Genomic DNA, 144179 nt, shown 5'->3' on the forward strand with positions numbered 1-144179 from the left:
ATTTTCTTGATTTTGACATGCCAATGTTTTGTTAAACACTTAAATAATGATAATTAGTTATGCACTATGTTAGTTTTATGGACTTTTAATGCATCAAAATGATGTTTTTTAAGTGTTATCACCGTTCTTATTTTAAGACTGTTCTCACCGGAGTGTTACCCGGTAGATATATATGTTTATATATATACACTTGCAGTTTTTGCTTCTACCGCCCAAAAACAACTTTTAAATTCGGTGTCCTTTAAAGTACAATGCATGTTTTAAGACCTCTACAAGATGTTGGCTATCCTACTTGTTTTAGGATATGGATCCTCTACAACATTATATATTAAATGAAATTAATCGAAACATTTGTATTTAACTAATGGGTTGATGCCTGGAAAGTTGTAAGGCTTTTATGTATAAAAGTAGCCCAAACAAAACTCCTAACAAGCCCATTATGTTAACGGTTAAAATTTTAAAGACATGTTATGCATACTAGTTAAATACATACGAGTAGTAGTTTTATTCCAACCGTTTCGTACTCTATCAGTCACTTTCTTTGGATGTCTCATTTCCCAAAATGAGTTGATTACTCTGATGGTCTCATTTAATCAAAGTGAAAAAAAAAAAAAAAAAAAAAAAAAAAAAGGAAACAAGGCATAAAATTAAACTAGTGAGCATAACATGTCTTTCAAATTTTAACCGTTGACATGTCTTTGGATGTCTCATTACACAAAATAAAAACTGCAAACATTCCCAACGTTGATTAAATACTTGAGATTATTCACTGATGATTGGTTCCAAATCCACCGTGTTTTGGCAATGAAACATGAGATCACAAATCATGCACCATAGAGATGCACCGCCAAAAAGCAAGAATACAGGAAAAGAATACACACAAAAAGCAAATAATCCACAAAAAGATAATTGGACACCAACCTCACCGGAAGCGGCGCCAATTGATGCGGGCCCGAATGACATCGTCAAAAATCAACTGGCCGCGGTCAATAATAATGGAGGTGGAAAATGAAATGATGGAACGAAAGTCAAAGCAGATATGACTCGAGAGTTGACAACTAGATGGTGAATTGAAAACTTAAATGAACTATTTGGATTTTGAGAGTGAATTTTGTTAATTAAACAAAAGCTTTGAAAGGTGATTTTAACTAACGAAAACATAAAAAGCAAACAAACAAACATAAAAAGCAAATAAATAAAAGAACAATATCAATCACAAACAAATGTGCTTGTTTGGGCGATTATCTTTCTTTTTTGCAACGATATTGGTTGAACAAGATATAACAATACAAAACAGATTGACATATTAAGATTTATGACCCTTGACTTCTCACGAACGCGGCGTAAGCCATAATATCAATTTACAATTTAGAGGTTGCTCTTTTAATAACAAACTTCAATTTTAATCTCACTAGCATTAACAAATCCGAATATTGCGGTCACAAGTATTCCCCGACTTTGTTAACTAATCATTAAAAACGACTCATGTTGACTCATTCAATTTTTATAACCAAATAAACCCAATAAAATATGTACACACTTAATGGTTGCATTTTTAGTAGCATCATATTTTATTAGTTGAAAAAGTTAAGTTCAACAAAGCATAATTAAAATCAACATTCGGTTTCACGTTTACTATTCCCGCAACAAACAATTGCAAAAACAATTATTTATCAAAAAATGGGTTTCAAATGACTCAGTCAATTACAGATGACACTCACCCACAATATTAATCCTAAACAATAAATAGTCAAACTTTTACTTTAAAAGTAATAAAATGAAGTGGTGATGGAATCTTCTTCTTTCCCAAAGCTCAAAGCCTCCAAATCTCCAACCCCAAAGTGTAAATAAAGATGAGGAAATGGGTGAAAGGATTCTTATGGAAAAATATAGATGGTGATGATGATAGCGGATGGATGATGATATTATTGTAAGAAAAATGGATTTTTGTTTGAATAAAAATATAAAATATACTAGAAAATGAAAATGAAAATAAAAAAATATGTACAATGGAGTGTTGTGCTCCTGATGCGTGTGATCTCCCTTTTAAAGAATGTGCAACCTCTCTCTTTTACTGCTGTTGCCTTCGAGATCCCTCCAAGATAAATAAATATAGGGGCCATGGCCTTAGGCCTCTGTCAATCCAAGACACCATCTTTCCTCTTATTTACTGTCACATCAGTTTTTTCTCATTCGTAAATCACTCTTTCTCACTTATTATCAACTCTACCTCTTCCTCAACTTTTATATATTCTTATTTTATATTTAACAAAATTATATAATTACCAAATCAATCCTAAATTTTCATTATTATATTCGGTTTGTGGGGCCCGTTTTACTAATGATGTCAATAAAAGATGATGACGAGTACTCATATCCTTGTTATGTAATGTCTTCTGTAATTATGTGTTGTCTTTTTTTAATTATAATGTGTTTTGATAATAAAATGTGTTTAATTGTTACAAAAAATACTAATAATCTTTTTCACATACATAAATATATACTATACATATGTATACACGATACACACAAAAAAGAAAAAAAAACTAAAGGAAATGATTTTTTAGACCCCACACACAAGCCACCACTCCGTCCTTCTCCTTCGATGCGAAGGCTTCCATCGACGACCTCTACGAAGCAACCCCTGCCAACGAAGTCCTCATCGACGAGCCTCACGAAGGAGGTGTCAACGGCCCGTTGGCATAGGCCTTAGTTCCAGTCGCAGGAACTCATAACTTAGCAAATGCTAATTTTTAGATGTATCTCTGCGTGACATTATTGGCCAATCAACAAAAAAATATGAATAAATTAAGTGTGTTGCTTCCATTCTACCACATACCAATCAATTATCTATATATATCTATACTATATTAATAAACAAACTATCATTCCTTTTTTCAATTCTCTACTTTTAAAATATCTAAAATACTTTTAATTTTCAAGATATTTCTAGCTCACACATATATCTACTCAATATATATCCCTAAAATATTTTACACTCATATTTATCCAAACTATCTATCCCCTTTAATAATTAATTTAGAATTTTATCCCTAATACCTCTATAACATTCTTAATAAAGTTATTTACAAAATATCGATACATTCCTTAACCATAAAATAACTATACTATCATTTACGTCAATTATTTTAATTTTAAATAACTACTTCGTAACCACCACCACCACTAGCACCACCGGTTGCTGCCACCGAACCCGCCGCATTACGTGGATACCCATCTCGTTATATATGAATTCAAATCATCTGAGATATAGTAAATTTCCTAACCAGCTACAGTAACTTTTTTTTTACAATAGCTATTTAATTACAACAAATGTACAACAAGTGATAGATAAAGTACAAATTGCAGTTAAGGGCATCCAATGAAAGCTTTCCACGTAATAAACTAAAATCAAACATCTCTTTCTTCGATAGAAAAAGTGAATTTAAGGTTGTCCGACATTTAAGCTTAGGTATGAAACCTTTCACATACAATTTTTTTAATATTTCTTGATATTAATGAATAAATGCTTGGGCCCCATGAGTTTTATAAATTAAAAAAAATATATATGTGAGTGTTCCACACCTAAGCTTAAATATCTAACAGCCTTATATTTCCACCCCTTTTTTTCAATACCTCTTCTTTATTTCCTACTCTCAATCAGACCTACAAACATATACGTATCACACCCCATCAGTCATCACCGCCACCTCCTTTACATGGTTTCTCACCACAACCACCACTACATGACTGTGAAATTGGGATAGAACTTTTAGAAAATATATTTTCAAACCCAAATTATATATCATGAATAATATGTTGGTAGAGTATGAATATAAGATTATATGTAGGTGTACCGATTTTAATTTGTTTTTCGAGCTTTTGCTTTCATGTTTTTACTTAATAATGAAATTAAAGAAAAGCAAATCAAAAGTATTGTTAACTTTTTTATTATTTTTTTATTTTTATAATTAAATTAGTAAGTTGGTTAATCATATATCCGGTGAAATGTATTAGAAACAAATATTACAGAGTACAATTGTTGTAAATAAAAATTAAACATGACAAAACTGCGACAAGTGTGGGAATGACTATCCCGTCGCAAAGCACGGGTTAGAAAATACTTGTTAAAACTAAAATGTTGCTGCTTGGTTTCGAATTGAGAAATGGAAATGGGAGTGCCTGCGACTCGGCGTGGCTTCAATTCATGAGTGGCTAGTCAATTCAACAAAAATAATCTCCACAATTTGTAAATTGCTGGGAAGGTCCCTTCGGTCAAAAAGTGGTCAACTAAATCACCCCATTAATTTGCATTTATTTATTTCCATCTCATCTCGCTTAGCTTCATATTTTGACTCATGTTGACCTTGAAATGTAACCGCTTCATTTTCATTCTAAATTACCATGATCACTAAAAATACCTACACAAAAACTTATGTAAATACTAATTGTTTGTACAACAAATCGTATTAGGGTTAAAAAAGGGTTTTATGGGGTTTGAACTATTTGTTGACGATTCCCTTGTGGTAGAGAGTAAGTCTCTTTACGCCAATTAGTTATGATTGTTAGCCGATTAGGGTTGTGTTGTTTACTTCAGTATATGTGTGAATGAAAAAAGTAGATGATCCTTTGTGAACTCTTTGGAGTCGTCTTTATAGGGGGATTGGGAGAGAAACTTGTCAACCCCCTTTTTTTGTGATTTTTTAGGGATAGATTTAACTTCCCAAATTAATTGGAACCGATCGTCCTTATTTTAGGGAGGAAAAGATTTAGGCAATCTCTTCTTTATTTAAGTATTATTTCTAGTCGGACGCTTTTCACACGCAGGTTCTTTCGTAGCGCTGCGGGTTAGCACTTGTTTGTTTATCAGGCCCTTCGTAGCGTAGTATGGATACGCCATCAAGCCCCCCAGTCCAAGGGGATGGTTTTTGCCAAATAGACATTCCCTTGGACTATATTTGAAATGTACAGCATTATGAAAGGACATGTTGCAGTTAATGGGGACCAAAAAGTCGCTGCACGTATCCCTAGGTGTGTGATCGACGGTTGGGACGTTTACTCTTCTGTGCCAAAACAGTTTGCTGCACAGGAGTATTTATTGTTTCAAATGAACTTCTGCCCTTTAGTCTTTTCACTGCTCCTTCCCCAGAGGTCACTATTTCCACTTTGTCTTTCACATACTCCCATCTCATTTCATTTTCTTCAAAAATCTCCATTTTTCGTTTTTCTCGCTAAGTTCTAGAGCCATGTCAAAGAGAAAGGTTACCGACATCGATGATGACGCTGTTTCGAACAAAGGGAAGGGTCTTGCTGCGTTTCCTCCCATCTCCTTTTCTGGTGATTCTTCTCGAAAATTCATGGAGGAAGAACTCTTGTCTGATAACATGAGTGAACGAAAAAATCTCCTGGTCCATGGGATGTGTCGAGAATATGAGTATTCTCAGGATATGTTGAAGGAATCGCAGCTTGTTATAACTAGTTTATTTGACCGGGTCGGCTACTTGGAGAAGCGCTTGTCTGAGCAGGATGTGGAGATGAAGGTGTTGCGGGCGGGTTTGAAGAGGCGTCATGATGAGCTTTTGGAAAAGAATGTGGACAATGTTGAACTTCGCCGAGAAGTAAAAGTGTTTGTGAAAGAAGTAATTCCCCATATTTGTGAAACTCTTGCTCTAGGGCTAGAGGCTGTTGCCTTAGTTGATGCCGTCGTGAATGCTTCGAAGAAGAAAGGGATGGCTTTTATTCAGCATTCCGATCAATCTCTTGAATATCTCCAGGCTAAACAGGTGTTTGATGAAGCCATCTCAAAGATGGCGAATTACCAGAGTAACTATGTTCATGATCTCACCCACCTGCACAATACTGGGGCGCACAGTTTCCTAGTCGTGAAACCCCGGTTTGGTTAACTGTAATAAATATTTTTAGGACTTATTTTGGTATGTACCTTTTAATCTGTTTTGATGTCAAACTATGGTACCCATATGCATAATTAACAGACGGTTTAGTTGCTTATTTTGCTTATGGTATGTTTTTATATGACCATATTCTGCGTGCTTATAAATATCATGTTATAGCAAATTTAGCCATTATTGGCTTGAGGATTAATTTTTAGAAGTAGTTAAAACTTGCTTCTCTTACGTGATTACGTGTATAAGGTTAGCTTATTCAGGCGTCCCTGTTAGCTTGTTCCCTTTTCACGAGGGTAGCGACCCCCCCAAGGCGAATATCACCTTGACGCTTTTGCCCCAGCCGTATGGGACTTTCTGCGGTTTTTCTGATATATATATATATATATATATGACCATTTTATATATATTTTGTTTGTACTTTCCCGTAGGGTTTTGATGCTTGAATGAGGCACTTGGCCAAATGTATGTATGAGCAGAATTACTTGCAGGCATTTGTATTTAGTACTACATATATTTTAAAAGGGAAAGGGATTCTAACAGTAGAATTTCCGCAAATTTGAGCCATTCCATGTTCTGTCAACCGGAGCTCCTTTGGGTGTTTCCAGTTCGTATGCTCCTTTTCCAAATGCTTTCCTCACCCTGTATGGACCCTCCCAAGTAGGTCCCATTTTTCCAGTGTATTCTTTTTCGCTCGTGCTATTCAACCGCAGCACGTAGTCACCAACTTTGAATGTTGTTGGGTTCACCCGTTTGTTGTAATACCCTTCAATCTTCTTTTTAAACACAACTTCTCTGATGGCGGCGATTTCTCGTCGTTCTTCCAGCAAATCCAGATCTATCCTTAGTTCATCTTCGTTCCCTTCGGTGTTTATCATCCTGTGGGTAGAGACTTGGAATTCCGCTGGGACGACAACCTCCGTTCCGAATGCTAGACTAAAAGGGGTTTCTCCGTTGCTTCGTTTTGGCGTCGTCCTGTTGGCCCATAAAACTAGTGGTAGTTCATCTATCCATCCCTTGTGGTTTCGTCCTAAGCGTTTCTCCATCCCTTTAATTATTTCCCTGTTTGTTACTTCCACCTGTCCGTTCCCTTGGTGTGACACCCGGCAAAATCAAGGTCCGTTTAACTTAGTTAACCACACACAACCAACTCATAATGAAGTGTATATAGTTTAGAAATAAGAACTTTATATATAATTACTATATGTGACCACTTGGTTTATATACGTGATTAATCTTCGAAAACGTGTATCTAGCTCTTATACTATTTCTCGACCACCTTTGCATGAAACTTTAGATATAAAATATTTAATTAAAGTAATGGAAAATTTTGTTTAATGATTATAATAATAATCATAGGTTATAATAATAATAATACTTATAATAAAAATAATACATCTTTTACACTAACTACTAATCAAATAATCTAACCTACACATAAAATAAATAAATTAATAATAAAGAGTTACACTTCTAGTCCCTCAAGACTCCAGGTTTTTGGACTTAAACCCCTCCCCATAACCCTAATCTTCCTCTATAAATACTCACCCATAACACTAGTTACAAGCTTAATCACTTTTAGACAAACCATCCATATTCCTCTCCCTTTCTCTTGGTCACACATGACCAACACCACTGCCACTTAGGGCAGCCGTGTACCAGCCCTAAAACACCATCAAATCATCTCTAATAATCATCTAATATTATGTAATAATAATCCTTAGTAGTTAGGTTAATCAAAGACTTTAAATCTAAGACTAATAATAAGATCTAGCATGAAAAATCTCATCATTTCATTCTCTTTGGTTGGCTGATTTCGAACAGCCCTAAACCCCAAAGGAAATCATCATCTAAATCATAATCTATCAATATTACAAGGTAGTAATCATAGCAAAAACGTCTCATCCCTTCTCATGGATGATGGCCGAACTTTTAGGGTTGAAAACCCATATATTTTTCTTCTTTTTTTTCACTCTTAAATCATCTTCAATGATTTGTCTATATATCATGGATGTTTGACCCTTGGGTTTGAACCTTAATCCATTGTTTACGACAAGAGAAGATTATATATTTAGTTGTTAAATTATTACTAGTATTTAAAATATTTTTCATTGGGATTCATCACCCATAAAATTATTTATTCATTTATTTATTATTCTTCTTGTTAGTTCCATGTTGATTTTATTCCTTTGTTTGTATTATACTTATTCTTTTTGTTTATATATGAATAATTTATTGGATCTAATGATTGGATGACAAAAAGGGAAATCTGAAAATAAAGTTAACTTTTGGACATATTAGTATGATTGATTTTGTGTTTATGATGTGGTTGTGTACTAGATCTATACATGTGAAAGATATTCCAACAGATTGTATGGTTTCACATGGGGGATTTCTTACACAAACATGTGATAAACACATAGATCTATCATACTATGTTAATTTGGCATTAACATATTCTTGTGCACTTGATCTACGAGTGTACCGCACATGAGTTAATCAAGAACACAAGTGTTTGTTGATGCAAGATCTTTATTAATCAATCAATCTATAAAAACTTAACCATCTTCTTTATGTTAATACATACAAGTATGTATTGATGTGAAGAATCTTATGATTACTAGCACATACATCTCTACCCTATCTCTTTTGCCCACTTCCTATCAAGGATATCGGTGCATGTACCATCTTATGACTATATGTATATGCTAATAATCATGGATATCATTCAAATAGTTAAACTATACTTTAAACATTTTATATCCGTCAATATGGTCACAAAATGATTATTCTTGAAAGAAAGAAATACTTATTTGAAACTTATGTCCAATCTCTAGATCCACCCAAATAAACTAGTAACTTGCTAAAACATTAATCAAAAATATATAAGTTACACTTATAATTACTATAATCAAAACGTATATATATATATATGTATATATATATATGTAAATCCATATATATATATATATATATATATCTAAGAATATGTATACACAACTCACTTTTTATACAACAAAGTCATACTTTGGATTTCTAGTAAATCAAATATACAAACAAAGAAAATCAACAAACATTTTGGGTGATGAATATCTAGAAAATAACTTTCTTTTAGTTATATATAATAAAAGAATACAATAACTAAGACAAGTATTATTTCTCTTTGAAATAGGTTCAACATAACACAACTAGCCTACTCACTTCTTTTCTTTCTTCACTTCCACGAGTCACCGCAATCAAGGTGAGTCCCCTAGCCCCAATTTGTTAAACCTTTGGGCTGTGATACATACTCATTTCTTTATGAACACAAGTGTAATAACGACATACATACTTGATCTAAGTCTTTGTTCATACAAGTCCTTCCTTCATGAAACGTTAATTGAATGTAAGCAAACGTGAATATGGTTAGTAGCGCTACTAGGATTGACAACCCCACTTTGTACAAGTGATCATATTTGTAAACTTGGGTACCTTGAACAAGTACCACTCGAGGCAAACTATTACCAGTCAAGTTTCGTTTCATGAGCTTAGATATTTACGTATGCATTTACTTACCCGACATTGTAATATGACAATGGCTGCTAGATATTGCATTTCGGCAATGATCACTTTTGGTACCTTGTGGTTCATGGATAACTTGTTTTATAAAACTATGGGATTCACCAACATTATTGTTGACTTTGTTTAGTATGTGTCACAGGTGATTAGATGGACTCTATGACTTGTCAATGTGTGCATGCAATGGGGGAAAAGTTGAAGGATCACAAGTCTTGACCGTCGAAAGCTCTATGCCTACTATCTTTCATGTCTTCAATAAATATGTCGTTGTATATCAACAACGTTCAAACTCTTTTTATTTTAAAAAAATAATGTACTCATGTTTTCAAACTAATCATCTTGTTATTCAATAAGTCTTTTAATAGACAAGTCCTTTATGTTGTTTATCATGAAATTATGTTGTGATCCCACACACGTCACACCCATTGGACACCATATTTTGGGGGTGTGACACTTGGGGATGGTAAACGGATGTGAAGGATTGTTGAATCTGCAATTGCTTGCAGAATTCTGGAAAAACGTTTTTGGCAAATTGTGGGCCATTATCTGAGACAATTGTGTGAGGTATTCCAAATCTGCATACGATGTGTTCCCATACAAACTTCTTCATCTGGTCTCCGTTTGTCGTGGCCAGCGGCTTTGCCTCTACCCACTTAGTGAAATAATCGATGGCGACAACCAATAATTTTTTCTTTTTTTAGGCTTCGGGAAGAGGTCCTACAATGTCGATGCCCCATTTTAGGAAGGGCCATGCCGACGTGACGGAGGTCATATCATTCTTAGGTTGTCTCGGGACGTTGGCACGTATCTGACATGACTCGCAATTCTTTAATAATGCTGTGGAATCCTGATGCATTGTCGGCCAAAAATACCCTAGCCTCATGGCCTTTGTTGCGACGGATCTCGCTCCTCCATGTGTGTAACAATCGTGCATTTTGACCTTTTGACTATGTGTAAAATTTGACTAACAATTTAGTTAGCTATTAAATATGCAAGTGCAATTTGAGGTTCAATTGAGTGCAATGTGTTCATATGGGTCAATTTATGAGTTTAACTAGAGACTTATGTGCTAATTGAGATCGTTAGTTAGTGCAATCGACGTTCATTTTGATAACATTTAATTTAACTAGTAGAATTGAATATGGATCCTACCCATGGGTTAAACCCAACCCATGACCCACCCAAGACAACCCAACCTTATCCCATCTCCCCACCCATTCATTCATTTCCCTTACACTTTTCTCTCTACCTCACTAAATGCATACACACTCCCAATCTCTCTCTATAATCTTGCTTCATTTATTGTGGGTTCAACAAGATTAATAACAAAATCATCATCCCTATCATCATTCTAGCATCATATCAAAAATCCAAGTTTCAAAGTGTATGAAAAAGCTTCAAATTAGGTCAAATTTGGGTTTGACTTCTTGTGGAGGTTTTGGTAAGTGATTTCTAGTTCAAATTCATTATTTCAAGTTGTTAAGCATGTTTTTCAATCAAATCTAAGCGCTTTTGATCGAATTCGGGTCAATATCGATTTGGGTTCAAAACTAGGATTTCATTAGGGTTTTTGAAGGTCAAGAATGATTTTGAGCAAAATGGGTGTTAATAAGTATATTTGTGACGTGAGTTTTGTCTAATTATGTTCAAAATCGATTTGAAAGTGTCCTCAACCAACTAGAAGTCGAAAAATTGGATTTTTGGTGTTCTTGAGGTGTCATGGCCGAACTTAGGCATAAAAATGATGTTTTGATTCAAGTTTGTGTTATGGAATTGAGTTCATTTGGGTCAAAACCATGTTTATGAGGTTCAAACTGATTAATTTTGCACTAAAGGTCGATTTAGGTGTCAAAAATGGTGATTGGGTGTGCTTGGGTCGTGTTTGATTCAAGTTAGTTGCAGAGTATAGCCCAGTCGTGCCGCTAGTTTTGGTGTCCCTTGATCAGAACATTTCTCGTGTCGTACCTCGTGTCGCGAGTAATTGTGAAGCTCGTGCCACGAGCCAGAAAACTCGTGCCGCTAGTTTTGGGGTCCCTTGATCAGAACATTTCTCGTGTCGTACCTCGCGCCGCGAGTAATTGTGAAGCTCGTGCCGCGAGCCAGAAAACTCGTGCCGCAAGTTTGTGTAGTTTTGTGTCAGATTTTTTCAAACGTGCATAACTTTTGATCCGTAAGTCCAATCGAGTCATATGACCTATCGTTGGAATCGTATGAGAGTCTAGTTTCTTGTGATAACATTCATTTGGGTCGAATCTGACTCCACTTCTAAAAATTCCGGATCAAAGTGTCTTGCTTCTTACTCGAAAAGGGTCATTGAAGCGTTAGTGAGTTGTGACCTGACTTGAAATAATTAGACCAACTTGTTCTAGGGTTTAGAGATGACATTGATGACATTATGTTATACCTTGATAGGTCGTGAACATTTGGCGAACAATTGACGTTGTAGCTCATTTTAAACTTAACATTTGCAAGGCAAAGGTGAGTTTTCGTAGTTTCCCATACTCTTTTAAGAGTCGGCTGAAAAGTGTACCTCGTGCATTGATGACATTTGTGATTTACATGTTGTGTGATGATTCTATAGACGTGCAAGTATGTGTTTCATTGTATGGTTATTGTATGTGTATGTTGAGACGTTTTTAGGATAGTTGTGTATATATGGAAGACGTTAATGCCTTTGAAAGGTTGGAGATGTGGTAGGAAGGCTGCGGGTGACCCTATATATAAACATCAAAGGCCTTTCAAAAGTAGTATCGTACAAAGTATATATACAAGGTGTTTGATTTTGTGTAGACATTGATGATCAAGTTACGTGCAATGAGCATAATGGGGTGCATGATGACATTACAATGGGTACACTTAGTACTTGATGACATTATACGGGTACAATACGTACTTGATGACATTTTACGGGTACTTTTAGTACTTGATGACAATTGTTAACGATATGTGAACGTTGAGGAACATTGGGTACAAGTGTGCAAAATCTTAGATCATGTTGATGTTAATTATGTATTAGATTACATTGGTATGTGTTCTTGTTCATCTTTCCTTACGAACTCACCAACCTAGTGTTGACATTGTTTAGTACACTTTTCAGGTAACCAAGATAACCCAAGAGCTTGATTGCATTGCTAGAAGTTGGACTATGACCATGGATCCGTGATTCATTTCCCATTGATGGGACTCGCTTAGGATCATGAGCCATCTTTTGATATCGTTTTTGTAAAACTTTGATGGTTGAATGCTCCTTATGCCTTTGTGACATTATAACTAAATTGTTGGGTTCACGGAATCCTTTTAATTTCATATAGTTTCGTTCTACAGTAATTCCATCTTGTGTCATGCTTTTTGGTGCATTTCGAGCCTAGCTCGAAGTGTTACAATGTGCTCCACAAATTCCTTCGTGTATCTCTCGGATGATCATTTCTGCTTGGTTTGGACCTACGCATCGGAGCCATGGCGTGACGAAGCCTTTTTTGTACAGTTTTTTGTCTTGGATCTTATATTGCGGGGCTTTCACCCTTATCTTTCGGGCTTCGTCTTTGTCTGCGGGGAGTATTCCGCTTATTAGGTACTCGTAAATGGGGGTCATCCAAATTTTGCCCTCTTCTTCCACAAGGTCAGAGACTTGTTTTTCTTCAATCGATCTTTCCTTGAGGACTTATACCAGTACCTGTTTCCCCAGGTGTCCGAATGTAAGTGAAGCTAGCTTGCTCAAGGCGTCTGCTTTTTTGTTTTGGTTTCTTCGAATGTGCTCTATTTCGAAGTGACTGAAGCATTCCATCAGTTCCTGTACCTTTTGTAGGTATAGTTTCGTAGTGCTCTGCTTGGCTTCGTAGTCCCCTTTTACTTGGTTTGCGACTACTTGGGAGTCGACATATACCTGTAGGTTGCGGATCTTCATGTCTCTGGCGATCCGAAGTCCTGCTAGCAATGCTTCGTACTCAGCTTCGTTATTTGTTACTCCAAACTCAAATCTTAGGGCATAGTTAAATTCTTTGCCTTCGGGACTGACCAGCATCAGACCCGCTCCACAGCCATCAGAGCTTGCGGCCCCATCAGTATACAATTTCCATACATCATTTTCGACGTTCCCTAGTACTTCTAGTGACATGGAGTGTGTCATCGAGTTTTCGCCTTCGTGGACTTCGCTAATGAAGTCAGCCAACACTTGCCCTTTAATTGCATTCCTGGCCCTGAACTCAATGTCGTGCTCTCCCAATTCGATGGCCCACTTGGCCACACGGCCCGACTTCTCTGGTTTAAGTAATATCTGCCTTATTGGCTTATCCGATAATACAACGATGGGATGTGCCTGAAAGTACCTTCGTAACCTACGTGTTGCGTGAACGAAGGCCAAGGTTAGTTTTTCTAACTCGGGGTAGTTGGCTTCTGCACCTTGCAGGACCCTGCTCACGAAGTAAATGGGTATCTGTGTTTATCCCTTTCTACTACAAGCACAGCGCTGACGCATTCAAGGGAGGCGGCCAGATATACGTAGAGTATTTCCTTTGGTTTTGGGGCTGTTAGCGTTGGCAGGTCTGCAATATATTTTCTCATCTGTTCCAGAGCTCTCCCCGCTTCTTCTGTCCATGTGAAGTCCTTATTCTTGAGACATCCCTTTAACACTTTGAAAAAGGGTAATTGTTTGTCGGCTCCGCGCGAGAGGAAGCGGCTAAGGGCGGCAAGTTTGCCATTCAGGCTTTGGGCTTCTTTGATTGTCCTTGGTGTCGAAATTTGCTTTAACTTATTTATCTTGGAGGGATTCGCGTGGATGCCTTTGTTACTTACATAATATTCTAAAAACTTGCCTTCCTCCACTCCAAACGAACACTTATTGGGGTTGAGTTTCATGTTGATTTTCCTGAGGTTCCCGAAGGTTTCCAGGATATCCTCAATGAGTCCCTCTTCATCCCTGCTTTTGATAACCATGTCGTCGACGTATGCTTCTAGATTCCTTCCTATCTGTGTAGCGAAAGCCTTGTCGACTAATCTTTGGTACGTAGCTCCTGCGTTCTTAAGGCCAAAGGGCATCTTTCGATAACAATAGGTTCCCTTACTGGTGTAGAAGGCTGTCTTGTCTTCATCTTCCTCCGCCATCTGTATCTGGTGGTACCCTTTGTATGCATCCAAAAAACACTTTAGCTTATGCTCTGCCAACGATTCCACTTTCCAATCAATCTCCGGGAGGGGATAACAGTCTTTTGGGCATGCTTTATTGATATTTGTAAAGTCAACACACATCCTCCACCCTCCGTCTCCTTTCTTGACCATTACCGGGTTAGCGATCCAAATAGGGTAGACTGACTCTCTTATTATCCCTGCTTTGAGTAGTTCGTCCACCTCCTTCCTGGCAGCCTCATCTCTTTCAGCGGAAAGGCTGCGTTTCTTCTGGTGAACAGGCTCTATATGCTTGTACTCCTTCAGACGATGCTTCGTAACGAAGGGTTTTCCTTCCAATGTCAAGGTTCTTGGAACCCCCGTCATATCTGAATAGTCCCATGCAAAGACATCTACATTGGCCTATAGCAGTTTTCTAAGTTTGTGCTTGCATCCTTCTGAAAGTTGGGTACCTATGGAGATCGTTTGTTCGGGAAAGTTTGGGTCAATCACCAACTTCGTTGCGTCCTATTCTTCCTGCGTTTTCATGGGGGTAGGTGGGACGTCATCATCTACCCTTTTCACATCATTGATTTGTTTATTGGCTCGTAAGAGGAGTGAATCGATCATATCCCTGTTTTAGATTGGAATTTAATGACCCTATGGATGACAGAGGGGATCATTTTCATCCTTTGCATCGCGGGTCTTCCCAAGATTATATTGTAGGGGGACGGAGATCGTACTATCGAGAGATCCAGGGTCTCCGTTCGCTCGTGTATCCCATCGGTGATGGTCACGTATAGGTCGACTTCTCCCAATGGCCATGTATGTTCCCCGGAAAAACCTACCAGTGGTCCCCGGGAATCCGTCCTTTGGGCTCGTATGGATTCTGGCATTTTGAGGAAGCAGTGTTCGAAGATAACATCACATTCACTCCCCCCATCTAGATACACCCTCCGGACGTCAACATTAAATACAGTGGCTTGGATGATGAGCGGATCGCTCGAAGGTTCATTTTCTCCTAGTAACGGGAAATAAAAACCTTCCGACGTCGTTTTGGCCACAGTTAGGTCGCTGATTCTTGCTTGTTGAATGGCCAGAACAGACCTTCTTCCTCTCGTCATCCTATCTTTCTTCTTTACCATTTTCACAGCGTAAGATGCACAGAACGGTATATTAGTGGGCTTTTCTAGTTCAATAGAGTGGTCCCACGGATGGCGCCAATGTTTGTACACCAAATCGCATTAGGGTTAAAAAAGGGTTTTTATGGGGTTTGAACTATTTGTTGGCGATTCCCTTATGGTAGAGAGTAAGCCTCTTTACGCCAATTAGTTATGATTGTTAGCCGATTAGGGTTGTGTTGTTTATTTCAGTATATGTGTGAATGAAAAAAGTAGATGATCCTTTGTGAACTCTTTGGAGTCGTCTTTATAGGGAGATTGGGAGAGAAACTTGTCAACCCACTTTTTTCGTGATTTTTTAGGGATAGATTTAACTTCCCAAATTAATTGGAACCGATCGTCCTTATTTTAGGGAGGAAGAGATTTAGACAATCTCTTCTTTATTTAAGTATTATTTCCAGTCGGGCGCTTTTCACACGCAGGTTCTTTTGTAGCGCTGCGGGTTAGCACTTGTTTTTTGTCAGGCCCTTCGTAGCGTAGTATGGATACGCCATCACTAATTACTAAGCTACCATAATGACATGAAAGTGACTAAAAAGGCATACAAATAAATGGTATTAGCTATTAAAAATTGTAAAGAATATGTGTATAATTTAGCTAATATCATTAATTCACCACACCCCAAATGTGTATCACTTCTCAACAAGCTAGGCATAAAATAAGTTAACACATAAGACCTCTTCTTCGTTATTCTAAAAAGTAAAACCCAACTACTATACGTAGGCTAGAATTAAAAAAATAACCAAAGTCTAATAATATACTCTATACCATAGACTTTTGATATTTAACTTTAACATACGTACGATATATGATCCACACACACTAAATAAAACATACCGTCAATATATCCACATAAGAAAAAAAAAACCAACATGTATACCCAGTACTTCTTCAACTTCATAGTACTTTTAATCGTCTTCATCAATCTATTTTCAATCCCAACCACGGTAACTTCCGACCCACGTGCTACCGCTGCCAGCAATGTCATCTGCGGCTCCGGCAAACCAACCACCACATCATATAAATCAACTTTTGTTCAAGCCATGGAACAGCTTTCAAGCAATCTCAACAACTCAAACAGCAACTTTGCAACGATAAACATAACCAACATCCCATCATCCGACAACACTACAACTTTTAGTTTCTATGCATTATTTCATTGTCATGAAGATCTTTCTCGTACTGACTGTCTTGTTTGTTATGCTGTCAGCCGTACAGCCATACCCGCATGTTTACCTCGTACTTCTGGAAGGATCTTCTTAGATGGTTGTTATGTACGGTACGATAATCGTAGTTTTTTTCAAGAAGCTGTTGATCCAGATACTGATACCAAGAATTGTAGTTCGAATCTGAGAAGTGATGATTGGAGGGATTTTAGAGGGGGGTTTTCAGAATTTAATCAAAGTGTGCGGGGGTTAGTTGAAAATATAACAAATGTAGCTTTGAATAATAGCGGGTTTAGTGCTATGAAGTATGGTGGTGTGTATGGATTGGCTCAATGTTGGAAAAGTTTAAGGAATGATGGATGTAGGAATTGTTTGGAAAAAGCTAAAAACGAAGTCAAAACATGTATGCCAAGTAGAGATGGAAGGGCTATGAATGCTGGTTGTTTTTTGAGATATTCCACTCAAAAGTTTTATCATACTCATGATGAACAAGGAAACGGGAGTAATTCAGGTATTTCACTCTTTACAAGAGTGAACATTTATTTACGAACGTTATTATTTTATCATTATTAATCTTATTTAATATCACTTATTCACTTGTCTTTTGATTTGGTCACTAGCTAGCTAGATGAAATTAATGGAAAATAGAAAAAGTCTTGTTTGATTTCTAATAAATTTATAACAGATCTATATATAATGACGAAAAGTAATCGTTAAAAATTGAATGAAATGTCTTTAGACGGTTAGTTAAGTAGCACTGGTTGACACGAAGACAAAAGTCTTCGAGCGATGGTTGGGACGTGAATTCGAACCGGAGGACCACAGTTTTACCTCTAATTATGTCTTTAGACGGTTAGTTAAGGTGTTTTTCTTTCTACGGGATATTGGAGGGCAATGTTTTAAATACCGGTATATACCGGCCGGTATTACCGGTATTTGAGAGTACTCCGGTATTTTAATCCCGGTATTTTCACTATTTCATACCGGTTGGTATTCCCGGTATTTCCCGGTATTACCGTTCCGGTATTTCCGGTATTTTCATTTTTTTTTTTTGAAATTTTTTTAAATATTTTTTTATGATACTTTAATGTTAGTTTTTGTTATTTGTGTAATTTAAACCTTATATTCTGTTATGAAATACCTATCTGTTATTATTTTTGAGTGAATTATAATTGTTTTTTATCTATTTTCGTTAAATTGTAACAAATTTTGTAGAATAATAATAAACTAAACTAAAATAGTCGTACCGGCCGGTATTTTCGGTAATTCCGATAATACCGGTAATACCAGAATTTTTTTTCACACCAGTATGATTAAAATACCGGTTTTTAAAACATTGTTGGAGGATGAGGAGATATGTAAAATTAGCATAAGCTAGAAGCTTCGTTTCCCACATTTCAAAAAATAATAAAAAATAAATTAAATCTCTAACATCAATATTGATCAAATTTAGCCAACACACAAACTGAGTGACAAAATAGTTAACACCATTGTTTTTGGAGTGAGAGCTCAAGCTATGTCTTCAAGACTGGAGAAACTTTTAAATCTTAAATAGTACCTAGAAGTAGGTTCTCTACGTACACCATCGTGATAGGAATAAGACTGTTTATATTTTAATTTCCTACATACACCGCCAAAGTATTAGAACCAAAACTCGTGAAAAACAATATTGAGCGTTTACTTATTTTCCTTACACAAAATTAGTGAAAAAAAATCTTACATCATTAATCAACATTATTTTTTTTGTGGTAATTTTATCCATTTTCTTATTCTTATATTCAGTTTAAAAAGTCATAAGGCTTGATACATAAATTTGGTTACATGATGTATGGGTTTATTGGTATTGTGTGAAAAGTTGTAGACTTCGTATGTGGGTCAAAATATGGGAAAAGCTTGCGTGTGAACACGTGGTTGGCTAAAAGACTAGCTGGTACTCGTTTTATATATTTTCTTTGCACGAGAATTGACATTTAAACAATCAGACGTGTTGCAATCCATAAAGTTGACCTGTCTTTTTCCTTCTTACAGTAAATGGATCCAAGGATACTGCAAGGAAGCTTATGCTAGGTAAGCATATATGCATGCTAGTAGTGGTTAACTTATTCCAACACCAGGGACATTGTTAAATAATGATTTTTCCGAAACATCTAAAATTAAAATGGAAACGAAAGGGCTTGACCTGAGTCATGTAAGCAAGTAACACCAAATGTCGTCTTTCATTGGTTTTGGTCTTAATACCACAATGTTGTATGAGGGAGTATTAGACCGTTATATATATATAATATTTTGAGACCACTTCTTATTTTAGGATCAACTAGGATAATTGATTTTTGTACACTATCATCATCTACCACGATATACAAGACTTTTTTGTAAAAACACTAAGACTTTCCGGCGACGGGCTCACCAGAAAATCATGTGTAAGTTAACTTACACATGATTTTTCTGTGGGTCCGTCGCTGGAAAGTCTTAGTGTTTTTACAAAAAATTCTTGTATAATGTAGTAGATGATGATGGTGGTGTGTAAGTTACGAAAATCAATGGTCCTTTTTTGGACTTTTTTTAGTTAGTCTCAAATTATCTTTCCCCTATATATATATATATATATATTATATTTAATACTATTTTATAAAGCATTTTGTTTTTTTTTAAGAAAAGATGATTTGAACTACCCAAAATATCTCTATTCTTTATTCACTAATTTAAACACCTCTACCTAATAAACCTATAATAACCTTAAATCTCAAGCACTCATTTTTTCCTCTCTCTTCAAATCTCAACCACTTATTTTTTTCTCTCATTCATAAATCATTTTATTCCTCTAATTCATTCAAAATCTTTTATCTCAAAAACCGTAAATCGATAAATTATAAAAATTGTATGGGTGTACTTTCGACGAATTTTTAAATTTAAAGGCAGAGGTCGTACGACTAAGGCATTTGGCTATCATACTCTATGATTTGACCTATCACCCACCATCTCACCGCCGCAATGCGCAGACAGTATCTCGTATGTATTAGTTTAGAATATTTCATAAGTTCGATGTTGTCGAATGAAATAAATTCAAGGTAGTCAAATGTAATTTGTAATCCTATATATCTATACCTATATATAAAAAGATTCGCCCCCTTTATTTATGAAAATGTTGAAATTAATCTATGCAATATGACTATAATACCCTTACTCTTTTCCTACCCATCTTCTTTATTTTATTCACTAATTTAATTATCTTCACTAATATATCTAAGATACCCTTAATAAAATAAATTACACTACCAGTCCCTCAAGTCTTAAAATAACTACACTAACCTAATAGCCTACACTATTTGTCGTCACTGCCATCCACTCACTGTCACCCGTCACCACCACATTGTCGTCACCGCCGCCGCATTTGCGCGGACACTATGCTAGTTGATATTAATGAAAAAGAAAAACCATCTTACATGGTATCACAAACCAGGCGTACCTCTATTTTCTTCTTTTACATTGTCGACCAACAAAACCCAAAACATAACCCAGCAAAAATTATTCCTTCTATCGTATAACTATTTGGTTTTCTACTACGGTTCTTGCTCAACCACTTGATCATAATTTTAGTTTTGTTTACTTATCAATTGAACGTCTAGTCAAACTTGAGACGGTTGTGAATTTTTTTAATAATCATTGTCATTATACAGAAGCTGCTTCCTAACACTTATTAAACCAAACAATTATCACCAGTATATTCGGCCGAGAACCTCCTCTTTATTTTTATTTTCAATCACAAAAAAAAAAACAAAGACAAATTAAATCCAAAGCAATTTGTCATCAATTTCCAATCAATGCAATTGTAACCGTCGATTTTTTTATAGTTTAATTTAGTTGTTGATTAATTTCAACACCCTAATCATTTTTTCCCCTTCCACATACTTCTATAATTATGGTCGGCTCCAACAAAGACAAACAGACAACCCCTAACACACCCTTCCACCATGGATGTGCTCGTGGACGCGGTAATAATGGGAACTCCAACTTTGGTAACTTTGGCTACTCCCCTCAATGGCAGCAATGATAGTTTCAGTAATAGCTGATTCCACGGTCATACAATTCCGGGATACTTGGACCAGCTCCATCAGCATGGTATGTGTATGCACAGGATTACTCTTACATGCCCACCAACATCGATTATGCCTTCCAGACGATGTCTTTGAATCGTGATTAGACTTGGTATTTGGACTGTCCAACAACTCAGGTATGCTTCCTTCTTATGTCAATAATAATTTTAAACAAATCGTCTTTGGCAATGGTTCCCACATACCCACTACCGGAATTGGCCAAACCACCCTAAAACCACCGTTTACACCTTTTAAACTACCTAACATCCTTTTTTCACCCTCTTTAATCAAAAACTTAATCTCTGTTAGAAAACTTACTAGAGACAACAATGTTTCCATTGAATTCGATCCAAATGGTTTTCTTGTGAACGATTTCAAGACCAAACGTCCTATTTTTAGAAGCAACGGTTCCGGGGATCTCTATCCTCTATCTCTTCCAACCAACTTCAGCTTTTACAGCTTTTACTCAAGACATTTGGCATCGTCGTTTAGGACACCCAGATTCTACTTTACTTCGTTTTTTGCATAATAATTCGTCTATTTCATTATCTAGTTTGAATACTAAGAAACTTTGTCAATCATGTGTGTTTGGTAAACATATTAAGCTTCCATTTTCCAATTCATCATCTGTTACCTACACACCCTTTGATATTATTCATAGTGATCTTTGGACCTCTCCCGTTGTCAGTACATCGGGTCATCGTTATTACATACTATTTTTAGATGATTCTACAAACTATTTATGGACTTATCCCTTACAAAATAAATCTGAGTGTCTATTCGATTTTTCTTCAATTTCATAATCTCATTAAGACTCAGTTTGAAAAATCTATCATAACCATTCAATGTGATAATGGAACCGAGTACAACAATCACCAATTTCTTATTTTTTGTAAACAATTTGGAATGCAATTTCGTTTTTCGTTCCCTCATACCTCCCAAAATGGGAAAGCTGAACGTAAAATACGTTCCATTAATAATATCATTCGTACGTTGCTTACCCATGTTTCTCTACCACCTTCATTTTGACATCATGCCCTAGACATGGCCACTTACATTATTAACATTTTTCCTTCAAAGTTAAAAGCTTTCAACACTCCGACTCATCTTCATTATCACAAATCCCTCTCCTACACACATCTTCGTACCTTCGGATGTTTATGTTATCCCCTTCTTCCCGCCACCACCATCAATAAACTTCAACAAAGGTCTACTCCATGTGTCTTTTTTGGTTACCCTTCCAATCATCGGGGGTACAAGTGTTATGACCTTTCGACCAAGAAAATTCATATTAATAGTCCCTTACCTAAAACCAAAACAACCCGTTAGATTACATACCTCTACTACTGTCACTCCCTTGCCTAAAAACCTAACTGAAGCTCTTAATAGTCCCATTTTCATCACAGTTCTAGTGATCATTCACTGTTTATTTACAGGCGTGGTACCGATACTGCTTACATTCGGTTATATGTTGATGATATTATTATGGTTACTTCGTCAGGTGAGCTAAAGCAACATTTTATGACTCATTTATCCGCTGAGTTTGCCATGAAGGATCTAGGACCTTTCAGTTATTTTTTTGGGTATCTCTGTCACCCGGTCTTCTAATGGGTTATTCTTGTCTCAAAGTCGTCATGCCTCTGACATTTTCCAACGGGCTATGATGCAAGACTGTAACCCTCTATCTACTCTAGTTGACACTGCAGACAAACTTGGTGCTCATGCAGGTGTTCCCTTTGATGATCCTACATTGTATCGTAGTTTGGCCGGTGCTCTTCAGCCTCTAACATTTACTCGCCCGGATATCTCGTATGTCGTTCAGCAGGTGTGCATGCACATGCATGCTCCTCATAATGATCACTTTATTGCATTAAAACGCATCTTGCGTTATGTCAAGGGGACTCTTGATATGGGTATATGGATGCGGTCATCTTCTTTGTCTACACTTATTGCTTACACTGATGCTGACTTGGCTGGTTGCCCTGACACTAGGCGTTCTACATCCGGGTATTGTGTCTTTCTAGGGGACAATATTCTTTCTTGGTCCTCTGAACGCCAATAAGTTGTTTATCGATCTAGTGCTGAGGCAGAATATAGGGGCATTGCAAATGTTGTTTCTGAGTTATGTTGGATTCGCAATTTATTGCTTGAGCTTGGCTATCCTCTTTGTCGAGCCTCCTTGGTGTATACCAATAATGTTAGTGCCATTTATATTTCTGAGAATCCGGTCCAGCATCAACGCACTAAGCATATGGAGATTGATATTCACTTTGTTTGAGAGAAAGTTCAACGTGGTCAAGTTCGTGTTCTCCATGTTCCGTCCCGACATAACTTCTCGGACATTTTTACCAAAGGGCTGCGTGTTTTATTTGTTGATTTTCGGTCCAGTCTTAGTCTTCGGAATCCTCCGCCTTAGACTGCGGGGGTATATTAGACCGTTATATATATTATATATGAATTAGTTTAGGATATGTCATAAGTTCGAGGTAGTCGAATGAAATAAATTCAAGGTAGTCAAATGTACATAGTCAAATGAAATAAATTGATATCAATGAAAAGGGAAAACCCTAAGGGATTTATTATCATCCTACACGAAGATTGAGATGTACATAGTCTTACCCCTACCTAAAGTATATATATAGAACTTTTGACTTCTTTCTCTAGAGGCAAGAGTGTTAACAAGTTAGTTCAACCTTAGTGGTTTGACCTAGTGTCATGTGAGATGACTAATTAACCAAGATGTTGTGGTTTCTAGTCTTAAAGAAAAAGAAGAAAAAAAAAGACAAAGCGTACCTCTAGTTTTCTGTACATGTATCTAAATCTGACCATCGGATGAACACTGTGTGCAGGCTTTTCATGTGGCGCCATCGCGGGAATCTTCCTCCTCTTGCTTGTAAAACTTTGTCAAAAAAAAAGATTATGGGAAACTAGAGAGTACGCAAATCATGAAGTAGAAATCTTCATAAAGAATTATAGAACTCTGGCACTAAAAAGATTCAACTATTCGGAAATTAAGAGAATCACAAACTCATTCGTTGAGATTCTTGGAAAAGGAGCGTTTGGGAGTGTGTACAAAGGACAATTACCAGATGGGCAACTAGTTGCAGTGAAGCTTTTAGCTGAAACTCAGGGAGATGGAGAAGATTTTATTAACGAAGTTGCTAGCATTGGTAGAACTTCTCATGTCAACATAGTCACACTCTTAGGATTCTGCATCGAGGGAAAGAAGAGAGCCCTGATGTACGAGTTCATGCCAAACGGTTCATTGGATAAGTTTCTATGTCGCGACAGCTCTCATTTGGACTGCAACACCTTATTCCAAATTGCAAAAGGGATTGCACGGGGTCTGGAGTACCTGCACAGAGGTTGTAACACAAGAATCGTGCACTTTGACATAAAGCCTCACAACATTCTGTTGGATGAAGAATTCATCCCAAAAATATCTGATTTCGGACTAGCTAAGTTGTGCAAGACAAAAGAGAGTATTGTGTCTGTAATGGGTGCAAGAGGTACTGCAGGATACATGGCCCCTGAAGTATTTTTCAAGTACCTTGGAGGGGCATCTCACAAATCTGATGTGTATAGTTTTGGGATGATGGTTCTTGAAATGACAGGTGCCCGTAAAAACAATAAAGTTAGTGCAACTAGCACAAGTAGTGAAGCATATTTTCCTGATTGGGTATACATGCAGATAGAAAGTGGAAGCAATCTAGGGGATAATGGCAGGGTGACAACTGAATATGAAGAGGAATTAGTGAAGAAATTGATGATAGTGGGTCTGTGGTGCATTCAGTCTGATCCATCAGATCGACCACCCATAAGTAAAGTAGTCGAGATGTTGGAAGGAAGCATTGAATTATTGCAGGTTCCGCCTAGACGTTTTTGGTCATCTCCATCAAGACCTGCCCAACACACTTCCCCATCAGCCACACAAAGTTCAAGTGGTGAAATACTATCAAGAGAATAGTGAATGATTTTTCTACACCCTTGGGTCCAAAAGCCAAGTAGCTCACCTTTTTCAAGTTTCTACGGACGTCAGATTCTGTTGAACAAACTAACTTGGAAGAGATGAGTTTTATTGAATATTGTACTATGTATATATACCTAGTACAAACTCAACGGAAACAAAACCTAAGAACACATATCAAGGACACAAGAATCACACTGAGGGAAACTTTTTACAAATAGTAAGTACATGCCATATATAGACATTGTTCCACAATATCATTATTCTCCCAAATCTGCATACTGGACTTCCAAAGACACCTTGAAATATATTATGTCCCAAAATGATTCAATATAAATCTGCTCTATACTGCAAAATTTTCAGTCAATTAACGAACATATGTAATCTACGTACAATTAATAGCAGCTCATGTGTGGAGTTTCTACAAAAATCTTTAAAAGAATGAGGTAAGGATATCATATATGGTTTAAATAGAGCTGAGGCGAAAGGCCGGGGATCGGATATGAAGATATTACTCATTTGAAAAATATTGGTATAGTCTTCAATAAGAAATTTAGCAATTATATATAATTAACTTGCAAGATAGATCTCCAGATCATCTCAAGTTCGGTAACTTAATATTGTCAATGTTAAGCTCAAATGCTGTATGTCGATTGTAGACCACTGAAAACCTCCAAAGAAGCTCTAGAATTAACCAAAAAACTGTTAAAACATGAAACGATATATATGAGAAACTGTTGGTACTATATATTTACTTCCCTACAATTACACTTTTGATAATATCATGAGAATATAAATTTATAAGTGAATGGAAATAATACAGTAATATATTTTTTGTCCCTAAACTTTTTGTAACTAGTTAATTTGCCTTTAAAAGAACGATTTTATAAAAGTATATACATAACCTGGTGAAATTGTCTACATGCCTTTGTTTAAGATTTGATTAACAAAGTGTAAAAAACTTTTTCTCTTTTATTCAAGTTTGAAAGACCAACTTAACCTCATTTTTCAAACCTTGAATACCAACTACTTACTAAACTTGAAAGAAAAACAAACGTACGTTCCCCATGAACTTTGATTGTATGTCTCTCTTTACATAGTCTGATAGTCCTGACCCCAAGCAAATCCTTCCCATTTTGTATGTTTAACAGACTAACTAAGCAATTGTCCTGGTGGCAAATTTAATCAAGTCCCCTATCCATTCGGCTTCTCCTCAGGCTGTGAAATCCAGCTCAACTGCACCTCCAATGGCGTTGTTTTAATAAACGAATTCCCAGTCGAGCAAATCAATTCAGATGACTTAATTGTCACCCTTCCCACCACATGTGGTCTCCCTGTTAACGCCCTTTGCAACCTCTACAGTAAAAACTGCACTACTGAGACATCAAACTGTTATCTCCCTGTCCAACTTCCACAGTTTCGTAGCGCAATTGTCAATTGTAGCAGTGTTGGTTATGGTAACATGAGTTGTTACGTAGGTGATGTTAGAAGTAATATGTTTCTTGATTATGGTAATGTGACAAGCTTGGGGTGCAAGTTTTTGCTGACTGGTTTCGTGTCTGAAAGGATTGGGGGTGTTGGCCCACCCCCTTCAATGACACGAGCAGTTAAGCTAGGGTGGTGGGTTAAAGGGACTTGTGACGACCCGTGTTCTACTGGTGCTGATTGTACACGAATCGTGTCACCAACAGATGGAAGTGATGGTTATCGATGTAAGTGTAAAAGTGGGTTCAACGGAGACGGGTACAAATCCAGCTCGGGTTGCCTGCCACTAAAAGGTACAGCATATCATCATCTAGCCAAGATTTTAAAATTGAATTTTACTGGGGCTAATTTTAAAAGTAATATTTTCAGCATATGAGATAATAGCATCGTAAGTATACATTGAAAAGCAGAGGAGTTCAAACAAAGAAACCCAAAAATTGACTTTTTGAGAAATATTTTCAATGCTAATTGCAGCCTACCATGATTCCTAATCTTTTCGTGTCTCATATAACTTCTGCTTTTTTTAGGCCGCAGCCATCTCATAGTCTAATACGAGTATAAATTTAGACCAACATAAATTCATATATTCACCTTCTTATTCTTATTCATGAATATGTTCAGATTAAGTCATCATTTGACCAAGTCAATCATGCACATACTATACAAATATTTATAACATGTGAGACTTCATATTTTTCTGATATTTTCTTTTTTCTTATTAAAGAAACATAGAGCTGAGTAAACTAGAAGGCAACAATAATATAAGCAAATCGTCCTTGAATTTATCTTAACTAAAGCAATTAAGTAATTAAACACCTAAGAAACAGACAGGTAAAAAAAACTAGTATTAAATACCCAACTACTAAGACTTATACAGCCTCCTGAGTCTTTTTTTTTTTTTCCTTTGATTATTTAAAACAAGACGGAACTAGTTTACAGCGAGAGCTCTAATATTTAATAAGTATAACATAGTAAAAAAAACATTTTTTTTGTTATGAACCCACTGATATTATTAACTAATACTCTACATATTAATATACTACAGTAATAAAGTGGTATATAAGATTATAAGTCCATAATCATTCAGAGGTCATGTATTTAATAACTAACCCGAAAATATTCAAACAAATCTTAGCAGTATGATCATACGTAGTATTTTCTGATATATAGGCCGGCTTATCCCCCAGTTTACTATGGTTTGGTCCCTCAAAAACCGTAAGCTTTTCATATAAAAGTAACAAGACCGGCCCTGATAGATCAATGTTCATGTACAAGAGTGAGATCGACTAGTCGATATTGGGGTCTTGGGCCCTGATCAACAAAGGTTTCAATCTTGTTGGATTCATACTTAACATGTTATAGGTGACACAAGATGATAAAGTAAGAATTGTTTCTAAGTTTGTCCTTCATTTCGATAAGGTTAGCCCAAGCACCATGAAACCCCATTCACTTTCCCTTAACAATGATTCTAGCCACATTCAAGTATTTCTCAAGATTTGGTCATTTGTAGCCAGTCAGTCTAGGTGTGTGAATACATCCCTTCCATTTTGGGGGTTGAAGGAAGTCTGCATGTTCTCGTTGGGCTGCATACTGTCCAAGCCAAGCTCAATATTTACTCAAGCACCTAATTAAGACTAAGCACCACAAGCATTCATGATGCACGCTCAAGCTTGATCTCGGAGTTCAGAAATGTTCACTATGCTTAATTTATAATTTGAATTGGATAAGCACAAGTTGAGTTCAATACGAATAATTTGTGGCCCTTTACGCAAACACGGAAGTGCACGTTCCATTTTAGATGTCTAGTCAGTTTCCTTTGATATGTGGGAATTAGTAGGTATCTCCATTAATAGATTATAAGAAACACATTTCCATTCGAGTTTGTGTGGTGGTGGACTCAGGCTCCTTGGATTAGTCTGCTAGACACCATGAATCCATGATCACTGCCATACTAATGGTCTATTGAAAACATCCCACCCTACTAATTATCTAAGTGATCAACCTAAGGTCTGCCAATGAACATTAATCTTAACCTCCAGATGCAACACATTTTTGAGGAAGATCAAAGTAATGCAAGTAAAATCCAGGTAAACTCTTGAATTCGTTGACCATATTAAAATTTCAAAACAAAATTTAACTGCAAGTAGAAATGTTATCAGAAGCAATCCAAAACCGCTGCAACCTATCAAAGTTTTATGTTCATAGATATCTCACCTACGTTCTACGTAATCAGTATCCAGGGGGGATCTGCTTAGAAGGAAGTGGAAGCTGTTAACAGGTAAGCAGACAAACGTACTATTATATGAACGGAAGTGTTTATCTTTTACTACGTAGACATTCACAAAAGCTTTAGTATTTAAACAAAAATGTAACTCTACTTTTTAATGAATAATGAGAACAAGCATCACAGTTTCTTTAAATGGATCTAACGATCAGCGAATTAAACATCTTGTGCAGGATTATTATGCGCCATAGTTGGAGTTATACTACTGTTGTTTGTGATGAAAAGAAGATTTCAGGAAAGTAAAAAGCTGCAGATCATCAAATGGAATCATTCATAAGCAAATATGAAAGTTTGGCAGCAAAGAGATTCCGGTATTCAGAGGTTCAGAAAATGACAAAATCGTTCCAAGAAAAACTGGGACAAGGAGGGTATGGAATTGTCTACAAGGGAGAATTGCCTAATGGGGAACTAGTTGCAGTGAAGATCTTGGGTGAAGCTACGGGAGACGGTGAAGATTTCATTAACGAAGTTGCTAGCATCGGTAAGACTTCTCATGTCAACATAGTCACACTCTTAGGTTTCTGCATTGAGGGAAAGAAGAGAGCCCCATTGTATGAGTTGATGCCAAATAGATCCGTGGATAAGTCTCTTCAATGTGACGATGGCTCTCATTTGGACTGGAACACATTATTCCAAATCACAAAAGGGATTGCACGAGGCCTAGAATACCTGCACAAGGGTTGTAACACAAGAATTGTGCACTTTGACATAAAGCCTCACAACATTCTGTTGGACAAAGACTTTGTTCCGAAAATATCTGATTTTGGGTTGGCAAAGTTGTGCAAGACAAAAGAGAGTATTGTGTCTGTAATGGGTGCAAGAGGTACTGCAGGATACATGGCCCCTGAAGTATATTTCAAGAACCGATATCTATAGCTACGGGATGATGGTTCTTGAAATGGCAGGTGCACGTAAAAACAATAATGCCAGCAAGACAAGCACAGGTGAATCATTTTTCCTAGAATGGATATATAAGCAAGTGGAAACAGAAGGAAATTTAGGGGATTATGGGGTGACAAACAAAGAGGATGAGGTCCTTGCGAGGAAGATGATGCTTGTAAGCCTGTGGTGCATTCAGTCAGACCCATCTGAACGGCCCTCCATAAGTAAAGTTGTACGTGGAGATGTTAGAAGAAAGCTTTGAATCATTTCAAATTCCGCCTAGACGTTTTTGGACATCTTCGGCAATGCCTTCTCAAGGCCTTACCCGGTTAACCACACAAAGTTCAACGAGTGAGAGACTATTAACAGTGCAGGTTGTGGGGGAAGATTTCCCTTAAATAGTAGTAGTGAACTAAATTATCTGTAAGGTATGAGTGAAATCTTACAGATAATTTAGTGAAATAAAAGAAGAGGGAAAGAACATTCAGTGTGGCTCAAATAAAAATACTTTGTTAAAATAAAAATAACTTAAAGTTTAACAAATACTTTGTTACTCTTTATATGTACCAGAGAACATTCCCATTTATGTAAATCAAAAGAAGAGGGAAAGAAAAAAAAACTGTCCATGCAAAAGATTCCCGTGACTAGAAGACAGATTAGAGTATGAAAGGAAATATAAGTCATTTTACAAAATGGACGTTTGTGTAAGAAGACTTGGACAATTTTAGTTTCACCAAAAATGCTAAGGAAAAAATGAATAAGCTAAACGACATTAATTTCCATTGTACTTCACCAATGAGATGAAGACATGCAAAGCAATGTCCACATCAAAGTCCTCGAAGATCATTGCAAATTTGTCTATAAAAGGGAATGGTAGAAGAAGTTAGAAGTTTATTCCTTGAGCATTTCTTATACACGATTCCTGGGCAACTCTTGAAGTGTAAACTCTTGTAGCGGGACATATCGATCATTACTCTTTGGTATGATTAACTAGATTATTACCCGCGTATTACGCGAGTTTACATATGCAATTACAACTATTGAGTTTACAAGAAATGATGATACTATAAATAATATTACAATTATCAACACTTTTTATTGGTGTGAACAAATTTTAATTTGTCCACGCTTTGCATCAACTACGCTAACTATTGATATTGCAATTGCGCTAAAAAGGGCACACTAAAAATGTAGTGTGGACAAATGAAGTGCTACAAATTACATATGGAAGTTCACCCTAAAAAGTGTGAACTTGTAGAATACCACATTTTTGTGTGGATAAATTTATACAAATTTTTATTTCAACAAGCGTGAACAAATTAAAATTTTGTTGACACTAACTAATAGTGTGGATAATTGTAATATTATTTGTAGTGAGAATATAGAAATTGAGTTTGCTGTGTTTTAAAAAATACATAAAAAGTAACAGATTAGAGATAAAACTACATTTTTATTGAATGATCAATTTTGGGGATATGAGTATTTATAAATATTTTGGTAGATGAATATAAATTCTATTCACTTATCACTTGAGTAATATTCAATTTTTAGGCTTTGTAAAATTGCATATGTCTTTCAATTTTGTAACGGTGAATCCATAATGGGTCCTAAAAAATCATTTAATTTAGACCATATAGTCAATCAATTAAGATATTCAGTTTTTAGGCTTTGTAAATATGTAAGTTTTGGTCAATGGTATCTTCTAAATCTACTATGTGGGACACGGAGGTGAGTTTTTTTCCAAAGTTTTGGGTTCGAATCTTGGTCGGTGACTGGGTTACCAAATAAATTTATAAGATTTTTACTAGAAACATAAAGTTTATTATGAAATCGATCATAATTTTATAATAAAGTCTTAATTTGTACACTTTCACCAGATTTTTTGTGTGTTGGTGGTTGGGTTTGAGTTGACACGTTGGTCATCATACATATTTTCATCATCAAAGCAATAAAGTAATGAAACATATAGTATCTTTGTCTCTTGGGAAACACATTGCCAATCAAACAGGGCAGAAATAACAAGGATATTAGCAGCAATCAATTTTCTAACATTAATTTTTTTAGAATTTGTTCACAATCACATTAAATTCATACGGTTTTCGATATTAATTGGTGCCTTAATTTTAGAAATTTTTGTAGTTGTAGTTAATTATACAACTGTTAGAAATAAACTTAAATTTTCGATATCATTTGGTGCCTTAATTCAACAAACCCGGTGAATTGAATTGCCTATACAATTGGGAAATGATATTTTAGAATCTATCAATATATGTCACTTCTATTACCTAATTCGAATCTTCAATTCAACCTACAAAATATAAACTAATGAGGTTTTGGCCTTGCTTTACGGGGCTTAAATTGTCTGTGTTAATATGGTTTTGTTATGGTGTCCTGCTTTACTTTAAACCTACTTGAAAATCCAAAATAAAAAAAATTTGAAAAAAACAAAGAAATAACGTGAAGAAAATCAAAAATATTATTTCATTGAATTATGGATATAGTGATTGTTTGAATGCTATATATTTAATTTATTCAAATGAAATTAGCGTGTTGAGGGTAACTTGTATATTGAATTTTTTCTACATTGGAATAAATAGGTAAATTTAATGTTAAATTAAGGTCTAAAAACTTAACTTCCATTAAAGAAAAAAAGGGAAATGATAACATAGCTTTAGAGCTTATGTTTAATCTATTAGGACATGCGTGATATTGTTGGAACCTGATGTTTTCAGGAGATAATTAGATTAAACAAATAACACATTTAAACATGTCCTAACACATTAAACATAGTGGGGGCTAGGTATATCATTTCCAAAAAAAAAAAAAAAAAAAAGGTTTGTTTTATAGTGTAAATAAATAAAGGGATTTGCTAAATACAGCCTTTAAGGTTGTGTTTAAGATGCATAAATTATTTGTACATTTACCATAAAAATCAAAGGGCGGACTTTTAATATGAAAGGTACAAATTTTTTTATGCACGTTAAATACAGCCCTTAGGGCTGTATTTAGCATTTCCCATAAATATAAATCTGAATTTTCAAAATAACTAAGGTAAATGTCTGACTTGATCGTAGTTATTTTAAGAGTTACACACGCTAAAAAATTAGATTTGTTTTCTAGTATAAAGTTGAAATTTAAACAACAATAATTCAAACATACGTACATTATATTTTTCACATTGTGTTATATGGGTCAAAAGAGTATAATAGTCATACAAAAAGCTTGACATTTGGGTCATTTGACCAAGTTGGACAAGTGGTCAACAAAGAAACTGATCGAACAGGCGCTTCTATTTTGTTACATTCCTTATGTTAAATATGTTTTCTATATTTTCTTTGCACGACAATCGACAATTAAACAATATCAAACTTAATTCCATAAAGTTAACCTGTGTTTTTTACCTCTTTTTTTCTATACATGTATCTAAAACTAACCATTTGATGAACACTTTATGTAGGCATTTCATGTGCCTTCGCAGGAATTCTGTTCCTCTTGTTTGTGATACTTTGTCAAAGAAAGAGATTATATTCTTCGGACGGAATAAAGAGATCAGAGGAAACTAAAAAGTACACAAATCATAAAGTAGAAATATTCATACAGAACTACGGAACTCTGGCACCAAAAAGATTCAACTATTCAGAAATCAAGAACATCACAAACTCGTTCGTTGAGATTCTTGGTAAAGGAGGTTGCAGTGAAGCTTTTAGCTGGAAGTCAGGGAGATGGAGAAGATTTTATTAACGAAGTTGCTAGCATTGGTAGAACTTCTCATGTTAACATAGTCACACTTTTAGGATTCTGCATTGAGGGAAAGAAGAGAGCCCTATTGTATGAGTTGATGCCAAATGGGTCACTGGATAAGTTTCTACGTCGTGATGGCTCTCATTTGGACTGCAACACCTTATTCCAAATTGCAAAAGGGATTGCAAGAGGTCTGGAGTACCTTCACAGAGGTTGTAACACAAGGATTGTGCACTTTGACATAAAGCCTCATAACATTCTGTTGGACAAAGAATTTGTCCCAAAAATATCTGATTTTGGGCTGGCTAAGTTGTGCAAAAGAAAAGAGAGTATCGTGTCTGTAATGGGCGCAAGAGGTACTGCTGGATACATGGCCCCTGAAGTATTCTTCAGGAGTCTTGGAGGGGCATCTCACAAATCTGATGTGTATAGTTTTGGGATGATGGTTCTTGAAATGACAGGTGCCCGTAAAAACAATAAAGTTAGTGCAACTAGCACAAGTAGTAAAGCATATTTTCCTGATTGGGTATACAAGCGGATAGAAAGTGGAAGCAATCTAGGGGGGGATCATGGAGTGACAGTTGAAGAAGAAGAATTAGTGAAGAAAATGATGATAGTGGGTCTGTGGTGCATTCAGTCAGACCCGTCTGAACGGCCCTCCATAAGTAAAGTCGTGGAGATGTTGGAAGGAAGCTTTGAATCATTGCAGGTTCCCCCTAAACGTTTCTGGTCATCTCCATCAAGGTCTGCCCAAGTCACTACTTCCCCATCGGCCACGCAAAGTTCAAGTGGTGGTGAAATATTATCAAGAGTATAGCGGAAGAATTTTTTAACCTTCAATCCAAAAGCCAAGGAGCTCACCTTCTTTCAAGTTGTTTTAACTTCCTTTCACATGTTGTTGTTAGTTCGTAAGGACTGCGCGCAAAATGATTGCTTTACACGTACTCTTAATTTATTTAAGAGTTTTGTTACGTGATAAGTATTCACCTCTAAAAGCCTATGTAACTCCAACAAGAAGCCAGGACAACATCAAAGTATCAAATTCTTCTCGCACAATTGGATCACAAATAAAGAAAAATCATTACAAATTTAGTTGGCTTGATTGGATTTCAAATCCTAATATTTGTTTTATTGAATCTATGTAACTATGCAACATTTTTCTAACAACTTGCTAATATTAATATTTTACTTGCTCTTAAATAAATATATATTCACCTCTAAAAATGGATTATAAGTTAAATCTACTTATGATAATATACTCTGTCTAGATTTCTTAATTTAACATTTTAAGTTTTTTTTTTTTTTTAACTTTAACTGCAAATACGTTTCATTTTGTCATATAATATTTCATGTAAAACATATGAATAAATTGAGTTATGAATGTATTTTATTTTATTTTTCATTATATAAATCAAACAAATTCTACGGTTAAAGTAAACAAAAAAAAAAAATTTTAAACTTTGTCCCTAAACTTTGTGTGAAAATGAAAATATATTTTTGTCCCAATATTTTATGTGACTAATTTGCCTTTTATAAGAAAGATCAGTTAAAAGTATACTTTTTTTTCCCCTATACTGGTTAATTTGTCCAAGCATTATGTTTGACTTGGTGGTGGGTTCTCTGGAGGCAAAGGAATAGCGTGGTCTTTAAAGGAAACAACTCATCTAGTATAGATATTTTTCATGTTATAGTTTCTTTCTCTTATTTTTGGATTAATTGTCGTAGTAAAAAAGATAGTTTAGTTTGGCCATTTTGGCAAATTTGTCCTAACTATATGATGTAATTTTGGTGTCTTTTCGGTTTTTCGCCGAAAGTCATTGCTCTTAATGATATAATTACTGTTAAAAAAAATTTTTGGCTACCTTTGTTTAAGATTGATTGACAAAGCGTGAAAATTTTGTTATATTTTATTCAAGTTTGAAAGACCAACTAATACCTCATGTTTCAAACCTTCTAGGCTTGTATGCTAAACTTTAAAAATAATCAAATGTTCCCCGTAAACCTTTCACTCCTCTTAACAATGGTTATGATAATTTGGCTTCTCTGTAAGGTTCGAGGCTTATGTAAGTTAATCAATGGCTATGATAATTCAATTATAAAATTCTGAGTGTGGCTCAAATACTCACTCAGTTCTAACCGATTAGAGATTTGGATGAGATGAAAGACAACAGCAATCGGTTAAATAAAAAAATACCTTAAAGTTTGACAAATACTTTGTTACTCTTTATATGTACCAAAGAACATTCCAATTTTTGTTAATCAAAGAACTGGGAAAGAAAAGAAAACTGTCCATACAAAAGAGTCCTGTGACTAGAAGACAAAATTAGAGTATGACAGGAAATGTAAGTCATTTAAGAAAATGGACCGTTTGTGTAAGAAGACTTGGACACACCAAAAATGCCAAAGGAAAAAATGAATAAGCTAAACGACATTAATTTCCATTGTACTTCACCAATGGGATGAAGACATGTCCACATCCAAGTCCTCGAGGACCGTTGCAAATCCGTCTTTAAGATCATTTGTAACCGTTCACCTTTTTCACCTACACTTTTTCATCAGCTTTACTTTTTTATATTTTTCACCTTTTCTTTTCCTCTTAACCATTCACCTATCATTTGGACTCTACCTTTATTTAATAAAAAACACAATATATTTATATAAATAAAATCAAAACTATTACATTGATTAAATATATAACTAGAATTAATTTCCAATAACAGATGAAAACTTATTAGTATTAGTTTCTAATTGGGTTTAAAATATAATAATAACACTGATATAATATTACTATAAAAAGGCTAAAAATTAAGAATAGATATATCTTTCCGTATCACACATTGATGTATCTATCTGTTTTTATATTATATAGATCCTATATTTATTTCTTCACAAATCACAAAATAATCTCATACATCTCATCTATATCTTCCCACCTCAAAAGCAATAGTGTAAACCCACTGTAGATTGAATTATCTTGCGTTTTGGGTGGAACTGGCCATATAAAACAAAAAAGAACAAACAAACAATGAAAAAGATTTAGAGAAAAAGAAATAAAGAAGAAAAGTAAGCCGGTGAAAGCAATCACCTACTAACATTCACCTATACTCTTCACCTGCATGTGGTAACAGTTCACTGGCCACATCAGCCATTTCACAGAGGTTGTTCACTGACCCTGACCCTTACAAATAGTCTAAAAGGGATGGTTGAAGAAGTTAGAAGTTTATTCCTTGAGCATTTCATATACACGATTCCTGGGCAACTCTTGAAGTGTGATTACATTAGAGGATTATTAAAGGAAATCTTTTAGGATATATCATGATGCAGTTAGAAGTGCATTCAAATGGCTCAAGAACAAATAATTAAATCAAATATCGAAAACATTGACAAAACATCAATATTCTTATAAAACTCAATAATATTCAACTGTCCTTTACAATAACCAAAGATCCATATTTATACTAATTCTAACACCCTTAAAATAAGAAATAAATCAACTCATAATTATCCTAATAAATAGGAAGATATCTTATAAAAATAAAAGATTATTTAATAAACCATAACAATAGAAGATCAGGCTACTACATCATATCATTACTCTTTGGTATGATTAATTAATTTGCTACAGCGGAATATATCATTACTCTTCTAATATCTTTATTAAAAAAGGTTTACATTAAATTTTGCATAACTCTTTGCTAACTTTTTAAGAAGGTGACTAGTGACTACCAGAATATATAGGAAAAATGACATAGTTTCGTCATCAAAGCAATAAAGTAATGAAACATACAGTATCTGTGTCTCCAGGGAAACACATTGCCAATCAAACAGGGCAGAAATAACACGAATATTAGCAGCAATCAATTTCTTTTTTTTATATATAAATTTGTTCACAATCACATTAAATTCATACGGTTTTCGATATTATTTGGTGCCTTAAATTTAGGAATTCTTGTACTTGTAGTTAATTATACAGCTGTTAGAATTTAGAAATAAATTTAAAATTTTGGATTGTATATTTGTTTGACCATATACGTGGCATGCTTTGTATTCTCATGTTTGACAAATAAGTAGTATTATTCTTGGTTGTTAATTTGTGGGAAAATATTATGAGCCACCTAAGAGATGACATGGACTACAGGCTCGATAAATGTCACGTAGGAGTGTAGGACTCACTTATAAGTATAGTCGGAAGTAGGATAGTAAGACAGACAGTGTACGTCTGAAACTTACATTTCTCCCGGCCAGTTGCATTTTCTCCTATATACACATGGTCCATATATAGTCCATACTTTATACTCCCAAAACAAATCTTCTGCAATTTGGTTGCTTAAGTGATGATCAAACTACATACTAAATTTTTCATGTGTTGCATCTTCATTTTACCATTCATAACATCTCAGGAACCTACTCACTGTATCCAGTCATGCCCGGGTGGAAAACTCACACAAGTCCCCTACCCATTCGGCTTCTCCCCAGGTTGCGAAGTCCAGCTCAACTGCACCTCCAACGGCACTGTTATGATAGATGAATTTCCTGTCCAAGAAATCAATCCTGATGACTTGGTTGTCACCCTGCCGACCACATGCGGCCGCCCTATTAGCTCCCTTGGCCGCCTCTATAGCAACAACTATGCTCTCACATCTACCAGCGCCATCCTCATGGAAAACTGCACCGATGAGACGACAAACTGTAATCTCCCTGTCCCACTTCCGCAATTTCGGAGTGCCATTGTCAATTGTAGCAGTGTTGGTTATGGTAACATGAGTTGTTACGTAGGTGATGTTAGAACTAGCATGTTTCTTGATTATGGTAATTTGACAAGCCTGGAATGCAAATTTCTGTTAACCGGTTTTGTGTCACGAAGGATTGGAGGTGTCGGGCCACCCCCTTCAATGACACGAGCAGTTAACTTAGGATGGTGGGTCAAGGGGGCTTGCAACTGTTCTGATGGGGCTGATTGTATGAAAATTTCGTCACCAACAGACGGCAGTGATGGGTATCGATGCATGTGTAGAAGCGGGTTCCATGGAGATGGGTACAAAGCCAGCTCCGGTTGCTTGCGAGGTATGCATTCATATACCCCAGGCTTTAACTTTAAATTTCATGGGTTTATTATGTTTAGAATTTAGTATTTCCAATAGCTGAAATAGAAACTTCACAAATCCATTTTCAAAAATATTTATGATTGTAGATCCTCATCAAAAAAAAGATCGAAGAGACTCTAAGGTGTGTGTCTCGATCTTGGTCATGTTCATATACTCTAAACTTTAAACTTTCAAGGTGACTGAGGGTCCCATCACCCATGGGTGTGGCTCTTTCGAGCGGTCAAGCCAGCTTTATTGAGCTCAAAATCAAGCATGGAATATTAATCGTGTGAGCCTCAAGCTTCTAAAAGCTCGGCACAATTAGTTCTTATCGAGCTTATTGTTCATTATCTTATCTCCATCACTAACTTCACCTACTTCTTACCATCTTTCCAAACAGAATCCAAGAGAGCTACAAAGACGATTATAATCATAGGTAAGAAAACAACAAACTTTACTCTACGCTTAGGACATTGTTTAATCAAGCAGACATAAAAACTTTGTACAAAAACACAAAATGTACCCATCACCGAACCATGAGACAAATCAAGCCTCATTTTCTTGAGATGCATCGAACCATTCTGTAAACATCTTTTGCAGGTGTTTTATGTGGTACTGTAGGAACCGTGCTTTTGCTGTTTGTAATACTCTATGTAAAAAAGGGGGAATTGAAGACTCAAGGGGTTGTCGGGCGACACAAAACGTCTCTTTTTGGGGTAAGAACCTTTACAATAATATTTGTTAGATTTTCCATTGAAAATAGATTTCGCTCCTTAAGCTAATTTCAGCACCGGGTTTGAACAGGGATCAACAAGAAATCATCAAATAGAAAAATTCATAAGTAACTATGGAAATTTGGCACCAAAGAGATTCACTTATAAGGAAATAAAAAAAATGACAAAACCATTCCCAGAAAAACTGGGGCAAGGGGGCTATGGAAGTGTTTACAAAGGACAATTGCCAGATGGGAAGCTAGTTGCAGTAAAACTTCAAGCTGAAACTCGGGGAGATGGAGAAGATTTCATTAACGAAGTTGCTAGCATCAGTAGAACTTCACATGTCAACATAGTCACACTCTTGGGTTTCTGCATCGATGGAGAGAAAAGAGCGTTGATGTATGAGTTCATGCCAAATGGATCCTTGGATAAGTTTCTACATGAAGATGGCTCTCGTCTAGACTGGAACACATTATTCCTAATTGCAAAAGGGATTGCACGGGGTCTAGAGTACCTGCATCAAGGTTGCAACACTAGAATTGTGCACTTTGATATAAAGCCTCACAACATTCTATTGGACGAAGAATTTATTCCCAAAATATCTGATTTTGGGCTGGCTAAGTTGTGCAAAAGAAAAGAGAGTATCATGTCTGTAATGGGTGCAAGGGGTACTGCAGGGTACATGGCCCCTGAAGTATTTTTCAGAAGTCTTGGAGGTGCATCTCACAAATCTGATGTGTATAGCTATGGGATGATGGTTCTTGAAATGACAGGTGTACGAAAACGCAATAATGCTAACATGACAAGCTCAAATGATGGAGTTTTTCCCGAATGGATATACAAGCAAGTGGAAGCTGCAGGCAATCTAGAAGACTATGGGGTGACAACCGAAGAGGAAGAGAAATTAGCTAGAAAGATGATGATACTGAGCCTGTGGTGCATTCAGTCTGACCCGTCAGCTCGGCCATCCACAAGTAAAGTCGTAGAGATGTTGGAAGGAAGCTTTGAATCATTGCAAGTTCCACCAAGACATTTCAGGTCATTTCCTACAAAGCCTCCCGAAGGCGCTTCCCCATTAGCCACACAGAGTTCAACCAGTGAGAGGCTACTCACGATGCAGACTGCAGGGGAAGACTTCTCTTCCTAACATTTCCGACTACATGTGTAGCTAGCTTTAATGTCTTCTTCATGTTTAATAAAAAGCTTAACATTATGTTGTTAGATATCTCTAGTAATCATTGTGTATACGAAGCAAGAACTCAGCAAAACCGAACCCAAAAACTTGTAACAAGAAACAACAAAATAATATTCTTCTATGGCCATTATTATCTCGAATTCACACACTGAACTTTACAAGAAATCCAACACTATAATGTCCGAAAATGACATTAGTAATAGTTAGCCAATTAATCCATCAGACTAAATATCAATACTGATGGCAATACTCACTGTGGCAAGGGGAGCTTGTGCGTGACCGAATTCTTAGAGACACCATTGTCACCTTGGTCATCTTTAGGGAAGCCTGGTTGATAAACCTTGTATGTTATTATAATTGTAATTCTTGTATTATATTGTTGTGTTATTGAAAGGGATTACAAGAGGCTATATTTATAGAGTAGCCAAACCTAATACATGGAAACTAATATTATGGAAACTTCTTGTTTATTCTCTGTTTTATTTTCTTGTTTAATTGTTTCTGCTGTGCTTAAGGCTAAGGCTGTTCCTAACAAGTGGTATCAAAGCTAGTCGGTTGGTTCCTGAGATCCAAAATTGGTTTAATTCGATTGCTGATTCTGTTTGAATTAATTCGATTTTGATGTTGTTCGAATTGGTTACTAGTCGGATCTGGTTTGCTGCTGCTGTTGCAGTCGTTCAGTCAGACCCATCTGAACGGCCCTCCATAAGTAAAGTCGTGGAGATGTTGCAAGGAAGCTTTGAATCATTGCAAGTTCCCCCTAAACGTTTCTGGTCATCTCCATCAAGGTCTGCCCAAGTCACTACTTCCCCATCGGCCACGTAAAGTTCAAGTGGTGGTGAAATATTATCATGAGTATAGCGGAAGAATTTTTTAACCTTCAATCCAAAAGCCAAGGAGCTCACCTTCTTTCAAGTTGTTTTAAGTTCCTTTCACATGTTGTTGTTAGTTCGTAAGGACTGCAAAATGATCGCTTTACACGTACTCTTAATTTTATTTAAATATTTTGTTACGTGATAAGTATTTACCTTTAAAAGCCTATATGTAACTTCAACAAAAAGCCAGGACAACATCAAAGCATTAAATTCTACTCGCACAATTGAATCACAAATAAGAATAATCATTACAATTTAGTTGGCTTGATTGGATTTCAAATCCTAATTCTTGTTTTATTGAATCTATGTAACATTTTTCTAACAACTTGCTAATATTAATATTTTACTTGCTGGTAAAAAAAAATATATTCACCTCTAAAAATGGATTATAAGTTATATCTACTTATGATAATATACGGATTGAAATCCTCTAAAGTTAATCCATAGTTAAAGTTAAACTTTAACCATTGGATTAAATCTAATAGTCAAGATTTAAACATTACATTTTAATCTTGATCATTGGATTTAATCCAATGGCTAAAGTTGATCCAACTTTATTGAATCAACTTTAGGAGATCTTAATTCATAATATATTCTGACTAACTTTAAGTAATCTTAATTTAACATTTTAATTTTTTTTTTTAACTTTAACTACAAATACTTTTCGTTTTGTCTTGATATTTTCTTTATATAAATCAAACATATATCTACTGTTAAAGTAAAGTAACTTAAACTTTGTCCCTAAACTTTGTGTGAAAATGAAAATATTAAACTTTGTCCCTAAACTTTGTGTGAAAATGAAAATATATTTTTGTCCCAAAATTTTGTGTGACTAATTAATTTGCCTTTATAAGAAATATTCGTTAAAAGTATACTTTTTTTTTTCTAACTGGTGAATTTATTAGGCTACCTTTGTTTAAGATTGATGATTGACAAAGCGTGAAAATTTTGTTATATTTTATTCAAGTTTGATAGACCAACTGATACCTCATGTTTCAAACCTTGTATACCAACTACTTACTAAACTTAAAAGAAAATCAAACGTTCCCCGTGAACCTTTAACTCCTCCTAACATTGTCCTCACTCTCACAAGCAAAAATCCTTCCCATTTTGTATGTCGAACAAAGCAATGACTAGACTATATACTTTGATTGCATATATCTGTATCAATATACCATTTGTTATATCTCAACAACCCGTTGGTTGTAACCAGTCTTGTCCTGGTGGCAAATTTAATCAAGTCCCCTATCCATTCGGCTTCTCCTCTGGGTGCGAAATCCAGCTTAACTGCACCTCCAGCGGCGTTGTTTTAATAAACGAATTCCCAGTCGAACAAATCAATTCAGATGACTTAATCGTCACCCTTCCCACCATGTGTGGCCGCCCTGTTAACACCCTTCGCAACCTTTACAGTAAAAACTATGCTCTCACATCTGCCAGTGCCATCTTGATGGAAAACTGCACTACTGAGACATCAAACTGTTATCTCCCTGTCCAACTTCCACAGTTTCGTAGCGCAATTGTCAATTGTAGCAGTGTTGGTTATGGTAACATGAGTTGTTACGTAGGTGATGTTAGAAGTAATATGTTTCTTGATTATGGTAATGTGACAAGCTTGGGATGCAAGTTTTTGTTGACTGGTTTCGTGTCTGAAAGGATTGGGGGTGTGGGTCCACCCCCTTCAATGACACGAGCAGTTAAGTTAGGGTGGTGGGTTAAAGGGACTTGTGACGACTCGTGTTCTGATGATGCTAATTGTACACGAATCGTGTCACCGGTAGATGGAAGTGATGGTTATCGATGTAAGTGTAGAAACGGGTTCAACGGAGATGGGTACAAATCCAGCTCTGGTTGCCTGCCCCTGAAAGGTACAGTATATCATTACCTAGCCTAGATATTAAATTGAATTTTACTGGGGTGAATTTTAAAAGTAATATTTCCAGCATATGAAATAATAGCATCGTAAGTATACATTTAAAAAGCAGAGGAGTTCAAACAAAGAAACCCAAAACTCAATTGACTTTTTGAGAAATACTTTCAATGCTAATTGCAGCCTACCATGACTCCTAATCTTTTCGTGTCTAATATAACTTCTGCTTTTTTTGGGCCGCAGCCATCTCATACATTTAGACCAACATAAATTCATATATTCACCTTATTCTTATTCATGAATATGTTCAGATTAAGTCAGCATTTGACCAAGTCAAACATGCACGTACCATACAAATGTTTAAAGCATGTGAGACTTCATATGTTTCTGATATTTTCTTTTTTCTTATTAAAGAAAACATAGAGTAAACTAGAAGGCAACAATAATATAAGCAAATCGTCCTAGAACTTATCTTAACTAAGGCAATTAAGTAAACACCTAAGATACAGACATGTAAAAAAAAAATTAAATACCCAACTACTCATGCAAGACTTTATACAGCCTCCTGAGTCTTTTTTTTCCTTTGATTTAAAACAAGACGGAACTAGTTTACAACGAGAGCACTAACATTTATTAAGTACGCGTATAAGATAGTAATTAAAACATATTTTTTTGTTATGAACCCACTAATATTATTAACAAACGTTGCTAATTTTAGTTTTGAACTTGTCCAAACAAATTTCCTGGCTAAGTCCCTAGTCTAAATTCTAGAATTAATATACTCTACATATAAATATACTACAGTAATAAACTTGTATATAAGATTATAAGTCCATAATCATTCAGAGGTCATATATACAAATTAGATAATTTAATAACTAACCCGAAAATATTCAAACAAATCTTAGCAGCATGATCATATTTTCTGATATATAGGCCGGCTTATCCCCCAACGTACTATGGTTTGGTTCCTCAAAAACCGTAAGCTTTTCATATAAAAGAACCATGACCGGCGCTGATAGATTGATATTCATATACAAGAGTGAGAATGACTATTCAACATTGGGGTCTTGGGCCGTGATTAACAAAGGTCTCAATCTTGTTGGATTCATACTTAACATGTTATTAGGTGACACAAGATGATAAATTTAGAATTGTTTCTAAGTTTGTCCTTCATTTTGATAAGGGTCAGCTCAAGCACCATGAAACCCCATTCTGCACGCAACCCTCCCATTCACTTTCCCTTAACAATGATTCTAGCCACATTCAAGTATTTCTCAAGATTTGGTCATTTGTAGCCAATCAGTCTAGGTGTGTGAATACATCTCTTCCATTTTGGGGGTTGATGGAAGTCTGCATGTTCTCGTTGGGCTGCATACTGTCCAAGCCAAGCTCAATATTTACTCAAGCACCTAATTAAGACTAAGCACCACAAGCATTCATGATGCACGCTCAAGCTTGATCTCGGAGTTCGGAAATGTTCACTATGCTCGATATATAGTTTGAATTGGATGAGCACAAGTCGAGTTCAACATGAATAATTTGATAAAGCTGCTTTATTCATTTATATGGCCCTTTACACAAACACAGAAGTGCATGTTCCATTTTAAATGTCCAGTACACTAGTCAGTTTCCTTTGATATGTGGGAACTAGTAGGTATCTCCATTCTCCAATGATAGATTAAGAAACACATTTCCATTCAAAGTGTGGTGGTGGACTCTGTTGGTAATCCACCAGCAAACACAATCTATAATAATATACACACACTATATACTTTGATTATGAAACTGCGAGTATGATTACAAGGTTTTTGTTTGTACGGCTGTCCCTATTTATAAGATGTGAACAGACACATCTAAAGGACCGACACATATAATAGACCGACACAATCTATCGACATACCGATTCACTATACAGTTATGTAACTTCCTAACTTTTACACTTATACATAATACATCCCTAGACTTTATAATATACACCTATATTTAGTTTAACTTCAACAGACCCAGGCTCCTTGGATTAGTCTGCTAGACACCATGATTACTGCCAGACAAATGGTATAACGAAAATATCCCACCCTACTAATTATCTAAGTGATCAACCTAAAGTTCGCCAATGAACATTAATGTTGAGGAAGAACAAAGTAATGCAACTAAATCATCAAACATTTAACTGCAAGTAGAAACCATATTGGGTTTTCAAAACAAAATTTAACTGCAAGTAGAAAAGTTATAAGAAGCAATACAAAGAACTGCAAACTATCAAACATTTATGTTCATAGATATCTCACCTACGTTCTTCTGTACTCAGGATCCAGGGGGGCACTAGTAAGAAGGAAGTGGAAGCTGTTAACAGGTTAGCAGACAAACGTACTATTATATGAATGGAAGTGTTTATCATTTACTACGCGGACAGTTACCAAAGTTTTAGTTTTTAAACAGAATTATAACTCTACTTTTTAGTGAATCATGAGAGCAACTATCCCCACTTTCTTTAATTAAATCTAACAAACAGCTAAACGTCTTGTGTAGGATTATTATGCGGCACTGTGGGAATTATACTATTATTGTTTGTGATGAAAAGAAGATTTCAAAAAACTAGAAAGGCTGCAGATCATCAAATGGAGTCATTCATAAGCAAATATGAAAGTTTGGCAGCAAAGAGATTCCGCTATTCAGAAGTTAAGAGAATGACAAAATCATTCCAAGAAAAACTGGGACGAGGAGGGTATGGAATTGTCTACAAGGGAGAATTGCCTAATGGGGAACTAGTTGCAGTGAAGATCTTGGGTGAAGCTACAGGAGACGGTGAAGATTTTATTAACGAAGTTGCTAGCATTGGTAAGACTTCTCATGTCAACATAGTCACACTCTTAGGTTTCTGCATTGAGGGAAAGAAAAGAGCTTTGATCTACGAGTTTATGCCAAATAGTTCCTTGGATAAGTTTCTTCAACGTGACGATGGATCTCATTTGGACTGGAACACATTATTCCAAATCGCAAAAGGGATTGCACGAGGCCTAGAATACTTGCACCAAGGTTGTAACACAAGAATTGTTCACTTTGACATAAAGCCTCACAACATTCTGTTGGACAAAGACTTTGTTCCAAAAATATCTGATTTCGGTTTGGCTAAGTTGTGCAAGACGAAAGAGAGTATCGTGTCTGTAATGGGTGCAAGAGGTACTGCAGGATACATGGCCCCTGAAGTATTTTTCAAGAACCTAGGAGGGGCATCCCACAAATCCGATATTTATAGCTATGGGATGATGGTTCTTGAAATGGCAGGTGTACGTAAAAACCATAATGCCAGCAAGACAAGCACAGGTGAATCATTTTTTCCAGAATGGATATATAAGCAAGTGGAAACAGAAGGAAATTTAGGGGATTATGGGGTGACAAACAAAGAAGATGAGGTCCTTGCGAGGAAGATGATGCTTATAAGCCTGTGGTGCATTCAGTCAGACCCATCTGAACGACCCTCCATAAGTAAAGTTGTGGAGATGTTAGAAGGAAGCTTTGAGTCATTTCAAATTCCGCCTAGACGTTTTTGGACATCTTCGGCAATGCCTTCCCAAGGCCTTACCCCGTTAACCACACAAAGTTCAACGAGTGAGAGACTATTAACAGTGCAGGTTGTGGGGGAAGATTTCACTTAAATAGTAGTAGTGAACTTAATTATCTGTAAGGTATGACTGTTATGTAAAGTAAATCAATTGTTATGATAATTCAATTATAAAATTCTGAGTGTGGCTCAAATAGTCACTCAGTTCAATCTGGCATCTAACTGATTAGAGATTTGGATGATATGAAAGACAAGAGCAATCGGTAAAAGAAAAAATACCTTAAAGTTTGACAGATACTTTGTTACTCATTATATGTACGAAAAAACATTCCCATTTTTGTAAGTCAAAGGAAATGGGAAAGAAAAGATAACTGTCCATACAAAGCAGACTTAGACAATTCTTTCACCAAAAATGCTAAGGAAAAAATGAATATAAGACATTTAAGAAAATGGACCGTTTGTGTAAGAAGACTTAGACTAGACAATTTTACTTTCACCAAAAATGCTAAGGAAAAAATGAATAAGCTAAACGACATTAATTTCCATTGTACTTCACCAATGGGATGAAGACATGCAAAGCAATGTCCACATCCTTAAAGACCGTTGCAAGTTCGTCCATAAAAGGGAATGGTTGAAGAAGTTCGAAGTTTATTCCTTGAGCATTTCATATACACGATTCCTGGGCAACTCTTGAAATGTGATTACATTACGAGGATTATTAGAGGAAATTTTGTAGGGGGACATATCATTACTCTTTAGTATGATTAATCAATTTGCTACAGTGAAATATATCATTACTCTTCTAATATCTTTATAAGAAAGGTTCACATTAAATTTTGCATAACTTCGATAACTTATTGCTCCTTAGAAGTTGTCTTATGAAAACACTATGATGTGACATTGGTCGGAAAAAAAAAAAACTGAATTTGTTTTAAAATGAGAAAATATTTAGGACTTAAAAATACAACCACTTTCTTAAAGGAACATATAATCTCTTTAGCCACATCTCTCAGTTGTATTCGCTACGTGTGGGACATATCAGTATATCACTACAATATTCAACTAAGTGATGAACAAACTACAGAATTTGTTCATATATTTTGTCTCCTGTATACCCTCCATTATATCCCAGAACCTAGCTATATGTGATCAGTCATGCCCCGGAGGCATATTCGATAAAGTCCCCTACCCATTCGGATTCTCCGCCGGATGCCAAATTCAGCTCAACTGCACCTCCAATGGCACTGTTTTAATCGGTGAATTCCCTGTCCGGCAAGTCAACTATGATGGGTTACTAATCAGCCTTCCCATTAAATGTGGCCGCAATGCTGACGCACTCAGCCAACTCTATGGCAAACACTACACCCCAACATCTACCAGCTCTATCCTCATGGAAAACTGCACAGACCAGATGACCAATTGCAGGCTTCCATTGCCCATTTCACAATTCCACACCAAAATTGCCAAACTTGTTAATTGCACCAATGATAGCTATGGTAACACAAGTTGCTACTCTGGTGATAGTACTCATGTGTTTCTTAATTATGAAAACATTACAAAGATGGGATGCCAATTATTGTTCACCGGATTTCTGTCGGAGAGAACTGGCGCTGTCGGGGGGCCGCCTTCGGCCACACAAGCGATTAAGTTGGGATGGTGGATTAAGGGGAGTTGTGACTGTTCTGATGGTGCTGACTGTACAGAAATTGTGTCTCCATTTGATGGAAGCGATGGGTATCGATGTAAGTGTAAAGGCGGCTATAACGGCGATGGATACAAAGCTAGATCCGGTTGCTGGAAACTCAAAGGTATGTCATCATTTCAAAGAGATATTGAAATTTCCTTCCATTTAATTAATACTTTCAAAATGGAATAGTGTATGATAAAACCAACCAAGTATGAGACAACGTATGTATGGTTTTTTTAAAATGGCTTATTCAAAGAATTAATAAAATATAAGCTATCACATCATAAAACATTTACCTGCACCAAATAGCTTTAGACTTTGGGCTAAAATAATATATATTTTCAAATAAGAAAAAAAAAACTTTGAAGATTTAATGATGTAAGCACAAGCGAAAAAATTGAAGGACTTCTGATCCTTCCTATGTCGTTTCCGCTCAGTATTATATAAAAGATAAGTTAAAACCTGTGAAATACATCTACTTATTAATAAGGTTATAGCTGCATGGAGAAAAAACAAAATTATAAATTTGGCTTATGATGCATTTTGAATTAAAATTATGCAGCAATGAAATGAAAAACATGCAAACATAAAAATTAATACAACCCGTATTTTTTATTATTATTATTTAGATGTATATTTTAGGTAGCTTCCTTTCATTGTAATTTCTTGGTGATTAAGGAATAGTATTAGAGTAATCTAGGATATCTTATATTATAGACAGGGCATTAGGGTTGTAATTCTAATTATGATGAATATTATGAATATTGATTTACATAACAATTGGGGAGTTAGTTCATTAAAATGAACCAGTTATTCTTTTTATTTTGCTTATAAAGACGACTTAACGCTTGGGATATGCAACATAAACAAATCCAGGGCTTATCTTGCGACTTACGCGATTTACACCCTGAACAAGACCCGCTATATGTAGAGACCCCACTGGACTGACGAAGTTAACATGGGAGACTTTGTGTTCCTTGGTTTCTAGAAAAACAAAGAATAAACAGAAAGCTACAAAAATACAGCAAACCACTTTGAACCTTCACTACAAAATATACTCCTAAGAAACAGACAAGAACTTAAATATAATAAAAGCCTGACAACCAGGACCAATCTGTTCTCTCACGAGTACTCAAGGGGGACTTTTTATATTATGGTTTCAGAGTCAATATTATCTGATTTTAAATTAATAATGTACATACATAGTAATAGATTGGAATATGAAGATATGATTCTAAGTTTCCAACATTACTTTGCTTACTATCACTCGACATTTAGATATGTTCAAATAATTAAGACTTATTCCTAACAATCCGAAAAAAATGTGTCTAAAATTTCATCCAGTCTAACTAAATTACAAAAGATGTGTGACCAGTGAGCCAGAAAAAAATCCAAGATATCTTGGCAACATGCTAGTTGTAAGACATCAATTCATTTTCCTTTGAGGGGGGTGACCATTCAAGCTACTAGAGTAACATAAGAGCCATATTCTGATCCTATATATTATCATAATATCATTGATCAATGAAATTTTCAATGATGATGACAAGATCGATTTAGTTCGTATAATCTTATTCACAGAATTGTGTTTTAAGTTACTGCTGGGTTCACTCACTCATTTAGTACATTTCTTAATACTTATAGTCTGATCTTGTAATGAGTTAATTTATGTGTTTTCCTACTGCTTCATCAGAATCCAAGGAAGCTCTGCTTAGCAGAAAGTGGAAGCTGGTAATAGGTAAGTGGAAAAACTGCTATCTATATGGAGTTATGGACATTGTTTAACTAAGCACACAATCACCAAAATTGGAAGTATTAAAACAGAAATGTACCTTACTTTTTATTCTTTATTGTTAAATGGATCTAAACATTTGTTGAGCACCTTGTGTAGGCTTTTCATGCAGCGTAGCAGGAATTATGCTTCTGCTGTTTGTGACCAGAAGAAGGCTATGGAAAACTCCCAAAGCTGCAGATCATCAAATGGAAATATTCATAAGCAACCATGGAAATTTGGCACCAAAAAGATTCAAGTATTCAGAAATCAAGAAAATGACAAATTCATTCCTAGAGAAACTGGGACAAGGAAGTTATGGAAGTGTCTACAAAGGGAAATTGCCTGATGGGGAACTAGTTGCAGTGAAGCTCTTGAGTAAAGGGACTGGAGAAGGAGAAGATTTTATTAACGAAGTCGCTAGCATAGGTAGAACATCTCATGTAAACATTGTAACACTCATAGGCTTCTGCATAGAGGGAAAGCAAAGAGCTCTGATGTATGAATTTATGCCAAATGGATCATTGGATAAATTTCTACGTGGCGATGGGCATCATTTAAGCTGGAACACATTGTTCGAAATCACACAAGGGATTGCACGAGGTCTAGAGTACCTGCACCAAGGTAGCAACACAAGAATTGTGCACTTTGACATAAAGCCTCACAACATTCTGTTAGACGAAGAATTTGTACCAAAGATATCTGACTTTGGGCTGGCTAAGCTGTGGAAGAACAAAGAGAGTATTGTGTCTGTAAAGGGTGCTAGAGGTACCGTGGGATACATGGCCCCTGAAGTATTTTTCAACAATCTCGGAGGGGCATCTCATAAATCTGATGTGTATAGTTTTGGGATGATGGTGCTAGAAATGACGGGTGCACATAAAAACAATACTGCCACCAAGGGAAACTCAAGTGATTCATATTTCCCAGATTGGATATACAAGCAAATAGAAACTACAGGCAATCGAGGAGATTATGGGGTGACCAATGATGAGGAAGAGAAATTAGCAAGAAAGATGATGATGATAAGCCTGTGGTGCATTCAGTATGATCCATCGGATCGACCATCCATAAGTAAGGTTGTGGAGATGTTGGAAGGAAGTTTTGAATCACTGGTAGTTCCGCCTAAACGTTTCTGGTCATCTCCCACAACGCAGCCTCCCCAAGGCTCTTCCACATCAGTCATGCAAAGTTCAAGCATTGAGAGAGCATCTACAATACAGGCTGTAGGGGAAGACTTTTCCTAATCATTTGTAAAGCCACATAGCTTTGTGCACTGGCTTCATCAAGATAGTTATAAGAGGCTTATATTTCTATTGGAATAATATTATCACAGATGAGCCCAACTATAATGACACAACAAACTACCTTTCAAAAAGAGAAGGCGGGGAAACACTATACTATGGTCTTGCCAATGGGGTTGGTGGCCCATTGGTAAGGTCTTTGACTTGGGGGATCCACCTGGGTTCGAGTGCCACTTCCCACATTTGTGGGGGTGGATTAATAGGGATTTTCGAGAAACCTGGGTTTCATCCCAGGCATGCGTGTAATTTAGGAGTAGGAGTAGATTAGAATGTCGTTCTAAAAAAAAACTATACTATGGTCTTGAAAAATATAGGGAAACATTCAAACTTATCACAAAAACACACAAATTTCTCCATTTGAAAAAAGAGAATGTGATTCTATGAGAAACTTGTATGCAATAGAGAGTGTAATGAACTCAGAATTAGATTGACAATGGTGATTGCCCAATCAAGATGGAGTGCTTTTTTTAGTTTTAATGCACACATTTTACTATAGTCCAAATTGGGTCTTGAACCAACAACCACACAGTTGATTAGCACCTAAGATACTGCTAGGCACTAGGTTTGGTATAAAGATAGTTATTATGTACGTTACATTGTTCACATATACTGATCAAAAAGGTTGATGGACAATAGTGCATTAAAATCAGACACTAGATATCTACGTAATCCAACGAAAATGTTAACAAGGTCTTATAATTTATAAATATAAATCAGGTCGATGTACAAAAATACTCGAGCCTTATTCATACCATAAAGAAGTCATGAGTTCAGCTTTATTTTTGACAGCAAGTGGTAATCCAAGTTTATCACCCTTTCTGGGGTTGAACCAACCAGACCTACTATGGTCATTTAAGCCGGCCTGATATTTTGTATATGTTTCTATATGTATCTATACTTAGATAAAAAGCTATACAGAATTAAAAAAGTCAAAAGATGTAAATTCGGGCCATTAGACCAAGTCAGCTATACGCACAAATTAATCAACAAAAATCGATTTTGTTTCTTTCATTACTTAAAATAATCAATACTTGTTTCTATTTTCATCATTTATATTATCAGGTGTCTTTTCCATCGATAGCTCATTGACATCTTTCTTGATCTAGTCCAACCACCATGAAACCCCAGCTTCAACCAAGCCTCACACTCTTTGCTGTGATAGTGATCCTAGCCATCAGTATATGTCACCCAGTCATCTGGTGCCAGGAGACTCGACCATTTGATGTTTGTAGCCAGTCAACCAGGTGTGGAAACATTGAACTTGAATACCCATTTTGGGGACTCGGCCGTCCACCTTATTGCGGCCACTCAGGTTTTCAAGTAACCTGTGAATCTAATGTTCCTGAACTCCCTTACGAATCAGTACACTATAGAATCCTAGATATTAATAGCAGCGTACAGGTAATCACCTTTGCCAGAAACGACCTATGGAACAACTTCTCCCCTCAATCAATCTACAACACAACCTACAACTCGACACTCTTCAACGGTGATTACTTTGGCCAGAATGTATCTCTATACTATGGATGCAATTCTAGTTCTTCAGGGTCGTTGGGCGCTAATTACCAATTCAGCTGCAATATGAATAGCACTCAGATTGATGGTTATTTTATCAGTACCAATTCGACCACCGCAGGGATGCTAAACTTTTTGGTACAATGCAACAATCATATCACAGTACCCATAGATAGATCTTTAGTTAGTCAATTGGAAACTTTAGTTTGCATGGATTATAAACCGCATGCTTCTCGTCTATTGGAAACTTTAGTTTCCGGGGACAACATACCTAAATCAAATTGAAACTGTTAAGAGTTTAAGACAATGCACTCAGATTTAGAACGTAGGTTCCTTAGAACAACAACCTAAATCAACTTAAGACTTGGTTTGATTATGCTAACCATGCCTGCTATCAACTCATTAGGGGATAGGTTTGAATGTTTGATAACCAAAAATAGCATCAAAATGTGATTTATATTTTGTTTTCTACATATGGACAAGGCATTTGGCATAGACCATGTGAAGTAGTTGGGCTAAAGGGTCGAGTACTACAAGATTGAAAATGTAGAGAAAATATCAAAGTGATCTATATCAACATGTTTCCCTCCTTTTCTATAAGAAAGTTCTTCAAGAAGAATGTGTCGCCTGCAAACTATCAGATTTGTATATTCCAAGATCCATTTGACCAAAAAAATTGTCACCAGCCATACGCTATGTTGGCCTAATGTTGAATGATGTACTTAGTTATAATCTTTCTCATTTCAGTTTGGCTCAAAAAATCATGACTTAAGTGTCTTCCCTGCTGGTTGAGTCCCACCCCTATCAAAAATCACTTATTATGCCTTGTCTGATTTCTATCACTAACTTCAGCCACCTCTTACCATCTTTCCAAACAGGATCCAAGGGTGGTACAAGGATGCTTATAATCATAGGTAAGAAAGCAAACTTCAATCTACGCTGAGGAAATTTTCTAAGCAAGCAGACATTCAAGAATTCACTTAGTACAAAAACACAGAACTTACTTCCCCTTTTCACACAAATCAAGGCTCATACTCGTATCTTTTAAGATATACCTAACCATCATATTAACATCTTGTGCAGGCATTTCATGTGCCATTGCAGGAACTATACTTTTACTGGTTATTATACTCCATCGAAAAAAGAGGTTATCGAAACTTAAAGGAGCTCCAGGACCTCATGGAATGTCTCAATTTTGGGTAAGAACCTTCATAAATGTCTCTAAGATTTTTCACAAAAGAGACTCGGCTCATAAACATAATGCATCACCGGATTTGGACAGGGAACAACCAGAAATCATCAAATAGAAATTTTTATAAGGAACTACGGAAGTTTGGCACCAAAGAGATTCAAGTATAAAGAAATCACAAAAATGACAAAATCGTTCCAAGAGAAACTAGGACAAGGAGGCTACGGAAGTGTTTACAAAGGACAATTGACAGACGGGCAACTAGTTGCAGTGAAGCTTTTGGCTGAAACTCATGGAGATGGAGAAGATTTCATTAATGAAGTTGCTAGCATCAGTAGAACTTCCCATGTCAACATAGTCACACTAGTGGGTTTCTGTATTGAGGGAGAGAAAAGAGCCCTCGTGTATGAGTTCATGCCACATGGATCCTTGGATAAGCATCTAGATGGTGATTGCGCTCATCTGGACTGGAACACATTATTCTTGATTGCAAAAGGGATTGCACGAGGTCTAGAGTATCTGCATCGAGGTTGTAACACAAGAATTGTACACTTTGACATAAAGCCTCACAACATTCTGCTGGACAAAGAATCTGTCCCTAAAATATCTGATTTTGGGTTGGCAAAGTTGTGTAAAAGGAAAGAGAGTATAGTGTCTGTAATGGGTGCACGAGGGACCGCTGGGTACATGGCCCCAGAAGTATTTTTCAGAAGTCTAGGAGGTGCATCTCACAAATCTGATGTGTATAGCTACGGGATGATGGTTCTTGAAATGACAGGTGTATGGAAACGAAGTAATGCTAACATGACAAGCACAAATGACGAATATTTTCCCGAATGGATACACAAGCAAGTGGAAGCTGCAGGCAATCTAGAAAACCATGGAGTGACAACCGCAAAGGAAAAGGAATTAGTTAGAAAGATGATGACGGTGAGCATGTGGTGCATTCAGTCTGACCCATCAGCAAGGCCATCCATAAGTAAAGTAGTGGAGATGCTGGAAGGAAGCTTTGAATCGTTGCAAGTTTGGCCTAGACATTTCCGGTCATCTCACACAAGGCCTGCCCAAGGCGCTTCCCCGTTAGCCACACAGAGTTCAACCAGTGAGAGACTACTAACAATGCAGACCGCGGGAGAAGACTTCTCTTCCTAACACTTTATGTAGCTAGCTTACAATCCCCTTCTACATGTTTTAAAAAACAGTTTTTAAAAAAACTTGACATCTTGTTGTTAAATTTAACACACATTGTATATCCACACAAAAACTAAACCAGAAAACTTAAGACAACGCATCAAAATGATATTCTTCAACGGCCATTTTTATCTCGAATTCACACACCGGCCTTCACAAGAATACCAACAGCATTATGTCCAAAAAGAGATCAGTAATAGTTAGCCAATCTAAAATCAAACTACCAACGGGCTAGTTCAAGTAACAATCGCATTGATCCTTAAGAAACAAATCTACCAACTATTTCTACTTATGATTCTATCTCCTGCCTGCCTAACCCTAACCCTAACCCTAACCCTAACCACAATTTTTGTATTCAAATCGTCATCGAGGTCATTTCAAAGTCCTCCGTAAGTGTTTTTTAAACGTAACACGAATTTTAAACTTTTGTTTGGTCTATATCAAACTTACAATTCAATATCCCTACGCATCGCTACAAGTAAGGTGCCACCTCAATACCTCATAGGTTATAGAAGGTCAAATACATAAATATATATTATATATATAAGGAAATTCAGAAACACTTATTAAAAATCTACTGTATAAATTAAAATGGAGGAGTGTGTATTTTAAGCGGAGTCGCATTTATTTATTTATATAGATAACACGAGTATGATAGTGAAATTATAAATTACTAGTAATGTACCTGAAGCTGAATTACATACAGGTAGCTGCAGGGGCTGATATGATGAATTGGAATGGAAAGAAAGTGTTTGCGCCAATGATGAATGAATTACAGCATTTTTTTTTATTGAAAGAAAGTGTTTAATTTGATACCAAAAATGGATGGATGGATGGAAGGATGGAGGTAAATGAATCACATAATCAGCTGCTGCATTCATTGTTGAAGCTCATGCTCATCGAACACTTCCCCTCCTTCAAAAACCCAAATTAACACTGACTGTGTTTGGCTGAGCTGTTGATACTAAAATATATGATATTAAATTATTAATATTTCGAGAGGATACTTTTTTTATTAGTTGGCATGAGAGAATCCGGGATTTTTTTTATGTATAATATTTACATTAATTTCCTATTTCTAAGCACATGTCAATTAAATTATTCTTAATCTTTTATTCTAATCATCATTAATTAATAATAATAAATATTATAAAGAAAAAATGGCTAAAGTTTTGTTGAAGTTTTGTTTAATAAAACAATAATAACAATCGTTATTAAACTTTTTTACGTAGTCATATTTAATAATATTAATTAATTTATTTGAATTATATCATATAATATGATGGATAGGTATTAGTCTATTTAATTAATGAACAAATTAAAGAAACTTTGGAGATGTATATGTCTTTTGCACGAGTTACGTAAGTATTTTGTTAATTTTATCCATTGATACGATTATTTTCAACAATATCAAGATTTGTATTGATAAAGGATTTTTTTGATGTTAAGATAATAAATCTTTTGTGGTATAAAAATAAGTTGAAAAAAGATGTCATTGGCTGGATTATTATATAATATTTTCAATGTAATTTAACAATACTTATTTGGGGATAATTTAGGTCTAATGTGACTTAAGTTTTTAAGTGACAACTAAGTTTTTTGTTTACTTATCATTTATTTTCTTTTTAATATTTTATGGTATTATTTTAACAATAAATTAAATATGATATCGTAAAATTTTTTTCTTTTTCATCATTTGAATTTAAAAAAATCTTATTTTACCTATTAGTTATTAAATTAAAATTACTTTTTTTTACTCATATTTAAAAATTATTCATTTTTTAAAAATTAATTCTTTCAATTTATGTTTTATGTATTTAAATTGAACTTATGTCGAAGGTTTATCTATGAAGTATATTATATTTAGTCTATTCCTTGATTTGATTTGTTCTTATATGGTTACATGATTTAGACATTATTAAAGAATATAAGTCCCTGAATAAGTATTAAAATACTAAGTTTATATTTGAATACATTGTTGTTACAATATTATAGTCTAACACTTCAATTTAAAAGTATTCATTATAATTTTTGAACATATGTTTATAATAAAAATAATTATCATGCAACGCATGTGTTTAATCTAATAATACTATAATCTGCGAGTTGAGTTGATGACGTGCAAATCAAACATTTGAGTTAATCCGTAAAAATTAACATAATATATTTATATCAAACGAAATAAACATTAAAGTTTAATGATTGATTTTTTTAAGTATGATTGGGGATTAATAGACCATCATCAAACATAAAGTTTAATAATTGAAATAATCCGTAAAAAAATATAGTTTTTTAAAGTATGATTGGGGATTAATAGACGATGCCACAACTTTTATTGTAAGACGGCAATTTTAAAAGTTGTTTATCATACTTATAAGAGTTATATCTGATAATGTAAAAAAATGGGTCCAAGCTCGAGAATAGAAAATAGACTCTCAAAAGAAGCTTGTACCCCACACCGGGTTTAACACTCATATTGGTATTTTTAAATAATAAAGACCACACGTGTCGAACATAGTTTTTATTACACGAAATGTATTCAATCATAATGCAATAAACCCCATAAAATATACGTCTTAGGAAATAATTAATTTGTATATGTATTTTTCCTAAAAAAGTATTATGATTATTATATTTAGTTGTTTGCGATAAATATATATAATAATTTTGAAAGAAAATAGATTTTCCACAATGGAGAGATTTATCTCAAAAATAACTACACTAACTACTACGAGTATATTAATTACAATTACATTAATAGCCTACAATATTCGTCTTCATCACCATCACTCGCCGCCGCCACCCGTCACCACCGTATTGCCGTCACCGCCGTCGCATTGCGCGGGCACCATGCTGTTATATTTAATGCATATATTAGAAAAGCCCTAAAACTTATATTTTTCTCTATTCATTTTATTTTCACTTAATTTATAATTACAAATTAATGACTCATTTAACTATCTTTCTTAATCTTACTTTTAATTTAGCATTTTAATTTTTACATTTCGACCTCATACTTAATATTTAATCTAAAATTTATCAAACATCTATGTTAATCAAATGAAATCCAAATCCATTGAATAGTTTATATATTTTAACAACATAGTCCAATAAAAGTATTACAATATTTATTTTTTCTTATTATCAAACTAACAAGTTTTTAAGACATATTACTTAATTAGGTGTCTTGAAAATAAGATTTCTTCTTTATGATATAAAAAAATTACTTTGTTAGTTTAACTTACAACTCATTACATGTAAATCATATTATTTAATTAATCATTCACCTATCTTCATATGACATTTACATGCTACAAGCAAAGTTGCGGAACTCCGGAATTGTGATCGGATCAGAGAAGGGGGGAGTCATGATTTTTTTAAAATCAGATCGGTGAATAGTAAGTTTTTTATGTATAAAATAATAGTTTTTCAAATTATATGTAAGAAAAAAATAAAAATGTATATAAAACTTCAAACTTAAACATAACATATATTTTCAAGTTAAAAATATTTGTCTAGAAACAATAACATAATTCATAAAAGCTTTAACAAAAAAAAAAAACAAAAAAGTTCGACTTTGGTTGACCCGATCCAATACAACCGAGTCTTGACCGATACGACCGAGTCTTGACCAAGTTGACCCGAGTCTATAACCATGACCGATTTTCAGACCAAGTATGACAAACTCGTATCGCCAGTCGGCTGATACGCAATCCAACTCGATAAAATCGGCTGCATCGGCCGAGTATTACAACCTTGGCTACAAGTATCCTTAGCAAATTACTTATTAGCCCCAAACGCCTAGACCCAAACCTCAATTTGGATTTTGGTCGAATAGTTTGTTGGCCAAAAGGTACACGAATCCTAGGAGATTTGAAGGGCGTGGTTTTGTTTCGACTTGAAACCTTGCTTGCTCTTCAAAACCGGTCGACCACTTCAACCAAACGTTCATTATCCAATGGCAAAAAGCAAATTTTCTGTTATACTTTCTGAGTAGTTTGTGTGTAGTGCCGAGAAGATTCCTTGGTCTTACAACTTTTGATTAAAAAATTAGAAAGTATAGGGGCTATGTATAACTAAGCTCAAAGTACGGGAAACTATTTGCACATATAAAAAAAAACTCTCACCTAAAAAATGAAAAGAAAAAAATCATAAAATGATAAAATCCATCCATGGAAGAAAAAACAGTCCACTAAAAATCCGACCAAAAATCTGTTATTAACCAAAACAATCCTTTTTTATGTGTTAATTATCCACAAGATCATTAACTTTACTTTTAATTCTCACCTCAATGTTGTTATCTTGTACAATACCAACTGTTAAACCCTTTTCCTTATCTTATCAAAATCCCACTTCACATTCCTTAAACCCTTCAAAGCATAAGAAATTCAACTTTAAAGTTTCAGCAGCTGCTGCTGAACCTAATACTGATAATGATAATAATTATAATAATAATATAAAATTAGAGTATACCCCATGGCTAATTGTTGGTTTAGGTAATCCTGGAAATAAGTATCATGGTACTCGCCACAATGTAAGCCTTCTTTTTTTATTTTGTTTGTGTTAATTATTTTTAAAGATTTTTGTAGGGTTTAAGGTGCTGTTGATTATTGTTTGGATTTTTTAATAAATTTTGTAGGTTGGTTTTGAAATGATTGATCTTATTTCTAAAGAAGAAAAGATTGTGATGAATACGATACAGTCGAAAGCCCTCGTCGGAATAGGTATATATGTTGGTTTTATTTGGTGTTATTAGTTTGGAAAGCTAATTCTGTTTTGCTTTGTTAATCTGCAAAAAGAAATTTGTGCGTTTACAAGACAAAGCTATTGGAATTTGTATCTGTTAAAGAGGGTCCTTTTTCGTTCTCGTGTACACATTGAAGAGTATCTTTACCAGGCTTATGTTTACATTTTACACTTGAAAAGAACTATTTCGTGTTATGGCGTTTTTATTTTCTAGGTAAGCTAATTTGAAATGTAAAAATGAATGTTACGAGTGTGTTTTTTTGTAACGGGATGAGTAAGATGCATTGAGGAATATTTTGCTTTGGTGATAAGTTCGACACCACACATATGTTGTTCTAAACCTTTGTTTCTGCAATCAGTACAGGTTCTATTGGAGAGGTGCCCATTCTGTTAGCAAAACCTCAAGGATATATGAATTTCAGTGGAGAGTCGGTTGGTTTTCTATTTTTAATGTTTCATTATATATGTCTAATACCAATGGGGTGAAACCCTAGTGGTACCGCCATCATGTGACCACATGGGCCCACAGATGAAGGCTAGAGGTCACAAGTTTAAAACTTGCCAAAGGCAAGTGGAGAAACTATATCTTGTGATCCCATGTGTGAGAATGGTGACTTACCGGGCATGATTTCTATGCGGTGTGCGCTCTGAGTACCAAAATGGTACATGGGACCAGAGGTTTTCCACCCATTTACCCTTTTTATATATGTCTGGTTATTGTATTCACACAAAATCCTTACACTTGATGTATTTACATTTTCTAGACATGTATTCGTCGGTGTATTTTGGTTCTTGTACCATGTGAACATCCCCCTTTGGTTCCATTTTGTTCGAACAATTACGATAGGGTTAAATATTTGAACTTTTTAAACCTATTCATCAAGCAGAAATTGCATACAAATGGCTTCTATATTACCTAGGGCTGTAAACGGTTCGGTTCAGTTAGCTAGAAATTTCGAACCGTTTTTCGGGTTTCGGTTCGGTTAGCTAGAAATTTTGAACCGTTAAGTTCGGTTACCCGCAAATCGGTTACCCGAAAAAGTCAGTTAATTTCGGTTTTATTTTCGGTTAACCATTTTTTAAAGTGATGCTAATATAAAGTTTAAGTTTTCAATTATAATAGTCAATTTACATTGCATTAATTAACTTTTTAATGCATAATAGTTATTTAACTACAATAATATTTTGTTTTATAAATAAATATACATTACATCTAATTGTGAATTACTTTTTTATAACGTTACACATATGCAATGCAAGTTTCTATTTAAGAGTATCATGATTTACTACTTAAAATGTCTTTTATATGATATTACTAGTATTTTTGATAAACATCTTAAACAAAGTTAACAACTTTTCTTAAAAAGAATATATATATATGTATATAAGAAAATTACTTAGAATACCCAAAATTAATCATAAATTGTCAAAGAAAGTTAATAGAATTGTTAATATTTTAGACAACAAATATCAAAAATTAGCTAAATAGATATGTAAATGATGTATTCATAAAAAAAAATGGTATTTGCCTGGGAACCACTTAGTCCCATAGAGAATATTTCTCTCAAGCTAGCAACCCCTGCAATGCTGCCTGGCGATGAGACTCCAAATTCCTTGGTTTGAGTTTCGAACCCGGGTCTTTCACCCCCAAGGAATTTTTCATGTAATACATATATGTGTAAATATACATATATATGATTATATGTAGGTATATATCAAAATTCGGTTCGGTTCGGTTAACCGCAGGTAATGAATATTGAAAACCGTAACCGAACTGTTAGACTTCGGTTTTTATATTTTCGGTTTTTTCCGGTTTCGGTTTTTTCGGTTTCGGATCACGCGGTTCGGACCGGTTTTCCGGTTCATTTCTTACACCCCTAATATTACCTTTGATTGTTTGGTATTAGCATTCTGATAGTTTAACCTTATGGTTGTCTTTGCCGATAAAATGAAACCTCTAATCTTTATCTTGTTTTCTTGTTCAATCAGGTCGGGCCACTTGCTGCATATTATCAAGTGCCGTTGCGTCATATTTTACTGGTATTCAATTCATCTAATGAATTGCATCACTACAATAAATGTACAAGCATGGGATGTCATATATATTTATTGTGTTATTTTATATCTTATCTGTTTAGGTATATGATGAGATGAGCTTACCGAACGGTGTACTGAGGCTTCAGCCAAAGGGAGGACATGGGTATCATAATGGGTACATAATTTACCATCATAACTTAGAATGCCATGATGTATAGCTTCCATAAATGACTTTTTCTTCTTTGTATTCCCTTTTTACACATGTAGGGTAAAAAGTGTTATTGAACATTTGGATGGTCGACGTGAATTCCCAAGGTTCTGTATAGGTAGGCTTATGTAAATCACGTCTCTAGCATTTAAACTCCATCACTTTATAGATATTATAGAGGTGGCAATTTCAACCCATTTACCAATGGTATGTTTAATCTATGACGTGTCAATCATTCAAAAGAACTTGATCAAATGGGTCGAAAGTTGCCCCCAAGTGCGTGTTACTGACTTACTGTTTAATGCATTAAATCCTATTGAATAATGATAGTAAAAGTTACATATAGTACTGAAGTAATATGATATTTGTAACCATATTTGACTCACTAATTTGTTTATTAAAAAAATTGGTGAAATGTGGTTTGGCCTATATACAAATTACCAGATTTTAACCAGACCTGCTTTGACCTATTGCCCAACTCCCTTGACCCGTCTATTTTGCCACCTCTACATATGTCTTCATTTATCTGGTAATATTCATTTCAGAAGTATTTCAACAAAATGAAAACAGGGCAACTGAAAAGTAGACATTCTGAATGGGGACAGAGAGACAGAACAGTTATATACTTATCCTATTGTTTTGACAATCTGTTCTTGTAGGCATTGGGGATCCACCGGGCACCATGGACATGAAGGCCTTCCTTTTGCAGAAATTCAGTGATGTTGAAAGGAAAGAGGTATACAAAAGTAGCTCAATTTGCTTTCAAATCTATCCACATTTCAATAGATAATTAGGTATATACCAACTTCTCTTCTACATACTGGAGGGAGATGTGTGTGTTAGAAAGAACATGGGTTCCCTGTAATTTCTGTATTATTTACTTATTTTGCAGATAGATGCAGCTCTGGAACAAGGGGTAGATGCCGTGAGAAGCCTGGTATTGAATGGATTTAACGATAGGATCACAAGATTTAATTTAGGGCAGAAGTATAAATATAACAAAGTTTAAGCTCAACCCCATCTTGGAAAGTTGTGCTTTCTACGCTGAACCCATTATGCATCGCTAAATCTCAAGGATGACTTGCGGGCAACAGTCGGACCGGGCTACTTCTAGGTTTAATTCTTAAGTTATAGTGATTGCATTATATGACTGTGTCTACTATAATAGTAACCTTAGTTTTTGATGTACTAATGGCTTTTGAATCTTTCTAGCTATTCTTATAATTTCTTTCACCATAATCTGCAAAACCATGGACCCCTTGTTACAATTTATAATATGTGAAATATTTCTGGAGAACAGTTTTGTTGGTTTAATATTTTATCTCAGTGAAAGAAAAAAATCAATGAGATCACTGTAAATTTTCACCATTTTCATTGCTTTGACTTGTGTAATATGTTTTTCCCTTTTCCCCTGGCAATTATAAACACAGGCTACTTTGTATTGGATCCAAATATATTTATGTAAAATTTACACCCTGTACTTCCAGGAATGACAAACTGCCCCCTTATCATTATTATTATTATTGATAAAGGTTCCCATTGTTGTAAATCTATATGGGATAGATAAAGGTGAGATCCTTGATCAAGTAACAACTTACATTGAGTAAATATAGAGCTCTATAAAATCATCTAGAAGATTTTGATTATACGATGGTGGTTCTTGTAGAGGAATTGTAGTTAAATAGAAGCGGAAGGTTGATGGTGATTTTGAATTTGTGATATGTGAGCAAGGGCGTGCCTTACAAACTTTATAAGTCAAATAGAAAAGATGTAGTTTTAAGTCACTAATGATTCTAAATAGAACTAAATTAAAGAGATTGGTGAAATGATCAATTAATTGTATTGTCCAAGTATACACCTTATAGAAGATTGATTTGAGGTAAAAATTTAATTGCATTTAGCTTCCATTGATATAAATCCGTATGGACTGGAATGTATATGAGATAGATGAAACTATGATGCGAGTAAGATAGAGCTCAACAAAGGCATGAAAAATATCCCAATTGATAGATGAAGGATAATTATTAATTAGATGTAAGCCCCCAAGGTTGGCAAACATAGGTATGATTGACTGATCAAATAGATAAGTTAACTTTATCTCAACAACGCAATGCAACGTTCTAAAACTTAACTTATAATGTTATAACTGATCAGATAAAAAAAATTAACTTAATGTTATAGATTCTAAATAGAACTTAAATTAACATCCTTGAATCAATCGATTCCTGGTTTCAAAGTTTATTCATGAAACAGTTTTTTTTTTTAGAACGGATGTCAAAGTAAACACCTTTCTTGTGGTCCATGCATTTAGTTTTCACAATTACCTCTCGCGTTCCTATCAATCCCGACATCTTTTGTACTCAATATTGATCATTGCTTTTTTCATTATATATATATATATGGTAACACTCCAGTGAAAACAATCTTAAAATAAGAACAGTGAGAACACTTAAAAAAACATCATTTTGATGCATTAAAAGTCCATAAAACTAACATAGTGCTTCACTAATTATCATTATTTAAGTGTATAACAACACATTGGCCTGTAAAAATCAAGAAAATCATGTTTTTTGTTTTGTGCATCCATCTTGGATGCATATTCTTCAAAATAATGCATCCACCAAAAAACGTGATTTTTTCGATTTTGACGGATCAATGTGTTGTTAAACACTTAAATAACGATAATTAGTTAAGCACTATGTTAGTTTTATGGACTTTTAATGCATCAAAATGATGTTTTTTAAGTGTTCTCACCATTTTTATTTTAAAACTGTTCTTATTTAATTGTCTCCCTATATATATATATATATAAGAAAAGTGAGTATGAGGCTGTTATGCACCCAACTTTGGTGAAAAACCCTTCACATACCAAATTTTAATATTTTGAATAAATATTTGGTCCCCCATGATTTTATGGTTTAAAAAAAAGTATGTAAGAGGTTTTCACCCAACTTATGTGTCGTTTTTCACCTAACTTATGTGTCTAACAGCCTCATATTCTCTTCTTATATATATATATATATATACTCTTACAAACCATCATGTGGTCAATTTTCTTTCTTCAACTACACAGGTTGAGTATCATGTTACATTTTTGTACATGTTACAACAGGTTAACGCCTTAACGGTCAGTTCAGAATGACTCAAAACAAGTTTATGGTATAGCTCATCTATAATATTCCAAGAAAGCTATCGTAAAAGAGTATAAATTTTCTATATTATCATTTTTACAAAACTACTTAAATGGTTGATGGTTCGAGTCTGAAATGAAAATATTGGATCAACCTTTTTGCATTTTTTACTTTGAGTTGGTTTCTAGTTACACGGTGTGTACTTAGACCCCTAAGGAGATTAGTCGTTGGATCAAAACCAGTTTAACTTTCCAGAAAAATGCAATATATATTTTTTAATTATTCTTTTTAAGTTTACCATATTGAATTTACAAGTTACCATTACTAACCTCTTATTGCTATTTTTTTTATTCTACTCCTAAACTACTTAACCAAAGATAAATCTTGGACTTCACTTCAAAATATAAGCCTTTTACTAAGTTGACTATCCCTTTTACTAAGTTGACTATCATCACATTGACAACTCTTATCGCATTTGCATTACCATTATCGTTGCAAATTTAATGTGGGAAGGAATTATGGTGTTAAGTTATATGAATCTTCGTCATATATCCAAATTCAAAGGTAGTAAAGTGTAACTTCCAATATCCACTTTCTTTAATCAGTACACATTCCCAAAATTCAAACAAGAACGTTGGAAAGCGAAAGTCCAAAAAGTACACTTTTACCCCCTCCCCACCCTTAAATTAGACCGTTGGAAAAACCCCTTGTTTTTAAAAACACAAAATAACCATCAAAAACCATTAAAAACCAACCCAACCCAAACTCTCAATTCTCCGACCAAATTATGGCCGGAGCAACACCCTCTGATCACCTATTCGACATATTCGATACTCGATCGCTCATTCTCAATCAACTATCAAACAATTGCATCATGGAAAGAGGCCCAAGATACAAAGCTTATGCCGATCTCCGCGAATCAAAACTACGACTAAAATCGACAACAAACCCATCTCCATTACCTCCTAAAATTTCAACCCCACCTCAGAATCAAACTCAAAACAAGATTCGGGCCAACGGGCGAAAAGGGTCCTCTGTTTTGGCCCAATCTGTGCCCGATTTCTCGTCTGCTTTAAGAAAAGAAAATAGAAAGCCCCCGGTATTGCCACCCGTGGCGGAGAAGTCTGCTACTCCACCGGCTAAGAAGTCTTCCAGATTGTATGAGATTAATGCGAGGTTAATAGGTAGTAAGTCGTCGAATTCGAATGAGAAGAAAAGTGGTGGGATGTTGACTGCAAGAAAAAGCTATGCAAATATGGATGAGTTGAAGAAGTTTTCAATGACGGCTGCAAGTGCGATTAATGGTGAAAACAGGGGAATGAGGGGTGTTGGAAACAGGGGAGGGGGGAGAACTACTGTTTTGGGGTGTAGACAATATTAAATTCATGAAAAAAGAAAAAAAAATTGATTTGTTTTTAGAGTTGAACAAATGTTTTGGTTTTGTGTTTGATTTTTTTATTCTACATTCTTTTAAATATATATTGTGGTAAGGCTTGTACTTATTGTACAATTGTAGAAAGTTTTTGAGTGAGTTTGCCTATGTAACATGCTAGTCATATATTGAAATAAGATGTTTTTGGAATAGAACATCATGGTTTGTGATTATTTTTTTCTGATACTGTTTTAGTCCATTTAAACTTTGATTATGATTTTCAATTAAGATTTTAGACTTCTTTTATAGAATATTACACTATGTTTTATATTATTTGGAATTAGGACAAGTAAAACAATATTAAGTTTTTGACAACCAATGCGTTTTGTATAAAAATATGAATAAAAGAAAGAAAGAGGGATACCAATTACCAAACAAGTGAGGTTGAACTGATTAAGAAGACAGAAAGTGCAAATAGATCTTGGGTGCTTATTGATTCATGTCTGAATATATTAGATAAATCGCGATGACCACATATTTCACTAAATAAACATGGGGTTTGCTAAATACAGCTCTTAGGGCTTTGTTTAAGGTGCATAAATTATTTGTACATTTATTATGAAAATCAGGGACGAACTTTTAATATGGAAGGTACAAGTTTTTTTATGCACGTTAAATACAACCCTATTTAGCATTTCCCAATAAACATTTAGGATGTGTTTGTTGTGGGGGTTTCGGAATATAGCCATATAGGAATTGGGAATGAAAGCCATACATGGGTGTCCTAGAACATTGGCTAGATGGATGCCTTTAAGCAAAAACCCATAGAGAATTCGATGACATTTTATGTATGTAGTATTGCTCCGTATTCAGTAACCAATACGGTCCACACCATTGGGTGTGGGCCGTATTCGAGCGTATTCCCGGCGTATTTAAGCGAATCGTGGTAGCCACCACGGACGTATTCGAGCATCCTTTGTTTTTTTTTTATTTATTTTTTATTTCCTTCTCCAATATATGTATATATATGGGGTGTGTGTGCTGTTTATATATCATAGTGAAGAAGGTAAATGTTTTTGTTTTTTTCGGCGGCTATACGTATTTCAGGTGATGGGGAGGAAGAAGATGACTCTTACTACTGTTATTTTCAATTTAGTCCTTATAGTTTCATATAAATATTACTATTACCCTTATATATATAAATATTATTACTACCCTTATCATTATTATTATGATTATTTAGAGTGTGAAAATTAAATATTAATTAAAAGTGTAAAATTAATGTTGAGTGTATTGGAATGTATTGGATGTATTGAGTATTGAGTGTGAATTAGAGGAAATGTATTGGAAAGAGGTTTTTCTGATGTGGCGCTGATGTGACAATGTATTGGTTAGTATTGGGTTCACCCATTGGGGGTGCTCTTACATAAGTAGTTAAGTACACATTTTTAGATCTTTGTTTTCTGCATCTACAAAAGAAAGCAAAATTACATTGCATACAAATAATATTTTTAGAACTTTGTTAGCATCTAATTTTCATCTGCTACTGATGAAAAAGATAAATTGATGTGGCAAATGTTTAATACCAAGCCTAGATGAAACCAAATAACATAACAGATGTTTAATACTAAAACTCATCTATAATTAAACTCATGCCCACAGTGAATCATTATTACAAAGTTTACAAACTAAATACCACCTTTGGAATTCTCACTCCCTGTCGAGCAAACTAGTCTTAGAGCTGACTCACTTTGCGAGCCTGGAGGGACATTAGGATTTTTTTTTCTTAAGAAAAACTGAGAATTGAACCTTTGGTCTCCAGTGGATTTCACCTTTGATGAAAACACAGGTCCAACCACTAAACCATCACCCTAAAAGAACTAAAAGAAAAATAAACTTTTGTAGTTTGACCCCTTGAACTTTGTCAATATGCAACCAGCAGTTTGCTACATGGATCATTTTCCATGGACAAATTATAGAACTGACATATTTTCCTCTTTTATTGCATATGATGAATTATAAATATATGCAAACATGTTTAAGGAGCTTTAAGTTCATGTTGAATATATGTGAAAGACTTGCAACGAATTAAACTAAAGTATGAGTAACTTTAGTAACTTAAACCCCAATTAGAATGCTTTGAAAAATAGTAGCTTGAATTGTGTAAGTACTACTTGTGGATCATCTATAAGACAATGGATTCGTAAAGTACGCTCTCATAGATACCGATGGAAAGAGTTGTGAACCTCTGATCGACATTGTCAAATAACCAAGATGAGATCTCAAGAATATTGCCTTATTCTGTGAGTTGCAACCTTAAGATGTATGACTTAACCACTTGGGCATAGCCCAGTGGCCACCTTGCTGCCTTAAAAGCTGGGCCCACGGGTATAGACCGAGAGGTAGCGGGTTCGAACTTGGTCTTAGTCGGTTCTCCCAATTACTTTGTGGGTATCATGTGGAGGCATTTCGCGGGCATCATACCTTTGCAGGGGAGGGATGTTAGGTACCAAATGGTACACAGGATTAAGGTAAAAGTAAGTAAGTAAGTAACACCCAATGCCGTCTTCCACGGGTTTTGGGTCCCAATACCTCGACAGTGTACGAGGGAGGTTAAGATGTAGACAACTTTACCCCTACCACGACGGTGTAGAGAGGTTGCTTCCAGGTTCTATCTAAAGATAGAAAAGGACCTTCGGCCTTGCAAAGGATGAGGATAGAACCCATGACCTGTGTCTCCAGGATTAAGGTACACAAGATTAAGGTGTTCTGCCAAATTACACTTTTTATTTAAGATGTATGACTTGTGTTTTACAATACGTTCTACTACTCTATGTTGTTACTATATATACTTTTGATAAAGTCACCATTCTATGAACTTGAGTGTGGTCATCTGCTAGACAGAAAAACAAAAAACTCATCATCAATGTAAGCTCACCATCTATTATCATTATCATGAAGGATTGGGACAAGAGAACCAAACAAAAACTTAAAGAAACATCAATGATGCCATACGGTCCCAAGGAAAAGTATATGAAGATGCTTCCAAGCTTTCCAATAATGGAAACTTTTTTGAGTGAATAAGTACAAGCAGAAGTTTTGATCAGTTATCCTTGGCTGGATTTGAAGATATGACCACCTTAGTTTATTTTAATGATGATGGCAATTGGGTCCGGTTTCGATTTGGGGTTTGATTGAATTGTGGGTTGATATTCTTTAACTTAATTGTGTCAGAGAATTTTAACGTCAATTGACTGACTCCTTAGAAGGAAGATCTACTCTCAGACCGGTTGGCATTTTAGTCCTTCGGTCGAGTTGGGGGAAACATACGTGTGTGGATTTAACAGGAGTTTCCCCACTTGAAGGCTCAAGGTGCATCTTTACAACCGGTCATGTTGTTTTAAAAGTTGTTTCATGCAAATTGACCAAACACGAAAAGGCATGTCTTGATAATCAACACGTGTTTATATCATTTGCATTTGACATCTTTGGTTTTCTAGCATCTCATGAGGCCGTTGGGCTACTTGATTCCAACGGGTCATGTATGGTAATGTCATGACTTCATGATCTATAAATATAGTCTTTAAACCTCTTAGTCTTGTTATTAAAAAAAATAGTCATGCAGCTTGTTACCCGCTTTCAGGCTACTTGTATGTAGTGACTTCCTTAGTGGTTCATCTATAAACATTCTGCATTATCATATTTGAAAGTAATTGGATATAGAATGTTTTATGAAAAAAATTGAGACAATGAAGCCGTGCCGTTGAATAAAAAAAAAATCCAAAAATGAAACACGTCAATTTAACCATATCAATCCATAATTGTGGAAGTCAGTTTCATTTCATATCCACTGAATTGATTTTGAGTCAGACAAGTAAATATAGTAGCTATCTTATGCAATCTTCTAGTATATAATTTTAATATTTTACCACGCTCATTGTCTACACTACACTCTACAATCATCATGGCCGGACAAGTTGGTGGAATGCAAGTTAGTTTCAATTCATATCAACTGAATTAATTTTGAGTTAGTTCTGTTTTTTTTGTTTTTTTTTTTTAAATAGAATTATACAAATTTATATCTTTCTTTATTAAAAAAAATTGTTTAGAAAACTGAGAGCAAGGGCCTAATTTATACTACGACCAGCGTCAACTTTGACTTCTAATTTGTAGGGAGAATAAAATCAGTTAGAAACATAGATGACTTATGATAAAAGAACTTCACTTTTTCATTTTTTTCATAAACAATGCTAATTGATAAACCAAGTTGAAAATCAACTTTAAAAAATCAACTTTTTCATCTTTTCTATGGTCATGGGTTTGAGGCTTTAAATTTGGAATTTGGGCCTAGTTTAAATACATTTCATACAATAGAAAGAAAATATTATAGTACGAGTAGTTACTAAGAAAAAGTAGTGATAAACTCAACATTTTTTTATCCATTTATAATAAATATGTATCAAATAATTTTACAGTATAATTATATTGGTAATTGTAATGAATACAAATATTGTTGTGAAAGGATAAAAAAAAAGTTTATAAATTTATCACCTCCCCTCACCAAATCGGATTGAAAAAATGTGAAGTGCATGAGGAACCATTTGTTTGACCAGATAATAAGGATATTTTCCACATATATCCAAATCACATCACTCTCCATGTGATCCAAATCACAGTATTCCCTATCTGATTTGTTTCAAAATAACAAGGATCATCATGCGATTTGACTATTATGTTTAATCTCGAAAAGGCTACCTATTGTTTTCTGGATAAGATATTTCGTTGAATTTATAAAACTTTATCTATCAAAAACCCATTACATTGTTATTTGGAAAACCAATCTCAAGTTCTCAACAATCAACATATGAAAAAAATGAAGGGAAATTCCCCAAAACAAAAATTCATATACACATTTCATACAAACATAAAAATAATTACACACACAATCCAATACTTGTATAGATAAAAATCAATCATCCACATCCAAGACATATGTCATAAAAAGCCAACTTTAATCATTACAAACAAAATCCATAATATACAAATCCTAATGACTTATACTATTATTTTTTAGCTTAAAAACTTTTAGCATGGGATCGAATACAACTTTACCAAAAAGTAAAGCAAAATAGAAATGAGTTACATCCTAATGAAAGAGATCTTACCTGTTCTTTCCAAAACACTGAAATCCCATGTGCCTTGTATTATTTTCTTCATCGATCAACCCATCCCATCCCACCCTACCCTACCCACCCACCCACCCCCACTTCAGATCCTAATTACATTAATTAATCCACAACTAAACCAATACCATTAAATCCAAAAAAATCTAATAATCACCTCTATCTTGTTAAGAACGACAGAGAAACTCGAACGACTTTTGATCATTTGGACCCAACTGATCCTTCCTGACCAGCCGCAAAGGCAATTTTCATTTTTTATTTTTATTCTTATTACTACCCGAAAAGAATGACCCGAACCCGAGGTTTAAAACCGGGTTAACCCGAATCCCATTCCCATGACCATATCCTGATTTCCTAAGAGGAGGTTTTTGAGAACCCGTTCCTTTCTGGAAACCTCTTTTCGGATTTATTAATTCTCTCGTAGAGGACGAGGACGATGATGATCTTTTAGTACTCGTCGTAGAACCCGTCGAATGACTTCGAGATAACAAAGTTATAGGACATAAACTTCTTGCATACCCGCTTCCACAACTACTACTTCTTTTAAACCCCCAAAACGACGATTTATTATTATTTTGTTTCAATTCTTGGCCAACTTCTTCTAGTGGTGCCACTACTGGAAGTGTTCGTGGCTTTTCGGCTTCCAATAATTGTGTTGGCGAACGTTTATTTAAATCGGTTTTTGGTTTAATTTGTGTAGGAAGGATTTTTCCATTATAAAAAAGTTCATCTGCCATAGAAGGAGAAGAATGTTGGTACTGATCATTATTGTTATCATGAATACAAAAATTAAAATCGACACTAGACGACGAAGATGAAAATGAACGTAAAAGTTGTTCAACTGGAACGGTATCGGATTGGGAAAGATCGTACGAAAACGATATTCGAGGGCTTCCACTACCCGAATTATCGGAGTAAAGATCTATTGCCATTTTGTAGTATAGTACGTACACGTAGTGAAGATATATGATGAAATTATTTTGAAGAATGAAAAAAGTAATGTGTGTAAGAATTGTTTTGATGTTATGAAACTTGATGATGAAGAAAAGAGAATTATTGAAGGAGTTTTAAGGAAAAACCAACCAACCACCCAACTTTTGTAAGTATTTTTGAGACGTGGGAGGGATGACTATAATATCAAGAGGCTTATATTTAGATATAGAAATGAAGAAAGGTATATAAATTAAATGAACGTAAAAGTAGCTACTACTAAAACATATTGGTTTTCTTTTCTTTTGTACTAGTTCAATTAATAATAGGACGTATGTATAGTACTACTTAATTTTCCATTAATGGCCTTTAAGAAACATAAGTAAAATACAATAGGACAGATATATTAGAACCGGTTTTTCTTTATTGGTTTGGAGGTAGTGATTTAACCGGTTTTAATTTTGCTAGGTGACCATTTCCAATCATTTCGCTGGCTGATCATAAGATATCAATAGGACAGATATATTAGAACCCGATAATTTTTTTGAAATAAACAAAAATTGGTGCTACTAGCTTGCTAGAATAGATCATCTAATGCATGCTAGCTAGCTAGTTAAAAATAAATATTCAGTTTTTGTGAGTCGGACAAAAAACATTTGCAATAAATACTTAATTATTCGTTAAAAGTATTGTTTTTAAGTTGCGTTAATAAGATTTAATAAGGAGTAGTATACAAAAAGAAGAAAGGCATGTTCCATTACCAAAGTAGCGTGATAATTCCTACTGTTAGCTCATGTCGTATTTGTGGTCGAGATCATATCTGAACTTCACATAACTAACCTATTATTTGATGAAAGTATGAAACAGATAAAAAAAAATACAGTATATAGATGTTTTCCCAAAGACATTAATGTAAGTAACTACGGGATGGTCCGATGGATCCAGTCGATTCGGTGGAGTGGACTAGACCCTGAGTCCACATTGATGATGGAATTTTGTTTTATTATTTTGAAACAATATATCCAATTACCAGGCAACCATATATATAGTTGACTAGGTGTAAAAGAATTCTACCGATCACAAGCTTTTGCTAAAATAGGAACCGGTTCATTTGCCTATTGGAAGAGCTCGATCAGGCTCAATTCGTTTCGATCCCAATTGGTTATACGTTCTATCAATATGTATAGATAACATTTACACTATGTTATTGAGATTTTGTAAGAAAGGAAAAGAAAAGCATCTAAGTGATTTTTTAAAAAAAATTGGGTTCTTAAGTTTTTTTGGATGGAGATTCATTAAAGTTATAAATAAATTTAGTGGTAAAGTTGAAAGGATCGTGACTTTTGAATTAAAATCAAAGGTCAAGATTCAAAGATGATCTTTGAATCTTGACATTTGATTTTAAATCAAAGGTTGAGATTAACAACTTTAATAACTTGGAATCCCATCCAGTTCTTTTAAAGGTTGGAAAGGAAATGATTTGCTATGATTTGAAAAAAAAAAAAAAAATTAGTTGTTTTTGTTAAAAAAATCTTCCTCTCAATAATGGGTTGATTTGGAAGGATCTCATCTTACCTCTTTTTATCATACCATTTCATTTCTTTTCTTATAAATTTAAACTCAAGAACATAGCATTATATTTATTTCTATACTACATTATAAAGGGAACTAGCTTTAAGTAATTCAGAACCTGATAAGTCTAAAATGTCTCTCATCTTAATACATTTCTCTATACCTATCTCTACAGTTAGACTAAAATACCCTTTAACAATTTTAACCCCAAAAAAACTCTCGTCCTCCTCAACCTTATACACAATCTACACAAAAAACACCCCAAACAAATTTCATCCCTATTCGAAACCCTATACACGCACTTCCTTTCTTGACACCATCGCGAAACCTCAATCCCCACCACCAGTTCGCCACCATTGATGTGACTCATTTTATACTAATTTCCCACATCGTAATTAGTGGTTTTAAGCGTTTTTGGAGTTGTTTTCGTATACATTTGATGCGTTTAAGGTATTTGTTAGTGTTCTCAAGATATTAGCAAGTACTATGGCATATTACTGAGAAAACGACATTTACAGACCTAAAGTGCACTCACGGATGGCTTCATTGAGGCTTGGAAGCAAAAGTAAAGACTTTGATGAAGATTTGCAGATGGTGCGCCACACCTCTAAAAGGGTGGGTCGCACTCAAGGAAGCCGAGAAGAGGTGTTGTTTAGGAGTACCCACACTCATTGTTTAAAGGTATAGGAATATCAAGTGGTGCGTCGCACCTGATGGACGGGAAACAAGTGATTTTTGCTTCGAGTATAAATACCTTGCATAACTCAAACCAAAACCCTATCTTCCAATATCTAGCCCTTTTTTAGAGCTTTTGAAGACCTTTTTCATCCATTGAAGCACCTTGGAAGCCCTTGATCACAATTGGATTTATTTCATCATTCCGTATTCGTTTTTAGGATTTTATTGGATTAATTCTTCATTCGATACACTATGAGCTCATTTGTTATCGATTGATTTTATTGTTTCATTATGAGTGGCTAATCACTTTATCATCCATCTTGATAAAGTGAGACAATATGTAGGGATTGCACTATCTTATTAATTCAAAGTTGATTTTAATTATCGTTGTGTCGAGATCTTGATGATTTGATTATTTATTCATTATTATTATGATATTGGTGATATGTATGTTCTTCGTTAGTGGTACAAGTCGAACATATATGTGATTTCAAATGTTTATCTTTAATCAATTGTCACTAGTTCATGGTATGATAGTGAATGTCATTTTAATAAAAAGAATCATTTTGTCAACGTGTGAATAACGGTTGGTGGTACCACGTTGTCTTCGCATAGATACAATTGTTAATTTGATAATCAAACAAACTAGTTGGTTAGAGAAATTGTTTTAAGCATTGGTGGTACCGGCTTTTACAAATGAACTGGTTAATTAGGTGATTGAAATGATTTTACAAATGTTGGTGGTACCAGTTTGTATCTTTATTTTGTCACGATTATCATTGTCAACTTAATTGAATTTGAACTTCATTTATGTGCAGTCTGAACATGTTGTTGAGCGGATTCAAAATGGATGCCTTTTAAATCATTGTTTTAAACAAAAGTCTCTTTTCGATTAATCCTGGGGGATTACTTACAAATTTACTAACTAATTGCAAAGTGACAATTCGGTCACAAAACCCCTCTCATTTCTACGTGAACTACTTTATTTTAACAGTTGCTTAACTTAGTCCTTGTGATCGACCTCGGATTTACCAAGTTAACTATACTGCATACAAACGGGTCCACTGCCCACAAGTGTGTGGTAGTCAGTCGCTAGGTGATTCGTCTTATAAATTTTAAGACTCGATTTCACACATCAAGTTTTTGGCACCATAATATACTCCGCCACCACTATTTGTCACCCACAGACTACGCCACCAACAGTCCACCACCAATCGACACCCTGATTTACGTTATGCGTCACCAACAATGGAGACCATTAGAGCCGCCACAGCCACCGACCTTGATTTTTTATCTTCCTAGATCAATTTCTTTTGCAGTTTATTGAAATGAGGGTGGCTATAGAAGGAACGACATATGAAAGGAATGATATAACTTTTTATTTTATCTTCTTATGTATCTTGATATGTAGGGATGAGCAAAAAAACTGTTGACCCGTGTCCGACCCGGAACCGGCCCGAAACCCTAACGGGCTGGGTCACGGGTCAAGCTTTTGGTGTTTTCGCGGGTCACGAGTTGGCCGGGCCGGGTTGGGGAAGGCAAAAACCGAAAAAGTGTGAAGGAAAGTCATGACCCGACCCGAATTGAACCGACCCAAACCTTCACGGTCCAGATCATGGGTCACGTTTTCATGCTCTCGCGGGTCACGGGTCGGGTCGACCCGTGCTCATCCCTATTGATATGTATCCAAATCTGAAAATAATTTTTTTTGATATTGTTATTGTTAACATATCTTGATAGTTGTTTGTGCCCTACTCGATTTATAAAGGTATTTTATTATATACATTGATATGTATCGAAAGGTATCTTTTTGATGTCTTGGAATCTGCAAAATCAGTTTCTGACTGTATCTCGTTTTATGCCTAAATCTATATTTTATGCCCAATTTCAATTCGCTTCATGCCTGATCCCTAACTTTCCTTTTTCTTTTGGCTTCAACAAGCTGAAGTGATAGGTTTTCCAACCCTATCCTGTCTACCAATGCATCCTCACAATCTGGTTTGTTACACTTTGTTTCTTACATTTTGTTTATTTATGGAAAAACAAACTTGATGAATATATATTGGGTTTTTCATGCCAGATTAGTATAATCTTAAGTTATTGGAATATGATATCTAAGATAAACAATGATTGAAACAACTTTTGAGTCTAACATGAAAAACAACAAAATTCACAATTTGTTAAGTTTGGGAACGTAACGATTTAGTGTGATTTTAAGCACACTGTAAAATTATCCAAAATTTGCAGGCAGGTAATGTTGGTGTTTTTCAAGGAACTCACTAGAGTTTACGATTTTTTGACTTATGTACAGTTTTGGATAAAGAAATCATTATTAATGTTGCTATCCGCCTATTCTAGAGAGATACCAATTCCTCTATGTTTTACTTTCTACGTGACTCGTTTCCTTTAGCATTTTGTTTACATCATTTATGCTTTTGTGTAACCTCACTTTAGTAATTTTTGTCCTTTTTTACTTTTGTAGATTACATTGAACAAGGCTAATACATAAGATACAGAAACCTAAATTAGCTCTAGATAAAGGTGCTTGAAGATGCTTAGATGATTGTGAGTTGTTCTTTCTATAGCTAAAATTGAATAAGCTAGCAAATGCCTTATTGTTGTCGGTTCCATCAATCAAGCAAATGCAAAGTTTTGGGTACGTCTCGTAACTTTTTAGCTCATAGGATAGAAAAGAAAACTTGAATAATAAGCTTAATAGTTTCTATAACTATATCACCACCGCCAGTCCATCACTACCAGTCGCCATCATCACCATCGTCATACCACCCAATGTCACTATTATTACAGTCATTACATTACACGAATACCTATTTAGTTATATTATTATGATATAGCATATAAAAAAAAATTAATAGTGGTACCATAAATACTGACTTATTTATCAAAATGTATAACATTTATAGCATATTATACAATCAGTAAAATACATATGTAAATTTATTAATTATTGTGATATGTGTTACAAATATCATTTATCCGTCAAAAAGTTAGCAATTTAGTTTTCTAAACCTTTCCGTATGAGCATTGTTTATTTGTCAATATATTAATTGGTGACTAACATGACAACATTGACTTGTATTCACGAGTTTTTATGACTTGTCTTTATCATTATGAAATAATAGTACGTACTTGATTTAGAAAAAGAAGACTTTTATTTTCGTGGACTCCGTATTTTTATTTTTGAGTTCAATTGGCTATTCATATATGTAACTTTATTTTTAATAGACTTATTATAAAAAGTTTTTGTCTTCAATCTAATGAGCACCTGGTTCACTCAAGAATTTGAACCCGATACGAGTAAGTTAACTCTTCCAAATATTAATCTATCTATTTATAATTTATAGTATTTCTACTCGCGTAGATTTTAAGGCTATATTTATTTATGGATTTTTCGAGTTTTATAGAGTATATATGGAAGTTCCTAATTATTAGTAATAGATGTTCAACTAGCAATGATCATTTAAACAAGTCTTGACTAGTATGAGGTGATAACGACTTGTATTGAAAGGATATTCACTTGAACTAAAAAAGGGACCGGGTTGTCTAACTAGAACTATGGGGAAGAAAGATTTATAATTTATGTGACAATTTTGTTTAGGAGTAAATTATTATTGTTGTGATTGGTGATGAGCTTTAGTGGCGGCTAAAAGATTATGAACAACCAAAAGTAACAATTAAGAGTGATGTGATCCAAAACGTTCAAACGCATTTGAAAAGCAAGTATTAGAAATAAATTAAATCATGTCATGTCATATAAACTAATGAGCGATTGTTTTAAGCAAAACACGATTCAAATATGATAGATGTGTTAAAATGCATGTTCAATGTAGGTGAACATGCTTTGTATATTAAAGGAATCTATCTCCCGTCGAAAATAAGAGGCAAGTGTTGTACCAAACTAATGGAGCAATTAATTTTTTTGTCGCTCCGAATCTCCGATTAACTTGTCACTTGTCAGATTACAATGAAAATTAGGTCTGTAACGCTTTGTCTATGAGAATTAATACCATTGCTCATTTTCTTCACTATTTATCACAGGGTTTTGCAAAAGTAGGTATAAGTGTTGTAAGTTATAATGATTTGCAGCAAAAGTGGTTATAAGTGTTGTAAGTTATATTACTCGCAAGGGTATATACATTGTTCTTAGAATTTTTCCTTTCTAAAATTTCACTTGTCCTTGAAAAAATTGGAAATTGCTAAAGAATAAATCGGAGAAGACAAAGCTTATGTGGATGCCTATTAGAAAGATATATAATTATGTAGACGTAGATAATTACTCATGACTTAACTTAGCCTCGATTCGACAAGAGAGAGAGTCAAGAGTTTTTGAAAACTCGGACTTGACTCGGGAAGTACTTGAATTGAAATTATGTATACAATCACAACTATTTTTAAAGTTATACGTAATAAAACTTTATAAAATATGTTAGAATCTTCAAATTTAAACATAATTATTTAAATAGTATTATAATACTTCAAAGCTAAAAAATTCAACATAACATTAGGTATTAGGGGCAAGGGTGTAGTGTCACACTTGTGGCTAATTGGCAAGTTTTGGCATGAAATCAACCAATCACAAGTCGCTACGTGTCCAAGTAAAAAAAGAGGCAATTTTAACCAAAGACTTGCCAAATGTGATGCTATAGTGCCGATTATTGTGCCGATTTGCCAATTCTTCCTTTAAAGGAAAAAGACAAAAAAAAAAAAAAAAACTTGCCGATGACGCTCCCAACGTTCATATGCATCGGCCAAAACTAACCGATCTTGCTTGCCAAAACTTGCTGATTCACGTGCTATAGTTTTGCCGATTTGTCGATTTTGCCGATGGTTTTAGCCGACTACACTCTTGCCCCTTAGAGTCATGTATAACCGTCAATTTGTATGTATCAAAATTGAAGAACTCATGACTCAGACTCGATTCAGCGAGACGGAGAGTAAAAAGTTTATTTGGGGTATTCAGTTGACTCATGCGAATTTGTAATGTCATTAAAATTGGCCATTTAAGCTATTAAAAAGAGAAAAAGTAAACAATAATTGATATGAACAGTGACAAACAACTATTTATTACCAATTTGATATTTAATAAAAGTTAATTAGAGTATTATTTTATAGCATTGGCCCTCGATTTAGATAGTCATTTCTTTTAGAAGGCTTGAATTACACTTGGATGGTTAAGTATACGTTGTACTAAACAATCCATACTAGTTTGCATTCTCCACGAATAAATCCCCATAATTATAGCACTCAAAGAGAAAAACTTTTTTGTCACGATTGAATACGAAACCTTTTGGTTTCAGATAAAACCCCTCATGGTCTCACCCTAAAACACATTAATGACCAATCTACTTAAATGAGTTAGTTCATAGTCATCTTGATTGTATCAAGTTGCGGTCTTTAGCTTACTAGATTTTGATAGAAATGGCTTGAATCTTGGGACTATGGGGTTCTTGGGCACTTAACCTTTTTTTTTTATATAGAAATGACTTGAAAATTACGATAAGCATTGGTATGACTAAAATCAGTTGTTAACGTGTCGATATCCACATTGAAACCATATCAAATACGGTGCACGGTGCGTTAATAAAGTCCCCTTCTTGGTGCACGCATATGCCCAAGTTTTACTTCACACTTCTAGTGCCTAGAGGAGATTAAGCACGACTCGTAAACAAAGGAGATGTTTTACATCAACGTTTCAAATATTAGATTTAAATATATTTTGAAGCTTATCAAATTATTCGCATGTGTATTAAATATTAACCCCTTCTTTTAACTTCCATTGTTTTCAACAGAAAAAAAGTCAAGCGAATCTGTCTTTTGACTAATTGCACGCAAGGACTTCAATTTTGTTGCACTCTCCTTTATTCGCCGACAATATTGATCAATTAAAACTAAACTATTGTAAGGTTTCACTTACGCCCATTTGTATGTATCTTTTGCTTATAGGCCTTCGTGTTAATTAGGATCTCCTTTTCAGATTTTGTTTGGACTTAAACCTTCTTTTGTTACGTCAAAGACTGAAAGACTTAAACCTTATTAATTTAACACAACATATATGGTTGATATACGAACACGAATGGTGATTTGGTGCCGATATGATGATGTGCTGATTTGTCCATCAAGTTATTAGCGAGAAATTAAGTATATTGTGCTTGGAAGCAATATATACCACGGTGACATGAAATTGGTAATTTTGTGTTGATGTTGTATTGTCTCGGTTTCACGGCTTGATAATTACTTGGACGTTGATTATAATTAACCTAAATGTTCTAAAACAGAATATATGACATATCAGGAGTTAAAGATTAGAGTGACACACAAACTTTTAAGTTACATTGTGTTCTTGAGTTTTTTTCAGGGAAGAAGAGAAAGGAATACAAATGATTTTATAACAATTTGTGTTCTCTTGAGTTTTTTTAATAGAAGGAAAAGAAATGAAATGAAATGATATAGATGGATTTTTTAGTTGAGTTTATTCCCAAATTTTTCTTTCCAAATATGGAATGATTTAAAATGATCTCTTCTCTCTCATTTTCATCTTTTCCATTCATTTCTTTTAAATTAGACTTAAAGAACATTGTGTTAATGATACCGAATGTTGACAAATTATTAGTATATAGGCCATCAAGAGTTAGTTGTGGACATGTTTTATGATCGATAGTGACACCTAAAATGTTTTTTGGTAAAAGATCTTAGGGGCAAGGGTGTAGTTGGCAAAAACCATCGACAAATTTTATTGGCAAGTTTTGGCAAATTGGCAAGCCTATAGCATGTGATTTGGCAAGTTTGGCAAGCGACATCGGCAGATTTTGGCCGATGGTAACTAAGGATTGGCAAGTTTTGGCTAGTACAAAGTTCTTTTTTTTTCTTTTTTTGTGGCAAAAATTGACAAATTTGGCATACTCACTACAAGCATTGGCAATTTATTGTCAAGTTTTGGCTAGTTATTGGCAAATCCACATGGCAAAATTTTATTGGTTAAAAACTTGTCAAAACCTTGACAAATTGACACTACACCCTTACGCCTTACAAGTAATGCAAAACTATGTTGAAGAAATATCTTATTTGTTTCATTTTAAATGTTATAGTTTAACATTTGAAGTTTTTTCTTTTCAATTTACACCGTAAATGTTGTTGTTTGTATTATATAATAGTTGAATAAAATTATATTAATAAAAAATATATATATTTAAAACTTAAATATTTATATATTTTATTTCAAATGTTATATAACATAAAAAAAAATATTTTCTATGAAAGTATATAGAAAAAAACTTCAAAACTCTAAAATGATACCGAAAAAAATATATTGTTGCTTGCAATATTGTTTAAATTAATTTTTTCATCACATATTTATGTTATTATGTAAGTGAGATTGGTGTCATGAATAGTGATGTTTTGGACCAACTCATATCCAAAAGATGACTAAATCCAAGTTGACCATATATACCCCATCAATTCATCTATTCCATTTGAAGGCCACTTTCAAAGCAAATTAAAGGCCATGGTCACGAACATAACTTGAGTTTTTTATTTTTTGAGGGAATACATTTTTCATTTATAATTTTACAATATGATTTTTACAAAACAATTAATTTAAAACTCTTATTTCTTTAAAAATTTGTATTAAAAGTTAATAACTAAGAAAAAGCAGTGAATTGTCTATTTGTTGTAGCAGGTATGCTATCCTTATATTTTAGTTCCAAAGAGAACTTAGTTTAGATGAAGTAGGTTACCATCAAAGAATATCAAACACTTTATACTTTCACCGGATTCATATCTGTGTACATATAGAGGTGGCCAAAGTCGGCTTCGTTGGCCGTCAGTTAGAATTATAGTCGTCGGTGACGTATAATATACTGTTTTAGTTGGTGGTAGTTCTTAATTTAATATTAAATATGTGTAAACAATTTGATTGTGATATTTATGTATGTTAATTATGAGAACTAAATTAATTAACAGTTAGATGGAAGTATATAATAAACTAATTCTTTTACCCGCACGATGTGCGGCTGTATAAATATATAGTTGAATTTAATGATCGCTAAAGTTTATTGTGTAGCCATCCGAAAAAAATTTCTAGTTTATAGATAGATATACGTATATAGAGACGAAGAAAAGAATGAATATTATATTATTAAGCTTATGACTCGCTCAACTGCTTATAATTTATACAACGTATCTTAAAAAGCATGGTTAGAGATTTATCCGTTTGGCTTATACATGCAAAAATCAAACAAAAAGTAAATGTATGATAAATAATATAACTGGAATATTTCAGCACAAAAGATACATATATATAAAATAAAATGTATTAAGTATAGACTAATAATTAGTTTTCAATACGTCCAAATATGGAATTGATTACATAATGAAATAAAATAAAAGCAAAAATTGTAATAAAACTTATCATTTATTACATTCCATTACAATTACAAATATTTATTCCAAATTAGTACGAATTTAATAAGAATGACAAATCTTTGCCTAATACTCGTATGAATTGAAGTTTATGATTTTTTCTTAAAAAATTTGTATTATATAGTTTTTATTTAATACTCGTAATTGTCAAAAACAAAATATAGAGGTGCCACATAAGATAAATCATACGTGACAATTTTTTAACATATCTTTAGATTTGAAGAATGCTTGAGAAGACTCGTTTAACTAATCCTTTAATATCTATTTATAATATAACTAAAAAAGGGAGTTGGGGTACACTTGTCACCCCCAATTCCCCTCCTTTAGCCTAATCCTTCATCCTTATTAATCCTCTATTTTTTTAATATTAATCTAAATTAATTTACACTTTTTGGTTTTCTATCACCAATTTACATTTTCTGGTTTCCCATCACCAATTTACACTTTAACCCAATTTAAAAATAATTAACTTACACTTTTTGATTGTTCATCACTAACTTACACTTTAATCCAATTTAAAAATAATTAATTATACTTTTTGGTAAGTATTAGAACAACCCGAAGAAAATCAAAATGTTCGAGATGGTCTTTGTTGATAAATTGGTATGTATTTTTCAAATTATATAGTTTACACTTTTAAAATATAAGAAATTGCAATTTTTTATTTAACTAAAGTTGGAAAAAACGGGGTAAACTATAATCAATATTTATATGTAGTTAATTTTCGTATGTTTCTTCTTTAGTTTTCGTATTGATTAAGTTGTGGTATATGACTTAACTAATCTAAATATTATATATTAAATTTTGTATTTGTAACATATAATAACTCTTAAGATTTACGATTATATCTTTCTATAACCTTTTAGATATAAAGTCTAAATTTGTTATTAGTATGTTTCTGATTACTTTAATATATTGACTTTGATTATTTTGATATCGTTTTGAAAGTAGCTTATTAATGGTGTATACTTAAGATTTACGATTATATCTTTCTATAAGTTTTTAGATAAAAAGTTGAATTTTGCTATGACTTTATGAGCAAGATTATGATTATTTTAATATATCGACTATGATTATTTTGAATCTGTTTTGAAACTAGTTCATTAATGATGTAATATTTAGCCGTTGTTATTCTATCAAGGGAAAATGTTACATATTGAGATGGTGTTGAATGTTTTAGTATGATTATTTAGCATGGTGGAACAATTAATCATTTTAGTTTGTGTATGACAGATATACTTCGGATCTTATGAAAAACATGATATCAATTTTAAATTATAACTTTAGATAAAACCCTTTAATCCACATTATGTTTAGGATTTAACACAACAGGAAATGACTATGCAAGGTTTTTGGCTCGACTCATGTTTAATCAACAATTTGTTTTCCTATCTTCTTGTATTAGCCGATAAAATCATTTGATCGACGTTTGGGATGTCCTTGGTTGGGTTCCTTTTTTATCCTGAATAATTTTTCTGAATCTATATGCAAAGTTGTTTATTTGATTCTTATTATGGTTAATTTGTTTGGGGTTTTATTTTTTTAAATTGGATTAAATACATAGAAACACATTAACAGAACTTACTTTTTTTTTCCAAATTTTTTTTGCTATTTGCAGGGAACTATCATACATGGCTCGGTCAATGGTGAATGGACGAAAAATTTTATGAGTATTTTGACCGATGGAGTGGTTATTCAGCTAGCAAATTTCCAAGTTGAGTTCAGTATATCTATTTAGTATATTTGAATTTCAATTTTTTAGCTTTGATTAATATATTTTGATACTACTCATCCAATGGACGGGCATGAACGCTAGTAATATAACTAAAAGAGGAGGTTCGAGGTACACTTGGCACTCCCCCTCCTTTAGCCTAATACTCTCTCCTTATTAATCATCTATTTTTTAATATTTATTTAATAAAAAATGGTCGACCTTTAATAAAGAAAAATTTATAAAAAGGTCTTTATTATTATTATCTATATACCACCTACAAAAACCCTCACGCATTCTCAATCCTAAAAAAACCTACGACAAAAAAAAATAATCTATGATCGACTACCAAAAATGTTTTTTTTATTTATATACTTTGTTCATATTTAATCATTATTATTATTATTATTTAACATTGAATTTTTATGTTATTGCTATTATTATCTCTTTTAATTTTGTTTTTTTGTCCATTATAGGTTCATTATGTCTTCTTCTTCAACAACAAAAATAAGGTCACTTTAGTTCATCTTGGAGATCTTAAGCCAACACATGTTAATCATCATCTACGACTCCGTGTTGTGCATTTATGGACTGTTTCGGAGTGGAACAACCCGAAGGAAATAAAAAACGTTCGATAAGGTCTTTGTTGATGAATTGGTATGTATTTTTTAAATTATATACTATACACTTTTTGTTTCTCTTTTTATTTAACTAAAGTTGGAGAAAAAAATGGGTAAATTGGAATCAATATTTATATGAAGTTAATTTTCATATATTTCTTCTTTACATTTCGCATTGATTAAGTTATGATATTGGTCATACACTTTTTGTTTCTCTTTTTATTTAACTAAAGTTTTTTTTTTTTTTTTTTTTTTTTTTTTTTTGGGGGGGGGGGGGGTAAACTGGAATCAATATTTATATAAAGCTAGTTTTCATGTGTTTTTCTTTAACTTTCGTATTCATTAAGTTGTGATATTGGTTATACATTTTTTGTTTCATAATTATTATAAGATTTATATATTTTGGAACTACCCATCCAATAGTAAAGTAATTTCCATCTACTTAAAACCTTGGATGTTAAGATAGTAATTTCCATCTACTTAAAAATAAAAGAAATATTTTAGGCAAAAATTTAACAATATATTGTATGTATGTAAATATTATTATTGTTATTATTATTAGAGTTAATTGTAAGATTGGTCCCTGTGGTTTGTACAATTTAGCAAGGAGGGTCCCTTTTTGAGAATCGTTGCAATGGGGGTACCTATTTTGAGAATTTTTTGCAAATTTGGTCCCTTTTTGACGGATCCGTTAAAGGTGGTCGTCAAGTGTGCACGTGTGCCGCACGTGTGGGGGTATTTACGTACTTTCTACCCCACAGGGACCCCCATTGCTAAAATGGAAAAACCACAGGGACCAATCTTGCAACTTTCTTAAAAATTCATCACTAAATAATACTACCTTTTAACTTTCCCAATTTTTTTTTATTAAGTTATTAACTTAAATATAATTTATAACACTTTTTAACTTTTCATGATTATTTGTTGTTAAAAAACTAAAAACATATAACCACTAAAAATTAAAAGGTATTATTTAGTGATGGATTTTTAAAAATTGTAAGTTTATAAAACTTTTTAAAAAGGTAAAAGGTAAAAGGTATTAGTTAGGGATGGATTTTTAAAAATTGTAAGTTTATAAGACTTTTTAAAAAGTTAAAAGTTATTATTTTTTTTTCGAACATTCAGTTGGTATGCGACATCACGGCCCATGGTCAACATCTCGTATTTAATGATGGATTTTTAAAAATTGTAAGTTTATAAAACTCTTTAAAAAGTTAAAAGGTATTAGTTAGTGATAAATTTTTAAAAATTGTAAGTTTATAAAACTTTTTAAAAAGGTAAAAGGTATTAGTTAGTGATGGATTTTTAAAAATTGTAAGTTTATAAGACTTTTTAAAAAGTTAAAAGTTATTTTTTTTTCGAACATTCAGTCGGTATGCAACATCACGGAAACCTCACCGTATAATGGTGAAGCCTTGCACGTACCCTAGACAACGAGATGTTGACCATGAGCCGTTACAAGTATTCGAAGGAAAAAACCCCAAGATTTGACATCCCTAGGGATCAAACTCAAGACTTTGAGTAAAACCTGGGATGCCTCTAACTAGTTGGACTAATCATCATTGGCTAAAAGTTATTATTTTAGTGATGGATTTTTAAAAATTGTAAGTTTATATAAATTTTTAAATATTTAGTGGTGCGTTTTTAAAATTGTAAGTTTAAAAAGTAAGTTTTATAAACTTAGAGTTTTTAAAAATTCATCACTAATTAACTTTTTAAAAAGTTTTATAAACGTACAATTTTTAAAAATCCATCACTAAATAATACCTTTTAATTTTTAGAAAGTTTTATAAACTTACAAATTTGAAAAATTCATCACTAACTAATACCTTTTAACTTTTTAAAAAGTTTTATAAACTTACAATTTTTAAAAATACATCACTAAATGATACCTTTTAATTTTCAGTGGTTATATATTTTTAGTTCTTTAACAACAAATAATCATGAAAAGATAAAAAGTGTTAAACATTATATTTAAGTTGATAATTTAATAAAATTATTATTTTTTTTTGGAAAAGTTAAAAGGTATTATTTAGTGATGGATTTTTAAAAAAGTTGCAAGATTGGTCCTTGTGGTTTTTCCATTTTAGCAATGGGGGTCCCTGTGGGGTAGAAAGTACGTAAATACCCCCACACGTGCGGCACACGTGCACACTTGACGGCCACCTTTAACGGATCCGTCAAAAAGGGACCAATTTTGCAAAAAAATCTCAAAATAGGGACCCCCATTACAACGATTCTCGAAAAGGGACCCTCCTTGCTAAATTGTACAAATCACAGGGACCAATCTTGCAATTAACTCTTATTATTATTATATACATATATTGAAAAATCACTGTACAAACATCAAATATATATAATAGGGTTAATTAAAATTTAAAAGATATAACTACAGAAAAAAGTCATAATGAATTATGAAGGGCAAAATTGTAGTAAAGAAAGTAAAATTATAAGTAAAAAAATCAGCTTCATAAAAGAGTATAGATATAGTCATACGAGACGGGGTGCCCGCACGATGTAGCGGTGATGGTGGTAACGACAAAGGTGTGGCTGCAGCAATTGTGGCGATGATGTGCGGCGGTAAGGGTTAATATGGTTATTTAAGGATTGGAGAATCTATGTTGTAGTTTATTTTATTAAGGGTATTATAGGTATATAGGTAAAGATGTTTAAATTAGTGAATAAATAAGAAGAGTAATATGATCATTTCAGGTTCTTAATTACTTAAAGGGGAAGGACAGTTTATTTTATATAGTAGTATAGATAGACATGTCATATTTTCATGTTTTTCGATAAGTCATAAGTCTTCACATGAGTAGTACTTGTCATGTTTTCTTTTGTTGATAAATCCTGTAAAAATCAAGAAAGTTTCCTGTGAAATCCTATATAAACACCATCGATGTTCTTTTATCATTTTATGTCGGCATCCCCAAATAGTAGTTAGATCGTTACCTTTTTATTTTATTTCATTTTTGTAATTTTAATGAGCTAGAGTTCATATCTTAATTCGTTCTTATGATGTGGATTTATACGGTTTGAACTGTATGAAGTACATTATTTCTTACGATTTATTGGGTTTTACTAAACAACACTTTAAGGGATGCATGAAAGATTATAAGATGGTTAAATAGTTGTACATTTACAATAAAATCAGGGATCAACTTTTGATGTAAAAGATATGCGGTCCTTGCATTTAACATTCCCAATTTATATCAAACTTTATTTAAGTTGCAATTGTTAGGATAATACTTTACATAAATACGCATAATTAACATGTAGATTGGCTTGAAATTGTGATTCCTCGATCTTTTGTCTCTTTGGCGTACATGCGTTGCTTGTTTTGGAGTGCACTCATACCACATGGCCGATGGCGAAAAAGGGAGAAAAAGAAAGAAAGCATTTTCATAAAGAAGAAAAGATGATTAAAGGAAAGAGGAGTAGTTGCTCTTGGTGCCTTACCCCTAATTCTGATGGACCCTTGTGTTTTCGGAAGGTGAAATGTTTCACTAACATGTCCCATGTGAATGCTATTATTTCTAGTATTTGTGCCCAAATAACTTATACAATTTTAAGCTGTCCAGTTCATATAACCATATTGGTAATATTGATATCATATCATCACACTCACTCCATTATGTATGATATCGACGTGACCGATTAATAAATAATTAATGGGTTAAATCATACGTACTTGGGTAATGTAGGAACACATTTTCAAAATGCAATTTAACTGAAAATATATTAGAATTACATACAAGAAATTACAAAGAAAGTTAACTACAGTTACAAAATACAAGATAACATAATTAAGCTATAAGTACATAAAGAAACACAAAGAAAAGGCACTCTGATTGAGGATATGGTTAAATCAAGTTCTCTTAAAACTGATTTGGAGTGAAAGTGAAAAACACATTATATTGATGCAAGACTAGGTAGAATGGTAGAGTAAAATTTGAAGTGAAAGTTTGGAACAGAACATTGTTAAGGATAATAATGATATAATCACTTAAACGGGCTTATTCATTATAAATTGCGCTTTAAAATGGGCCTAAATAAATATTTGTAACGGCAAAATGAGCCTAATTAAGTAGTTACTTTATAATAGTACTGGACCAGTACTTTAAAATAGTATTCTGGTAGTAATAGAATTGGGGCCCAAAAATTGTTGCTAGCGCAACATTGAACAGCCCACTACACCAGCAAATCCTTTAAGACTCTGATCACGGGCATTTACGTTATAAACATAAATATATATTAAAAAAATTATAAACATACTAAAAAATACGAGTATATAATTTCTATTTCAATTTTCATTTGTATAGTTTTTGCATTAACTGTTAATACGAGAGAAACGGTGGTAGGATATTAGTGGGGTGATAAGTCATAAAATGTGATAAGTCATAAAGTGTGATAGGTCATAGAGTGTGATACCAAATGCGTTAGCCGTATAGGCTCCGTCTTCGGATTTAAAAATTTGTCGAAAGTATTTCGAATGATTTCTCTAATGAAAGATCATGAAAGTTTAAGAATACCTAATATAATTTTTATAACTTATCGATGTACGATTTTTAAGATAAAAGATGATGAATGAATTTAAGAAATAAAATGATTTATAAAAGAGAGAGAAAAAATTGTGTTTACGATTTGAGGTGGAAGATGAAAATGAGTTGCTGAGATTTTTTCTAAGGATATTATAGTTAATTTAGATAATATATTTAAATTAATGAACAAATAATCGGGGTATTATAGGGTTTTCAGTTGAAAAGTTGAAAAAGTTTGACGAAAACAAATTTATAATGCATTAGAGATAGAGATAAAAATTTTTGTAAAGAATGTCTCAACTAAATGGATATTTTAAGTTATACCTGGAATCACATTTAAGTGATGCAAAATTTTTCTATATTTTTCTTTTTGTCAAAATATTTAATACAATAGTATAGTCATATATCGTATTTGAAGAATATCTAAAATAATTATAATTTGTTAATTATATTTCAAGAAATTTGTTAATGGCAATTCTTAAAACCCATAAAAAAAATGATATATTATAATTAAACTAGCTAAATAACACGAGTTTAACTCTGATTGTTTTAAAAAAGTTTGAATAGTATAACAATGATAATGGTTATATATATATATATATATAAATTTTATATATTCTTAATATAGAGAAATGTGAATTAATTGATTCTATTTTTTTTATGTTGATTAAAAATATGCATGAAGATATTTATTAAATTAAATGATAAGAAATTAAAAAGTTTACAATAAATTGAATAATTTAGTTTTATGTTACTAGCACGGTTGACGGTGTGATGGTTGGGCAACAGTTGTTGATGGAGCGACGTTGAGTTGTGTATATAATTGATGTAAAAGGTTAATGGACATATTTTAAAACATAAAGGATTGTTAGTGTAATTTAATCATTAATGTTAAGGAAGTAGTGTGTGTGAAAGTATTTTTAAGGGGTGCCAAATGAAAATATTACATATTTTCAACATTACCAAAAATAAAAATGACTATTCTTTTTATAATATAGTATAGATAATGATGTCATAAATTATTTAGGAAAAAAGAAAATAATTTTTTTTAGAAACTTTAGAGTTGCCAACTAAGATATCTAACAAAATGATGATGTAATCACAATTGTCTTTTATTATATAAAAAATATAGAGATCATAGTTTTAAATTTTATAATATAAAACACTGTCTTTTAAACATTCAACTACTACAATATTTACTTTTAGATTTTTATAATCACATCCTAGGATTATTATTAGCATGTATAAAAAAAATAGTCTTTTTTCATATCAAAAGTTATTAAGAATAGATCTTTGATATGAAAAAGTATATTTTTTTTAAGCACATTAAATAAAGGGCTTCATTTATCTTTTACATATAACTTTTTTTTAGAAGTGAATTTCGTTGAAAACCTTTGTTTCACGATTCGACAGTCAAAGGTCTAGTATACATTATTTAAACCGACTCCACGCTAGAAAACTAAAACTAACAACTTATATTAAACCCGTAGTAAAAGCCGACGGTGACCTACTTTTGAAGAAAGGTAGAAAGTCGTTATTATTGTTGGAAACTGCACCTCGATCTCTTGATGCCAATCAAATTGATCCTAGCTTTATTTAAATTGTCTTGTAGCATACTGCATAGTGACTATACTCCATGTTTTTTAGATATAAACTAAACAACGAATTGCATTTTTGGTCTTTGTGTTATCATATATTTTACAAGTTTGATACAAATATGTGTAAAGTTGCGAAATGCATCCCTATCATATCACACATATTGCAATTTTGGTCCAACAATAACGTTCTGTCTATTTTCTACCGTTAATGGCATCATGTACCCCTCACGTGAGGGGTAATACTGTCTTTTCATATAATGATATAAACGAGGACTACTTCTGCAACTAACCAAAATACATATCTCATCATCCTCTTTTTCATTAACAAAATTTTATCAGATCTTTATAACAAAATATCATCTTTACACTAGATTCTAATTTTTATCATCAGATCTATTTATAAGCTATATTCATAATAAATAATCAAATATTCAAAGCTAAACCAAAAATTCACCCAGATCTAAAAAAAATTTCTATATCAATATCAATCATCATTATATTAAGGATATACACACACTTATTTTTAGATTTTGCATAACCAAATACAACCAATCATATCATGCATCTATAATAATTTATTAAGCTTCTAATCCATGGTACCAGAAAGAAAGCAGTAGAAGGCAAAGACATATTCAACCAAATCCATCCCAAATCAAAACCCAATAACAAAATCTGGCACAATCTTTGAGCACCAAAAAGAAACAATGGATCGAAATGTAGGTGGTGCCGACTAATGGGACCACAAGCAGATTATTTTACTCACTAATCGGACCACCACCACGGTCCTTCTCCTTCTCTCGCAACTACCACTGCCGCTGGTGGGTGGGTTTTTATCTCAACCACAGATCTCCGGTCACCATTGCAGTGGTGATGAAACGGGGGTGGTGATGGATACAGATCTGAGGCCCGTGCCAATGGGTTGTGTTATTAGGTGCTATTGGCGCAGAATGGCTGAAGGCATTCAAAGGCTACATCGAGATTCCAGAGATGATGCTGCTTTAGAGACTATCCTTTTATTATTATTTTCATTAATCAATTTCTTTCTGGGGATTCAAGTTTTGTCTCCTGGAGTTACACTGGCTTTTGCTTGATAACATCGTGAAATAATGTTTCAGAATATAAGAAAACGGGAGGCCGTCGAGCTTTAAGGCATGAATACATGAACTCAGTTTTGGTTATGTATAGAGTTGATTAAATTTGATGATGATGATATATGTTTTTCGCCGGGTGAATTGCAAGAATAGTCCTCGTTTATATGAGTGAGGGGCACATGACACCATTAACGGTAGAAAATAGACGGAACGTTACTGTTGGACCAAAATTGCAACATGTGTGATATAACAGGGATGCGTTTCACGACTTTGCACATATTTGTATCAAACTTACAACATGTGTAATAACGCAGGGACCAAAAATGAAATTCGTTCTAAACTAAATTTGAAAGTTAAGCAAGTGCCAGCACAAAAGAATTGGAGATGGGCATATTCCTTCATATGGATCGTGGAAAACATACGAATGGCCGGTCAAGTGAACAACACTCAGTTAATTAATTCTTGGTATGCTGTTAAAAAAATAAAAATAAATTCTTGGTATGGTATGGTATTGATTAAATTGTGTATGGGCTTAAGTAAAAATCTACAATCAGTGTGAAACCTGGTATATATATGTCCACAATCGCTTGTATGTTCTTATGTACTTGTGGAACGTTTGTGATATTATTAGTGTACTTGTGATTTAGACTTTATATGTGTAAACAAACCAATTCACGAATAGATATAGTAGTGTCCACATGTGAAGTTAAAGAGGTGAGTTCAATCTTTAAAGATGTCTAAATCATGTGAGTATTAAGTTGAAAATATTCTCCGACATAAAAAACATTACGGGGGTCATCATGATAAGAATCCAATGTGATTTCAGGAAAAAAATATCGTCTTTTATTTTGTTTTTTTTAACTGATCATGTTTTTATTAATAGATAATTGGTAATAATATTTTTAAAAAATGAAATTTTCTTGAAACCCATATCTGACAAGATAAAAAGAAAGGTAATAAGTTGACAAACACATTTTTAGCGAGTATGTAGACAGTTTGATCGTGTGATACGACAAATAAAAATAGATAACTTATACAATTGCATGCTAAAACGAATAGAAATACATTTTTGATCTTTCAAACATATATTAACAAAAATGAATTCTTTAAACTATATAAAATGAACAGATTACTAAAAATACATTTCGCAGGATTATGACTTCTTAACTTTATGAAAAGTAAATTTCAATTGAAATAAGATGGAATTTAAGCTCTACCTATAAAGCAACATCTATCATATTTGTGAAAACAATAAAGTGAGGTGACACTAAAACTACAAGATCGAGGCTTTGCAAACCAATATTTTTATGTCGCAATCATAAACATGTTTTAAATTTTCAGTTATAAAGATAACTTAAGAAAATGTTTTAAGAATTTCGTAATTTATGGTAGTACACGTAAAATTCACGAGTCATTTATAATCTAATATGACTTTAAAACTATTTTCTTACGTACACATAACAACTTCCGAAACATTTTACTATTAACGATTGCGACAATCCTTAATTTCCTGAAATTTGCAACCCTTTACGCCGGCAATTGAATTTATATACAATAAAGAATAACTGTTGAAACTTGTAGCATGGTTAACCTAAAATGCATATATCGCTATTTTTATCAAATTAAGCCTAATGAAAAGTTACTATAATATCCATGTAGTGTAAGTGTAACGAGAGTAAGTTTTGCTCAACGTGTACTGTATTTGTACGAACCTTTGCAACGTGTTTTATTCTTGTCGGTGCAAAACTTCAATTTCATGAAATTGAAACCCAGCTAAAAGTTTACTTTCTTCCTTTTTATTGTATGACATATGCTATCAAACATAGAAATTAGAAGCCATGTGAATGTGAATGTCTCGAGTGATGGGGAAAAAGTATATTTTATAGTCTTTTAAGAATATGCTTCAATTCGTTGAACTTCTTTTAGTGTTAGTCTCAAATGTTTTGTCTTTTAGTATAGTCGTTTTTGTCAGGCGAGACTGTTTGAATGCTAAATGACAAGATGTTAATTTGTGAAGGAAGTGATAATCGTACCATATTTTTTGATGCATTTATCACACTGTACATATTTTATAACATACCGTACAAACATGTAATGCATCACAGTAGTAAATTAATCAAGTTCTGTGGTACGAATATCACTTTCCATTTGTGAACCATGAACATCGAGAAATCAAGATTGCTTGGATGCGTTAATTTGTTGAATATTCACTGTAACATAATATCTTAGTGCGCATACATATGTTTACTGCATACCCATTGATAATTTTAAGACTTATTTATTCATAGGTCGGCGATATGGGTAATTTTAAGACTTATTTATTCATAGGTCGGCGATATGGGTGTAAACAAGTTGATCGGAACTCAAGCTCATGTAATTTCAAATTGGGCTTGTTTATAAGCTATACTCGAGTTTGCTTGTTTAGTAATTTACATAATTTTATTGTCAATTGATGATATGCAATTGTTTCTAGATTAGTTCCATAAACAAATATGTTCCGTTTTAGTGGGTTTTTTTCTAGCTACTAATCATTCAAAAATATAAGACAGGTAGGTATAACAATAAATTTTATATAATTGTATGTTATGCAGTATAATACATAAATTTTATATAATCACCGAATCTTTCTACTGATTCACCTTGTTACTTTCTAGTTTCTACTAGTATGCATACTTGAATGAATGAATGAATGACATCCCTTCTTGAGTTCTTACTTTCTCAAACTATTACTATCATGTTTAACAGACACTTCTTCTTGACCATCTCTTGATTCCAGACAGCAGCCTAATCCTGCTCTATCATGTCTAAACTTCTTTGGTCTGATGTGAACATTCAGTTCACAACTTCCAACCTTTATCCTTTTTTCTCAATCAACTCATTCTTTCTCTTTCTTTCGGTTGTCGAATGTGATATGCCGACTACACTTTCTTCTTCTTCTTCTTACATGCTATAGCCAAAGGGCGTCACCCCGATTCTCAAAACCCCCTCCGTTCTAAGCCATAAGAAAACAAATGTTACTGCCTGCTGTTATATAAGAAATAACTAAACATAAAACATCAAGATTATTCCCTTTTTTTATCAAGATTCTTCCAACTATCAAGAGCGTGGATAATAACTCTTTAGAGCTACAGTATGGTACCTATGTTTTTCCAGAAATCTGTATGTTGCTATTAGCAACCCTCAAAACCACTTACATGTTTGAAGTTCAAATATCTCCTCACTTTCAAGATATGGATGGTCATCAATACCTAGTTTTTGCCTTATATCTTGTGTATGGTGAAATACATTCCTCAAAAATTTCAAAAGATAATGAGGATTCATGTCGTAACGCACTTTCCTTCTGGGTTCAAATTTCTTCATATGATTGATAAGTTTTTTCGGAACCATTGTCCTATAATCTGGCTGCCAATAAAAATTCGTTCGGTTTTCCCACATTTCTTCTATAAGGTCCTCTTCGTACTCCCGTATCTCTTCGTCCTCGCTCAACTCTAAGTTTTTAAAATACTAGTTTGCTTCACGATAATAATTTATACGAGGCTGTATTGACCAAATCTTTGGGTTGTAGAGTATATCATCAAAATCCGTCCCAATGCATCGCATTGAATTAAATTACCATGGGACCTCATATTCACTAAGAACACTTATCTAAACTAGAAACAATGGATATTATATATTATATTGTATTATATATAGAGAGAGAGAGATTGGTTATACTAATACAAGTATTAAAGTCAAACAAATATGACAAGATTTTGACTCTTAAATCATGATAATTTTAATGTACTAAGATTCACGAAGCACAAGTATATATCTTGAACCACGATGATTTTATGATACATAGTGATTTCTAATGAAGAAAACCTATTGTTTTATTTGCTATATTTTAATACTTGTTTTATATTACCTAGAACCTTTACATACTAGCATGGTGTCCGCGCAATGCGGTAGCGGTGACGGCAATGCGGTGGTGACGGGTGAAACAATATATGCCGTGAAACAACAAGATGATAGCTAGTCGTCGCTATTTCAGTCAGATTTCTTTTTGGCAAGGTGTAAACGGATAGTTGAAATCATCTTGATTACGAAAAAGAAAAAAATAAAATAATAAACTTTCTTTTGTCTGATGTGAACATTGAGTTCACAAACTTTTAGCCTTCATCCTTCTTTCACAATCGGATGATTCTTTCTCTTTCTTTCGATTGTCGAATGTGATATGCCGACTACACCTTCTTTTTCTTCTTACATGCTACAGCCAAAAGGCGTCACCCCGATTCTCAAAACCCCTTCCTTTCTAAGCCAAAAGAAAACTAATGTTATTGCCTACTATTATATAAGAAAAAACTAAACATAAAAAATCAAGATTATTCATTTTATTCCTTTTTTCCCCTTTTTATCAAGATTATTCCAACTATCAAGAGCGTGGATAGTAACTCATCAGAGCTACTGTGTGGTACCTACGTGTTTCTAGAAATCTGTATGTTGCTATTAGCAACCCTGGAAACCACTTACGTATTTGAAATTCAAATATCTCCTCACTATCAAGATATGGATGGTCATCAATACCCATTTTTTTGCCTTATATCTTGTGCATGGTGAAATACATTCCTCAAAAATTTCAAAAGATAATGAGGATTCATTTCGTAACTCACTTTCCTTCCGGGTTCAAATTTCTTCATATGATTGATAAGTTTTTTTGAAACCACCGTCCTCCAATCTGGCTGCCAATAAAAATCCGTTCGGTTTTTCCACATTTCTTCTATAAGGTCTTCATTGTACTCCCGTATCTCTTCATCCTCGCTCAACTCTAAGTTTTAAAAATACTGGTTTGCTTCACGATAATAATATACGAGGCTGTACTGACCAAATCCTTGGTTGAAAGCGTATATCATCAAAATCCGTCTCACTACATCGCATTAAATTAAATTACCATGGGACCTCATATTCACCAAGAACACTTATCTAAACTAGAAACAAGGAATATTATATATTTTATTGTATTATATATTTATATATAGAGGTTGGTTATCGTGAAACAAGTATTAAAGTCAAACAAATACGACAAGATTTTGTGGCGGTTGCTGTTGGGAACAATGTGAATGTAATTACTAATTAGCATAGTGGTTAGTGAAATTATTTTAAGAGTTGGAGGGCTGACGGTGTAATTTATTTCATTAAGAATATTTTAGGTATATTAGTTGAGATAATTAAATTAGTAAAGAAAGAAATAAGATGATTTAGAAGAAGAGTACTACAGGGTATTATTATCATATTGTATAAAGTAATTCAATATTTCCATTAATAAAGGGGGTTATTCTTTTTATATGTAGGTATTGATATTAAAAAAATATAAACATACTAAAAAGTATAAATTTCCATTTTAATTTTTATTTGTATAGTTTTTGCATTAATTGTTAAGTATTAACATATTACATAGTACTTCATATTTGTTTGGTATGACACTCAATTGTTATCGTGTACATATAAGTACCGTAATATTACCAAATGTACTAAAAAAACTAAACCTAATCGGCTAATTCCATCGAAAACAAGATATAAGAGATGTAAAATTTAAACACACATATTTTTACCTATGGATAGCAATAGACACCCAATGCGATGGATGTTCACCTCACTCGATCTACCTTTAATGAATATATATACCCTAAATGTGATGGATATTTACATCACTTGATCTATCTTTGACGGTCAAAGTTTTTGACAAATTAAAACTGAACATTTAATATGATACAAATAGGGTAATATAAAATTAGATTAAATTAATGAAAATATACTTAACACGAAATGTATATTATATAGTTTATAAACTAAATAAAAAAAAGATTTAAAATGAAAGTAACTTTTAATGTTATTTTATTTAAGTTTTGGGTTTCAATACCATTGAAAACATATGGAAAGAGAATTTTACCTTATCAAAGGTAGAGACAGATTATCCAACCCATTTGGCTTTTTCAACCACACGTAAAAAAGAATATTCTTAAGTTATGTTTTCATTTTTAAATCCATCAATTTTGTTTTATATATAAAAAAGCTGTAAAAACGTGTTTCCAAACCGTCCTCCTGAGATTCATTCATTCAGAAACGAACGTTACCGACACCGACGGATAGGACAGTCCGACAGTGTGTGTATCTATCTATATCTATAATAATAATATATAATACAATATAATGGTGATGGAGATGAACGACCCCATGGATCTGGTGAGGCTAAAATGTTCGGTCCAAACCTACGATTGGGGACGAATCGGTCACGATTCACTTGTTGCTCGTTTATTCACAAACAACAATTGTGATAATGTTGAATTTGATGAAAACCAGCATTATGCTGAGCTTTGGATGGGCACTCATGATTCCGGTCCCTCTTTCGTAGTCGACGAAAAGGACAATGTGACTTTGAAGTCGTGGATTTTGAATCATCCCCAAGTTTTAGGTGATGGTGTTGTTGTTGATAAGTGGGGAATTGACCTCCCTTACATGTTTAAGGTATATATCAATCTATGTACATATTTTATATTTGTAGTTGTTATGTAATCTGAGCGATGCAAAGCTGAATCTTTGTGGATCGTGAGGCGACATTTGTCACTTACATTGTTTTGATTAGATCTAGTTAACTTAGAAGCGAACATAGATATAGAAATATTGGTTGTGTTATTGATGTTTTTTTTGTTTTATTACTATTGATAGATTGGTTGATATTTATAAGTGGTTGTGAATTAGGTTCTTTCGGTTGGACGGGCATTGTCAATGCAGGCGCATCCTGATAAGGCATTGGCGGGGTTTCTTCATACATTGAAGCCAAATGTGTATAAAGATGCAAATCACAAGCCTGAAATGGTTTTGGCTGTAACGGAATTTGAGGCCTTATGTGGGTTTATTAGCCCCGAGGTAAATATAGTGCTCTACTTTTGCTATGTCGTGTTGTTCATGTTCAATTCTAGTTGTTAAGTTGAGTGCTTGATTAGTGTAATTGGTAACTTGCTCGTTGTTTAACTTATTATTATCTGATCCCTCCTAACATGATCAAACAATTTATATGTATCCTGTGTCTTACATTCTGTTTAGTCGGATTATATGACTCTTTGTTATATTCATCTTTGTTTTAATACTAGCGTTGTTATGTCCTGCTACTATTCTATTAGTACAAGTATCTATGGATACGATTAATATGGTACTCCCTGCTCAATAGAGATGACAAAAATTGTGTCCGTATCTTGATCGAGTAGTAACATCACATTTTTGCTGCATTCTTGTTTTTTGCTTAAGTAAATCAATTACCCTTATGCCAATTCTTCTGTGCCCAACTACATCCAGTTTCCTAATAATCTATATTGTTTTGGCTTTCTGCAACGCTGTATATCTTTTTTGTTTAGAACTGCCAATATTTATCCAAAAGTTCTAATGGGTTAAATTGGGCACTTTCTGAGTTTTTTTTTTGGACTTATTTGCATCCATTAACTGGTCAAATGTGCGGAAACAATAACCTTAAGCTTTAACCGGCTGAATGGGTCAATGCGTTGGTGCTATGGATGGTTAAGAGATTCGTGCAAGTATTATATCATCACCAACACCCACTTCTACCATGACAGCCTATCTCTCAACATCACCGTCATTTAATAAGCACCTAGACCATTATCACGAACCTCTAACTTTCAGCAGAGAGGTATCACGGAAGGCGTGGACTCCTCGGCTAACATTCTGACCCCGCTAATCTAACAGGTCGGGGGAGCGTGTTAGTTTGTGACTTTGCGGTGCTTTAGCATCTGCAGGAAGCTTTCTGACAAATGACTAACTTGACATGTCTCTAGAAATTGTTTGTTTCACCCATTACCCAACCCACCCGTTTTGCCACCTCTTATTTTGTTTCTTTCCAGTCATTAGCTTTGTTGGAAAAGGTGTGTACCTTTGAAAGAACACACCCTTTACGCTTTCCCTATATATTGTAAATGAGTTGAGGAAATTGAAAGTTTAATCTCTGAATAGTCAGCAGTGAGCTTTCACTCATAAAAGCAGTTCATTTGAAACAAACACACACCGAAAACAACACCTCCGGAGGTCAGTTCATGTGCAATGTATCACAGAACCATTATAAACGATTTTTTTGCATGTCCTTTTACATAACGTAACTTCTATCAAAATTTAAAAAATGGACGAGGCTTTCTAGATATGATTACTCTTTAGCATGTAATAGCTAACTCTAATTGATGCACATATAGAAGAACACAAATTTCTCTAGGCCTTTTCACATTTTTTATTATAAAAATTTGTATCGGATCAATGAGAGGGGCACATACTTTTTAATTTAAGTTTGAACTTTTGACAATTTCACCCATTAATTAGTCAACGGGTGCCTAAAACCTATTGATGCAGGCCCAAGTATAGATGAGCAGGCAATGTGGTATTTGGAAGCCCAAGACAAGGCTTCAAAGGGTGCCTCACTAAAATGGGCATAGCTTGAGCTACACGGCTCCGTTTTGGGCGTATGACTAGTCAAAACGACCGCAGAAACGAGACGCATCAAGCTGCAAACTTTCAGTCGACCTTCGAACTCTGAAACGGCCTTTTTCTATGACTTTTGGACATTTTTATGTTATTTTTCGGGTTTTTTGGACTTTGTTTTGGTTATATCTTTCGGCCCACTTGTGTTTTAGGGCCCATTCGAAATTCTCTTATCTATTTATACGTACTAGAACCCTGGGAAATGATCAGTTTTATGAAATACAAAAAAATCATTTTTCCCCTATTCACAGTGTGTGTGTTAGTGAGTGAATCCCTGATTATCGGTATTCAATCTGAATCAACGATAATTTGAAGAATTGTTCCTGGTATTCCTTGAATCAACAGGTTCGATGATTTATCTCGTATTCCATCTGCGTCACCTATGAAGGTGGAGTTTTTGACAATCTGACCCTTTAGTTGTCATTTTGATACCTTTACTTTTGCTTGTTGAGTTGACTGGTGAATTTTGTATAAAAGCACCACCCTCTTTGACCTCCGTATTATATCTTTCTGTATGTATGAAAATTCAAGTAAATCATGAATATTTAATACCGTTATAAGAAGTTTGTAATTCATTTGACAGAAAAAATTAATCCTATCCATTTGTAGGAGCTTGAAGCTGTGCTTGAAAATGTTCCCGAGATCAAGGAAGTGGTTGATGGTTCATATGCAGACCAAGATTTACCTGTCAACAAGCAAGACAAGGAAGCGAAAGATATGCAATTTCTTCAATCAATATTCATTAAACTCATGTCAGCTGAAAGTAAAGTGGTTTCTGCAGCAGTGTCCAAACTGATCAATCGGATAAATTTGGAAAAGAAGGTATGCGAATCACCTTGCTTTCTGTTACTAGTGTGATGCTTTAATTGTTTTTTGTTTTTTTTCTTATTGTGTATTATCTAACTCCTATCGCGCGGAAGATATTACTTTGGTCATCTAACCAGCCTTTTGCAATTACTACTTGAATGATTAATGATAGTTTCAAGAGCTCATATATAGAAGTTAAATTCAAACAAATTCATGTTATAGCAGGACTAGATGCCAGATCTCATATATGGACCTGGACCTGTATTACCATATGTTTCTTGCATTCTTGTTTTCCCTCTTCAGTTGTTCCTTAGTACAGTAAATTACATTAGAAGTTAGATATAAACTCCACATTAAATTCAAATTTTACCAAATATATATAGAAATAAAGATTTATGGTCTATGATAGTGAACGACTTGATGTGGTCCCTAAATTCGTTTTCTTTCTTTCCTTCCGGCCATTCTAGCCTGCTCTCTTCCTTTCTTTGCTTTGTTTCAGTCCATTATGACCTGTTGGGGAAAAAAAAGGCAGTAGGCCCAAGTCAACCACACAGTTGTATCAGAAGTCCATACCGACCCAGTTTTAAGTGTCCATTTTGCAAGCTCTATATATATGTAGGGATCAAGTTTATCAGCTTAATAGGATTGACACCCAGATGTCAACAACTCACATTCATTTTATGAAAGAGTCTAGGCGGTTAGACTACAAAAGCAAATATCCGGGGAGCACATACAGGGTTCACTGGTTTCAATTTTGGTGGCAATCCACTCGTCAATTCTTGTTACATGTTATGAACAGGTCAAAATGGTAAATTAGAAAAATAGCCTGAAAGAGAATGGGCCGAGTAGGTTTACCTAGCTGAAGTCGGGTATCTGCCCAAAGTGTTTTTTAAATGCATAAAGTCTCTTAATCTTTTTTATTTAAGATATTAGATTATCTAAAGTATTAAAAAATCTATGATTGTATCTGACAAACCAATCATATTTTTGCTACCCAACGCACCAATTTGTTTACCTCTGTTGAATACGGATATAGAGATGCTTGTTGGTGGAGTTACAAGCATCAGTTTACATGAATGTCATACATAATCATACGATAGTCTTGGAATATGGTACATAAAAAGGACTCAAGTATGGGTTCTTTTCTGTGATTGAGATAAAGAGATGATGATGATGATGTTAGCAGAGTAAGAATTGGGAGAAATGAATTAAGGATAAGCTATGAGACTTTGTAAGGAGAAGTAGTATTACAACTACATTTGATCTAATGCAACATTATTTTTTTTGAACGACATTCTATTCTACTTCTACTTCTATATTACACGTATGTGTGGAAACCAGGACTCTCGAAAAACCCCTATTAATCCACCCTCACAAATGTGAGAAGTGGGACTCGAACCCAGGTGGATCTAATGCAACATTATTAATTTTATTACATTATACGTACTAGTTTTAGTGTTTGATCTACGTAGCCTTACAAGTTTGATTTCATTATACTAGCTGTTTGCAAAGTAGGCTGTAACATGCATATAGTACTCATAGAGTTGTTGCTTATTATTTGGATGGGTTTTTAGATGAGGCAGCTAACTAGCAAGGAAGAACTGGCATTGAAGCTTGAAAATGAGCACCCACATGATATCGGGGTCATTGCATCCTTTCTCTTTAATCACGTGAGGTTGAATCCGGGTGAAGCTTTGTATATAGCACCAAATGAACCTCATGCATATTTGGGTGGCGACTGTGTTGAGTGCATGGCAACTTCAGATAATGTTGTGCGCGCTGGTCTTACTCCAAAACACAGGGACGTAAAAATCCTCTGCTCAATGCTCACATACAAGCAGGCAAGTTTACAATCTGCCCTCGCATTAAGTCTATATTCTTGTTTAAATCTTCAATCAAATCCACTCCTTTTTCCTAAACTTCTACATGATGTTTTCATTTGTCGCAGGGGTCCCCAGAAATCTTGAAAGGGGTCCCATTAGATGCGTATACCACCAGATACAACCCTCCTTTTGAGGAATTTGAAGTTGAGCGCTGCATGCTTGACCAAGGTGCATCAGTCGTTTTCCCAGCAGTACCCGCTCCTTCCATTTTCTTAGTCCTTTCGGGACAAGGATCCATGTGCATATCATCATCTTCACCATTGTCAACATCATCATCACCGTTGTTATCACCATCATCGTCTTCATCTTCATCATCATCATCATCTTCATCATCATCACCATCTTCATTATCGCCATTGTCATTACCATCATCTTTATCGGAAGATATAGTGCGTGGAGGGGATGTTTTATTTGCTCCTGCAAATACAGAGATTCATGTGAGTACAGAATCCGAGTTGCATTTGTATAGAGCTGGAGTTAACCACTTAATGTTTCCAAAAGTGTCGACATAACATTGAGGAGTTGGTAAGTAACAGTGTTTTCGTGTGTACATGTGTATCATTATGTGTCGTAATCTTCATAGCAGTAACTTAAAATAACACCTACCTACATAGTTGTCAAAAGTGATATAAACAATGTCAAATCCATAAGAGAAACATACGTTTGTCATAATTTATTTTTTATATGTATGTCTTTGTAATTTGATTTATTTAGATGATTATATAAATTCATTTTGCTTGTCTGTGCATTTCTAATTCGTGGCCATTGATGTGGAACTTATTGTTTTTTGAGGCAAGGGTTATTCAGATGTATAATGTATGTAGTGTTATTCTTCTCAATATAGTATTATGAATAAATAAACCTCGATATCGATATTTGCATCAGGAAGGATTGTCCTATATCATGCCCAAAGTTTAGGAAAAACATTTAAAAGATAACAAACAAAATATATAATGGAATCCAGACGAATGAAGTTGATTAAACATAGCTTTTAAGGCTAAAGGCGATTGTCAAGGCCCTGTAAAATTTAGTATGTGTTGGTTGAAAATTAATTTATAGAAGATGGTTATTTTAGTAAATAACATCTTATTGCATGTTAATCATAATAATAAGACTATGTTTAACAATTTTTTAAGAAATCATGAGCTTCGACCCCTTCGAGTATAGATTTGAAATGGGAGGGAGGACTGGTCGTGCTTCCACTTCATGTAGATACATACCTTTTGTTCTGTTTATATGTTTTCCTGTATTCATTTTTATGCTTGTATATTTGGTTGTGATCAATGAAATTCGTCATTCCAAAACCAAAAAACCCACCTTAATTCCCTAGTGTCGTCTATCAAATGAAATTTGCAAGTAATTTCTAAAAATCAATATGAAACAAATAAATGCATATGCATGACATGGGTAAGGCTTACCGCCTCTCTTTAAACTTACATGTGTGGGCCAACATTAAAGCACAAGTCTGTGGACAACTTTTAGATATTTTGGTATGTTAGTTGCTTTTCATTTTCTAAAAAGAGAAATATTATAATCAAAAATAAATTATGGGTTTTTTTAAACTAAGTTTTAAGAGCTTAGTTAGAGTGCAATATATAATTGAATACTTATTATCATAAAATTCAGGGTAAGCTTTTAATATGTAAAGGTATAAGCATTTTATACACGTTAAATAAAATTTCAAATGCTTCATTTAACATTTTCCATAAAGTTTTACAAATAAAGTTTATATAAAAAGTTAGCATTAATAAAATTGTTTTTGTTTTCTCTTTCTTCATTACATGTGAATGAATAACCGGACCATTAGTGCCAAGCTGACCCATCGTGGATTGGGTTGGATCTCAATTGCTTGACGTGGGTATGCTCCAAATGGTCCGGCATGGCCGGACGCATCACGCATGGCTATCATTCTCCATATTTTATACTTTTATTGGATAACGTCAATTTGTAAACTTTGTTTGTAAGTGTATCGCAAAACTACTAAATAGTGATTTAGTTTAAGCTAAAACTAATTGTAGAAAAAGGATTTATCACGAATATATGGACTACAAAATACATCAGTCTAATACTTTTGGCTGTTTTACATAAGCCATGTCAATTTTTCCCTTTTTCTAATGTTGGTTGTTTTTTAATTTAAATAGTCTTAAAAATGATAATACCAACAGCAAGTAGGTTATGATTAATTTTTCAAGCAATAAATAGTGAAAGCTAAGTTTACTAGTACTAGTGTTTAATCAACTTAACTATTTTTGTTTAACCAATTCTATCTATAATGATCAATATGATATCAGCTTCAATTTGGCATTTCATCCGTGTGATCTTTCCGTGGAAGTGGAGTAGGAGTTCGGCTAAATGTCGACAACTGCTAATGCTAAAGTCATAGAGAGAATGGATGATATCTTATATTTGTCATTTTGGCACTTTGTTATCTTTTCCGTCTATCGTATATACATCTTTAAAACGCATACAGAGTATTATTTATCAGTTCAGGTTGTTTAGTAATACGCTAAAAACATCGGGGTTGCCAAATGATCGAGTTGTTTTTGTTTGACATTTTACTTTATATATTCACTTCTATATTTTAGCTAAAGTTGCATTGAAATACGAGTATGTTTTTTTAAGAAAAGCCCATTAATCAAAAGTGATGTAACATTTTGCTAAAGAAAATAGGTAAGGTAGAAAATCAACTTGGCTTATCCATTATCATATCCTTTTGATTTGGTGTCCACATACACACCCATCAAAGGTCCCCTTTTGAAGTAAATGTTTTAGATTTTTTTAATTCACACACTTCATTTATTTGTTTAAAAATTTAAATTTTAATATATTCATACTTAAATTTACTTCATGAAATTGTTTTCCCAACATTATTTTTGAAAGTATGAGTAATTATCTTCGAATGTAGTATCATGCAATCTTCAAAACGCAAGTACTCGTAGCATTTTAACAAATGAAAACAGTCAAGAATGGAACAAAACATAGAAATTTTAAGACAAATAATTATTTTATATATGATTATCTTTTATCCACCTCATAGAATCCGGAAATAAACAACAGAATGAACATAAATTCACGAAATTGACAAATCCAAATTTGAAAACAAATTGAAGAAAGAACCCTAACAAACCCGACCCATTATATAGGGGGTTAAATCAAAGTTGTGGATAGGATCGGATTTTCTTTAAAATCCGAATTAGTTGCTTAGTAGCCTGGTGGCTTGGAAGCAATGAAACTGATACATTGGACTTGACGAACGTTGTCGAATCCGATGATACGGATGAAGGCATTGGGGTACTCCTTCTTGCACTCGCCGAGCTCCTGAATGACCTGAGCTGAGTCAGTGCACCCGAACATAGGCAACTTCCACATTGTCCAGTATCGTCCGTCATAGTATCCGGGGCTTGCGTTGTGCTCACGGTAAACGAATCCGTGCTATATATAATCACAAGGACAACCCAAAACGTATAAGAAATCAAATCAATAGTAATGTACTACTCGTACAATTTATCAAGTTACTTTTTTTAAATGCATATTTATCGAGTTACTACTAGCTAGACTATGTGTTATGTTTAATGAGTGACATACGTTTTAAACTACAAGTCTATCATACAATAATAACAATATCATTTATAACGAATCCATGAAATTATTCCTAGTTGAATTAGTATATTTGTTCCTAAACTAAAGTGCCATATAACAAATCGATTTTATGATAGATCTATGAATGTTTTTCCTATTTGTATTAGTAAAATCGTTGCTTAACTAATGTGACTTTAAGACAAGATTTTGATACTAGATGTTAAGTACTGTCGGTACAAGTAAATTTTAGCAATATTGATACTATATGTCTATATGTGTCCTAAAACTCTAAAAGGATTAATGGATAAAGGTAAATAATTTGAATAAGCAATAACTATTTGTGTAATTAACTTGCTAATCATATGCAAAAACATATATTTAGACAATATCATGGAATTATAATTAGGAATGATTATGAAAAGGATAAGAGATAAACCTCGACTTCGAATTCCAAACAAGGAACCCATTTGTTGCGGAGCAAGTAGTCGACTTCCTTAGCCAATTGGATATCGGTCAATGGTGGAAGGTATGAAAGAGTTTCGTATTTCTTCAATCCAAGTGGTGGCCACACCTAAACACCAAAAAAACGAAACTAATCCGCTTAATAAACACATATAAAAAGTCGATCTGTTTTATCTATAAAACAGAACGTACCTTTATATATGAAATTGTTCTATCATGATATTATATTTTATATCATGACAGAACATTAATGCATAAAAGGTAAAATAATATTTACCTTCATGCATTGCACTCTTCCACCGTTGCTAGGAAGGGATGAGAAGTCGTTAGACTTCTTGGTAACGGGGAAGGTGTTGGCCTTAAGGCCGGTGAATGGAGCCACCATGCTAGCTTGAGCAGGTGCGGTCCGGCTGACGACAGCTGAGGATGAGATGGAGGCCATTGTAGTTGTGCTTTGAAGGATTATAGCCTTTGCAAATCCAATGAGTGAATATAGTTTTCATAGCGCTATATATAATGGTCGTGTTATAAGTAAAATCTCTTTGTGACAACTTGCTATCCAATGGACACAAACAAATCAAGATTAACGTCTAGTGATTATGGCCGTTGGATGTTGTGGTTCATGACATTTCATGCATAGTGGCCACATAATTGCAAGGCCTTATCATTAAACTACCAGAAATGTAGTGCCACGTGTCATGTACACATTGCTCAAAATATCTTATCTCATCTTCGAAAGGAGAGGTAGACATGAAGGGAGGGTGAGGGTAATAATTTTCGTCTTTGTTGCTTTTTTATTGCAATTTGATTCGAAGTTTCAAATATAAATGAATCTAATTTTCTGTTGAGTCAAGTTCAATTTATACTAAGTTTAAGTTTAACTTGGTGGTATGTACTCGATATCATAGTTTTAAAGATTATGTTTCAACTCGAATGAATTTCAAGTTCGATAGACAATCTTACATGAATATCTATATATCTAAATTAGAACTATGGGTAAAGAAGAGCTCAAGGATCTCGAAAGAAGAAATATTATCAAAATTAATTAATAAGAGCTTGAACCCCATGGTTAATGTATAGCAAAACTCTTGTAAGCTCAAAACTAACCTAGATATCTAAACTTGAAATTTAAGTGCTTAACAAAACTATTTGATTTATTTGATAAAACATATATATATATATTATCAAACTTAATGTGAGCTCAAGGCCTTGTTAGATTGAGTAAATGGATTATGGTTCATTTTGGTAATGATTTATATGTTCTCGATCCTATGTAAATATTATAGTCTTTTCAATGATAAAGAAACCAACCCTTTAGTAGTAACCCTTGGCGACTGGTCACACTACTGACATATGGAAGACTTAAATTGCATAACATTATAGTTAAAAGGACACGGAGACGAGATTTGATCGCAAACCTCTCACTTGAATCGCTACGCCTACCATCACAAAGAATTATTGATGAGTATTAACAACATTGTTTTCAAGCAAAGGTTGGCTAAAAGCTTTTAATAAATAGAAGTTTATTATGAAAAGTTTACCATTAGAAATGCTTTAACAAATGGGTTATTAATCTCCCAAGAGAGTAAAAGGAATAATTTGTATTGGGCTTCCCCGATACTGGAGTGGTGAGCTCGGTGGTTTAGAAAACCACATCGTTGGATACTTGGATTTGATGTGAAATCGGCGTGTTAAGGATTGGCTAGTATTACTCTAGTCAGTTTCACATTACTCAATTTAATAAACTAATAGGGGCCCAATTGCCGAATGACTCCAACCAACTCCGTTTTGATTTTAGCGAAAGTAGCCACAAGTTAGTGTTTATAAATTATAAGTTAGATGGACTATCATGAGAACTAAATATCAATAAGAACCAAGGCCGTTCTCTGATTTTTTGAGGCCCTTTAAGAATTGAGACCTTAAAACATAGACAAATATATAAAAACCGGAAAAATTACATTTCAATTCTAAATTTTTTAGTGCAATTACAACAATGTTACTAATAATTGAAATTCTTACACACTCTCTTATGCATACATACATACCAACCATCTAACACATGGATTAGTATTTGGAGAGCTTGAGAACTTAAAGTTTTGGTTCAAATAATTTTGGTGTAATTGAAAATGCTTTCAAGAATGAAGACAGATTGATGCTTCCGTGCTTTTCTGTTATACAGCTACGCTTATTCTTTAATTTTTGAACAGCCTTGTACACCAGATGACAAGATTTTATATATATATAATTAGAAAGCAAACAGTTGAAATTATTTTCAGAAGCCTGCTATGCAGGCCCAATTCTTCTAGGCCATCAATTAGGTTTTTCTCAAATTATTTGTTTGTCAGTTTTAACTTTTTAAGATATCTGGGTTTACTTATGATGGGCTTTTATGGGTTTATTAGTTTCTATAACAAGTCGACTTTTATACTCCATCATTCCATCTACTTTGAAATATAGTATGTTAGTTGTAAACTTTCAATCCTATTAGTCGTGTCATTTTTACTTAAGCAACTTGTCTATTCTTTCATGGTTTAACCTTTATAATGTTAACAGATTTGATTGAAACTTAAAAAACAGTATTAGCTAGAAATGCATTATGGGTGGCTGATTGGCAGAGTGGAGGGAGGAAGGAAGTGGCGTCAACAAATGGGCGCCGTCGGCCAGTCGTACAGAAAGAAGTAAGCACATGGACCGCGATAGTCTGTCTAATGACAGTAGTTGAGCAGTGGCCTAAGAGATTGAATTTTAAAAAAATGTTACTATTAAAAATAGTGAATTGATTAATCAATTTTTTTTTGAAAAAAATATTAACACCGCGTATGATTAGACTTGTCCATAACTTTTTAATTGATTAAGGGGAGCTTGAAACCATAACTTTTTAATTGATGCGCCAATATATATAACGCTAGACGCTAGTAGATCAAAAAAATTAACTTTGTAGCAGATGTGATTAATAACTTTGTAGATCCTTTCATATCATTTAAATTTCTATTTCCCGCGGACTAGGTGATTTGTATAGATATGTATTTGTATCAATTATTTTATTTATAATACAATACAGTATATATTATACTGGTTTACCAAGATAAATATACATACAATTAGGCTATAAGCTTTTTATGTAAGTGCAGGAATAAGGAGTCTATACTATGCTAATCTATAATACTGTCTATTGTCGAATACACTATACACTATAGAATATAAGTGGGCAGATTCTTTTTTAATGTAATTCCACTAATATTGAAACTTGAAAGGGTCAATAGAATATTGTGTTCAAAATTGTTGACAAACTTGATTAATAAAGAAACATGCATATGAAATATGATTCAATGAACAATAAAACTTTCAGTTGGCTGCCCACGCCCACATTATCCAACCCCAACATGTTAGTAGTTTTCTTTGTTTATTTAACTTTTCAATTTTATTAACCAAATACTACTATTTCATTGGAATTATTTCTTTTTCTATTTGTCAAATACCATCAAACATGATGATAATAAAAATATTATAACTATTTTTTATTTTTTATTTTATCTTTCCAATGTAGTGGGTAGGCTCAAACTTATATCTAAATTAACCAATCATCTTTACTCCGTATGTTAATATAGCAGATGTGGTCAACCACTTTTCCTTAAATTTTGTATTTCCTAAATTGTGTAAACAGGTAATCTGATAATCTAATGAGATTTTTTCTTGTTTTAACTTATGGAAAGAGGTTGAGTCTAATTCAAATGTACATAATTTAACCGGTCCCATGATAATTTCCAAATTTTTCTTATCTAGCCTAAAAGGTTAGAACCTTTTTCATATATACTAATAACTTATTAACCAATCAAATCGTTCAATTTATTAAATTGACTCTCGCTTATGTCATCACTTAAATTTATTATAAATTAAAAATTCTAATAATCATTATCAAAATATATTACTATATTAGTATTTATATTAATCTATAGAAAAAATCTCATTAATTTACACATTTTTGTTTTCCATCAATAATTTACACTTTTTAACCTTGGATACTTAATTTATATTTATTTTTAAAAGTTTTTTAAAAAAGTTACAAAAAGTATTTATTTAATTTTTTAAAGTTAGAATTGTCACTCAAATCAATAGTCCTAATTGTTATCAAATGATGACCATACTCAGCGTCTACAGTATTTTCGTCTTGGTGTTCAGCTTTCGGGGAGCACGGCTGACCGTGCTTGCAGCCGCAGTAATTCTGTTCTCAAACAAAATTTTTCCGAGCTTCATCCAATTTTTTTCAAGGTCTGAAACTTATACAATATGTTTAATATAACATATTAAGATGTTCTAATTCGTTGGATTTTAATCTAGAGCGTTTTGAGTTTTTCAAATTATTTTGGTCTAAAATTTTTCCAAGCATGGAAGTGGTCAAATAAAATCAACAAAAAAAATGGTCGAGTCGATCCCGGTAGGGATGTAAACCAACTGAACAGTTCATGAACCGTTCGGCGGGAAGTTCGTTCGTGTTGTTAAATGAACGAACATGAACAAATCTCTAGTTCATTCATTTACGTTCGTGAACATTCAATAATCTGTTTGTGAACGTTCGTTCGTTTATGTTCATGAACCGTCGTTCGTGAACAATAGTTCGTTTATGTTCGTGAACATTTGTTCGTTATGTTCATTTACAAATATAAATATTTGCTTTATATGATATATATTATTAATACCTAACTATTTAAGAAAAAGTTTTTAAAAAAAATACTTGATTTATAAATATTTCGTTCGTTTGAGTTCGTTCATTAGTGTTCATTCGTTTGTGTTCGTGAACAGTCGTTCATGAACACAAACAAACGAACATGAACAAGTCATTATGCTCGTTAATCTGTTCGTGAACCGTTCATTAAGTTAAACGAACGAACATGAACAAGATCACGTTCGTGTTCGTTCGGTTCGTTTACAGCCCTAGATCCCGGTCCTTTCAAGTCTTGAAAGGACTCGACTCGACCAAAGATTGGGATTTTTTTTTGTTCAGGCCGTAAATTTATGGCTGGGAGCCATAAATTTACACCTTAGTTACAACTGACCGTAAAAACCTAGTCGTAAAATGAAAACAATCATAATTGTTATCTAATTATCATAGGACAGGTGATTGAAAATAAACCTATTCGTTAAGGGGTCCGCATCATAACCAAATATATATAATTGAATGTCAAGTACATGATCACAATTATGTTTATATTAAAAACCTAGCCGTAAAATGAAAACAATCATAATTGTTATCTAATTATCATAGGACAGGTGATTGAAAATAAACATATTCGTTAATGGGTCCGCATCATGACCAAATATATATAATTGAATGTCAAGTACATGATCACAATTATGTTTATATTTATTATCTTTCATAATAATATTACATTATTAGTACAACTGGTTTCGAAAAATTATATAATATGAAAATTATTGTAGCATGTGCCTTGTGTAATGATTACGGCATACGATTTCATCAATATATCTTAGCTAATAATAACAGTGACAAACATGTGATTTTTGTACTACAACTTGCAAATTATAACACTTAGAAAAACCTGTGATTATTGTACTACAATTTGCAAAGTATAACACTTAGAACCATATATCATCAAAATTAAAAGATTTTATGAATTAAATGTATGGAGATCTAATATTGATAATATCGGTAACCACGTGTCCAATATTGAACACGGGTCTAAAATCTAGTCTATATCTATAATACATTATAAATGAGGAGTGTACCTTTTTTTTTAATCTCAATTAAGGATTTGAAATACCTAATGTACCTCTCTTTTTTATTCATTAATTTAAATATCTCTACCTAATATACTTATAATACCCTTAAATGTCAACCACTTATTTTATTTTCTTCTTAAATCTCAACCACTCATTTTTTTTCTTTTCTTCATAAATCATTTTATTCCCCTAATTCATTGATAATCTGCTATCTCAAAAACCGTATATCGATAAATTATAAAAATTGTATGCGTGTTCTTAAAATTTCATGTTCTTTCATTAGCGATGTCATTCGATATGCTTTTGACGAATTTTTAAATCCGATAACGGAGCCCATACGACCAAGGCATTTGGCTATCACACTCTATGACTTAGCACCTCCTATCACCTATCATCCCCACCATCTCACCGCCGCAATGCGCAAGTACTTTTTCTCGTATTAATCAATATGTCACATTGCCATTTGGAGAAAGTAGTACTGTAAAACCTCTATAAATTAATAGTGTTGGGACTGAGATATTTTATTAATTTAGCGAGTTATTAATTTATCGAGTGTTGTTTTACAATAGTTTTCTTAAGTTGGGTCTAAATAAATTATTAATTTTATCGAGATATTAATTTATCTAGTTTTAATTAATAAAAGTTTGACTGTAGTTTAAGAATGTCTATGAATTAAACATGAAAACATGAACTTTGGTGATGCAAATTGAACTAAATGCATTAAAAAGTGTCTATACATATCTATTTCAAAAACATATATATCAGTTTATATAAACTGCAAATAATTAATATTACATGGGGAAGTACATTGAACCAATTAAGTGTATTTTGTTCATAAAGGAAATTTTGCTTTCTAATTATAAAAAACAAGTTTTCTGGTTGGATGCAACATGTTTTGGGTATCTCTTCTTAATCCAATGTGCAATGTTTGGCTGAAAAGTTATTTTGATCCATTTTCTCGTGAAATTTTTGGCAAGTTTCTTGTGGGTTTTGCTTTGATTCTCCTATTAAAAGTGTTTGATGAATTGATGATAAAGAAAAGAAAAATACCTATAGAAATGCAATAAAGCTGAATTTAAAACTTCTACGTCAAAGAGTAAACGCAATAAAGCTGAACTTAATTAAGACTTCTACATCAAATAGTTTGAACTTTGAAGTATGAAAGTGTCGTATATATCACGTATTAACAATCACTTTTAGTATGAGTAATGATAAAATGGTATGAGTCATATAGCTCACGTATAAACATATATGAATGATAATGATTTATGATCTGAAAATGTCCTTCTTTGTACTTCTTTTGTTCATTTTATTTTTTTATGTATGTATATATTGTTGGAGTGTGATCATGTTAAATAATAAACGCATGTCCGGAAATAATTTAAGCCTACGGGGTCACACGAAATGACACGGTAACTCTATATTATTAATTAATATATTAAAGTAATATATTAATTAGTTTGATCACGAAATGATTAATTTAAATATATTAAGGGGTTAATTATATTTAATTAATTAAATGGAGGATTAAAATGTGAAATATGAAAATTAGAATTGGGCTCTAAATCCATACAGGGGGTCGGTTGGATTAAGGCTTGGAAAGCCTTAATTCCAACTTGTTTTCCAAGATTGTTTTAACCTAATTATCCCCTATATATAGAAGGCTTAATTTAAGGGTTTAAACATTCATTCACATAAGAAAACTCTCATCTCTTTTCCCTTTTTTTCTTTGAGTTCAGCCGAAACCCTTTGAAGGGTTTTTGGTTTTGTGAACTTACGAACTACCATATGATATTTATATATAATTAATGGTAATCATTAATTATATTGTTGTTGGTTTTGTTAGTTGGCAACAAACATGGTTTAAGTTCATAAGGGGTTCGGCCGTAAGGAAGCAACACAAGGATTTTTTGAGTTTGCTTTGGTTCGAATGGAAGGGATATAAACAAAGGGGTTTGTTTGCTTCGTGATCGGGGTACTAGCATACGGTATAAAGGGTGTCTAGTGTGCGATCGTAGAGGGGTTTTGCTTAATAATAATCTTATTATTAATAATATTATTGGAAGCTTTGCGCAAAGATACATGTTTCAATTCTCTCTTTGTTAATTAATTTGATTGTATATATGTTTCGATTTCTTCCGTTGCGCTTATTCGTGATCATGTATGATTATATGCTTATATTCTAACAGTGGTATCACGAGCCACATATGTGATCTATTAATTACAAAGATCAAAACTTGAAGGGGGGTTTAAGGGTTGGTTGATTTTAATTAATTGTTAAATAATTAAAAGGTTGTTTTCTTATTTTTTTAATTAATTAAAATCGGGTTTTTAATTAAATAAAATAAGGGTTTTTGTTTAATTAAAAGTTTAACCATATTCAATGGAGATTGAAACCCTCAAGCAAGTTTTGAATTGTGAATTGACATGATTTATGTGATGAATTGCATGATTATGTGTATCTTAATTATTTAAAGTTGTTAAATAATAGCAAAATCACAAGAAATTCATGCAAAATTAATTGTGATTTTACTGGATATATAGAGATATATTTTTTTGCAAAGCATGATGATCCAATAATTAGGGTTAATTATTAGATAATTATGTGACAATGTGAATTTTTCGTGTAAATTTTCTGATGTGCGACAGTTTACTAGAAAAATCATATCTTTTAATCTGTAATGAGTTTGAAGTCGTGATTTGGACTGTAGATGCCCAACACATAGGTCTACAACTTTGTAGTTCTGGTCGAAAGCTGAATCAGACCAGAAACAGGCTTAAACTAGTCTTGAAGCTACTGGAAATTTCCAGTCAGCATGGTTTTTATGTGTTTATGTGCTAAGTGTTACTTATTTTGTTTAAAGGCTTACGCAATCAAGGTAACTTGATGCTCTTCTTCGGAAGGGGGAGCCGGGTTTAAACATATGCATGAATCATAGTGACCATGTTTAGGTGGTCTACCTTAACTTGTTACATGATTAAGTAGTTCGGATTATGCAAGTTTATTAATTTTTGTATTGTTTATAAGTTGTATAAAGGTGATGCAAAAATTGGTTTTAAAAATAAACTTGACTAAGAACTATCAAAATAGAGATTTCATTAATAAAATTGGAGTCTTGCAACCTTGAGATACACCGGCTCACCCATTTGAACAAACTCTAAAAGAGGTATAAGTCGGAGTGCGCTAGCCTTCTAAAAGGGCGGGTTTTTAATTGCGTCCATCGCAAACCTTTGCCCTTGCGCTTCTTTGTGTGTTCAAATGGAGCTGCCGAGCTCTCTTGCGTTGTTAAGACTATACAAATAATTTTATTAATTATTATGTTTTGAAGATTATGCATGAGTCTTCAAACATAAACTTTTGATTCACATCAAATGCATTACCCATTTAAAGTTAAGTCAATGCCACCCACTTTGCTAAGAACACTTGCCAGTGCTTTTTGCTCTACGTGAGACGTAGGTGAATTGTATCTCTTCAAGGTGGATTACCACTCGTTGTGAGACAGCGGTGGACTATCTACATGTTTTTAATTGGGCGACTTAAAACGACTTAAGAGGTGAGACCTTAACCCGTGGCATAAGATGGGACAAAACATGTTTACAAAACACTTAATACCCCTTTACAGTGTTGTTGTAAGTCCCATAATTCTAGGAGTTGCATGAATGCAATTATCGATTCTCGATCACCTTTTGAATACCGTCATTTCTAAAAGATCAACTGATGAAATGATTGTATGTCAAGTTGGATCCTAGCCTTAGTGAAAAGTAATTGTTAGATGAATTTACAAGGGTAATTACATTTTCTTAAGGATTAATTATCGAAAATACCGATAATTGAACTTTTGTCTGTTTTGAAGATGGCAACAACAAATCCTTCTCAAAACATACACCAATCGGCTTTCAGGTCGATGCTAGAAAGGAAAAGACTTTCTAGAGCCAAACTTCAATGACTGGCTTGAAGTCATTGATGAGCAGACACCGTTGTTCCGGGAGCGAATGCTTCAACTTGAAAGTTGGTTGCATACAATGCTCGGTACGATAGACATAATGAGGTTGCTTGTTTGATGTTGGAAAGCATGAATGCCGACCTTCGAAAGCAATTTGAAAATTATTTTCCTCGTGATATGATTAACAAGCTCAAGTCTTTGTACGGATAGCGAGCCAGAGTGAAGTTGTTTGACCTAGTTGATCAACTTCATGACTTGCGACACGAGCATGGAACATCGGTTAGTCCTCATGTACTCTAGTTGAAGAGGTACTCATGGGCAATTGGAAAGGTTAAACTATGCTTATCATCTGCATATTACTATTGGCATGAACCTAAAAAGGGGATTTTTTTTAGGAGTTCGTGCGCAATTATAATATACATAGCATGAGTAAAACCACAGTTAAACTTCATGTCATGTTAATTGAGTATGAGAAAGAGCTTCCAAGGAAATCTGCTACATCCCAAGTTCTTATGATCAAGGGGGGAAAGGTTCGGAAAGCAAAAAAACCGTAAGCTAAGGGCCAGATTTTTGGTAAGAGAAAACAAGTTGTGTTTGTCTCAAAACCTTAAAAGACCCTTTTGGCAAAAGGAGCATACGGCTAAAGTATCTAGCTGAGTTGAATGCAAAGAAGAAGCAAGCTGGTTTGGCCAGTGCTTCAAGTATCTTCAAAATTGAATTATATGCGTTGTTATACAAATAATAATTCAATAGCAAAGAGTCAATTTTAACTTGGACTCTAATCATCTTTGACATAGTCATCTTGTTTAATTTTGTCAAAAAAGGCATTTAAAGACTTCAAAGGGACGATGTCTTACAATCAGATGATGAATCATTTGATAAATGCACGGTTTTGACATTATAATTAGCAAGAAACACATTAAAAATCTTCATTATGAAGAGATCTTAAAATCAAATGATGAATCATTAGATAAATGTGTTGTCGTTAGCAAGAAATGCATACTTCAAATTGAAGGGATCTTAAAATCAAATGATGAATCATTTGACAAGAGATCGTAAAATCAAATGATGAATCATTTGACAAATGCATGCCTTGTGTTTTCGGCAAGATGACAAGAATACTTGTTCCGCATAAAACCGGAAAGGGCTAAGGAATTACTTGGACTAATACATTCGGGTGTATGTAGCCCATTTAGGCATGTGTCAAGGAAAGGCTAGCTACTTCATCATTTTTATGAATGTTTTCAGTCATTATGGTTATGTTTAATTGCTTAAACATAAACATGAAGTCTTCGAAGTATTCAACAAATTTAAAAGTGAAGTAGAGAATCAACTCAATAGAACTATCAAGATTCTTCGTTTGGATCGAGATGAAGAATACTTAAGCCAAAAGTTTAAGGATCATCTAAAAGCTTGTGGATTTATCCAAGAGCTTACTCCTATATAATGGTATATGTGAAAGGAGAAATTGAATCTAGTTGAACATGGTGAGATAAACGATGAACCTTAAGACTTTCCCATTTCATTTTGGGATTATGCTCTAGAGATTGCTGCATGCATTCTCAATATGGTTCCAACCAAGAAAGTTGACAAGACACTTCATGAATGTGGTGTCAAGTGCATCTTTGTAGGATACTCAAAGGAAACGATGGGTTACTACTTTTACTTTCCTACCGGAAACACTGTCAAAGTATTTTTTTGATTTGTTGAGTTCCTTGAAAGGTAACTCATATCTCAAGAAGACAGTGGGAGGATTGTTGAACTTGATGAGCATCAAGAAGATGTGTCAACTTCTAAAGATACTAGCAATCTTCAACTTAGGGGGGAAAATGTTCAAAGAGATGAATCTCTAGATGAACTTTAAGTTGAAGATGAAGCGATTCCAATTCGTAGGTCCTCGAGGAAAATACGTGTCGTGATAGATTAAATCTTATGATTGAGTCTGAAGAACACGTAGTAGGAGATTTGAATGAACCTCCTAATTTCAATGTTGCATTATCAGATCCGGAATCTGACAAATGGCTTGAAACTGCGAATGTGGAAATGAAATCCATGAAAGATAATCAAGTCTGGAGCTTGGTTGATCTTCCACCAAATGGTAAAACCGTTGGTTGTAAATGGATCTTCAAGAAGAAGACCAACATGGATGGAAATGTACACACCTATAAAGCTCGTCTTGTGGGGAAAGGTTATACTCAACCTTTTGGAGTTGATTATAAGGAAACCTTTTCTCCCGTTGCGGACATTAGAGCTATTAGGATCATATTAGCCATAGCGGCGTCTATGACTATGAGATATGGCAAATGGATGTCAAAACCGCTTTATTAATGGTTTTATAGACAAGGAAGTCTATATGGTACAACCGGAAGGTTTTGTCGATCCTAAATATCCCAACAAAGTATGCAAACTTCAAAGGTCCATTTATGGACTAAAGCAAGCATCAAGGAGTTGGAATAAAAGGTTTGATGAAGAAATCAAAAAGTTTGATTTTGTTTAGAATCCTGATGAGCCATGTGTATATCGCAAAGCTAGTGGGAGTAATGTTACTTGGGTTGAAGTGACATTCATTATTGGAATCAAGGTCTATAGAGATAGAAGTAAACGGTTGATTAGATTAAGTCAAAGTGCTTATATAAGATCTTGAAGAGATTCAATATGGAAAATTCTAAGCGCGAGAATTTGCCTATGCAAGAAGGACTTAATTTATCTAGCAAGAACGGTGCTTCTACGCCTGAAGAGGTGAAGCGTATGAAAAAAATTCCTCATGCTTCGGCGGCGGGATCTATCATGTATGCGGTTAGATGCACTAGACCTGATGTTGTGTTCGCTCAAAATATTGTTAGCCGATATCAGCAAAATCCCAGAGTGGATCAGTGAACTGTTGTGAAAAATATTCTTAAGTACATGCGGGCTACTAAAGAATTATTCTTGGTGTATGGTTGAAATCCTGATCAAAATTCAAATGGTAATAGAATTCGTGATGTTGGATTTCATGACTGATGAAGATGTTTCAAGAATATCAGTCGGGATACGTTTTCATTTTAAATGAAGACACGATGGAATGCTTTAAGCTAAAAGCAAACCACAGTTGCTATGTATTTAACAGAGTCTGAGTATATTGTCGTCTCAGAGAAGACGACATGAAGGTTATCTGGATTGAAAAGTTTATTTTTGGATTTTAACATGATAATTCTCAAATAACACACCTATGGAACTGTACTGTGATAATTCTGGAGCAATTATCATTGCCAATGAACCTCGGGTTCAGAAAGGTGCCAGACATTACCTAAGAAGATATAACTACGTTCGTGAGCAAAACAAATTGCGTGAAATCAAATTACTCAAAGTTCACACAGATTATAACTTAACGGATCCTTTTACGAAGGTATTGTCAAAGGAAAGGTCAATAAGTATGCCGTGGGCATAGTTTATTGCTAGTTATATCATGTAAATCTGTTGTTGGTATTTTGATAATGGGATGTTAAACAATTATTATTTTCTATAAATGAATTTTTATACGCGATATAAGTGGTGTCATTTTTATAATAATTGTGTCCTATATTTGCATGTTTAATCTATGAATATTAGTTTAATATTCTAAACGTCCATTGTCGATTAATTATATGGGAATATAATTAAAGTAAGACAATTGTGAGAGATTGGTGAAAATATTTAAGGGAATATTTTGAAGATAGTGGATCGTACCAAACTCACATGATATTCAAAAGGTAAATATTGGACTTACCCCACAGAACGAATTATCATTTTATGGATCGGCGTCATTAAATGAAATTCGTGAAATGATTACTTTATTTATCCTTTGACTTGAGATACAAGTGAGTTATGCATGTGTGGATTGCATTTCTTGATATAGTTCCTAACTGTCCTGAACAAGACAGTAATAAAGGGCTATTTTCAGAAATGTTGAGAAACGACATGGCCAGACACTTGTAGTCAATACAGGATTTGTTCCTTCAATTTGCAACTGAAATATGATACCATTTGGCGCCCTAATTAATTAATTGAAGCGTTTTGTGTGGCCACACCCAAATGAACTCAAAAAGTTGTCTTGACTAATTTGGTAATCTTAATTAATTGTAGAAATCAGAACATAATCATTAAATTATGAAATGACATTGATCCATATTCATATTTAACAAGGGTATCTGAACAATGGGATATTAAAGACAAAATCATTTCAAATTGGCATTTTAAAAAACTATTCTTAAATATTTCCAGGAGCATTGGCGTGTTGCTAGACGCTAACTAATGTTATTGCTTTTATAAATAACATGCTCAAGTGGGAGCTGTTGGAGTGTGATCATGTTAAATAATAAACGCATGTCCGGAAATAATTTAAGCCTACGGGGTCACACGAAATGACACGGTAACTCTATATTATTAATTAATATATTAAAGTAATATATTAATTAGTTTGATCACGAAATGATTAATTTAAATATATTAAGGGTTTAATTATATTTAAATAATTAAATGGAGGATTAAAATGTGAAATATGAAAATTAGAATTGGGCTCTAAATCCATACAGGGGGTCGGTTGGATTAAGGCTTGGAAAGCCTTAATTCCAACTTGTTTTCCAAGATTGTTTTAACCTAATTATCCCCTATATATAGAGGGCTTAATTCAAGGGTTTAAACATTCATTCACATAAGAAAACTCTCCTCTCTTTTCCCTTTTTTTCTTTGAGTTCAGCCGAAACCCTTTGAAGGGTTTTTGGTTTTGTGAACTTACGAACTACCATATGATATTTATATATAATTAATGGTAATCATTAGTTATATTGTTGTTGGTTTTGTTAGTTGGCAACAAACATGGTTTAAGTTCATAAGGGGTTCGGCCGTAAGGAAGCAACACAAGGATTTTTTGAGTTTGCTTTGGTTCGAATGAAAGGGAGATAAACAAAGGGGTTTGTTTGGTTCGTGATCGGGGTACTAACATATGATATAAGGGGTGTCTAGTGTGCGATCGTAGAGGGGTTTTGCTTTAAACCCTAAACTAATAATAATTTTATTATTAATAATATTATTGGAAGCTTTGCGCAAAGGTACACGTTTCAATTCTCTCTTTATTAATTAATTTGATTGCATATATGTTTCGATTTCTTCCGTTGCGCTTATTCGTGATCATGTATGATTATATGCTTATATTCTAACATATATGTATGTCTTAAAGAATTATCATTTGTTTGATTATATTGTTTCTATAGATATCAGTTTTATTATTTTATCCTAATTAACTAATGACAATCCATGTTTTATAATTCCAAAAATTAAAGAGACATTTCTTAATTTTTTTATAATGACTATGCTTTTTTAATATTGTAATGTGCTTTATCTACCTTAATTAGTTATCTTAAAATTACGATCATTTCAAAATATTGAACTTTCGATTTCACCTTAAAAAGTAAGAGTTTTTACCAAACGTGATCAATAATTAGCATATATAGTTATGCTAATGTTGGTGCTTTATTAATTATGAAATAGATTATATGATCTATAGCTTGTGGCAGAGCTATATGGTGGCCAAGGGTAGCCGTGGCAACCCCACCATATTTATAAAATTTATTTCTAATATTATTTCTTTGTATTTATTGAATTTAAAGAGGTAATTGACAACCCCACGAAATTTATAATTAAAATCTCATGCTCTCAATTAAGCTTGTTAGTATTATGAAAACGGTTGGGCAACCTCAGATTAATAACGTTGGCTCCGTCAATGTCTATAGCCTGCATTTTTAAGGGTTATATATAGAAGATTTTTTACTGTTAAAAAGAAAAAGGGCTATAAAAGATTAACGTATGATCATATAGGCTATTTTAATCATGATTTAATTACTGCAAGTCTTGAGTTGAGTAGAGCTACGTACAACTGAAAGAGCTCATAAACTACATATTACGACTTTACGAGTCTTAATGAATTACTTATCATGTAGATATTGCGTTACATTTTTAGCATGTAACACTCGTGAATCGAGATTATTAAATGTTTACATTCGTGGAGTTTACATATTTGTAGAGTTTACGGCATAATTGTTTCATTTTCTTAGTATGATCTTTGAAAACTATTGCTAGATTTCATTGATCATTAATTATTTTAGCTATATTATTTTTGTAATTTAAATATCCTTTTAAGTCTTAGGACCTGTTTGTTTTTTTAACCATTAAGTGACTGAATTGATTAAGTGACTGAATGGATAAATAACGTCTGTAAAGATTAAGTCAATACAGTTGTTTTTTGTTTATTAAGTCAAGAAAACAAATATTTTTGATAACTTGATAGATTAAGTTTTTTTTAATTAAGTCATGACATAATTTATTAAGTCACACACAAACACCACCTTAGTGCAGCATAGGTGACCATGCTCTTAACATTCTAAAATCTTTATTAACTAAAAGTTAATTTTATACTTAGATATTAACTAAAAAAAATCGTCAGTTTTGCAATTTCATGTAGAGCAACATATAGCCACAATGCCTAAAGGCACATCGTTTGATGCCAAGAAACATGGAAGTTACATGAATCATTTTTTAAGGGTAAATTGGGCTCAACGATATAATCTTTTCATATACTTATCTCCCATCTTTACAAACAAAAGAGTCACCCGCAAATTATTCACATTCAGCTTAGTTGGTGAGCAAAGAATTAAGAATTGAAAGTTTAAGTACTTGTAAATTATAAAGATTCCAAGGGGTTGGGGGCATAGATACAGAGGTGTACTAGAAAACAATTTCGGATTGGGCAAAATAAAAAAAAATCATAAAATATACTTGTAAATCTTAAAGGGAATAAAATGTTAAAAACTTATTAAAAAAAATTTAATCCATAAAAAATTTAAAAATATATAACAAAATTTAAATTTTGAACCTCTCCCCATTTAGGCATGCCCATTAATAGAAATGTAACCTGCGAACAAAATGTTAAAAACTTATTAAAAAAAATATTTTTTAATCCATAAAAAATTTAAAAATATATAACAAAATTTAAATTTTGAACCTCTCCCCATTTAGACACGCCCCTTAATAGAAATGTCTCCTGCATTATTACACGTAATTTCATCGAGTCATTAATGCATGGTAAGTTTGTATGGATCAATAATCTAGTTATTTATAATATTTTTATATTTAAATAAGATAAGATACGTTATAAATTATTAGTAATTATACTCTTTTTAAGTTATAGTTCAGACAGTGTCGGCTTAAGCTTTTTGGAGGTCTTAAGTGAGATTAATTTTAGGGGCCTTGTTGATTAACATACATATTAAAGTAAACACAAAAATTAGAAGAAAAAAAAAGTAGTTCCTCTTATATACTAAGATGTTATGTGAAAAAAAAACGCAAAGAAGCAAAACTTTGTACCATTTTTAGGAGAAAGTATTTCATAGAATTAAGATATAATTACTAACTCGTTGTTGGAAATCAAAGTAAAAATCTAGGATTTTTCGATTTGTATGTAGTTGTTTTTTTTTTCCCGTGTTTACCTTGAACTTCATTTGTGTGATGTCTTTTTTTCTAAAGGTCACTCATGAGCCATGAAGCTTATTTGGCTATTTGTTTTATTTGGCATATTTGTTACCCTTATATGGTAATAATAACATATGACATAAAAGTTTAAAATCTAAAACATTAAAACCAAAATATAAAAATGAAGGCCTTTGTATTTTGGGGGCCTTAGGCCCATGCCTAACCTATATATATAATAGAGTCGGCTATGAGTTCAGAATATAAATCTTATACATAAAATTATTAATTAAACATTTTGATATTATCTTTATGTTAAATAAAAAAGGATTGTTGTGACAATATCATTCCATAAATATTGCTTATTTATCAGATCCAAATTATTTCTTAATATTAAGTTTGTTTTTTTTAATTTACTTATGATGTCATAAACACTCTTATTTTTAAAATTTATTGCATTTTTGTTTTTGTTATTTTATAAAAAAAATTTTTTAGAGATATATATTTTTTTATTTTTTAGAAAAAAACTCTAATAAATTATACATTGTCTTATAAGTTTCATCGTTTAAATAATTTTATCATAACATATTTTTAATTAATCGTATGTTATGCTAGTTAATAAACTAATTATAACTTATAAGATATATACTATTTTGAAAAGACGGGTGCTCTTAGACTATCACAACTTCGGTGACGAAAATGCAATTTTATAAAACTTTGAATGATATGTCCGGGTTAAACCCGAGTTAATTAAACATTTAGATTATGTCTCATATAAACTCAAAACGGTAGTATGGAGAAAATTAAATTTGTTCTCCTCCAATGGTTAATTTTTTCATTTTTTTAACACTAAATTTAAATGTGAAATGATCATAAATGAGATGAGTCAGATTTTCCCGAAAATCAGGAATGATAGGAAGCCCACACAGCCTATATGTTGGGATTCGACCAAATACTGACACCATCACGTGTTTGCCACGCGCTTCTTACCCCTCACCATTGCTCTCCGCATGTCACCTCCTTTAACCCATCTGTCAATTCTTTTCTATCTCCCTTTCAGATCATATCAATGAAATCCACAAAAATAAAAAGTAAAAGCAATTCCATTGAAAATGGATAATTTCAAAATTCAAAAGCTTTCTACGTCAACTATATACGGAGAAGTACCAAAGCCAATGTATACCTTTTTTTTTATATATATATATATTTTTTTTTGCTGTTATCTATTTCTAGAAATCATATCGACAATTATGAGAAAAATGTGGTATTTTCCGGTAAAAAAAAAGAAAGAAGATGGTATTCATGTGCCAACAGAGTCCTGTCCACAAGAAAACCATAAATTGCAAAGTAACACTATTTTACTGTTATCATTATGAAAAATGATTAATATTATAAATAATGACTTAAAAATCCTCATATGTTTAATTTACTCATTATTGTTTTTAATGTGACATGATCATATAATTAAAAAGATTGTTAGGTTACTTTGTTAAAATGATTAATATTTTCCTACATACATATAAGAGTTTAGTACATAATATATTGAAAAATTCTATAAAAAGGCGATTGCACTTAAATTATATTTATCGCTAAAAAACATTGATATAAAATAAATAATAAAACTATATAATACTCGTATATTTATATTATATTATAAAGCAGATTCCTTCTAGATTTTCAACATTCAAATGAAATTTTCAATATTGATTTTAAGTACATCCCCAAAATACCCCTCTCATTTATTCTATATTTATCTAAAATAACCATAATACCTTATCTCTCTCCTCAAATCTCAACCAATCATCTTTTTTCTCTCTCCTCCATAAATCATTTATTCCTCCAATTCATAAAAAATCTTTTATCTCAAAAATCATACGTCGATAAATTATAAAAATTGCATGGGTGTTCTTAAAATTTCATGCTCTTTCATTAGAGATGTCATTCGATATACTTTCGACGAATTTTTAAATCTGAGGGCGGAGGGCAGAGGCTGTAAGCATTTGATTATCACACTTTCTGACCTAACTATCAACCCCACTATGCGTGGGTACTTACTCTCGTTATAATAAAGTATAGAGTATAATCAAACGTTTTCAAAAAAAAATAAAAATCAAACGTTTTATTGACAAAAACAATGTTCCTAATAATTTGAGAATATGAAATATATTAATGAGTCTCATATGTCTTCCACATTTGGAGAATGTGATGGTATGTGGCGATTCGACCACACTCTGACACTACACGTGATTTCACGCGCCGTCTATCCCCTACAACACCCCTCAACTTTCCCAAAGGCCCCCATCTGTCATTTGGATCACCACTACAGTACTACACCCAGGAATTTCAAAGAAACAAATTTCAAAATTACTTTTGTACGTTTTTGTTTGTTATTTATAGACTTGCAACGTAAATAAAGTTGTCTTTTCTGTTACATATTTTTCATATTCGGTTCAATAAAGAAAACACTTTTATGAATATCGTTTATGCCTTTATATCTGAAGGTGATTAGTTTTCAAAGAGGTTAATGTTGATTTTAAATATTATAAGGTTTTACATAATTTCATTCAGTTAATTAGAGAAACGAACAATGTTCAAAAAATAATAATAATAATAATAAGACAAACAAATAAGAGCATGATCATTAATTCATTGTTTAGGGGTGTTTGGTATTACGTTTTTAAAACGTAATATCATTTCGAAAGTTTGTAAGGATTTAATTTATTTTGAAAACGCAACTTCGAACACCTTGTTTATTTATCTCCAACAATGGTGTTGTCAGTTTTATTAGCGAATTTACCCGGTTTAACCCGGCCGTTTTAATTAAAATTATAAAACTAAAAAATATGCATGTAATTTTTTTTTTAATTAATATATTATAAATCGATATGAAGACAATGAGTTGAATAACACAATAATTTATAAATTAAAGTACCTGTTGCATTAACAAAACATAAAAAAATTATACAGTATAAAATAACTTTCTTTATTTGTAATAAAAGATCAAGACCTTTAAAAGCATTTAGTAAGCTATATTTTTTAATTAAAAATATTGTAAATTATTTATGACATCATAATTGAAATAAAGACATTTTAAGTAAAATTGTAGACTTGTCACATTATAATTTTTCTAAAAATATATTTGAAAAACAATTGTCTTTTATTTATTATATAGATAGATATAGATTACTTAGACTTTCTTTCTTAGAAAATTTTTATTTTTATATATTCTATAAAAGCATAGTTAAATACGTAGGGTAACTCTTGAATGTCATGTCATGTATTCTTAATTTCGTATGTAATGTTTCTAATACGTGTTAATAAAACTATTATTTGTGTTTATTTGTGGTTGTTTTAGGAATACAAATTTGTAGACAAGTTAAATATCTTTCTTGTGATTAATCAACGCAACCTTGCAACCTTATGTTCAGATACCATCAAAAACATATTTATTGAGTTAAAGAAGTTAGTATGTACAGTGATTTATTCAAATTTGGTATACCAAAGGAATACGTAAATAAATCACTCCGTCAAATTTAAAGAATAAAGAAAAGAAAGCAATATATATCTACCAATAAATTAAAACAGGATTGAGATGTTCTTGAAACGACATATGTCATAATCTTTTATCAACATGTGTTTTTTTTTTAATTTATTTTATTAAGTTAACTTTTTTAATTTTATATAGATTTAATTTCTTTATTATACTTGTAATTAAACTCTAACTCTTGGCTTATTGATACAAAATAAATTATAACTTTATTTGATTTATCGTTTTATCAATTTTCATTAATAAAGTTGTCTCTTTTTCTTTCTTAATTCTTCAACTCGTAGTGCTTATATTACTTAGGATTTCAAAATTTTGACTTTACAATCCAAAATCCCAATGATATTTGCCGTCATCCACTATTGACTATACTTAAAAATTCCAATTTTGTTGTGATTGTAAAATTTTAAGGCAAAATCCAAATTGTAACTAAACATATACGAGTATTATATTTACCATTACTGTTAGTTATCATAGTTTAGGTTCAATAATCGGTTTATTTTAATCATAATTTATTCCATACTCGCGAATCATAAATGAGACATATTCGAATTTCTTTATGATATAATTTATATAGCTGCCGTACATCGTACAAGTATTGTGACTATAGGCAACTAAAACATGATGCGTGACATTATATTTTAAACTAAGTTTTAGAGGTTTTACAAAGTAATCAACAAAGTTTTTAAGACTTAACATGAGACTTGGAAATCGCTTATACGCTTTGCATTTTGGGAGACATTGCATTGCTTTTTGGCAATCAAGATGTGATTAGAACAAATCGCATTGCAATTTTATTTCTTAAAGAAATATCACATAGATTATGAAATAATAGCACAATTCACAAACCACCTTCTCGAATAGTGGACATGTCGATGATTCCTAAAATAACTAAATAAGACATGAGGTTCAAATTCGCTTTTCACTTATTTATTTTTGAATATCTCGTTAACATAAACACAAGTTATTTCCTTATTCACATAATCACATGACCTTCGTTTACAAAGTCCCAAACACCACCCTAACACCTAATTTTCTAAGTATCGGGCTCAAAACATTTCTTATACCTTGATTTGTGGTTTTCTTTTTCTTTTTTTTTAATCAAAAAAATGATTTTAATTTTATATTTAACTTTTTTTTGCTCAATTCAAAAAATGTTTGAATTATCAATATTTTTAATCTTATGTTTTGTAAAAAGTCTTCTATATGTTATTATCGTTGAATACTTCGAATATGACGAATGTTATAAATTAGATGATATTTTCAGCTGGCATAATTATCTGTATTACATTATAAAATAAATAGTTTTTTATTTAACATTTTAAATTTTAATATTTTATCTATACTTGTCTATATTCATGTATTACGAGCAATAGTACTCGCGCAATGCAGCGGTGAGATGGTGGGGGTGATAGGTCATAGGAGGTGATAAGTCATACAGTGTGATAGTCAAATGTCTTGGTCGTACAGGCTCCGTACTCGAATTTATAAATTCGTCGAAAGTATATCAAATGACATCTCTAATGAAAGAACATAAATTTTAAGAACACTCATACTTTTTATAATTTATCGATCTACGATTTTTGAGATAAAAGATTTTAAATAAATTAGAAGAATAAAATGATTTATGAAAGAGAGAACAAAAAAATGAGTGGTTGAGATTTGAGGAGAGAGAAAAAAAATGAGTAGTTGATGTTTAATGGTATTATAGCCTTATAGGTAGGGGTGTCAATGGGTTTGGGTTTACGGGTTCGGGTTGGCGAGTTCAAAAACTCTGACCCTAACCCAATCCACTAAAAGTTTCAGGTCAGAAATCCCAACCCTAACCCACAACTCATCAACCCATGACCCAACCCGTTGACCTGATAACCAAATGCTAACAAAAACTACTTGAAATGCTTAAAATTAAAACTACATAGTCATAATATCATTGCAGATTCTGAGTACATAAAATTTAAAACTACATAGTCATAAGTTGATAACCAGAACATTGAAGTACACATTCTACCAAAATATCATTCAAAAGTACATGATAACTTATAACAAAACAACATTTGATTATGAGTTATACATTGAGCACACATTCATTGTAGATTTCCAAGTGTAGGGTCTTTCAAACCATTATCTCAAAAGTACCTGCATACAAATACATATGGTAAAGATCGGAAATAAATATACCTGAGAAGATCAATTTTGTCGGGTCAGAAGATGTCGTGGTGGTTATGGAGTATCACTATGAAAAGAAGAGGTATAAGGTGGAAATTTAGAACAAATCTGGAAAGTGAAATTTAGGTTAACGATATAAGAAATAGAAGTGGGCCTTATGGATCGGTGGACTTAAAGTATGGGCTATCAAATACATACAAATTATTTAATTGTGTTGTCGGGTTGGCGGGTCGACCTGCCAACCCAAACACCCAACCCGGACCTGACCTGTAAAAATTCAGGTTGGCGGGTTCGCGGGTCGAGAATACCCAACCCAAACCCGAATTTTTTCGGGTTGGGTTTAGGTTGGGTTTCGGGTTGGGTCGAGATTGACAGCCCTACTTATAGGTACATTAGGTAGAGATGTTTAATTTAGAGAATAAAAAAAGAGAGTACTTTAGGTAGTTCAAATCATGTTTTGAGATTTTAAAAAAAGGCAAAATGCTTTATAAGATATTATTGAAGTATTAATAAAACAAATAACCTTTGTTTAACATTTTAAGTTTCAACATTTTATCAAAGCTTAATTACACCAATGATCTACACTACTCATTGCCACCTGCACTGATGCCACCGCCACCACCACCAATCTTCGACGGCACTACCGTCGCCATTACATCACCACCATTATCACCGCTTCCACCACCCTCGCAATATGCGAGTACTGTTTTAGTGTATAATCAAATTGCATGTAAAGTTTGGTTTCAAGTTAGTTTTTTGTTTCCAAAACTTAGAAAAAGTATACCTTTTATCTTTTTTTCTCTTTCAAAATTGCATTTTCTCTTTTAACAAAAACAAGTAATCACTTTTATATCCATTTTTTTTTTTCGAATTATTTGTTCTATGTAAATACAATCAAACAAATGATTCATTCAAAATGTAATTTTAAACACTCTCATGTTGAACCAACCAATTTAATTTGTTCAATTATATTTGATCACAAGCCTCCCTTTATCATTTGTGGGGGCTGTCCAATAATCTAATTGGTACATTTATAGTATCACGAGTCTCCTTTATCATTTGTGGAGGTCTGTTTATTTTTTTTACTTTTTATTCTAGTATTAATCTATACTTTTATCACTTCTTTTTAACTTTCTATCTTTAAAATATACAAAATACTTTTAATTTTCAAAACATTTTCAACTCACAAACTATATCTACCTAAAATATCTCTAAAATATTTTCCAACCATATTTATCAAAACTCTTTCTCTTATTTATTTATTTAAATATTTCCACATAATATCTGTAAAATACTTTTAATAAAATTATTTACAACAGATACATCTTATAACCATAAAATAATTACGCTAACATTTACATCAATTACTTTTAGATTAATAACCACATAGTTACTACCACCGCCACCACCACAACTACCTGTTGCCGCCATCGCATTGTACGAGTGTCATCTCGTATATTTCAAATGATATAAAGTTTTTTAGTAAAAAAAATAATTGATTTATTAAAAAAAAAAAAAAGAAAAGCATGAGCACATTTACCCACAACATGACACTACTCAAACTTACGTATTTTAATTTGAAAATAAGTGGCCCAAAAGGCCAAAACCAACACCTGACGTGGTTTTGCGTTTTCGTTCAAAAAAAGCATCTACACCGACAACTAGAATAGAGTGATAGACTAGAGACTATAGAGTTACTTCCATGAATATGGAAGAAAAAAGAAAAACAAAACTAAATAACTAATAATAATAAAATAATACATAATACAGAAAAAAAAACAAAACCTGGTTTTCCACGAATACAGAATGAAAACCGCTTACTAGGAACTGCTTTTGCAAACAGCTGCGCCTTTTTCCCCAAAACCCAGCTGCTCTTTTCTTCCACGTATCTCATCCATACCACCGCCACCCCTTATATAATCCACTTCACATTTTCCTCCTTCTCTTTCAAAACTACTAAAAAATAAAATTACCCCTTTTTTTTTTCTCAATAATAAAGTTAAATATATCAAATAAAAAAAACCCCCCAATTTAGCTATCAAAATATCATCAACAAAAAAAAAATATAAATAGAAAGAAAGAAGATGCGTATGAGTTGTAATGGATGCCGGGTACTTCGGAAAGGGTGTAGTGAAAACTGTAGCATTAGACCTTGTTTGCAGTGGATAAACTCGGCTGAATCGCAGGCGAATGCTACTGTTTTTCTGGCTAAGTTTTATGGGCGGGCTGGACTCATGAACCTCATCAACGCTGGCCCTCCCCACCTTCGTCCTGGTATATATTCTTCATTGCATTCATTCATTCCCTTGTCATCATAATTATAAAGTATACGATAGTCTTAAAATAAAATAATTTACTAGTTTTATTTTGTCACATATTTCATATACCCCACAATAATACTATTTTTTTTTTTTTTTATTGAAAAGGCATTTTTCTTGCACAATACAATACTAGTCTTGTTTTAATTTTAGTATATGTTGTTATTAAATGTGTTGTTTTATGGTGTTCACACACTTTGAAATTATTAAGTAAATTTATAAACAGAACAATTTTTATATGAAAAATATATATATGCTGAATAAACAATCAAATATTTTCCAAAGTCCTACAATCATCAAAAACATGTTAAAAAGATCAAATAAAGTTGTCTCCCGATAATTTTTAATCTTAAAATCTATAACGTTTTCCCTAACTTGATTTTATTAATTTATTACATTTCCACACAAACTTAAAATCTTCATTTTATCAATAATTTGTCACAAACTTATAGTAATGATGGTTTTTGATTTGCAGCGATATTTCGATCACTGTTATACGAGGCATGTGGACGGATAGTGAATCCAATATACGGGTCAGTCGGGTTATTATGGTCTGGAAGTTGGCTACTCTGTCAAAACGCAGTTGAAGCCGTATTAAATGGAGCTCCGATAACCCAAATAACATCCGATACAGCCGAAACAAATAACGGCCCACCTTTCAAAGCATATGATATCCGTCACATTTCTAAAGAAACCAACAACAACTCGTCCTGTTCGACCGATCATCTTCACCGGGTTGTTAAAACCCGGGGCCGGTTCAAAAGGTCCGGTACAAAACCGAACCGGGTTTGTTTTGTTGGTTCAAGTGAAGAAGATGAGTCAGGTGTTCATCAAAATGAAGAAAATATGAATAATAATATTAATAATAATAATGATTTGTCGAGCCATGATGAGTCGGCTTTGAGCCATCAGTCGGAGGCGGCTGCTGGTGAGTTGATGGAGGAAAGCTTGGGTTCAGCCGAGACGTCGTTTTTTAAGAAGCCGAGTGAAGAAGAAGAAGCCGAAGCCGAGGTGGCTGGGAATAAGATTGAGCTGGAGCTGAGGCTTGGAAATGAGCCGCTGGTTGATAGGGGAGGTAAAGTGAAAGAAGTGGTTTTAGCTGCTGACCACCCTGATGATGCTGGTGCTGACGTGGATCTTAGGCTTGATTATGTAGTGTAATCTCTGATTAGTGGTGATAATGCAGTTTTGAAGATCAAGATAGTTTTAGTTTTGTTTAGTTTTTTTTTTTTTTGTCTTCTTAAATTCAGGGTTTTTGAAGTTTTGTCTTTTGTTTGGATATTATGCCTTTTTTTGATATCTGTTTTGCCTGGCTTATGAAAGGAGAAAATTTTGTACAAATGTGAATGGGGTTTAAAGGGGAATCAAAATGGACAATTTTATAGTTTATACCATGTTTGGTTATCCGAGGACTACGCGTAAATAGAAATTAACATTTGATCCGAAAATTTACGAGCCGGTTATGAACTCGATCAGAACTGACCCGCCTGAAAAGATAACGTGTTAGATCACGGGTTCGATTTTATTGCTTTGTCGGGTCACGGGTTTGTACTGGCTTGTAAATGCATGTTGGGTATAGGGTCAGGTTAGTTTCGAGTTCAAATTCGGATGCGAGTAAACTACTCTCCGGATTGAAGATATGAATTTTTTGTGATGTATTTAGGATTTTTATTTGTTTAGGATTACATTTTTAAAGTGGTTATCTAATTATTACGTTTGTAAAACACAAATAATATAAAAAAGTTTTTGTATGAAAAAAATGATTATTTGCTATAAAAACGCAGTTTATAAACATGTACATATATACTTTTCAAACACAGTTTTAAAAACGCATAATATTATTTGAAAACACAAAATATGTTATGTAATCACAATAAGAAACACCCATATTAAGAGATAAGATCATTCACTCCAAATTCATCGGTTAAAAAGTGATGGTATGTTGGAGTTGGAGATGGCTTTTGGAGAACAATTTAATTGATGTGATTTCAGATCCCAAAAATAAGAAAGAAGTCAAAAGTCAGTGGATCTAAATTGAATCGGTTAAAAAGTGATGGTATGTTGGAGTTGGAGATGGCTTTTGGAGAACAATTTGATTGATGTGATGTGAATCAAACGCAAACTCTTTATGCCTAGTTCTTTTTTTACTTAATAAATTTAATAATTAAAAACATAATGTAGTCAGTTGAATTTTATTTTATTTTACTTAATAAATAACAATAATTGTTATTTAACTATTTTTTACTTAATACATACATACATTATTTATATATATTCAACCACTTAGACTATCGTTATTCACAACTCAATCCACAACTCAATCCAACGCCATTATTCATTAAAATACTCCTAATTTCTCTTTTTTGCATCTATCCAACCAAAGTAAACTCAATTTCTACACTCACATTAACAATTCAACCAAACTAACTTTTTAATAAATAATTTTTTTAATAATATGTTTCTTTTAAATTGTGAAACAAAAAGTTAGAAACATTTTTTTCTTCAAAAGTCAAGTTATTATCATCATAAATAAAAATAAATTAATTAGATTAAAATTTGTTTTTATATGCAATAAAAGTTTTTTTAATAAATATATAACTGATTTTACATTATTTATAAAAATTAAATTATTTGAAAGGTATAAAGGAATAAAATAGTTATACCTCAAATATGTGCACTCGATAATGTATTGATCTATGAAAATTGCTCAAACATCAGTTGATCAACTCACTTAGTTGGTCAGATGCTATGTTTTTTAATAATATTCTTTCCACTTTATAGCCAACCGACTAAACAAAATGTATCTGATAGGAATAGTTTTGCTACATTCAACACTTGATGACTAAAAAAATGAACATGTTAGTCTTACATGTTTGGAGCCTCGTATGGTTAACGTAATCTATGCCTTATTATTTTTCCTTCATATTACATAACTTGACATACATATCATTTTTTCAACTTCCGATGACTGGCGGTTCAATAACTTTGGGTCTAAAACAAACCTTAAATTGATCTATTGACAACTAAAGCTTATTTTAGAGAGAGAAAAAATAAAAACAAAAAAGTATTACAATTTAATTACTCAGTTAGCAAAAAGTAAATTTGGTTAAGAAAATTTGGTGATGACTTGATAATGTTCAAATGTGTTTTGATTGTAAAAGTCAAACATAAAGTTTATGAAAACTACCTAAATGTCGTTTGAAATATCAAATCAAATTAAACAATCTAATTAAAAGAAGGGAAATGATTAATCCTCTTAAGAAAATAGCCTAAAAAATTTTCTAACTATTGGATGATGACATGTGAAAAAATCATGGGACATAATTAAGAAAGAGAATTAGTAGATACCACATGTAAGGCTTCTTAGAATGTTAGAAGAATTTTAGGATATTTTGTTAAGAGGATTAGTCATTTTTTTAAAAAAATAAAACAAAACAACCTATCGACATCCGTGCCAAATAATTAATGAATAAATTTTTTTATTGAACTGATATCATAGCATGTACATGCATGATTTTTCAAAACGCAAGGTATAATCTATTTTAAAAATCGAGAATTCATTTTGTAATCATAATAACAAACAAGACACAAGTTTTACTTCAAAGAAGCCCAATATTGGTCCATCATGGCCCATTAAACAAACAAAGTAATTTGCCCAAAAAATAAAAGAAAAATAGAAAAGCGGAAATCAATCAAAGGGGGTCAAAAGCCCTAATTATATCCCTTTATTCGATCTTATATTCATCAAAATCTCAATCTGTAGGATTACATATCTTTTGTCTAGACGATTCTTCGTTCCTGGTACGTATATCTATATCTATATATGTATTTATTTATCTATAAATATAATATAATTATATTGCTGATAACTTGATCTGGTTCTTATCTTACTCCCAGTTCTCCTGAATAATAACATCTCACACACATAAATATCTCTTTCTCTGTATATATATATCTATATATCTGTATGTATCTCTCTCTATTTGTATACATATAGATATGATTAATGAATGAGTTATTGAGATCAATTGAAGAATGTTCAATGATGAAATGCATAAAGTTTCTGTGTTGTTTTTGCTAATAATGGTAAAAGTTTGGAATTTTAAATACTTTATTTGTTAAAAGTTTCAATTGTTGATCTATGTTTTGTTTTAAAGTAAAAGATAACCATGTTATATAGTTTGTTTTTGTGGAACTAATTGATTAAATTGGAAGAATCACAAGTTTTGTGTATAGCTAGTTACCTTGTGCGAGGGAGCGGATATGTCTGTAGTTGTGTTTGTACCCGACTCAACCGCCAAAGTTACTTTTTTTTACAAACTAAAACAGTAAAAAGTTGTTTTTTTTTAAAAACATGTTTAAAGTTGTAATCACTAAAGGGAACATGAATTCTGCTATTACAAGTGATGTGTGGCATGTCTTTTGAAATTTCATCGGTTCGGGTATGGTTGGTAAAAATATTTGTAGCTGGATCTTGAAGCTCTTATTTTATTATGTTTGGAACATAAACGGGTTAACTTACACTTGTGATATGGCTTTTTGAGTTTTTTTCTAAAGCTATATCTAAGCAGAGATGTTTTCTTAGTTTATGTTTTTTTTTTCTTTATTATTTTTTTATTTTAAGTTTTAAAGTCTGAAACTTTAAGCTCTAAAAGCCTCATAAAAACCCTTTACAGAACACAATTGTTGTTTTTCTTACGATGGTTTGAAACCACTGCACTTTGAGGGGTTAACGGTATATGGAAAAAAATTGGAACACTGAAAATATAATTTAGCAAGTTGAAGAGTACTATTGAAATCTATTAAAACTATAGTCAGCTATTCTGTTTTTAGCCTGAACAATGGCTCAAAAAGTGTTCAATGTTTTCAATCACAACTAATACTTGCTTTTAGAAGTCCTTCTATGTTTGTATATATATCGTACGTCTTTGCTGTGTATGCATAGGTTACAAAGAAAAAAAGATGTATGTATATTCAGGTTGACTCTCTGACAAAAAGGAAGGCAAGCCAAAGCCTATCAATCACATAGTCGACTTAATCTTATTATGGATTTTCCATTAATTAATACCTTTTTTCATTTTAAACTATATTGCAAATTGTTATGGTAATAGTATCATTTGAAAGGGAAAACCTGCGTTGTTTGTAGCTAAGAGTCACTGACTTACAAAGTATGTGACCTAAGATTGAACAAAATATGTCATGGGCCTCTTTTTGGTCTTCATCACAAATTAATACTGGGGAACAAAACATACATTATGTTCCGATCTCCAATTTTTCTGAAACTTTGCTATTCAATTGACTTCTGGATGACTTAAATTTCTGTATAAAATGTTAAAGTTAGTCTGATCTCTTTCATTTTACCGTAGTTTTTTTTGTATAATATTGATGTAGCTCAGTTTTTTTCTGTTTTTTTTTGCGTTCCAGTTGTAAAGTTAGTGGATCTATGGATGGGAACAGGCGACCCTCCTTCAAGAAACGCCCTAACCCCAATTTTAATAAGGGTGGTAATAAAAGAGGGAAATTTAATGATCAAAATTCAGAAAGCTCCCAGGGTTCAGAGACTGTCTACCGAATTCTTTGTCCGTCTAGAAAAATTGGTAGTGTAATTGGAAAAGGTGGAGGAATTATCAAAGTCTTGCGAGAAGAGACCCAAGCTAAGATTACGGTTGCCGAATCAGTTCCTGGTTCAGACGAAAGAGTAGTTATGGTTTATAGTCCTTCTACAATGCTGCCAGTAAAAAATGACAACAATAATAATCATGAGAATGATGATATGGAGCTGCATTGCGCAGCTCAAGATGCTCTTTTAAGGGTTCATGATAGAATAGTGGACGAAGATATAAAGGATGGTAACGATAATATGGTAGTTGCGCGCCTGCTTGTTCCAAACAATACAGTTGGGTGCCTCTTGGGAAAAAAAGGTGATGTTATCCAGAGGTTAAGGAGTGAAACTGGTGCAAGCATACGTGTTATGCCTACAGATCAGCTTCCTGCGTGTGCAATGAGTACTGATGAGTTAGTGCAGGTAACATTTTAAGCTGTCATGCTAATTATGCAAAAAGGTTATTTTGTAAACTCTTTAAGGCTTCTATACGAATTGCTCTCACTTATTAGTATTGTGCAGATATCAGCCAAACCAGATGTTGCAAAAGGAGCTCTCTATCAAGTGTCTACATTATTGCATCAAAATCCACGCAAAGATAAACCGCCATCAAGAAGCCAAATCAGCGGGGGCCAAGGATTGCATCGTTCTGGCCCCACCTTTGAAAATATGCCTCCAATGAATTTAATGCAATCTGAGCGTGGGCCAAATGCACGTGGTGCACCATCTGCTCCGTGGATGGGTGGATTTGGTAACGAGCCCTCCAGATTTGGACCTAACGGTTATGGTGGTGATATCAGTGCTGCACTTATAGAGGAGACCCCAACTGAGTTTTCAATAAAACTTCTATGCTCTGCAGCTAAAATTGGAGGTGTGATTGGTAAGGGGGGATCCAATGTGAGGCAGTTACAGCAAGACACTGGAACCAACATACATGTGGATGAAGCTTCTAGTGAGTCGGAGGAACGAGTGATCCGTGTATCTTCACTTGAGGTCCGTAACTATTGATTTTGCACTTATGATGGCTAGTTTTGTACTGCCGAGTTAATTTGTGGTGAAATCTTGTCAGGCTTTAACGATCCCAAGGTCACAGACAATTGATGCAGTTCGTTTTCTTCAAGATAAAACGAGTGAACACAATGAAAAAGGGCTAATTACTACAAGACTTCTTATACCATCTAGTAAGGTCGGCTGCATCATTGGACAAGGAGGCCAGGTAATTAATGAGATGAGGAGAAGAACGAAAGCAGATATCCGTGTGTACTCTAAGGAAGAAAAGCCCAAGTGTGCTGGTGAAGATGAAGAGCTTGTGCAGGTGATTTTCTAAGAAGCTGATAGACTGATTGTTCAACATCACGTTTTCTCCCCTAAGTTTTCTTGAATTAGCGACCTACTATTTACAAGTTTTATTTTTTTAGGTGTCTGGGAGTTACAGTGTTGCTAAAGATGCTTTGACTGAGATTGCATCAAGATATAGAGCCAGATGTTTACGAGATATGCAAACTGGAACGGAGCCTGCTCCAGCTTCAGGATACATGCCACGAGGAAACTTAGCTAGTGAAGGACCATCTCCCTCTGGTGTTATAAGAGGTGGTCGCCCAGGGGGCTATGAAACTTTTCAGGTTAGTTTAATGTACCCCTCAATGAAAATTTAAATTTTGTCATTTAATGACGTCTTCACAATTTTGAGCTCATGGAGATCTATTATATGCATTGTGTATGGTGCTTATAGATGCACGCTTGATTAGTATAAGGGTAACAATGAATGGCTTTGACTGGATTGCACTTTAAAAATAACCTAGATTTATACAATCAGATCTGAAATGTGCAGACTAAATCTTTCTTTCATATTTATATTTTGCTTAACCTTTTTGTCATTGCTGTTATGATTGGTAGTCATTTTCTGAAGATACACTAGTCCTCTCCAATTTATGTGTTTCAGAAATGGTTTTTGTTTATGTGGCTTATTTTTTGCGTATATTTTTATGAAGGGTGTTGGAAGACACTTTGAACCTCGTGGTTATCCTGCCCCTCCTCCTAGGGAATATGAACCTCATGGTTATTCTGCCCCTCCTCCTAGGGAATATGAACCTCATGGTTACCCAGTCCCTCCACGTGCCTCTGGGTAACACACTACTTGTTTCATATTGCAATACTGTTAATTAGAGGTGGCATATGGGCGGGTCTTACGGCTTGGGTAGTGCCAATACAAGCAATTCCTTTGTTCAATGAGGATCTGTTTGAACTGGAAACATTTTTTTTTTGTATATTTTAGAATATAACGTAATCAGTATGATTATAATACATTTTTAAAAAACACTTGGGCCTATGGGTGACCCAGTTGACCTCTGATGCATTAGAGATGAAACATAACCCATAGTCTGTTTATTACCAAGTTAGTGGGGGGCTGCCCACCTCCGATGTTAACTATCTAGTTGTGACTTTCATTTTTTTTGTTTACGACTCATGTATTGGTTGCACCAACATATTGTTATGTTTTTATATCAGATATCCCGGTGCTGTGGATATGAAGATGCCAAACAGTGGTCGGGGTTCTGGTATGGGACCTGGAGTTCATAACACTAGTGAGGTCAGTTCTATAACTTTCTAATTGTTTAATCCCAACTCTAACATTCGGATTGACATAATATATAATCAATGAAGTGGTTAAGCTAATCATGGTAAATGATAAAACCCTTATTGCAAAAGTATTCAGGATGAAATCAGGACACTGTTCTGAACTCTGAAGCTCATTACATTATACAAGCATCTATATTTTTATTATTGTCATTCAAGTTTTATCAAGACGGTTAAACTCATAAAAGTTAGTGCAACTTGATTTCGAAATTACAGAAGAAAAATGCTGTACTTTATGGTAGTTTAGGATTCCGTCTGTCCCATTTATATTTTTCCGCGTTATGATTTTTGTCTGTACAAACATTTTGTCATCTTCGTTTATATAGCGATTAATTTTACAGTTTTACACTGTCCAAAAAAAAGTTTTACGGTTTTACTTTAATTAATTTTCCTGCTTTTATAGAAAAAATTGTTAACAATTACGTTTCAAAAGTCAACCTAGTATCAACTATCAGGGTGAAATGGACTTTTATAAACTATAAACCAAGTATTGCATCAACTTCATCTATGCTATCTTAAATTACTACAATATTTATTTTGGTAGACAACAAAAATGGAATGGAGGGTGGATTATAGAAGGTCTATTAACCGTTGTACCTCACTTTATGACCATACCCAGTTCTAAGCTTTCTTCCTTCTAGAGTACAGATGTGATACCATGTTTACTAGGGTTGAACTGGTGAAGTAAACTTTTTATTTTCGAAAAAGCATGGATCAAGGGCATAGACTGTGGTTATTTAATAAAATTTTACTAAAGTGATCATTAGTTCATTACCATGTTTACTCCTTGTCCTGTTAGCCTCACGCCCTCACCACCAACTCTTCTCCCTGTATAAAGTTGGTCAATATCTTGACCATCTCAAAGTCACTCTTTGAAAGAACTATGTAACAGTCATCTTTATTGTGATATGTAGGCTACAGAAACAAGGCTTCAAGATCCATATGCTGTTGGTGCGGAACCTGCTGCGGAGATGCATGGTTCTCAACATTTGAATGCTAGCCATGGTGCTGATGTCTACCAAGGATACACTGGTCCTGGTGGACAAAATCGTCCTCCTCAGGCGCCTTACCATGATAACTACGGTACTCAGCAAGGTCCCTTTCCCGATATGAACCCTTCACACACATCATATAACAGCACCACTACCACCACCACTAGCACCCACCCGCCCTACCCCCCTCAACAAGGCCATTACCCAGAATCTGCTTATCAGTACGGACACTAGACTTTGGGGTATTTTTGGACCATGATTTACCACATTGTTACAAGAATCCCAACTTCGTAACTATTGTCGACTGACTCCTTAGAATGATGATAGAGACAAATGTATGGTTCTGCGAAATCTCGTGGCCTTTTCTTGCCTAGAACTCGAGAGACATATTTTATTGTCCTTGGACAAGTATGAGACCTATGCTTAGGCTCCTTCACATGTTATTTTCTGCCTTATTTTGGATCATGTCCACATAAATTTTCAGACTTATGGGAATCCCTTAAATTTGTGTTCAGAATATTCATCAAGTGAACCTAGGTTGAAATAGTGGTTTATATGAGCTAATGGGCTTAAGCTTGCTTGGCTTATGAAAAAAGTTTTGTCAAGCCTGATTACCTTAGTTCCAGGCTTGGCTTTTATCCAGCCTGAACGTTCAACATTTTTAGTCTTGAGCCATGGCTTGGCTTATATTGGCTTGACATATACTTAAAACACATTTGAGTAGATTTAAATCAGAAGTTCTTTTAAAAAGAAATTGCTACAGTTGCCAAGAAACAAGGCCAGTAGAATAAGTTTGAACCACAATGATTTTTATAGGCCCAGGTAATCAAATACGTTGACTCAGTAGGATTGCCATGCTTTATGATAAACCAGATCATAATTCGTTTTTAGCGTGCTAGTTCATTTATGCGTGCGTGAATTGTTTTCTCCAACACATCTACAAATTGTTGTTTCGGAATGCTCATATATCAGTCTGAGACATTTTTCTTTTACAGTTTTACCTATTTGGAATGGTTAATTTCTCTTGGTGTTCGTACTAGATTGTGTATATATATGACCTTTTTGTTAAATAATCAAAAACTTGCCATAAAAGGGCTATCTCTATATCATTTTTTTCTTGATTTGGAAATATTTTAACTCGTATAACTGTTATAAATTATAACGACATGTTTCATGCTTTATTTAAGTGATCCAAACTTTTGCTTTTTGGAAACTACATCAATATAGAAGTACTTTTGTTTCTCTGTTTGCTTTCAAAGATCAAGTAGCTATGCATCTTATAATTACATGTCAATGTTTTTATGTGAAGTTTATTTGGATGCAAGATATATCC

The 144179-nt window shown here is 33.4% G+C and overlaps 16 protein-coding genes and 2 pseudogenes across 18 annotated transcripts; 16 read left to right on the plus strand and 2 right to left on the minus strand.

The window, feature by feature from the left end:
* The first annotated feature begins 16597 nt into the window (after positions 1-16597).
* LOC122587055 (cysteine-rich receptor-like protein kinase 42) lies at positions 16598-17543 on the plus strand. The gene has a single exon (XM_043759126.1). The coding sequence runs from the start codon at positions 16615-16617 to the stop codon at positions 17479-17481; it is 867 nt and encodes a 288-aa protein (XP_043615061.1). The 5' UTR covers positions 16598-16614; the 3' UTR covers positions 17482-17543.
* A 5122-nt stretch (positions 17544-22665) lies between these two features.
* LOC122588182 (PR5-like receptor kinase) lies at positions 22666-25282 on the plus strand. Its single transcript, XM_043760309.1, has 2 exons — positions 22666-23014; positions 23852-25282. Exons 1-2 carry the CDS (start codon positions 22666-22668, stop codon positions 24967-24969), a joined length of 1467 nt encoding a protein of 488 aa, XP_043616244.1. The 3' UTR covers positions 24970-25282.
* A 754-nt stretch (positions 25283-26036) lies between these two features.
* LOC122588183 (wall-associated receptor kinase-like 14) lies at positions 26037-26830 on the plus strand. Its single transcript, XM_043760310.1, has 2 exons — positions 26037-26049; positions 26187-26830. Exons 1-2 carry the CDS (start codon positions 26037-26039, stop codon positions 26828-26830), a joined length of 657 nt encoding a protein of 218 aa, XP_043616245.1.
* Positions 26831-28996: 2166 nt separating this feature from the next.
* On the plus strand, positions 28997-30018 carry LOC122588184 (annotated as a pseudogene).
* A 420-nt stretch (positions 30019-30438) lies between these two features.
* On the plus strand, positions 30439-34544 carry LOC122588185 (annotated as a pseudogene).
* A 3009-nt stretch (positions 34545-37553) lies between these two features.
* LOC122586827 (LEAF RUST 10 DISEASE-RESISTANCE LOCUS RECEPTOR-LIKE PROTEIN KINASE-like 2.4) lies at positions 37554-40509 on the plus strand. 2 transcript variants are annotated; one of them, XM_043758819.1, is made up of 4 exons: positions 37554-38425; positions 38846-38881; positions 39046-39161; positions 39250-40509. In XM_043758819.1, the coding sequence occupies exons 1-4, from the start codon at positions 37696-37698 to the stop codon at positions 40306-40308; spliced, it is 1941 nt and encodes a 646-aa protein (XP_043614754.1). In that variant the 5' UTR covers positions 37554-37695; the 3' UTR covers positions 40309-40509. The 2 variants fall into 2 exon arrangements, with proteins under 2 accessions (XP_043614754.1, XP_043614756.1); XM_043758821.1 differs by lacking the exon at positions 38846-38881.
* A 1851-nt stretch (positions 40510-42360) lies between these two features.
* LOC122588186 (wall-associated receptor kinase-like 14) lies at positions 42361-43125 on the plus strand. The gene has a single exon (XM_043760311.1). The coding sequence runs from the start codon at positions 42361-42363 to the stop codon at positions 43123-43125; it is 765 nt and encodes a 254-aa protein (XP_043616246.1).
* A 2570-nt stretch (positions 43126-45695) lies between these two features.
* LOC122586380 (LEAF RUST 10 DISEASE-RESISTANCE LOCUS RECEPTOR-LIKE PROTEIN KINASE-like 2.4) lies at positions 45696-46826 on the plus strand. Its single transcript, XM_043758372.1, has one exon. It carries the CDS (start codon positions 45723-45725, stop codon positions 46758-46760), a length of 1038 nt encoding a protein of 345 aa, XP_043614307.1. The 5' UTR covers positions 45696-45722; the 3' UTR covers positions 46761-46826.
* Positions 46827-47735: 909 nt separating this feature from the next.
* LOC122588187 (wall-associated receptor kinase-like 14) lies at positions 47736-50138 on the plus strand. Its single transcript, XM_043760312.1, has 2 exons — positions 47736-48474; positions 50047-50138. The coding sequence occupies exons 1-2, from the start codon at positions 47736-47738 to the stop codon at positions 50136-50138; spliced, it is 831 nt and encodes a 276-aa protein (XP_043616247.1).
* A 165-nt stretch (positions 50139-50303) lies between these two features.
* LOC122588188 (rust resistance kinase Lr10-like) lies at positions 50304-51371 on the plus strand. The gene has a single exon (XM_043760313.1). It carries the CDS (start codon positions 50334-50336, stop codon positions 51369-51371), a length of 1038 nt encoding a protein of 345 aa, XP_043616248.1. The 5' UTR covers positions 50304-50333.
* A 2929-nt stretch (positions 51372-54300) lies between these two features.
* Positions 54301-55284, plus strand: LOC122588189 (LEAF RUST 10 DISEASE-RESISTANCE LOCUS RECEPTOR-LIKE PROTEIN KINASE-like 2.5). Its single transcript, XM_043760314.1, has one exon. It carries the CDS (start codon positions 54316-54318, stop codon positions 55282-55284), a length of 969 nt encoding a protein of 322 aa, XP_043616249.1. The 5' UTR covers positions 54301-54315.
* Positions 55285-59505: 4221 nt separating this feature from the next.
* Positions 59506-63611, plus strand: LOC122587098 (chloroplastic group IIB intron splicing facilitator CRS2-B, chloroplastic-like). 2 transcript variants are annotated; one of them, XM_043759175.1, is made up of 8 exons: positions 59506-59857; positions 59963-60047; positions 60434-60501; positions 62059-62109; positions 62208-62269; positions 62374-62432; positions 62974-63050; positions 63207-63611. In XM_043759175.1, the coding sequence occupies exons 1-8, from the start codon at positions 59615-59617 to the stop codon at positions 63321-63323; spliced, it is 762 nt and encodes a 253-aa protein (XP_043615110.1). In that variant the 5' UTR covers positions 59506-59614; the 3' UTR covers positions 63324-63611. The 2 variants fall into 2 exon arrangements, with proteins under 2 accessions (XP_043615110.1, XP_043615109.1); XM_043759174.1 differs by having other exon boundaries at positions 59509-59857; positions 62208-62281.
* A 2570-nt stretch (positions 63612-66181) lies between these two features.
* Positions 66182-67050, plus strand: LOC122590036. The gene has a single exon (XM_043762375.1). The coding sequence runs from the start codon at positions 66233-66235 to the stop codon at positions 66824-66826; it is 594 nt and encodes a 197-aa protein (XP_043618310.1). The 5' UTR covers positions 66182-66232; the 3' UTR covers positions 66827-67050.
* A 5198-nt stretch (positions 67051-72248) lies between these two features.
* On the minus strand, positions 72249-72932 carry LOC122588191. Its single transcript, XM_043760315.1, has one exon. It carries the CDS (start codon positions 72930-72932, stop codon positions 72249-72251), a length of 684 nt encoding a protein of 227 aa, XP_043616250.1.
* A 26314-nt stretch (positions 72933-99246) lies between these two features.
* Positions 99247-105115, plus strand: LOC122587307 (mannose-6-phosphate isomerase 1-like). Its single transcript, XM_043759437.1, has 5 exons — positions 99247-99681; positions 99916-100083; positions 102304-102516; positions 104076-104342; positions 104450-105115. The coding sequence occupies exons 1-5, from the start codon at positions 99367-99369 to the stop codon at positions 104894-104896; spliced, it is 1410 nt and encodes a 469-aa protein (XP_043615372.1). The 5' UTR covers positions 99247-99366; the 3' UTR covers positions 104897-105115.
* A 2254-nt stretch (positions 105116-107369) lies between these two features.
* On the minus strand, positions 107370-108922 carry LOC122588819 (ribulose bisphosphate carboxylase small subunit, chloroplastic). Its single transcript, XM_043761028.1, has 3 exons — positions 108703-108922; positions 108400-108534; positions 107370-107816 (listed from the first exon to the last, which is right to left on the minus strand). Exons 1-3 carry the CDS (start codon positions 108865-108867, stop codon positions 107586-107588), a joined length of 531 nt encoding a protein of 176 aa, XP_043616963.1. The 5' UTR covers positions 108868-108922; the 3' UTR covers positions 107370-107585.
* A 24185-nt stretch (positions 108923-133107) lies between these two features.
* LOC122589783 (LOB domain-containing protein 41) lies at positions 133108-135004 on the plus strand. The gene is made up of 2 exons (XM_043762105.1): positions 133108-133571; positions 134091-135004. Exons 1-2 carry the CDS (start codon positions 133382-133384, stop codon positions 134774-134776), a joined length of 876 nt encoding a protein of 291 aa, XP_043618040.1. The 5' UTR covers positions 133108-133381; the 3' UTR covers positions 134777-135004.
* A 2320-nt stretch (positions 135005-137324) lies between these two features.
* On the plus strand, positions 137325-143360 carry LOC122588474 (KH domain-containing protein At4g18375-like). The gene is made up of 8 exons (XM_043760600.1): positions 137325-137416; positions 139040-139640; positions 139740-140210; positions 140287-140532; positions 140636-140839; positions 141209-141342; positions 141726-141807; positions 142769-143360. Exons 2-8 carry the CDS (start codon positions 139059-139061, stop codon positions 143078-143080), a joined length of 2031 nt encoding a protein of 676 aa, XP_043616535.1. The 5' UTR covers positions 137325-137416; positions 139040-139058; the 3' UTR covers positions 143081-143360.
* The last annotated feature ends 819 nt before the right edge of the window (positions 143361-144179 follow it).

The sequence above is a fragment of the Erigeron canadensis genome, chromosome 2 (genome assembly GCF_010389155.1).
Source record: "Erigeron canadensis isolate Cc75 chromosome 2, C_canadensis_v1, whole genome shotgun sequence".
Classification (NCBI taxonomy): Eukaryota; Viridiplantae; Streptophyta; class Magnoliopsida; order Asterales; family Asteraceae; genus Erigeron; species Erigeron canadensis.

Excerpts from the sequence above, each read along its gene's own strand:
- LOC122588819 (XM_043761028.1), bottom strand. The coding sequence starts at position 108,867 with ATGGCCTCCATCTCATCCTCAGCTGTCGTCAGCCGGACCGCACCTGCT. Across the intron at positions 108,535-108,702 it reads GAAGAGTGCAATGCATGAAG|GTGTGGCCACCACTTGGATT; the intron begins GTAAATATTATT and ends TTTGGTGTTTAG. Across the intron at positions 107,817-108,399 it reads GTTTGGAATTCGAAGTCGAG|CACGGATTCGTTTACCGTGA; the intron begins GTTTATCTCTTA and ends GATTATATATAG.
- LOC122588188 (XM_043760313.1), top strand. The coding sequence starts at position 50,334 with ATGGAAATATTCATAAGCAACCATGGAAATTTGGCACCAAAAAGATTC.
- LOC122586380 (XM_043758372.1), top strand. The coding sequence starts at position 45,723 with ATGGAGTCATTCATAAGCAAATATGAAAGTTTGGCAGCAAAGAGATTC.
- LOC122588182 (XM_043760309.1), top strand. The coding sequence starts at position 22,666 with ATGCAAGACTGTAACCCTCTATCTACTCTAGTTGACACTGCAGACAAA. Across the intron at positions 23,015-23,851 it reads GCGTTCTACATCCGGGTATT|GCTTTTCATGTGGCGCCATC; the intron begins GTGTCTTTCTAG and ends CACTGTGTGCAG.
- LOC122586827 (XM_043758819.1), top strand. The coding sequence starts at position 37,696 with ATGATCAAACTACATACTAAATTTTTCATGTGTTGCATCTTCATTTTA. Across the intron at positions 38,882-39,045 it reads AAAGACGATTATAATCATAG|GTGTTTTATGTGGTACTGTA; the intron begins GTAAGAAAACAA and ends CATCTTTTGCAG. Across the intron at positions 39,162-39,249 it reads ACAAAACGTCTCTTTTTGGG|GGATCAACAAGAAATCATCA; the intron begins GTAAGAACCTTT and ends GGGTTTGAACAG.
- LOC122588189 (XM_043760314.1), top strand. The coding sequence starts at position 54,316 with ATGACAAAATCGTTCCAAGAGAAACTAGGACAAGGAGGCTACGGAAGT.
- LOC122589783 (XM_043762105.1), top strand. The coding sequence starts at position 133,382 with ATGCGTATGAGTTGTAATGGATGCCGGGTACTTCGGAAAGGGTGTAGT. Across the intron at positions 133,572-134,090 it reads CCCTCCCCACCTTCGTCCTG|CGATATTTCGATCACTGTTA; the intron begins GTATATATTCTT and ends TTTGATTTGCAG.
- LOC122588186 (XM_043760311.1), top strand. The coding sequence starts at position 42,361 with ATGACTAGACTATATACTTTGATTGCATATATCTGTATCAATATACCA.
- LOC122588474 (XM_043760600.1), top strand. The coding sequence starts at position 139,059 with ATGGATGGGAACAGGCGACCCTCCTTCAAGAAACGCCCTAACCCCAAT. Across the intron at positions 141,343-141,725 it reads GTCCCTCCACGTGCCTCTGG|ATATCCCGGTGCTGTGGATA; the intron begins GTAACACACTAC and ends TTTTTATATCAG. Across the intron at positions 141,808-142,768 it reads GAGTTCATAACACTAGTGAG|GCTACAGAAACAAGGCTTCA; the intron begins GTCAGTTCTATA and ends TGTGATATGTAG.
- LOC122587055 (XM_043759126.1), top strand. The coding sequence starts at position 16,615 with ATGTATACCCAGTACTTCTTCAACTTCATAGTACTTTTAATCGTCTTC.
- LOC122588187 (XM_043760312.1), top strand. The coding sequence starts at position 47,736 with ATGAACAAACTACAGAATTTGTTCATATATTTTGTCTCCTGTATACCC. Across the intron at positions 48,475-50,046 it reads CGGTTGCTGGAAACTCAAAG|AATCCAAGGAAGCTCTGCTT; the intron begins GTATGTCATCAT and ends CTGCTTCATCAG.
- LOC122587307 (XM_043759437.1), top strand. The coding sequence starts at position 99,367 with ATGGTGATGGAGATGAACGACCCCATGGATCTGGTGAGGCTAAAATGT. Across the intron at positions 100,084-102,303 it reads GTGGGTTTATTAGCCCCGAG|GAGCTTGAAGCTGTGCTTGA; the intron begins GTAAATATAGTG and ends ATCCATTTGTAG. Across the intron at positions 104,343-104,449 it reads CAATGCTCACATACAAGCAG|GGGTCCCCAGAAATCTTGAA; the intron begins GCAAGTTTACAA and ends CATTTGTCGCAG.
- LOC122588191 (XM_043760315.1), bottom strand. The coding sequence starts at position 72,932 with ATGGCAATAGATCTTTACTCCGATAATTCGGGTAGTGGAAGCCCTCGA.
- LOC122590036 (XM_043762375.1), top strand. The coding sequence starts at position 66,233 with ATGGCCGGAGCAACACCCTCTGATCACCTATTCGACATATTCGATACT.
- LOC122587098 (XM_043759174.1), top strand. The coding sequence starts at position 59,615 with ATGTTGTTATCTTGTACAATACCAACTGTTAAACCCTTTTCCTTATCT. Across the intron at positions 60,048-60,433 it reads GAAAGCCCTCGTCGGAATAG|GTTCTATTGGAGAGGTGCCC; the intron begins GTATATATGTTG and ends CAATCAGTACAG. Across the intron at positions 62,433-62,973 it reads ATTCCCAAGGTTCTGTATAG|GCATTGGGGATCCACCGGGC; the intron begins GTAGGCTTATGT and ends CTGTTCTTGTAG.